At 38.2% G+C, this 142,317-nt stretch overlaps 2 protein-coding genes across 4 annotated transcripts in view; both read right to left on the bottom strand.

Annotated features, from left to right (window-relative positions):
* Positions 1 to 38,453: 38,453 nt before the first annotated feature.
* TMEM245 (transmembrane protein 245) lies at positions 38,454 to 123,659 on the bottom strand. Of its 3 annotated transcripts, XM_027680261.1 has the most exons (19): positions 122,523 to 123,659; positions 111,943 to 112,060; positions 110,588 to 110,689; positions 109,613 to 109,720; positions 106,164 to 106,250; positions 104,622 to 104,834; positions 100,695 to 100,864; positions 95,738 to 95,761; positions 89,678 to 89,782; positions 88,292 to 88,374; positions 86,067 to 86,157; positions 85,159 to 85,257; positions 80,912 to 81,043; positions 73,178 to 73,300; positions 69,079 to 69,224; positions 50,954 to 51,054; positions 49,477 to 49,651; positions 46,508 to 46,702; positions 38,454 to 45,463 (listed from the first exon to the last, which is right to left on the bottom strand). In XM_027680261.1, the coding sequence occupies exons 1-19, from the start codon at positions 123,591 to 123,593 to the stop codon at positions 45,418 to 45,420; spliced, it is 3,189 nt and encodes a 1,062-aa protein (XP_027536062.1). In that variant the 5' UTR covers positions 123,594 to 123,659; the 3' UTR covers positions 38,454 to 45,417. The 3 variants fall into 3 exon arrangements, with proteins under 3 accessions (XP_027536062.1, XP_027536045.1, XP_027536054.1); XM_027680244.1 differs by lacking the exon at positions 106,164 to 106,250 and having other exon boundaries at positions 122,523 to 123,648; XM_027680253.1 differs by lacking the exons at positions 95,738 to 95,761; positions 106,164 to 106,250.
* A 6,620-nt stretch (positions 123,660 to 130,279) lies between these two features.
* FRRS1L (ferric chelate reductase 1 like) overlaps positions 130,280 to 142,317 on the bottom strand; it is a 12,758-nt gene continuing 720 nt past the window's right edge. The window contains exons 2-5 of the mRNA XM_027680222.1: positions 140,562 to 140,646; positions 139,944 to 140,082; positions 136,482 to 136,728; positions 130,280 to 136,005 (exon numbers count right to left, since the gene is read on the bottom strand). Of these exons, the coding sequence (XP_027536023.1) occupies positions 135,833 to 136,005; positions 136,482 to 136,728; positions 139,944 to 140,082; positions 140,562 to 140,646 (644 nt within the window). The 3' untranslated portion in view covers positions 130,280 to 135,832. The remainder of the gene's footprint in view (positions 136,006 to 136,481; positions 136,729 to 139,943; positions 140,083 to 140,561; positions 140,647 to 142,317) is intronic.

Here is a 142,317-nt window from a genome sequence, read left to right as displayed (position 1 = left end):
ACTTTCTGAACCTTTATCAGAGTCAGGGGATGTTAATGCTAACAGCCAGCTTGGGAAGAGCAAAGTTCAAAAACAACACTAGATCTGTGAAACTGCCCCATCGATGGGGAGCAACCTGTAGGGAAAGACATTTAAACTCTTAGCTCTGATGGGCTGTACTTCTGAATAGGAATTGACCCTTATGATCTGTGCTTCTCCAGCACTGAACTGGATGATCCTGTTCAGTTTTCAAGCTGTAAAAATACAGCTTCCCCTCCTTGACTGGTTTATCAACCAACTTACTTGCATTTTTATCCAAGCATAGGGATTTTTTATCAGTTTTCTTTTCTGTTATGTCCTAACCTTTCTTCTAGGAAATTTGACTTCCAAAGTTCTCTAAAAAATGCATAGTTTTCATTTTGAAATTAAATTACACCATGAGAACATTCATGAGAAGCAGTATGCACATCTGCATGCAAAAAAATCCCAGGGTTAAAGGAACATCACTTTTATGCAAAGAGCAAAGAACAAGAATTTGGAGTGTCCAAATAATGAACCAGATACTTCAGTGGCAGGCCTGGCCCTAGCCTTTCTCTCAACATCTTCAAGTTGCTGCTAAGCCCAGCATTAGCAGTTCATTAAAAGATTCCTCTCCTAATTACATCCCATTGACCAGCATTGAAAAAGTCAGATTACAGTCAGGCCTGTCTTTTGACACCAAAGAAGCCCAAACTTAAGTATTCTACTACATATCCCAGCAGAAGCAATCACAGCTCTGACTCTGAGCAAGAAGATCCTTGTCTGCAGGATGTTCTTAATGATGCAGCAGGCTCAAGGTCTTCACAGTAACACGAGTCTCCTCATGCCACCCTCCACTTCAATCAAAATCCTTTCACTTCAGCTTATCAACCACAAAAACATCTTTTTTTTCAGAGACTCAGGCTTTTAGGCATGTAGAATTGCCAGGGACTTTTAAATGATTGTCCCAAAATTGTGGAAGAGGTGTATTCCTTTGGTATTATCAGCAGGTTTTGCCTTCCACTGCTGCCTTTTCTGCCCATATCCACACAGCACATCAGGATGACAACCAGGAAGTGCATCCCTCCCTCCCACTCCCTGGTATCCCTTGGGGGAACTCAGTGCAATAAGCAAAGAATGTGCCACACGTACTGCAAGGTCTCTCCCTTGATCCCACACAGGATGTTTGGGGATCTGTGTTCAACCATACTTGTACATCAGAACACAGTCCAGGACAGGACATCTAACATGCCTACTGACTTCCAAAGCAACTTCATCCCACCACTTCAGTCTGTGGCAGAATGGAGAGGTCTCCACTTAGGTTAGTAAGAAAATCCCAGGTTTCTACCAACTTCACCTTCTAAATCAAATAAAGTTTTAACAAAAGTTTCCCAAATATTTAGATCTACCAGAATCCTGAAGGGCACCTGGCACTCTTCCACTGCTCCACAAGCTGCTCCTTCGCCTATGTTCATCTGGAAATCCCACTTCTTCCTGTCCGTACTCACCATCAAATCTCAATGCTGAGTCCCCCATGTTTTTCCACCTATATTTTGAAGGAAAGTCACAGCCAAGTCAAAATTTGCTGAGACTGTTTTCTATGTATTTGCCATTCACTTGTAATGGCTGTTGTTTTTTGCATAAGAATTTAGTTCAAACTACCCAGAAGGTTCACATGTGTCCATGGTCTGGGAAACTAAAGCCAAGTTGCTTGACTAATTAATGATGAGAACTGGGATGAATGATGATGTTTCTAGTTTTGCCTCACTTCAGTTCAGGCTATATTTGTTTTGTCTCACTTTAGTTCAGGTTATCTCTTCCTGCAATTGCAGTCAACGAAACATCCATTCAGAAAGTAATGTATGAATATCAAAGACAGCAAAAATGCCTGGAGAACGTGGGTACTGTGAAACACCAAGAGAAACAGGGCATGAGCACCACAGTGGCTGTACACAAAGCCAGCTCAGGTTCATCACTTTGCCAGTCTGAGCTGGGCACTGATCCTCTTAGACCTGGACTATCTCCACAAGCCTCAGTGTTGTCTCTGGCCCAGGCTACTTAGCTTCTCTACATTCTTGCAAGGCCCATCAGACTATGCATGGCACTGGATGAGGCCCTTAGCTAACTGGCAAAAAAGACAGTCCAGCATGAAGAAGGGAGAACTCTCTTTTATGCTACTAGGCAAGTAATTATGGTAACTAAACAGTTAATCTGGACAGGAGCTCACTGAAATTTTGGGTGGCTTCTGACGGCTAAAGAGAAATATCTTGGCTTTTTGGTTTTTTTTCCCTGAGTTTCCTCTTTTTAATAAATAATTCACTTCTTGGACAATGTTCAGCAGAAATTAATCTTTAATGAGAATTTAACAAAATACATTCCTTATGCTGGCTGGCTGGACTTCCCTCAACAGTCTCATTATTCTTCCTTGATGGAGTAAACAGCACAGCTACAATTTTCAGGAGCAATTTAATATTTTTGCTTTTACTGCTTAAGACACTTTCATATTCATTTCCTTGCTTGGAATCAATGCCTGCACCATGTAGACAATGCAACTTTCCTGTAATAAGGTTAGTTGCGCCTGTGATGAATTACTTTTGGGTGTTAATGATCCTCAGCATGGTGTTTCTTTTCCTCTTGCTTCACTGCTTGGAATATTTGAGTTATTTTTTTTCTCTTTCAACTGATGTCAAATATCACTGGTTTGGATCTTAATTAAAGCACTTTAATTGTTAAGTTGATTTTGTTTCTTGCTAAGGTGGGACAAGACACTGTTAGCCTATATTATTTCTCTCTTTCTTTTTTTTTTTTCTATCTTATGCCTTTTAAGAAAGAACTTTCTCATTGCATTCATTTAATTAGGATTTTTTCCTACTGGGAGTGGGTTTCTTTTTTTTGTCACATGCTCTTTTCAGTCATTCCAAATATAATGTCTCTAATCTACTATCTAGCATGTCTCAGTCCTCTGTTCAAATTACTTCAAAAAGGATTCCAAGCAGAATATTCAATCAGAATGACATGACTGAAAAATAAAAATGAAAGTTTAATGATCTAGTTATAGCCCATAGCTACCTCAGCTAGGTTATCTTCAGTTCTGCTTTCATGAGTCCAACTGCATTCAGTCATTTGGGCCACAAGCTGTTCTTGCTGTCATATCTTCATCAGTAAAAAAAACCCCAAAACAAAACCCAAATCAAAACAAACAAACAAACAAAAAGAAATAGGAGGAGAGAAAATCAAAAGCAGGATGTCTGATCATTCATTTAGAAGAATCTGTCCTATAGAAGCAACACATCCAGACATGAGAAATGACAGTGACATGGGGAAGGGGACTTCACATTGATTAGTGTTTATGAGATGATTAAGGGTTAATTCCTCACTTTTCACCCTACTGGCTCTTTTAAATCAGCACAAATGAATAGCTCAATAGTCCCTGTCCTAGCACATGAGCCACTGCATGGATTCTAGCTGTGCTTAAGAATACAGGGGACTGAAACACAGATCACCAAAATTAAAACGGATGGACCACATCTCACAAATTATTTTTATTTTGTAACCAGGAGCCTCAGAAGACATAATACAAAGACACCCTTATCATACGTATGGCTTATCATACAGACTTTCATTTTGCAAGGTGGTTATGATTATCTACCAGGCTATACCCTGGCAAGTAATTGGAATGTAGAGCTGTACATCCACAGGACTTCTGGCAACAGTTTGCAATGGGATCCCTAGGGAGAATAAAAGAACACAGAACTGAAAAAAGAATTTTCTCCCATAACTAACTACACGTCTTACAAATATTCAGCTATCAGTAGTAGCTATAAATATGACTACTCAAAAAAAAAAAGGCCAAAAAGTTCAAGGAAAACAAGAAAAAAATTTGTTCAATGTGTTGGTAATTAGAAGACAGACCAAATCTCAAAAATTAAATATGGGGGTAAGGGAAAATTCATTAAATGTCTGAGACAGGCAAGTCATCAAGTCTGTGCTATGCTTCTGAGGTTTCACGAACAAGGCAGAAAAAAATCTTAGCTAAAATGAAGTACCACTGGAGCCTTCTGCCAAATACAACAAACAGTGAAGGCAACAGTGGGAAAATCACTCTTCAACAACAGGATACAGGTAAAATGTCCAGGGCATGATACCAAAAAAATCTGTATGCAATCAGGAAAACCACAGGAAGTAAAACAATCTACCTTGCTAGAAGATGTTAAAATATCAGCTTTGACAGAAACTGAAGGAGAACAATTATCATTAAGGACACAAGAAACTGCCTAACGCTAGCTTTCCCAGAGTACAAGGAAATTACCTAGCTTACCTTGCTTCTGCATTTTAATCACACTGGTTATTAAAATGCTATTTAATGCATTGCAAGGATAAAGGTTAAAGGATACAACATGGGTACATAGGACAAGTCCAAAAAAGCCAATGTGTTGTCAGAAGGACTATGGAACCACAGTTGGGAGAACTGAAGGTATAGTAAGTAGTGAGAAAGTACAAGGGTATGTCATAGGCATTGACAGTTCTCAGTACATCTGCATTATGTAAGCTCACTTGAGCTCCCAAAGAGTTTACATCAAGGGGATGACACCCAGCACTGAAGGAGGAATTAGACAATGAGGCTACAGTAAGCAAGGACTTCCTGGAAATCTTTGATTTTAGCACTACAGTGGCAGAATATATTGTATGTGCTATGGCCAAAGCCGTTCATAAGCTTAGGAACCTGATGGAATGAAAGCAAGAAGTACCTGCAACAAAAAGAACTTCAAAACATTGTTTTGCTGAGGTGATAGTGGTGTGATGGACTTCATTAGGAAAAAACTAACAAAAAGCCCAAAAACCCAACCAACCAAAACCAGACAACACCCCCCCAGACAAACACAAACAAACAACAACAACAAAACCAAAACAAAACAATTTATTTAAATGCTGTGTGATTTCTCTAGAGGTTTGTTACATGGACATAAGACAGCTACATCACTAAATTGTGAGAGAGAAAATATGAAAGAATTTGAAGGCCTCTGGCACTCATGAAAGAAGTCATTTGGGATCATATATGTTTCTACCAGAATACTACCCATGTTGCAGACAATACAGTAATTTCTACCATCAGGCTCAACAACCAACACTGACTGGGACAATTTACCAGCAGCTTCGGACTGCAGCATGCAACAGTGTTTTGTATGCATTTGTCATCTTTTGCTATGTAAATTTTGTCCATTTGGCTTTTTTAACCCAAAAGGTACTATTTAGAAGAGGGCAAAAATAGTTTTAAAGAGTTCCTGCTGAATATGAGATCTAGTTTTCGCCAGGAGAGGGGAAGAAATACTGTCTGAGCTAAGTTTCCATAGTGAAACCAGAGCACAGACAAAAACTTGTTCAGAATGGTTCTAGGTAGGTTTACCTGCCAGCAAGGTTTTGTGCTTTCCATGTTAGTGACACTCTGAATTCAGTTATGCCTTCAGAAAATAGCCTTTATCATGGTAAGATCTAGGCTACTTCTATTTCAACTAAAATGCGTAATTTTAAATATACATTTGACTTTTCTTGTTGTGAATTCTGTTCTTGGCATCTTTTTCCATTTTGCTGCAGACCAAGGAAGGTTCTCAGACAGTCTGAGTGGCAAAATACTTCTGATTTCTCTACTCCTTGTATTCAGAGGGGAGAGGTCACACTGTAATGATAAAAATGTGCTGACACGTACGAAGCCAGCTATCCTAGAATTAGATTAGAATTCACGCTCATTCTCTCTGGAACAACCTGATGGCTTCTTTCCTCCTTCATTAGCAGAAAGAGGCTGAGAAGGGAATGTACATATGCAATCGTATAATTTAAACAGCAAATTTGAAGGGAAAGGAATGCGATAACCACAGGTAACCATTACAAAAGGTGACTATACGGAAAATGCCAGCATACAGAAATTTTACTTTCATACATTTCCCTTAAGGAAAATAATATAAAAATTAGATGTTCAAAGAACTTGCAGTTACAGAAAACAAAATGCCTCTTAGAGTAATCACTGAACAAGAACCATGCAACAGCAAAAGTAATCTCACATCAACTTTCAACTTTTACTCTCTCTGCACCTAAGGAAAACCTAGAAAAATAACAGAGACTTCTTCCTGTCTAAATCACGTACTTAAGAAATCAAGACATACGGCAGGGAGTGTCTAGGGAACATAACCACACATCTATTTAATGAGAGCTTATCCATGAGGAAAAGGGCACATTTCTAGATTATATTTTACTGTGAATTTTGGGCATCTCTTATCCATTTCAGTGTATGACAAGTTGTTTTTTGTGAATACAGAAGATTGTTTTCAAATGGAGAAAAATTAATTTGCACACAGATCTGAACACAAAATGGTAAAGCCCAACAAAGAACATATCCTGAAGAAATTCTTGAGAGTCTATTAAACAGTCAACTCTCTTAGCCTCTTTAGAACCTTCACCTTGTTCTCCATAGGGAACTCAGATGTCTGCTGGCATATACTGTTGAAGGCTGAGTCTCACAGTTGGAAGCTGTGGGCTTCCTACAGATCCATTGGAATTTGACCCCAAGCTTGATAAGTGCTGCACAAAAGGCCATCAGCTCTCTGCCCAGCACATAGGTCACAGGGACTTCTCATTTTGGGAGGAGAATAAAATTAAATTTTAAAATGGGATCTGCCACAAGGTTTTTGAGGAAACAGTTTCTCTGATGTGAAAATCAGAACTAAAAGGACAGCTCTTGTTTCTCCTTCTCCTGTTCTATTTGAGAGGGCAGATCTGTACCTTGTGAAAGGAATAGGAAAAGTTTTGTAAAATATTGTCAGTATATTCCCATCTGTCATTAGTTTTCAACACCAGTGATCTAAGGCCAACCAAAGGGATGAGCTACTTCATAAGGGATAGTTACATACACTTTTCAGGTATGAGTATAAAACATTTCCCACTGGAAGGATGGCTACTTCCTTCGGAAATGTAATGGATGCAGTGAATTGAAACCTGTATTGTAAAAGGTGAATAGCTCTGTTGCACTCTCTCTCCTTCTCCACACTTACATATATATATATGTATGCATGTGCCACATATGTTTTTATGTCATATACCTATCTATGTTGCTTTGTTGTTGAATAGCTATGGTTGCTTTAGCCTCACAGTATTTCTTGGACAACAGACGGGATCATTCTGTATTTTACAGGCAAGCTAAGCATCTGCCCAAGGTCATGCATAATCCGTGGCAGGGCTGAGAACTGAACTCCGTGCATAAAAGTAGCTTTTTCCTGTTGAGTCCAAACCCAGAACATTCATTTTTCCAGCTCTTAGTGAAGAATAAATGTTTCATTGTAGTTTTGATAGACCAATCTATAACATGAATCACAAGATTCAGATCCAGGCCAGGACAGATCATGTCCTCTCTACAGTTGTCAGGGTAACAGCAGCCTTAGGCGTTGTAGCAGCAGAAGACCTTTAGTAGCTTCAAACTCTTCCCTTCAGGAAGTACTTCTTGGCTGGCCTGTGGTCACACTGTGATATACCCACTAATCCTGCTCTGAACATGCTAAGCATGTTCAATTTGCCAAATAATGGAAGCACTGTCAGAAAACAATTCACAGACCCTACTGTATAACTCAAATATCCTACAAATATATTGTCTGAAGCTGAGAGTTACGTGTATATTTGGGCAGAAACACGAGCGAGTTCACTTCTTGCTAGAAAAAGCCTCTAGTCCTTTTCTATGTATGAAGTGCCAGGGAAGGATAACAAAGCTGACAGAAATGTTACAAGCCTAGCACCCTGTCATAGTTTAAGACTGGCCCCCCCTGAGAGTCGGGGGCTCAGAGGTGATTGGGTGCCAGGGGAGCGTTTTCTGGAGGGCCAATCACCGTCCATGTTGTTCGCTTCTCCTGAAAAATCGTATATCAACAACCAGACCGGAAAAGAAGGTTGTGGTTAGTTGTAGTTGTTGTTGGAGGAGAAGTGGCCATGTTGTAAAGCCACGAGGAGAAGGGGTAGAAGCCCCGTTGGGGCTAGCCCCCCCACCAACCCCCGGCTGGGGGTTAGAGGGACTTGGAACAGTGTTAGACTGGGCTAAGTATCTATAGCTGAGAAGCTAGGAGTTTTTTTTGTCCTCCACCGTGAGCAGCAGCAGGAGCAGCAGCGGCAGAGCAGCACTGACCAGAGAACAGTGGCAAAGAGCCAGAAGAAGATAAGAACTGAAGGAGCAGCAAAACAAACATGCAGCCGAGCAGGAAGACACAGAGATCTCTGTGGAGAGAAAGAGAGCAGAACTAAGCCCTACAGAGACAGAGTTTGGAGTAAGAACTGAAAAACAAAACGCCCAAACTCCTTTTGGGATCCCTCCTAAGTGGAGGAGATGGACTCCTACTGGATGGAAGTCCTAAAATGCAGCATGCACTGCAGAGAGAGAGAGCTGAGAAGCTCAGGCATCCCAGAGCTGGACGGTGACGCAGAATGGAATGCGGAGGAGAGCTTCACCCCCCCACTGTTGCTGCTAAGTTGGCAATTTTGAGACAGAGCACAGGAGCTCTCTAAGGGAGATTAAATCCCCTAATGATAGGGACTGTCGCGAAGACTCCTGCACTTCATGATATGACATGGTGAAGTGACCTTTGTCCCGGTGAACACAACCCACGGAAGAGAAGGACCCTCACTTGGAGTCGAAGGGCCGAGAGGGGCTTGGAGACACCCCCTCATGTGTACTGGCAGAGATTCAGCTACAGCTGCTGCATGGAAGGAGAGAGACTGCTGCCCTAGAGAGACTGCTGCTCTGAGAGTGGAGAGGATCTCTTCCTTCTTCCCTCCTGGACTTCTATTTGGAGGGAAAAGAGATTTGATCCATTGTAAATATTGCTTTATCATAGAAAATATAGTTAAGATTATGTGTGTAATGTATTATAATATTTATTTGTACAGTGCATTGTAATATAATCCCTTCCCCCCATTTTGAGTCTTGTGTGTTGTCTGGAAAACCCATCTCACACTGGGGTGAGATGTGGGAGGGGGGGCTTGAATTTGAGAATTGGATTTTGGGGGTCTCAAATCCTTACACACCCTCTGCAATGAAAGGAGAGAGACAGCTTTCTTCAGAGTGTCAGTTGGAGGTGAAGGCAGACACTGATGAAATAGAAAAACGAAAAAAAGGGTAGCAGTACCAGGACACCATGAGTAGCCATCCCTCACAGTATCAGTATAGATCTAGTACCATTACCAAATCTCTCAGCTCTTTGAAACAGAAAATTACAGCCATGGTGTCTTTCAAAGCTTTATTCACCTAAAAGAGATGGGACAATTTGCTGGGGGAAGAAACCTTCAGGTAAATGTGAGGACGCAAGATGGTAGAAGGGACACATTACTACGCAGTGAATAAGGGGCATTCTGTATCCTCAAAGGATCTCCTTGACCCTGGATTTTGAGTGGAGAAACCTAGTCCTCAAGCTGCCCTGTGGTCGATTACTCATCCTATGACCAGGCAAAGCTGTTCAGCAGAACACAGATCTAACAGCAACTAGCACAGAGCTGATCTACAGCACTGCTATTGACCTTGCATCAGGATAAAACCAGACCAGTGCTAACTGTGGGATGATGATGCTTGTGCACAACGTCTGGCTCATCCAAACCAGATAGAATATGGGAGAAGTCTACACCACTGATAGGACAGCTTATAGGAAACAGATTTTTATTCATAAGCTGCCGTATTCAACATTCTCTGATACCTATACAGTAAGGCAGGACTGTGAAACTACTGCAGAGTAGCAGGGGTGTTCAAGGCCTGTTACTCACCAAAAGGAAATATTTCCCCATTTTTTTTTCTTTTCAAACTAACTGCATTTCTTTCAGCACAGATAGAAAATTCATTTCACTTCTGTTTGACACTTACTGTCAACAAAGAGTCAGTCCTTTGTGCTTTGGATTTTCACACAGTTCAGAGAAATGCCTGCATTTGTTTATTTTAGAAAGAGAAGATTTTTTTCCCCCTATCAGGCATAGTATTTTTTACAGCTTATTTATACAAGATGTTAACGATGGGTGAGATTTAAGCTGACAATGTCTCCTTAAGTTAAGGCTAGTTAATTCTACAGTCTAATAAATCTCAGCGTTCCTATAAATATATGAACTTCTCCTTCATGCCAGACCTAGCTTGACTTTGGCAGTCTTTGAGAGAAGGTCATCAGATCCCTTTGCAAAGCTGATACAGGAATGTGGAACCATCCAAAAGCTGGACCATGGTTTGAAGTGTATCTCACTAATATGATGGAAAGGAGCTTCTTTCCAGCTAGCATCAGTATGAATGTCCCCTTCTTTCTTGCCAGTAAAATGGCTAGTAAAATATCATTCTTTAAATGGAGATAGTTAAGCAGGTCAACGGGGAAACAATGCTAAAAAAGGGGGAAAAAAGTGGCTTAAGAGCAAGTGCGAATGACCGATTAGGCAGACCAAGTTACTAAGATACAGCTAATGTTTAAATGTGGCTGGAGAACAGGGAGTACTTTTTTGCTGCTTTAATGTTAACAGACTCTCTTAGTTGTTTACTGCCATCATCACTAGCAATGGCACTATTGCATTCCTCCTTCATCCATGGATCTTTGATAGAGAAAGAAACTGAGACACATAGGTCATGCAAGGCCAGCATCAGCAATGTAAACAACCCAATCACCTTTTCTCCCCACTCTGTTCTCCATTTGCCTGGTACACTTCGTGCCTCAGGTAAGGGCAAAGAGGGGTCTGAATTGGTTACAGAGCAGTTTGCCTTTCTTTGCATCCAGTCACACAGAGTAAAAAGACTACCACTGCCTGTTACTTCTTGGCATGTAGGTATTGAGATGCTATCCTTGGTTAATTGGGCGTAAACTGTGCAGGTGACAGTGCCCTTTGGCTGAGTCTTCATGTTTTTGCATTCAAATCTGTCATTCCATTCTAAATCTTACATGCAGCTGCCTACATCATAATGAATGAATTATTTTAACTTTCCAAAAATAAGTATTCACATCCTTTAAAAACATCTAAGCTATTTGCACTGCCAAGGTCTTTCCCTATCTCCTTGACATCTCTTCCTGCATTGGGATGCAAAATGGAATTTTCTACTCCTTGGAAAGAACTGGAAAGAGCTAAAATGCAAAGAGAGGAAGGAGAATTGCTTCTTGCTGCTTTAAAGGAGTGCTCCCCAAGTGTCCGTAATTTGTCCTTGTGTTTGTCCTTGCTTTTTGCTTCCAGTCCCCTCTGGCTTTAGCCAAGCTCTGCTGGAGAGCTTCCAGTCATTTACAGGAATGAAAAGTTTAAAAATAAAATAGAAGCTTTGATCAAGAAAGCAGTTCAGCTAGGAAGGCAAAAGGGAAATACAAGTACTGACAACTCAGGCGGAAAGCAAGGCAAAAGCAGGTTCATTATGAGCTGACAGACATTTCTATGTCTGCTTGCAAAGCCAAAACCTTCCCTGCTGCTCATTCTTCTTCAAAATGCTCTGAATTAACAATGAAAAATATGTTTTGTTTTCACCTCTGGCTTTCCTCCATGTGCCAGCATTCTTTGTTTTTTCAATTGCAAAAAAGTGATTTTGCAGGAGCCATCAACTGTAGTGACCTCTGTGCTTGTGCATCCACATGTACGTGTATACACGCATGCACCTACGATCATTAGTTCTTTCATTTTTATTTATTCACAGCCAATTCTTCATCCCTTTTCTCCATATACTTATGTCTTAGTTTGCAATGGCCCTTTCAGCTGCTGTTAACAGAGAGATCTCTTCACTATTTTTCTATTATAAAGAAAGCAACAAAATGAACACGGAAAGTACCAGGCTCCTCCCAAACTTTTCATCATCATGCACACAACCTAGCCCATTTTGGATTACATTGAAAAATATAATTCTAAAATATATTCTAAATATATTCTAAAATATTTCAAAATATAATTCCCCCAAATTCTAAACATCCAAAGCAAACTCCACACTAACACCTCGTTTGCGTTTGTGAAAAAGACTGAGAAAGCCTGCTGGATACCTGCAGTCTGCATCATTCAAGACCTCCAAAAACATCAGTGCTCAGGCTATACTCTAAAATGCAGACAGGATGAAGAACAGAGCAGTTCTAGAGAGTGCATTTCCAGTAGTTACACTGTGTTCACAACACTGGTGGGTTAAGAGGCCGTTGCTGGGAAGATGGTGAAATGTCTGCAGAACAGGTCTGATGGAGAAACCTTCAGGCAACCAGTAAAAGCACTCCTATCAGTTTATATTATTAACAACAAAAGTAGAACCAAGGTTGTTGCAGTTTTAATATTTGCAGTTTCTTAGCTTAAACCAAAAATCTGCAAATGAACTCTGGGTGCCCCTTCTTGAGCCCATACATTTTTTTAAAAAACAGCACAATAAAGTCACTGACACATTATTAAAAGCACAAGTGAATCAGAGGAAGATTATTCTCAAAGTCATAAAACTACAGGGCTCATGTGACTAATTCTTTTGTTTATTACACTCTCAGATCATGTTTTGATATTGAAAGAAAGTACCCATAATCTAAAATGAATACACTGTTTGCCCTTCAGAGTCTCAGTCTTGAGGCACTAAAAGGATGCCCTTTCTTCAAATTCAAATCCATGTTTTGACTTGTGATTATTTTTTGCTTGGTTTTGTTTATCATGAGAAATCTAATTTGAAAAAATTACAGCAAAAACATCAATGAAAGCAACTATAGATGCTGGAAACCCAGGTATTTCTGAGTAATATCACATTTAGATTTTGACAACTACCTTTATACCCAAAAGTAAATTGTTTTTACTATATAAGTAAATTAAATCAATAAAAAATGCATGTCTGCTCTGTACCGTGTATTTGGAAAAAATGTTAAATATTGTAGAAGTATAATCCACTCACATAGCTCAGTATTTACTATTTTAAAATAACTGCATGTATACATATGGATGAAGGGACCAGTTATGTGCACAGAACTCTGTGTTCTAAAATCAGAAATGACTACTAGACCATTTACTTCAGTCTGCTATACAATAAAAGCCTGTCAATCCTGCTTCAATGTGACAATTTATATTTTGCTACAGTACATCTTGCAACAAGGCATCACATTCTTTTTTGAAAACTTCAAGAGTTTGTCGGTTTATCCCAGCAGTTAACCACTGCCCCTGTTAAAAACAAATGCATTGTTCCCCAAAATCACCTGTTTCTCTTTTAAGCAGAGTTTGTCTGGCTTTAACTTCCAGCCCTTGCTTCTTGTTATGTTTCTCTCTGGAAGATAAAAGGTCTTTTTAAGAACTCAGCATTTTCTTATAAAAGTACTTGTGAAATTCACTCATCTAGTCACCTGTCTGTGCAATAAAGCTAAAGTCTGTAAGTCCTTCACTGGAAGATGTATCTTACTAGTTTTCCAGTCATGCTTTACAACCCTATCTCCACTTTTTCAATGTCATTCTGGGAGTGTACGCAGGAAAGCCAGCATGCTGTAACAATTATCTGAGTGTGAAGCCCTTATAATCCTCAATATGTCAATAAACTCTGACCTATTTTAAAATTCCAAAACTGAGGCGGTGAAAAGGATTGGTTCGACTCTTCGAGAGCAAGTATTAGAAACAGGATAGAAGTACAAGAATAATCTGCTCACAGACCTAATTTTCATGCCTTATAGATGCCTTTACTGCAGAAGTTCCTGGGTAACCTGGTACAGTTTTTCTTTCCCATATGAAGTTTAGCAAGGGTAAGAGCTGGATTCTGCACATGGGATGGAGGGAACCTCATTGTGTGTATGGACTGGGGAGCAGGAGGCTGGAGAGCAGTGCTGCACAAAGGGATCTGGGGGTCCTGGTCAACGGCAAGTTGAATATGAGTCAGCAGTGCCCTGGCAGCCAGGAGGGTCAGCCATGTCCTGGGGGGCATCAAACAAAGCATCACCAGCCAGTCAAGGGAGGGGATTGTCTCCCTCTGCTCTGCACTGAGATGACCTCACCTTGAATATTGTGTGCAGTTTTGGGCACCATAGTATGAAAAAGGTAATAAACTATTAGAGGGCATCCAAAGGAGGGCCATGAGGATGGTGAAGGTTTTGGAGGGGAAACCATTTGAGGAGTGGCTGAAGTCACATGCTTTGTTCAGCCTGAAGAAGAGGAGACTGAGGGGAGACTTAGTTGTGATCTGCAACTTCCTCGTGAGGGGGAACAGAGGGGCAAGTACCAATCTCTTCACTCTCATGACCAGTGACAGGACTCGAGGAAATAGTATGAAGCTGAGTCAGGGGAAGTTTAGGTTGGATTTTCACTCAGAAGGTGGTTGGGTGCTGGAACAGGCTCCCCAGGGAAGTGGTCACAGCACCAAGCCTGACAGAGTTCAAGAAGCGTTTGGACAATGCTCTCAGACACACAGTGTGACTCTTGGGGATGTCCTATACAGGGCCAGGAGTTGGACTTGATGATCCTGATGGGTCCTTTCCATCTCAGGACATTATATGACTTGATGAGCTATATTATAGACAATGGTAGAACTATATTACAGAATTAGAGTGAAGGACTTTCCCTCCTCCTCGCTACGCTGCCCAAAAAGTGGGAGCAGTAGGTACATTGGGCTAGAGTCTAGGAGCAGTTAAGACAGGTGGTTGATAATAGCAGCCCATTCCAGACTCCAGCAGGTGCCAGCTCCCAGCCTTCTTCCTCTTGTGCACTTCTGAGGAGATACTAGCACCTTCACCTTCATGCATCACAAAGCAGCACGAGACACACCAACCTGCCTCATTTACCTTCATGCCTAGACCCCATCAAATTCAGTTATCTGTATCTAATCAAGTTGCAACCTCAAAATGCAAGGAGAACAGGACACTTTTGAGGAGTTTTAAATGGCAGTCATTCAAATTTCAGTCTTGTCTAGATTTACACACAGTACAGAGGAAGTTTTCCTAATTTAAAAAAAATATATATCTGAACTCCTTAAAATTCAAATATGAGAAAAATACCAAGTAGAAGGATGAAATTGTGAATGGGAAAACTCCAGCCTAACTAATTATCCATTACAGATAAAAGTGAAGTAGTCATAAAGCACCTCACAGACTGGCATTAGACTCATATTGGTTGTGTCTAATTAAGGTTAAGGTTACAAGGAAACTTGTTTCATGTAACCCTGTTTACTGCCTGGGCGTGACCGTCCAAGGCCTTGTCACATGCACATTCTGTTTGCATTCAGATCAGATGGTTTCTACAGGAGACTGAAGAGCTGGTAGAAGAAGTTTTCACAGCCGAGGGACAGCACCTGCACGGAGTTATAGAGGGTCACAAGTGCAGCACTTCAGATTCCTAGGGCAGTCACTTTGGATTTTTCATGTCTTTCCTTCAGCATAAAGTGGTATTGCCAGGTAACAGTGCCCTGGTGAAGGAATAGCCAGTACATCCACACACAGCACTGTTGCTCTCCAGAAATGCTCACATTAACTAACAAAAATTAGTTGACAGCCAAGTATATGCATGCCAGTTATAGTCTAATTCCTCAAGATGAACAGTCCTAATACTGGGGGTGTGTCTGATTTATTTTTAAAAAAAAACAACACTTGGCAAAGTTTTCATTCCATAACCAACAGAATAAGAATGTACATAATATTCTCACTACCTTTTTGCTACAGACATTCACAGCCTGCATAGTTGTGGTTGTAGTCCAGAAATTGCTCTTTCAGTTTAACAACCATCCAGATCCATGGAAAACTGATACTCAATTTTCTTTTAGTCCATCCTGTTTGATTATTTACTCATAGCTAGGGTAATTGCTGTTCAAAATCTAGAACTAATCTTGTCTTCCCTAGTTGTCTACCCTTTTCTCCCCAATCCATCACATCCCTCTAGCACACAGAGAACATGGTTGAACTCTGCAATTCAGAAAAGTTTATTAAATGGGCTGTAGGGTTTGTTTTGTGGAAGTGGATCTAAGGGGTGGAGAAAAAGACATTTAGAAAATCACTAGATTCTTCTTCCTTTTAGAAATCATGGGGTCATAACACAGAATCTTGAAAGCTTACTACTTACAACCCAGTGATGGGACTGTGCCCCAGGACGATGACACACATCTTTGTAAGGCAGGGTAAGCCCTTCGTAAGGTGGGATGAGCCACAGAAAATCAACCTTCTGCCAAAGGATATGTGAGAAATATATTTTTACAGGTTTTCAGGGAAGAAAATAAAGCATAAAGAAGAATGTGTCAAAGCAACATGCTGTTCAGCCTCTGGGAAGCAAAAGATGATCAGTTTGAAAGAGTCCTTACAATAACAACCTGCTGAAGTTCTCCACTTTTAGTTGAAAGATACCTATTTAAGAGCTCACCGTGGATGTTCTGCCCTCACTGGTATTTGTTTACAGGGTTCAATAATCATAATACTTACTGGAAGAAAACAACATTTTTCAGAAATATTTGAAATTATTTCCTAAAATAACTGCCTCCAGCCTGGGGAGGAAGCCAAGTATTGTTGCCCAGTGTACACTACAGACCTGTATAAAGACATCTGCACAGCTCATGCACCTACACAAATGAGGGCTTTTATCTCCCTCTGCAGTGGCGTCTCACTGATTTTCCTGCTCAGATAAGTGACGTTGTCCAAAGGCACTCCCAAGCGTACTGGAGACTGAAATGAGACTACAGTCTAATTACTTTTGCCATATTACTTTCAGAACAGACCAAGCCTACAGACCTGCATATGCTGCAGGTCCCTGTCTAAGCACTGCTCCAGCCACTATGCTACACTTTGCCAGAAAATGAAACTACTGTTTATGAAATAGTGTTGAAAAATACGCTGGCTACCAGAACCCCTGACCTCAGAGCTAAAGTTTAGCAATGCATCCTCTACAGGCACCCCATAACGGGAGAGAGAAACCCTGATTTGTTACCATAGTTCTGTTAGTTCATGTGATAAAAGCCTAGCACAGATAGACTGTGGAAAACATGGTATGTTCTCCTAAAACTAAAAGCTGTGACTATGCAAGTTGATCCATGTTTGTAAAAGGACTACACAAGTAACCTTTTCTCTTGCATTCCGTGTTCAACTCTATAATTTCAGCTTTCTTTGAAAAGTTACTGGCATTGTCCCAAGTGCACAGCTAATCACCTCTAAGCCAACTGTGTGCGCTTTGCCTGCTGGTCAGGATTAAATGCTATTTCCATTTAGGCCAGTTAGTGGCATATGGATACAATATATTTTCTCTGTCTCAAAACTAGCTCACCTTTGCACTTCGCAGTAATTAGCAGACTGAGCAGAAGGGACCAGATCTACATGGACCATGGAGATTAAACTAATTACTGTTCCTAAGAAAATTCCATCAACTTCCCCCTCCCAAAATTTATGTACGACAGTCACCTTTTCTAGTTAATCTTCTTCCACAGTGCTATCAAGAGAGCATCTCTTAGCACCACTACATCCACACTGTTAAATAAAAAGGGACAAGGAGTGCGTGAAAGAATTATCATTAGTTCAAGAAGGGTATAATCTTCTGATTTTTATACTGTTTCACACACAGAGCTGCACATTAGCTGGCAGCCAAATTACTCCAGAAGTATTATTTTGGGGCTTGCAGTTAAATAAAGAGGTTCCCAAGAGTTCTAGAGGTCTCCCCAAGTAGTTTTGGAGAAGTTTTGATAAGATCTGATCAGCCAGAACCAAAAAAGAGAGGCCATAAGAGGATACAACAATCAGAAAATACATCACCTAGTAAAGATACATGCTGGTGCTGCAGGTTCACCTTACCTATAAAATTACTGGTTTTTTAAAAAAAAAGAAACAACAACAAAAAAAACCCCAAAAACCAGAAAACCGTCTCACCCACATCAAGTCCTGTTTCTTCCGTAAGATCAACATAAGACAGGTCACAGCATTGCAAATATATTCATCTTTCTTTCCAGAAAGTTAGATGTAATGCAAAAAAACCCCCAGAAACAAAAAAAAAACCAAACCAAAAACCCAAACAAAAACAAACCATGAAAACCTGTAGATTGTAAAGAAAATTTCTAAGAACTGCCACATTTTAACCTCATTTATTTTTATCAACCCTAACCATAAATTAGACTATTGGCCATCCCATCAGTGATGTTTATTCAGCCTCAAATACTCCAAAACCTCCAGAAACACATGGTGGTCCTTTTGTATTTAGTTTTTAATCTATCATTTAAGCTGCAAGGTGGCTGTGAAAACAGAGGTTACATTTTGACTTACAGGTAAAAAATTGCTTAAATATGTCACAACACTTACGGTACATTCGTAACTGCTCTCAGGTAGATGTCATTTACAGTTGCAGTTCGTTCTCTCATTTCCCTTCAACCAAAAGTAAGTATGTGGGAAAAATTGATGTCTCTCAATGGATGATTGGTGAGTGGGTCACTAAGGATTGTTGTAGTTGAATTGCAAAAGCTTAGACTTAAATTTACACATGATAATTGAGAAAGTAAACAATATTGATTTTAGCTTAAGTATCTTCTTTCCATCAAAGGCCAGAGAGAAGCAAGACTTGAAATGTTCTGACCAAATCAATGTAATGCAATTACCCTTGAAACACGACTTCGCCATCGTGATTGTGTCATGATAGTGGGAAAATAAGACTGTCAACCCAAGGCATATTATAGAAGAAGTTTATCATGCAATACAGATCATCATCAAAACTAGTTACAACACTTATGCATGCACTTTTTAACAACCACAGTTATCTCATCAACCCCTCAATCCTCCCCAGAAGGATGTCACAAATAACTTTAAAAATAGTAAAAGCTGATCTACAGAGAGCATTTCTGAAAGTTGGTGGCTCACCTGTCAAATTTGCCAACCCTCAGAAACAGATACTTTTTAACACCTCTTTAGATATGTATAATAAGACAATAATTTGTGTCCATCATTCTGATCTTGGGAGGAAGCCAATAGTGTCACAGAGCATTATTTTCGTGGCAATTAAGCCTTACGTAAAGGTAAGTACAAGCAACTTTCTTGTGAAGCAAGTTTCTTCTTTTTCTTTTATATTTTAAAGGAAGGAAACCAGAGCATTTAAGCCAAACTTGTCAGAGAAAGCCAAAACAAAATCCTCCCTGATCATGCCAAAATTTTGTCTAAATAAAATACTACCCAAATCTAAACCAAGTGTGAGGAAATGAATAACCATCTTCTGAGTTATCCATCTTGTAACAAAATATACAAGAGTGATGTTTCTGAAGGTAACTTTAAGACAAATTTTTCTGGAATTTCCAAAAACTTTTGACAATGATCCTCACAGAAGCTTTACTTGGAAAAGTCAGCCAGTCAAACCTCTTGTCATTAGCTCACAGTATGGGGAAAAAGGCAGGAGACTAACAGAAACCAAACAATCAAAACTGAACCTGAGCAAAGTCATAGCAAGGCACATCAGGATGGTTGCCAAGACAAGAGGTAGTTCATATGGTGACTCACAAAGAACACCAAAATAAATTTTTGGATGACATCAATGTTTTCTAGTTGTTAAACAGAAGTTTTGGAAAAAAATCCACATTATATTAAAGTGAGCAGCAAAAGGGCAGAAAAATTGCTTTTTTATATATTTATAGTAAATAGAGTTCTAACAAAAAATAGGCATTCTTCTCACACATGTTGACATGCTTGGAATCCTCTGACAATCTTCAAGACATGGCTGCGAGCAGTGGTAGGTCAAGAAGAACATTTCAGTGATAACCATGGACAGCTTTGCAGCAGCAGATGAACACAACTTTAGCCTGAAAGCAACTGGGATCTTTAGGCTGGAAAAGTGTACAATCAACGCAGAACTAGAAACAGTGACCAGAGCAATGAAAGAGCTGTCACAAAACGTGTTTCAGAGGGTTTGTCACAGTGAGCTAACCCTCACTAGAAGAGTGAGATAAAACGTGAATAAATTGCAAAGGTGAACAAGTACTGTTTCAACATTTATAGACTTACTGAATTAGAACAGGTTCATACCTACATGGTACACATAGTGGAGGGGCAAAGAATAGTTGGAGGAAGTCTGTCAGGAGAAAATAAAGCCTCTGAGCACCATAATTTCTGAACAGTAAGAATGATGCTTGCATTGGGAGCTGCTGGCATTTTGTTCACCAGGAAATAAGAATGTACTGTGAGAAATACATTAGGGTACTATAAGCATTCAAGACAAAATAAACAAGCAAGAGAAAAGCAAGTCACTATAATCTGGAGTCCCAAGAGCTGCCACCAAGCCAGATAAGCAATACTGTGCATAACTTGCAGAGAAAAAAGCAGTTATTAAAAAAAAAAAAAAAGTCAGTCAACTAGAGCACTCTGTGAGGTTATCATCAAAAAGGGCATGTCTGGAGAATCAGGTGACAACCCAAGAAGAAAACTAGACTCTAAAAAGTCTCAAACAAGCAATGGCCTGATCTTGTGAGCTTGTAATCAAAGAGAAGCAAGGAAAGCCCAACTGATCCATGGAAAAGCACGAGTCGTGTACAGACTGCAATATGATGATTAATTTGAGGACTGCTCAATAAAATACCTGATTTTATTAATTTCAATGTTGTTTGTGAATTCTTATTATTATAATTTTCAAACATACTTTCAAAACTTTTTGTTTGTTTCTTTTCAGATGATGTTAGAAAACAAACACTGTGACATAGCAATCACAATAACAGGTAATGATGCCAGCCTTAGGAATGGAAGAAGTGCAACTGCTTGGTTTGCGTCTTTCTTTATTGACTTTTTTTTAACCTCCTATCTGTTACATTCTACTTCCATGACTATCTTTATTTCTGTCAACTTTCTATTACAAGTTCTATTACAGAGCTTTGGTACATACTAGATTTTTTTTATTATAAGATCAGAGAATCAATCTGCTTGTGTGACATCAAAGAACAGTGTCACAAACGCTCACAGGTCTCACCAAACTAGTGCTGCCACCTTTGAAAAGGTGTATAAAATGTCATCTCACAGCATTCCTCAAGGCATCCAAGTCCTGTCCAAAAATGGAAGACTGAGGCACTGATCACTCTCTATTGCAAATAGAATCCTGCAGGCAAGGACTAACCCAAACTCATACCATCTCTCTTTCTCCCTCTCCCATCAGCATCTTTTGTATATTCCAAGTTGGATAGAGTAGTTGCTAATGGATCTACAATATCTTCTCTCTCTTTTTTTCCCCAGCAGCGACATAGCTGCACCCAGTCCTCTCTGCTTACTGAAATGCACTCAAATATTGGATTTGGTACTATAAGAGGAAAAGGTACCACAATTGATGAGAAGTTTTGCCATATAAAACAGAGAATTGCAAAAGGCAGGTTCTTCTTAGCAAGATGCTTTCTGCTAATGGTCAAGTTATGCTGTTGACAAAGATATGAGGCAGCTGCTTCCCTAATAAGATTGACATATACATCTACCCTAGATGCAGCCTGTAAACTATTCATGCTTAACTCCTATTTGAAGGTTGACATTTCTTCTTTCTTTCCCTCTTTAAAACACATCAAGGTGAAGTGATTTGAAACGTGGTCAGTCTTCTGCTTTTCTCCACAGTCTTCCTAAAAAATTCAGGAACCTGGAAGCTGAGACATTCACCATATATATATCTTAAAAAAATGAAATATTCTATACCAAAGGATATAAAATATCCCACAAACTTTGCCTCTGTTCTTCAATTCTAAGGGTAACTCAGAAATGGTCTGGAATGACAAAATCCACCCATTTTCCATTTTTCCACTCCTAAATTCTGTATTTGTCTCTCGCTCTGTATCTGTTTCCCGTTTTTCAGTCTCCACACCTGTTCCATTTCTCTGTCATCTGGCTGACATGCTGAAAATAATCACACATTGTCCCCTGCCATTGCTGCCACATCACTTTGTCCCTTAACTTCATTATCAAAGTACTTTTACAATATGCCAGGCCTTAACTACTCATTCAAGGCTCTCCGGTTACACCAGTAATATACCAAAACTCATCTTTCAGAATTTTTCTTACACTCCACTGCATTCCCATTTGACTTACCCCTTTCAGTCACAATTCCATGGGGTTTTCCCAACTGGGCCCTTGGGCAGTGCTCCCACCAAGCTCCAGTTTCCTCACATCCTACATACTCAGACTCTTTCAAGTCACCTTGATCTGAATAGAGGCCCTCACAGCACCTGGCCCATCAATAGGTTTGGAATGCAAAGCAAAAGGGAGGAGTGTGGAATTAAATAAAAGAGCCCATGTTCAGGTGACTGAGTAATAGCAAATGAGTACTGAAAGAAGGTGAATTAAAGGAATGCTTCCACCCGAGTTTGGCTCTATCTCTGCCTTCAATGACACCGTCCTTACCCTCCTTGGATACATCATCTCCTTGTTCCAGCTGCACGAAGCTGACTGCAGAGGCCTCAGGGGTAGTGATCATCTTGCATCTGAAAAATGCCAAGCAGATCTGGACTGCAATAAAATGTGAGAGGAGACAGAAAAAAACATGTTCTTTTATTTAGCTCTAAGTCAAGTATCTTAAGACCAAACTAGCACAGAAGTCCAAATAAACATGCATGACAACCTGAGAAGTCACTCTTCTTCATAAGAAAGTCTGTCACTGATCACCTGTCTTCCCTTTCACTTGCTAATACCTCTCCTCAGCACACATATAAAACATGCTTGTTATCCCAGCATACAAGCATAAATGCAGCATGCAAAGAACCTGATCCTGATGATTGATGTGGCAGAAGCTGGGCTGCTGAACAAGGTAACCTAAGCTTGAGACAAGCTCTGTCCATAAAGATTCCTAATTTTTACCACACATCTTCAGAGCAGTGGCAGGCTGGACCTTCAGACTTGAAGGTCTGGGGGTGCTATAAGAACCTGACACAGAGTTCCTGCCATTGGCCATGTTACTCTCTTGAAGAGCTGTTCTCTGACTCCATGCCCTCACAGCCCTCATGCACAGAGGCAGAACTCTTCTGAAGAACAGCCATTAGAGCCCTGAGTTTATACACAGACTAACAGCTCTTCTTGCTCTCCCAGATGAGCTCGTGAAGCTGAATTTGCACTCACACGTGAACAGCAGCAGCCTTTCTCCTGACAAGGGCAGAATCACCCCGAGAGCAGCAGTGCTTGCAGACTCCAGGGGAGGAAATCAAACACTTCAGATGCTGCAGCACGAAATATTAGAAACACAACTGAGAACAGAGATTGTTGTTTGGTTAAATATTCTCTTTCTCCTCATTCACTGCAGTGCAAAATCACTTCCCCTTGCCTTAAGCTCTTTTATCAAGTGTTTCCCTAAGGAAATATTTCTTATTATCCAAATCAATATCCACTGAAGTGGATTTAAGAACTTTAAAGGCCTTGATGCTTGCTATTAACATCAACTTGGATAGCTACTCTGTTAAACATATGCTTTCAGTGGTGATTCATTTGCAAGAGTCGGTGTGCTATGGGAAGTGAATTTATTTTTTGTCAGAATATTCTGTACCAGCTTCTAGAAGGCATCACTGGATTGTCACTGCTTCTGGCAGAGATTGTCTTGTTAGAAACTAAAGTATTTGCCTGAAAACATTAGGCTTCTTCCATCTATCCTATACCATCATCTTGAGACTCCTACCTAATTTGAGATGTTGCCAAGAGCAAATCTTTTGCAGTGCTTATTGGATCATCATGAAGCATTCAGAATAGCAAAGAAAGTCACAAATGCTTTACATAAGGTAAATATCACATTTCTTCACATTTCAAATGAAGAAATACTTCATAGTTTCATGAAAATGTACAGTTGTTTTCTTTGTAAGCTTTTGTTCACCCAGCAAACTGGATTTGTGCCTGCATTTTCTCAAAGATTAAACAAAGTTTCATATGAAGTTATAGTGCCTCAGCTCCTGCAATTAGAATGTCTGTTAACTATGCACACTTATGTTAGTAATGCCCAATATGACACATACCTTAACTCTTAAATAGCTTTGCATTGTATGCATACTGTTTCGTCCCATTCATGCATCTTTCTTCATCGGTGAGAAGATGCAGCCACAGAGGGCTTGACCTCCTGAAAGGAGGAAGACACTCCTGGCTGCTATGGATTGCTCAGAGCTGCAGGTGCTCAACATTTCCCAAAACTGACATCCTAAATCTAACAGCCTGGATTAATTCCAAGGAAAATATTATTAAAATCGAATCTTATTTCCACCCTCATATATACCTCCTCCTTCAGAATGTATAGGAAATAAAGGCAGTAAGACAGTATAAATGCAATTAACCTCACTTCACCTATTTATTCTGGGAAACTGAAGTGGTCTGTTGAGCTGAACATACTTAAATTGGTGGACTCCTCTCTGGGTTTAATCTTTTAAAATTTGCTAAGTTGTTCCTAAATGGTAGATGAATCATTTACTTCGATCTTTATAAAAATTCCTGTCGGACAAGCAGATGTTTAGAAGAAATTGAAGTTTTAAAGTTAAGGAATCTGATAATACATCTCATATGAAACATTCCAGTTGCAGAATGTGTTCACCATGTATCATACATGCGGCCACAACAGAGTGTCTAACTTGCTTAAAATTTGTAGAATTTCACATCCTTATGTTTTATGGTGGGGGTTTTGGTAGCTTTTTGTTTGTTTGGGGGCTTTACATTTTTTTTCATTATTACTTACATTACTTGAATCTTGCAAACTCTTATTGAATGTTTCCTTATTTAAATTTTACTGAACATTTTAAAATCAAATATGAAATAGTAATCACATTGTATCTAATTAGGGAAAATGCACCAAATTCTTTTACACTAAGAGAAAAAATGTCTTTAAATAAAAAAATCTAATGTATTTACTTAGCCTTAACTATACTTCACACTTGTATAAAAAACAATTTCTAAAGGAAATTTAACTTTTCATGACAGACATATTGAACAGTAATTTGGTTTTCTTCCACACAACCTTGTAGAAAATCTATTCAATCTGTTCACAGAAGTGTGGCACAAAATGTTTTGGGATACTTTTTTTTCTTTGTTTGCTTGGTTTGGTTTTGGTTTTTGTACTGGAGTACTGCTTTTGCACGGTTTTTCAGCCTGAAGTACCTTCTAGTTGACATTTCATCCCTTCTAGTTGACATTTCATCAGGCAGTATGTGACTCAATATTAGTTCCACAATAGCAAACGGCATGCCTATGCTCTAAAAATCTCAGCTCTTCATGACACTGACTCAGAGGGATGATTATGAATAACCAGTGGGAGGCACTAGCTGCATTCAACCAAAATGGAAAAATTTGCAGAGGTTTGATAAACACACAGATGTAATTTTCACTTCAGATTTTTCGGTTAAAGCTGAATAAATTCTTTACTCTTTCTGCAACGCAGGCACAAATACAGCTATGATATTCCTTGGACACTGCTCTCCAGCTGCTTGCATATCCAATATAGAAAATTGCTTTAACTATTATTTTGGATAAACATATGTAATATTTATAAAATATTTTCATATTTATGTCACTGCTAAGAATGCAAAAAACCCCCATCTCATCACTGTTGTCCTTAGATCTCTTGCAGTAGGAGAGGCAAGGGGAAACCAAGACAAATTAACATGTAATTCAGTTGGGTTCCTCTTTCTTCTGGACTTCAGAACATCCCTTTGCTGAAGTACAGGCTGCATTTCATCTTTTCTGAAAACATTACTGAGACCTCAAGACTATCATAGACAAAGGAGATATGTTAGCAGCTCCAAGTCAGCTCTCACAGGGCATATCGTACAGTTTCGAAATAACAGCATTTAGCCTTCATGGGGTACATTGCAAACAGTATTTAGACAAGTCAGACATTTGAAACTTCTACACTTTTAAAATCTAACTATTACAAAGTAAATCCAGTCATTTCTTAACTTTTCGCCATTATTCCTGTTAAAATAGAAATTAGAATGTCAAGTTTTAGCATAATACATTTATATTTCTGTGCTTTCCTACATATGCAAGATTTATTTTTTACCCTATCTTTTCCAGAGGTGACACTTGAACATGCAACCAAGTTACCATGGGTCCTATAAGCACTAAAAATAGCTGATGGGCATGTTCTCATATCAGGGGAAAGGCAAGGTAAGGCAACTCTGCTGAGACACACTTTATTAAATCAACTTCCCTTGCATTTGCCCTGGGCTAAGAGCACACACGGAACTGTTAGAACAGGTAGAACTGTTGTATCTCAGTCCCAAGCCTGAATGCTTGGCCTTGACAATGTGACTATCAGACATCTCCATGTTAACTGGAGTGAGAGACCGAGGAAAAAGGCAAATATCTCTGTCCCTGCACCCTCCATTTGAAACTCTGCCATTAAACAGGCTGGGGCCTCTGCAGCTACAGCATTTCTCTGCAGCCTAAATTGTTAGGGACAAAAGCAGAAACCTGTAGCCTGTAACTAAAGCAAAGAGCTGCACTACCCACCTGCACAAGAACTTCTCCCCTACTGATAGGCTCAAGCATAGGCCAGAGCTCTGCTCAGGGTTAGGAAATGCAGTGGTTGAAGACCACTGTTGTCTCAAGTGGTTCGTTCTTCAAGGATACAAATAAACATACAGTCAATGTTGTCTTTGTATTTTCATTTTATAGATCCAACTAATCACATTTGGACACGTACAATCACGCTCTGACTCACCTGTAGCCTACGGATTCCTCACTTGTCTTCCTCAGGATGTAGCTAAGCTCTCTAAAGGTAACCAGGTAGTACACTACTCAAAATGAAACTTTCCTATACCATTTCAAAAACACCTACCAAGCAGTTTGAGTGCCTGCTCTCCTTTGTAGTTCTTCCTTTCCTTTGGCCAAAGACAAGAGAGATGATATAAAACAGAGCAGCAAAATGTTCCAGCAACACCTGAAAATCCAATGGAAACTTCAACATCTAAGTACCCTTTCTTTGGTAGACTTCAGTATGAGACTGGCAGCAGTGTCATATTTTCTATGAAAAAATGTACACTTGAGGTAGAAATGTTCAGCTGTCAAGGGAATATTTATGAAAAGTTGTATAAGAATAGACTGAAGAGCCACCAGCTACATTATGTACTTGAAAGCCATGGTTTAGATTTTAAAATTATTTTTATTAAGAAAAGAAATAAAAAATTATTCAAATGCATGCCAGCATTATCTGTTTAATGCTAAAGCTTTTAAATTACTTTTGCTTTCAGATGTTAATTATGCATCAGACAACACAGACTTCCAAGCTCCTGCTAAGAGAAGGCCAATCAATAGATACTTTCCCCAAGAAATAACAGCCTTACTTTACAACAGTGTTAGTCTGTTGACAGCACTGCATGCTAAATTCTGAAATAATCCACTGGAAGTAGCAGTTTCTCCAGTACTGTTGGCTTAAGTGTTAGCCAATATTGCACCTGATACTAAGCTGTTCCCAGGATGAAACTATCTGCTGATTCTGAAGATCATGAGACTGTTATTATTTGTCAAGTGTCAATGAGATAAAACTGTAATATATGCAAATACAACACATCTTTCCCAAGGTACTTACAGTACACATTAGAAAGATAATACAATTTATCACACCACAGCGGGTAATTAGATAAACGCACTGCAAATCAGGATCTTTTCCCTGGGAGTCACTGTTTGTTTTAACAATGCAAATAGACCAGTTTTGCAAACCACACTTCTCTTGAACCAAAGGAACTACTTTTATTTTCTAAGGTCACTACTGAGATCCTGTTTTACAAAAGCTTTTGGATTAAAGAAGTATATCAAATATATAGTAGACTTGGAAAATCCTAACTTGGTAAACTACTACAACAAACAATACATTCTAATTCTGTTTGGTTTTTTTTTTAAATTATCTATTTCTAAGTTAAGGATAGGATCAGTAACAGTGTCTTTATGCAAAAACGCTTCCATTTGCAAAGTTCAAAGCCTATTTGTTGCTTTACTGATCCAGTATGTTTTCCCTTACAAGATGATGTTGTTCTCCCCAGAAGCATTGTTCTTTTAAGAAGAAAAATATACCACAACTGCAAACTAATTTGCTTAACATTATCAGAAAGTGACAATATTCACTGGCAGTAAGGACTGTGCATGTTAAACACAAGCCTTAAGAGAATTCTTACGATATCAGTTGTACCTGTTTTTATTTATTGAAGTCTGTGCCTGTTTCCCAAATACACATTTCTATAATCAATCATATTACACTCTTTCATATCAACCATGGCACTCATCATGTGCTGTGTCTACAATTTTGCTTACAAGTAACTTCATGTAACACACATAACTATTCATATTTAATTTCTAATTTTTTTTTTAGCAGTTAACCAAGAAACAGGCAGCCAGGAGGCAGCCACATGCCCTCACCCCACATGCAGCCTCACCCCTCCAGTATTTCCCTTCCCGTGGATCCCACCTGAGGCATGGCTTCATCCAGTTATACCTATAGGGCTCCTTCCCCCATGTAAAACATCTACCCACATCACTCAGCTTCATCTTTACATAAACCCAGGTTGTCTGCTGGGGAGGTAACATCCCAAAGTCTGTTTCAGATAAAGTGGCTTTGGTGGTGGCAGGTATGCATAGATGTAGCAGACGCATGATGTATTCTGTGTACAGGTAGAGCACACAGGAATACAAAATCCCTGATCCCTTCTACTGCTGCGCCACTGGCTTCTCCATCTTCAAAGTAAACTATGCAGAGTGGGATTTTTCAAAATCACTTAGTACATGGGTTTGACTCTGATGCCTCTGAAGTATCTGATTAATCTACCACTGTTTGTAATGAAAGCTGTTACGTCAAAGCTCTTTATCCCACCAAGAATTTCCCACTTCCTCATTTTATCTGTGACTAATAAACACTTAACCACAGTCTCCTGCTTCTCAGTAGGCTGAGATCTGCTATTGACAAGATACCCAAGTATGATACTCTGGAAAGAAACAAAAGAAAAAGAACTGGCATTACTCCATCTTTTTCTACAAAGGACTCCATGCATCAGCAAAAATATTCCACTAGCTTTTTGTTTTGTTTTGGTTTGTTTTGATTTGGTTTGGGGTTTTTTTGGATTATGAGGGGGAAAATGGTTTTAAAGATAAAAATTAGTAATGAGAAAACAGTACATGAAATGGTCTGTCTCTTTATAAAAATAGCACCAATGCCTCAGTATCATTTAACTGTGATAAAGAGGCTGCAGCCAGCAACAGTTTACTCAGTTCATCTTCTGAACTGGATTTCAGAGGGATTAAAAAACAAAGCCAGCAAAAAAAAAAAAATCAGTGCCAGTGCGACTTTTCTATACTTTTACCAACTCAGTAAAGCTACAAGGTCATTCCTTGTGTACCCTAAACCACTATGAATTAGATTGCTCCTTCACTAAAGGGCAGTTAATACTTGGAGGATAGATAGTAACTACGTGCCATTCGAGAAAAGGTACTGACTCTGGAAGAAAATGGAGCAGCACCTAAGAAAACCAGAAAACTTGACAGCATTTTCAAGCACCTCAAGCAGCAAATGTTGCTGTTATGAGAGATCAAGGCAAGGCCTCGTTTTTTTGAAAACAAGAAAAAAATCCCCAGAATGTTTTTTCATTCAACATCACAGGTATTTATTTGGAAAACATAAAAGTCAACAAGCTAACATCAAAGTAAAACCATGCAGAGCTGAAAAATTTATCTGGCTTCAGCATGACTCATGAACCCATTTCCATTCCTAAATCCCCAGTAAAAATGCCCTTGTGCAGCCACCATTTTTGCGTTATAATAAAAAGATACATTAAAGGACAGAGATCAGTAGCATGTAACAAATTATCGTGAAATTTCAGATGCTGATCTCGCAGCTGGCAAGACAGCAGTACTTGCTTATCTTTTCAGACAACTAGGGCTGCTTTAAATACAAAAGGGAGCTTAGCTGAATGAAACATTCCTTATTCTAAGGGTTCAGAGAATTTTGTGATAAAATTATTCTTCCAGGCCTTATTTTCCAACCTTCAAAACAGAGGCCATAGGATTTCTTTCATTCAGAATCTCATTTGTCCTATATTGTGTAACAAGTGATTTTAAATCCTCAATGATGATTAATACCTTCATCAGTTAGATTTTTCCCATTGATTAATTAGTGTTAAAAGACATGCTTTAATTCTGGTCCAAATTTGCTTGGAATAAATTTCCAGCCATCTGATATTGACAATTTTTCCTACTTGAAAGAAGGTCCATTTGATTTTTCAATTTGCTTTTCCTTAGAGTTTGATCAATCCAATGTCAATAACCTCTTTCTTGGCTAAACTCCAAGGATGAAGTTTCTTTAATCTCACATTAGAAGGAAAAATTGCCAGGACTGAATTACTCTTTTCTCATGTCAGAACTTTTTTTTATTACCCAACATCCTTTTCAATGCAAGAGCCTCAGGACTAGCCCGATTATTTTCTCAGTTCTATTATTGACATAGACATACCTGGTGCTATCTTTTTTACAGATCCAAATCATAGAATCACAGACTCAATTACATTGGAAAAGACCTCTGAGATCATTGAGTCCAACCTATGACCCAACACCACCATGTCAACCAGACCATGGCACCAAGTGCCACATAAAGTCATTTCTTAAACACCTCCAGGGATGGTGAATCCACCGCCTCCCTGGGCAGCCCACTCCAATATCTACTCAATTTTTTGCAAAAAAATTCTTTCTAATGTTCAACCTAAACCTCCTCTGGTGCTGCTTAAGACTCTCTCCTCTTGTCCTGTCACTGGTTGCCCTGGAGAAGAGGCCAACCCCCACCTTGATAAAACCTCTTTTCAGGTAGTTGTAGAGTGTGATAAGGTTACCCCTGAGCCTCCTCTTCTCCAGGATAAACACACCCAGCTCCCTCAGCCACTCTTCAGAGGAAGTGCTCTCCAGACCCTTCACCAGCTTCATTGACCTTCTCTGGAGCTGCTCCAGCACCTCAATATCCTTCCTGAACTGAGGGGCCCAGAGCTGGACACAGTACTCCAGGTGTGGCCTCACCAGTGCCGAGCACAGGGGAAGAATCACTTCCCTGATCCTGCTGGCCACACTATTCCTGATATAGGCCAGGTGCCATTGGTCTTCTTGGCCACCTGGGCACACTGCTGGCTCATGCTCAGCCTGCTGTCAATCAGTACCCCACATCACTTTCTGCCTGGCTGCTCTCCAGCCACTCTGTCTCCAGCCTGTAGCGCTGCATGGGGTTGTTGTGGCCAAAGTGTAGGACCCGGCACCTGGTCCTGTTGAACCTCACACCTTTGGTCTCAGCCTATCAATCCAGCCTGTCCAGGTCCCACTGCAGAGCATTCCTACCCTCCAGCAGATCGACATCTCAACCCAACTTGGTGTCATCCGTGAATTTGCTAATGGTGGACTCAATCCCCTCATCCAGATCATCAGTAAAGATATTAAACACGACTGGGCCCAGCACTGATCCCTGGGGGACACCACTAGTGACCGGCTGCCAACTGGATGCAGCACCATTCACTACTACCCTCTAGGCCTGGCCCTCCAGCCAGTTCCTAACCCAGCTCAGAGTGCCCCTGTCCAAGCTGTGGGCTGCCAGCTTTTTCAGGAGAATGCTGTGGGAGATGGTGTCAAAGGCTTTGCTGAAGTCCAGATAGACCACAGGCACAGCCTTCCCCTCGTCCACTAAGCAGGTCCTCTGGTTATAAAAGACCAGGTTGGTCAGGCAAGACCTGCCTTTTCTAAGGCTGGGTCTGATCCCTTGGTTGTTCTGTAGGTGCTGTGTGATTGTACTCAAGATGATCTACTCCATAACCTTGCTGGGCACCTAGATCAGGCTGCAAGCCTGTAGTTTCCTGGATCTTCCTTCCAGCCCTTCTAGTACCCCTCAGTACCCTTGGATGAATCCCATTTGGTCCCATAGACTTGTGAGCATCTAAGTGGTTCAGTATCTCACTCATTGCTTCCTCCTGGATTATAGGGGGTCCAATCTGCTCCCCCTCTCTCTCTACCAGCTCAGGAGGTCAGTTGTCCTGAGGATAACAAGTGTTACTGTTGAAGAATGAGGCAAAGAAGGTGTTAAATACCTCAGCCTTTTCGTCATCTTGGGTGACTATATTCCCCCCCATGTCCAATAAAAAATAGAAGTTTTCCTTGGCCCTCCTTTTGCTATTAATGTATTTACAAAAACACCTTTTATTACCCTTTACAGAGGTGACCGGGTTAAGTTCTAACTGAGCTTTTGCCTCCCTAATTTTCTTTCTGCATGACCTAATGACACCCTTAAACACTTCCTGAGTTGCCAGCCTCTTTTCCTAAGGTGATTCACCCTCTTTTTTAGCATGAGCTCCTGCAAAAGCTCCCTGCTCAGTAAGACCAGTCTTCTTCACTGCCAGCTTATCTTTAGGCACATAGGGACAGCCTGCTCCTGCACCTTCAAGATTTCTTTCTTAAAGTATGTCCAGCCTTCCTGGGCCCCTTTGTTTTTAAGGGCTGCTTCCCAAGGAACTTTCTGAATCAGTGTCCTGAAAAAAACAAAGTCCGCCTTCTGGAAGTCCGGGGTAGAGGTTTTTTTGATGCCCCTCCTTTCCTTCACTGAGTATTGAAAACTCTCATTTCATGGTCACTGTACCCCAGACAGCCTCCAACCACCACATCTCCCACCAGCCCTTCTCTGTTTGTAAACTGCAGGTCTAGCAGGGCCTCACCCCTGGTAAGCTCATTTACCAGCTGTGTCAGGAAGTTATCTTACACACACTCCAGGAACCTCCTGAACTGCTTCCTCTCTGCTGTGTTCCCAGCAGACATCCGGCAGGTTAAGGTGTCCGGCAAGAACAAGGGCTGGTGATTCTGAATCATCAGCCAGCCACTCATGGAATTATTTGTTTTAAAATAGGATGACTTTTTAAAAATCTTCATCCAACACCACTAGTTTTCATCCTTTTAGATGTCTAAACTGAACACTAAATAGGCACCCAAAATATAATCCTCGTAATTCTGAATGGATCACCTTGCATCTGGCTCTATTAATATATACATTGTTAGAGTGAGACCAGTTTGATAAGTAACCAAGATTTCTCAGAAATTGCAAATGCTGACAATTATTACATTTAACCTTCAAATAGTTACAATGTTTCTTCCTATCTTGAAATACATCAACAATATTGTGATAGACCAAGAACAGTTTTTCACAGGAACCTAGTACAAAGCTTTCTAGAACAACTATTCTCATTTATTATTTCTACAGTCACTTGACTGTTTTATAATCCATTTAGTTGCATGTATGTTACCAATTTTTAAATCTTGATGTTATTTTGACATGGTGTTTGTCCGGGCTTACAGGAGCCTACTAGGTCAACATAATTCTTCACAGTCAGTCAAAATGAAAGTATTTCCTTAGGCAAGACTTGTCATGTGAATGACTGCCCAGAAGACAGGAATCCCCTTTATCATTAAAGTTTAGTCATAGTTTTTTGTATTTTAATTGAATTTTATTTTATTATATTTAATACAGAGTCCTTCTACTTTGAAAGATAGGACACGGAAAACAAGCGGCAGTATCTAGGAAGAAGCAGCTGTCTTTGGTCTATGGCCATGGTGAATTTCTTCCAGCTGGGAGAACTTAAACTCAGAATAATTTTCTTTAAGTATTTATTCCTAAGAGAGAAAGAGAATAGTGATATTTGAAAATGCACAGACACATCTGATGTTTTTGTACAGACACTGAGAAATTTCTGTTTCACTACTTACTAACTACTAGGGCAAGGTAGTTCATTCTGACTAGAAAATTAAATATATCGGAAGCTTTTGTCACCACAGGACATTCATTTGTTCTCATAAGAAAGCAGAAGTGCTTTGAAGGCAAGGTTTTTAATGCTTGTAAACCAGTGGTGGTGGTAAGCAGAGAGTTCAAATTAGCTGACACTTTCCCAGGTAAATATGGCTAGGAAAACATATAGGACTCATTGGCAATACTCCAAAGAGAAAATCAAATTTATTTCATCTTTGAGGCAAAAAAAGTCTGCAGCTTAAACCTCCACGAAGAAATAGGCTTTATAATGTACAGGCTTTATAATGTATGGTTTGTTAGGATGTATTGAAAAATTGGAGTAGAATAACCACCATTGCAATAGTACAGCAATGATAGTCTAACTACACTTACCTACTAACGGTATTTCATAAAGCAAAGAAATAACTTATTACATGTCAGTTACAAAACACTGAGAAGCACAAGAAAATGCTTGACATTCCCAGTGTGTAAGCTGCTGAATTCCCCTGTCACTGACTCAGTTCTTGAGTGTCTTCAGCAAAAACAGCATTTGACAAAAGCCAGTAGCCTTTGCTCTTCACAGAAGAGGATTTGTTTGAAAAAGTCTGTAGATTACTAACTTTAAAAAATATCTAAAGAAAACCTGACATGAAGAGAATAAATACTGGTTTTAGGCTTTCCATCAGACATCTGAAGAGGAAGCTGTGACTTTAGCCTGGTTGAATTGAGTAGAACTGAACTGTCTTGACCAAGAAAAAGTTCCAGAACGTCTCAGGGGAAGATGATTTTTTATGACCTTTCTTTGACATAGATTTAAGCAACTATTTGCTTTGATAAAAATCAGAACTAGATTCCCTTTCTGAATTGCGCGGACTGGTTTTGGGGTTTTCTTGAAATACATCACATTTAAGCAAAATCTTATAACAGAAGTCCACATCACATAGTCCTCTTGTAGTTTCATATTATTCCCACTGCAAGACTGATATCCTTATTGTCACAAAAAACCCCTGCAGCTGACTTCCAACCAGCAAACATAAAATAATCAAGTTATCCTTTAACTGTCAATCAATATTATTCAATGGTTTTGTTCTATTTTTGGACATCCACAGGCTTGTAACCTGTATGTGCACAGTGTTTGGTAACAGCTTGACATGTGTCATCTCAAGATCTAGTATAAAAGCCTTCAAATCACCAATGCCAAAATCCCTGGGATGGTTCTGGCTGGTGGGACTGCCATTTTCTAAGTTTGCCACCATTAATTTGAGTTCTAAAGCTACTGAGGGTAGGTCTTTTTTTAAAAAATTCCTCTAGCTTGATAAACATACCTGGACAGACTCCCTTAAATAGTAATTTTATATATATTAATCATTACAACTCATTGACAGCAGCATCTTAGAAAAGATCAATTATTTAAACTGCGACAGAGCAGTTACCTCTGTTGGTAAAACAGATGTAGAAGAGAATTATGTGGAACTGCTTCTTTGCCACACTGCTTCTTGTTAATCTGGTGATCATTTAGCTGTTTATACCATTAGTTATTGATTAATGTCTAAATCTCCATATCAAATGCTCTCAGCCTTTCGATCTGTAATCCCAGACTGGGGGCAGTACATTTAACTCACCAACACAAGGGTGAATGCCCCAAGAAACTGCTGAACTGGTGAAGGGTCTGGAGTGTTTGCTCACCCTGGAGGAGACTGAGGGGACACCTCATTGCAGTATTCCACATCTTCACGAGGCAAAGTAGGGGGCAGACACTGATCACTTTCATGACCAGTGACAGGACTCGAAGAAATGGAATGAAGCTGAGTCAGGGGAGGTTTAGGCTGGATATCAGAAAAGGTTTTTTACACAGAGGATTGTTGGGCACTGGAACAGGCTCCCCAGGGCAGTGGTCACAGCACCAAGTCTGACAGAATTCAAAAAGCATTTGGATGGTACTCTCAGGCACACAGTGTGATTCTTGGGGATGGTCCTGAGCAGGGTCAGGAGTTGGACTTTGATGATTCTTGTGGGTCCCTTCTAATTTAGGATATGATTCTATGATAAGTTCGAACAAGCCAAAATTACCAAAGTATACCTTTCCTAAACAAGCCCAATTACATTCATGGCCCTGAGAATGAAGAGAAATTTTTTTCTTGGGAAAACTGAGAAACATGAGGTGCAAAGCCAGCAACCTGACTCCTCTCCAGTTCTCTGAGCAATCAAAGTGTGTAGTCAGCAACAGCAGTGCTTTAAAAAGGATGTGCTGAGTAAAGTAATGCAAAACTCTTAAACTTTTTCTCTTCCATTAAAAAAAAGAAGGGCTTAAGTCAGGCTAAGCAAGATAATGTATGATTTTCTGTAAAACCTGTCAGACAATTTCAGCTGAAAGATACTCATCAACAAATTATGAAAACACAAAGGTTCTCAAAGTTTTATCACAATGGTCTTCTCTCTGCTGTTTGTTTTCTAAAGTAAACAAAAGCAGGTGTTTGCCCAAGATAATCTTGATTTTATTTTTTATTTATAAAAAAGATTAGGTTCTGGTAAGAAAGGTAAAATCAAAGCAAAGAGCCTGTTTTAGTTATGTAAGGCACAAGGATTTGATTCCACCTGTGAATTGAGCATGCAAGTGTGTGAATGGCTATAGGTCTGCAAAGAAGAAAACCAAACAAAACCCACGAATACCACCCCATGCAGCTCTTGGTACATACTTGGACTGAAGCTTTCACCTGCATGCATTGCAAGTATCTTCAGTGTTTAAAACCACGTTACACTGAAAGCAGGAGGAATTAGTTGAGGGAATGGATGGAGATTTTTTACAGCTATTACTACAACACAAAGAATGGTGTAGAAACAGCGGAAAAGTGTGGTGTGCTTAATTTTAGTTGGGCATTGCACAGGGGACTGACACAGTATTCCTGCCAAGCAGACCATCAGCTCTGTGGCATATGGCCACAAACAGTTTCAGATGGGGTGACAATGAGGACAATATCTACATGAGCAGCTTTCAGTAACTCCTGCTGCTTCCATGCATAGCTCCCATCCATCTTCTCTGCTCCAGGACAGCAGATACCCATGTAATGTATTACAGGAGAGTGCTCTGGAGGATCTAGAACAGTTAAGTCTTTATTTGCTTCAGGCAGACAGTTTCACCATTACACAATTACACAGGTTGTAATTTCCAGGAACACTCCCATCTTTAGTTGAGTGGAGCCATGAATTAGCTGTTTCCTACCATTGCATACTTGCTAAATGCTTCTTACCTCTTCCTTAAACCATCATGCACCTACCAAATTGATCAAAACACTTGCAAGAGTGCATGCTCAGAAATTCAGGGAACTGGATCCTCAAAGAAGTTGTCAGGGCACAGATAACTGCAGCATTAATACTATAATATCAAGGATTACCTCATATAAAGAATTAAAAAAAGGAACTACTTGTAATGATATGAAATATGAACTCCCTTGTGAAAAGTAGCTAGCACAGAGTAACTTCTGATTTGGGACAGTAGAAGAAAACTGTTAATTGTTTGATACACAGCTACGTCAGCTGGTATAAACATCCTTCAGTCAAAGGTATAGAAGCTGAATTCTTTTTACATTTGATATGATTACATATTACAATTCAGTTGCAGCATGAAATTTTAGACACACCATGAGATAGATACCATCTCAGTGCTTTTCTGAATGGCTTTCAACTTTGTTATTATTCACTGTGTGTTTGGACTTATGTCAACCAGATGTACTTGAATGTCTAGGGTTTATTTTTTCTCAAAATGCCGATTGTTATTTTATAAATGGTAAAGCCAAAAGACTGAAATCTTTTAAATTGTATCTCCAGTCAAGCTCAAAAATACGTTGGTAATCAGCACATTTTTTGCATATGTATCTGCATGATAACTCTTCCATTTTCTTTACTCTCCCACCCAGAAAATATTAACTATATTGGACATATACCTTCTGGACTATTTTGAAGAAATAGTTGACTCTGAGCAAAGAGGTTGTGCTACATCATTATAAAACTTTATCTGCAGTGGGTGTTGAACAGAACTTCTTATTTTCTCTTTATAAAAGCACTATTATCTGCACATTAAAATCACTAAAGCAATATAAGAGCTAAGGAGTTCTCACAGAAGGGCATGTGCTTTGGACTGCCTGATTGCAGATGCATTTGTCTTGGTTCCAACTTAAAAGGAATTCTGAGCATCTGGAAAACTCACCCCAATTTAAAAAAAAAAGTCATAATTATGTTACTAATATCAACTGCTAAAAAACCCCCACCTTGTATGCACTAAACTAAACAAGGTTTGATCCCTTCAGAAAACTAAAGAAATACTAGCTAAAACTGACTTTCCTATATGAATTACTTGAAGGGAATGAATCTGGTCACAGAACACTGAGAGGGATGAAAACTGGAACATCAGCCATATCTCGTTTTAAAAGGTGTGAGCAGTCACGCAAGGAGAATTTGACCACTTTTGTTTTATAGTCAATAGAAAAATCTAAAATTCTGCTTAGACACTAAACAACCATTTCCAGTTTAGAGAGTAAGCCATAATGGAAGTAACTTGAATTACCTACAGCTGCTGAATGTAAGCTTTTGTAGGGTCTGGACATGTGGTTGTGTTACTTCAGGCAGTGCAGCAAATTACCAGGTGCCAGCTAACCCGTAGTTACTCTTGAGGCACATGTCCTTCCTTATCCCACAGAAAATGTAAAAAAAACCCCCAGAAGTACAGTTTCTCTCAGTGAGATAAGTTATAAACAAGGACTGCAGATCCAGCTCCAGCAAACCTGTTATTTCACCAGATTAACTGTGGCCTTTGTGGCTGATTCCAAAGAGCCCATCATTCAAATCAAACTCAGTTTTCTTTACATTAACGGCATTTTATTTCAAAATATATTAACCATTCTGTGCTTACAAAGGACTGTGGTGTGAATACAGTATTAAGTTAAAAGCATCTTAAACCTGCTACAAAAACCATTTTTATTAGGGTGAGCACTGGTGCATACAATCAAAATTATTTAGTTTAAATACCTCTGCAGTTCTACTCAAGTACTACTCAATTTTAACTTACACATTTTATTCTGCCACAGGTGGACACAGGGGTTATATTTTCAATATTATACATGCAAAACCAGGTACTGTACCAAACCCAATTTTGATAACATTAGTTCCATTCTGAAGATGAATCACATGTACATTTACAGACAAAATTTGTGTCAACAGACAATAGAAGTTATTGCTCCAAATCCCCACAGGGCCTGGGTAGGAATGCATGTCTTAGAACAACCCGTGCTCTGTAATGCAAAAGATCTGCTGTTGGGTTTGAGTAGGGTGTAGCCAGTCTTAGGATTCGATGTCAAAAGTTTCTTTGGATTTGTTTTGGTGAAATTTCCCAAAGGAGGAAAATTCCCCAGCCTTCCAAACCAACCTTCCCTAGTGTTCTGACCAAAACATCAAACACTAGCTAGCATATATATGTATAAGTAAGCACCTAACTATTGGCATAAAAAGTTGGTTTCCAACCATCACTGAAGCACAGAAAATCTGTTTTTAAAGGCAACAATCTGAACAAATTGTATGCTTGCAGAATAAACCAGTCATGACAGAAGACAGAAACTAAAAACATTGATCTACAGAGCCAGTAAGTTATGTACAACACAAAAACAGTTATTATTGACACTTTTTGAAAAAGCTCCTGTTTTAGGTTGAGACTGGCAGAACGTGAGTGAAATATTTGGGATTTGTTTTTCCAGCCTGGATGTCAGTTCTTAAGCCTAATGAACTTTTGTTCTGTGGCTCCTTTTTAGCTTTGTGGTACCTCTTACATTTAATCTATACCAATACCATGAAAAGTTTCTTTGATTTTAGGTCCTCTTGAATCACTGTATATGACAGCCTGGTGGTAAAAAGTGAGGCCAGGAGAAGAAATCAACTTTTTGCTTTAAAACCATCATGAAAATTCTTCACATTTATATATAGACAGATAGATAGATATGGATGCTAGAGCGCTCACTCTGCTTTATCAGCTTGCAGATGCATCCTGCTGCAAGCAAATACGCCCTGCTTCTCACTCAAACATGGCTTTGGTGTCACCACATAGTACTTATAGTCAAAAAATAATCTCGAATTCAATGCAACACGAATTATATTTTTCCAAGTCCATTCATATGCAGAGCAGATCAAGGATGCAATTACTTCCAATTAGCAATTCCTTCCTGAGTGGGACATATTATTTCAGTATGGACATTCAAAGCATGCCCTTCAGGCCCTGGAATTGATTCCCAAAAGGGGATGAAGCAATACTCTCGTGTACTAAACCATATTCAAAATAAGATACCAGATGAGGTGTGGAAGAGATTAAGAGTCTGGGGAACTGAAGACATATCTCATGACCTATTAATTTTGGCAGCTCTTTAGAGGATGTGTGCAAATACTTCCAGAAGCAGTAATCTCTCAGCAGTGCATTCCTAGCAGCTTTTCCCTACTTTATATGAACTAACAACAAAACAGTTGTAGTCACCCTACCAGTAATTGCTTGGCTCTTCCTCAACCTGTAACAAGTAAACATAAATTCTAGAAAATGTTGCTTGTTTTCACTATCTACAGGCACAAGTTTGTTCTCAGATATCATTAAAAAAAAAAAAGATAGCAAAAAATTTCAATTGAAGTCTGAATAAGACAGAGACTGCTCATATTTATATAATGCTGCATACCAATATATACATTTAAAAACCCAGACTAGAATCCCTGAATATGCTCATCACTTCTGGCATTGTTTCGGGTTTCAAAACATCAAATTAAGTTTCCACATTGCTGCTTTTTTAACTTAATTTTTTTTATCTCCAATCACTTACAAGCAATTTTTGAAAATTTTACCACAAAGCACTAAGGTACTTTAGTAAAAGTGACAGATAAACGGTACCAGGTTAAAGATCAAGCCTCCTTAACATTTGTAAGAGTTTTAGGCAACCCTAGTTTTGTAGAAATAGAAATAAGGGAATTGCCAAAGTTTGCTTCAACAAAAAATGTAAGAAATAATAGTAAGAAGAAACCCTTTGAAAAACAAGTTAATATATTGAGTTTAAAAAGTTGATGTATACATGGATTTAAGAGATGCCAGTTGTCACTCAAGAAAGATTATTTGGGAAATCAATTTTCTCTTGTAAAATTGCAAACTTCAAGGCAAACAACAGCATCTCTAGAAGAATGCTACCTCTGTTTTTAAACTTAATGAACACTAACTCCAATCCAAACACCTTTCAGCACCTTTTGAAGGAAACTGTAGCCATTTCCAGAGGTAGTATCCAATAGAGGTGGTACTATCTGCAGTGACAAATTCAAGTCAATATAATATAAACACAATGTTTGAACAAAGGCAGTTGTGGAAGCATCTTCTGCCAGAGAGGCAAAGCTATGGAGTCTCAGTAGAATAATGGTATTTTCCCATCCTTAGTTTATCAGGTCCATAGGAAGGGCTGCACCATTTGCAGTACTCTGTTGCCAGTACTAGGGATCAGCAGCACAGCAATTCAGCTCCTGCTTTTACTGAGTAGCAATTTCGTTCAGTTTCATATTTTCAGGTTTTCTGAGAAACGATGTTTAACATTGCAGCCATAGATCTATTTCAAAAGTTACGCTGATACCCCCAAAGTATAACAGTGGAAAGAGAATCCAATTTTCCCTGAACAAAGCTTTTTTCTTATTGTGTTTAATTAAACATATTATGGATTTCCCATTGCAATAATCACTGACAAAATACACATCTCCAGTGTATCCTCCCCCCCAAAGTCCTTAAGAGAAGCCACATAGTCCTTGAAATCAGACAAGCCTAAGTGTACCCTAGATAAGCTGCACATACACACCATTGTGCAGTTATCTGACTGCTGGCTTCATTATTAGTTAGATATATGCTTAGCAAATTAATTTCTGAAAAACGTGCACTATATGTATTACTCTGATGTTAATTTTTTTTTTTAAGCAGTGTTTCAAAATAAGTCATTCCTGCTCCCAACTGGTCACAGTACATCCATGCTGAAAGCCACTGTACTGTAGTAAGGCTGGCAAAATGAATGTGTGCCAGATCTTTGTACATTGCAGTTTGTTGCTCTGTGCATCCAATTAAGCCAGTATTTACAGTGACTTGAAGTTAACGTGCTGGGCTATAAACTGGCACACAGTCACTTCTGCTAACTCTGCCACAGCACAATAACGTTCAGCTAAGGTATGGCAAGGGGTGGAAGGGCTAACTCAGACTCAAGTGCCAGAAACAGTCAGCACCAGCCTTTTTACACTACACTTAATTGCAACAAGTCTGATTTGCTAAAAGAGACTGATAAAAATCCACCACAGTTGAATTTCACAATAGCATGAGACCACATTGCCTTGGATTACTACGAGCATTCCCTTCAAAACTCTAAATTTTTTGTTCAAATTTAACACTACATGTACTAAATACATTTAGTAAATACCTACTTCTGTAATGAGTGTTTACAGTAAAGCTAAACACCATCAACTTCTTCCCGATAAGCATTATGGAGAAGATAGTTTCTCCTAAGAAAATTGTAGAAAACTGCAGAAAAGTAAGACTTTGGTTTGATTTGCTGCCATTTGGTTATTTTTTTTTTTTTACAAACCCCACAAGCCATCTACTAAAAGCTTATCCCATTGAGCTGCAGGTTGTTTTTGCAGATGAGGAAATATAACCATGAACAGACTCTTTACAGTGACCAGAAGTCAAAATGACCAGTGTGATTATTTTCACATTCGTGTGAGACTGATCTAAACTAAACCACTCTTAAAGAGGCTGAGTCCTCTCAGAAAACAATATAGATTGCTAAATATGCAAGGACTAGGTCTTCCATTTCTACTGGTAATTAGCCACTTACTAAACACAAAACCCAAATAATCAAAGTACGCTCTTTCATAATGTGGTGTTTTGTGGTTTTTTTTTCTAAACATGGTAACAATCAGTGAATATTTCCTATTCTAAGAAGGTAGAGGTTTTGTCTCTTATTTTGTGGTGGTTTTTTTTTGGCAATATACTGTCACTGCACCACTACTGAACCATATAATTGGTTCCTCAATCAGGCACAGCCCACAGTATCAGCTCCTAAAGCTACACTTACTAAGACAGTACTATGGATGCTTCTTCATGGCGAGTCTTAGCTGACTTTGAAACAGGAAGCGTCAATACGAAGCCTCATTTTAAAAGAGGGCAAACTAACAAGACTATAGCAGATATGAATTCTCTATACAAAATGATTTCTTTCACGTTGGGAAAGGAATATTGCAAAATAGCAATGTCTTGTCTCAGATGATTTTACTCATTTGCCATTATGGAAGACAACTGTGTCTGAAACATGATTTTAATCTTCTTAAGAGACTCCTCTTGGATCTAAGGTGGTCAGGCAAAGGGGGAGAAGGAAGAAAACTTAAAAGCAAACAATATGACTCTTTAAAATGACTATATTGAGTACCATAGGAATATGAAAGATTGTCTCAGAAAATGGAATAGCAAATGTGGACAATAAAATATCTTGACCAGTGAGCACAGAGGTGCAATGGAAAACTGGAAATACATCAAAGATGCATTCTTTTTTTGCTACTAATCTTCTTTAAATGCTGTCTACAAAAAGCTACAACAAGAACACAACAATTCAGTGCAAAACTGTGAACTAAACAAAAAGGGATATAATAAGGAAGTTTCCTAACTATAATGGTGGTTAGAATATTGCAGGAATACTTAGTGACACCTTTACGCTTTTTATCATCCTCCACCCTAGCAGTAAAAATTATAAAAATATGTTTTGTTAAAGATTTTTCATGAGCCAAAAAGCCAAGGAAATAAAACCACAGGACATATACTTGATTCAAGCAATACATTCTTCTTATTCAGTTAGTTGGAACTAATGTGTAGATCTTTCAGAATTTAAAATATTAAATGGGATGTTTCCATATTTCAATGAACTTGAGTCAACCTACTAAATTAAGCCCAAGTCTGTCCTTCAAACACATACCTGCAAGTGTGCAAACAGTACACTCAACCACCCTACTTAAATACAAAATTTCATCAGTAAAATTGCAGCAGTAAATTTTGAGAATCTGAGGAGCAAGGCTATTCGTGTCTTAATAGGCAGCCTGTTTATTTCAAACCTATAGCAGGACTTTCTTGTTTACTAAGTATCAGAGTACTTTCCAATCACTTTCCATGGAAATGTATTTTTAGAAACAATTTAAAATACATACAATCATGAAAGTAAGAACCTTCCATATCTATCAGTACTCCTGCAACTCAAGTAAAACAAACATCTTATTACTGACAGCTATTTGTACACACATCTCAGATATCCTTATCCCTGGATAAGAATGGATTTTTGTTTCATCCATCACATTACTGTCAATAAATGCACGGCATGCCTGTATTTTTTACGACTCATTATCAATCAAACTGAAATAAATTCAAGAGAAGTTACTAGAAACTGAAAGGTGGTTCTTTGGTTAAGCAAGTGCATCTGCTACCTAGTACCCAGGGCCTCCTTGTATTTGTGGAAAAGCTGTGCAACTATGAAAAATATCTACCAAAAAGCCCACTTCCCTTTTACAAAAAGGATCCATTTATAAAGATCCATTGTGTCAAAATATTTCAACAATCAATACAAAAGGCCTTAAATGTCACCAAAACTGCAATTTAAGCAAAATTATGTACGGATGAAAAACACTAGAAGATTTCATGCTGTGACTTAGGCAACACTTCATTTCAGAAATTTAAGAACTTTGTTTATTAATAAGATATACCTTAAGATATATCTTATATCTTAGAAAGACAGTTAGCCAGAGGCTTAAAGGCCTAAAAACCCCCAAACTAAACTAAAACAGAATCTATGCTATCTCCCCTTTCTCTCTGGAAATAAAATTTGTTTGAAAAGTTAACTGAACTTAGCCACAGCATTTGAAAACCAACAATCCCCATTCAACTTCTTCCTATTACTGGAAGTAGACATGACTAACGCACATTACTACTGCCTAAAAACACTTAAGGCCTTGGATTAAATGTAGTTGACAAGATGACTCCACTGGGAGGGTGGGTAAGCAGTAAAATCTTATCAGATTTCACTGCAAATGAGGGCAAGATTTAAACTATTTAAACAAGTCCTCCTATTTCAGTAAGAGGAAAACCCACATTTAACAGTTTGCATTTCTACTCATTTCAGGATGATATTAGAAAGACTAGTCTCCAAAACCACTAAATTTCGGTGCATATAAGAGGATAACATTTAAGTGTTATTATGAGTTACATATGATGGTTGAAACCTATAAAGAAATACTTTGAGGAGCAGCAAATACTTTCATTTCACAATGAGTGGTTTACACTTCTTTCACCACCAGATTAACTAAAAATAAATATTTTGGAATTACAGCTTTCTTTAAAGCTACTACAATTTAATAAGACAAATAACCCAATAAATAAAAGCTAAGTTAGTAACTTCAGCAGATAACATAATGACTCCAGTGGATGTACCTGTCCCTCTTAACCATTCCTTTTATGAAGACAGAGGGTCTTCAAAGTCTTCAACAAGAAAGTTGAACTGTGTGTTGGTATGCAAAGTCTTGAGAAGTAGACATTCTCTCTTGAAGAGGCAAAGTGCACAATAATGTAAGGCCAGCAGATGTTTGAGAAATACTTTCTCCTAAAACCCAAGCTATGCTTCCCTGTGAGCTGCCCCCAGGCACAGGTGGGAAGGGACAGAAGGCCATGGCTGTTGTGAACTCAAGATAGAAGACAGGGATTCCCTCATGTTGTATAAGTGCAGGACAGCACCTTCATCACTCTGAAGACGTTTTCATCTCCTCAGGACTCTCTCGAGATGAGCTGGGGGCAGGGGAGGGAGTGGGAAAGAAAAGTGAAAAGTAAGACTCAAATCTGCCCAGTGATTACAAATAACTAGTTTCCTACAAATTAAACAGGAAAAAAACACACATACAAATTTTTGTGCATGTAGTGGGAAGGGAAGCTCTGCCTATGTCATATATGGTAAGTCTTGGAATGTAACTTCTACAAGTCAGAGAGTACAGACAGGTCCAATTAGTGTTTTTTCTCCTAAGCTGCCCAGATGAAAGATGACAACATTATTCATGTGAATAAGGCAAAGGATTATTTCTCACAAGCAGAGAATCCCCTTTAAGATATATGTATAATGAGCTAAACCTGTATAGTTTAATAAGACAGTAGAGACATTTAAATGGCTACTGTCATTAACACCATCACAATGTGATTTCCAACTGTAATTAGTTATTCAATTAGGAGTTTATTCATCCCATTCCTTAACGGTACAGTTTAAAGATGCATTTCTACATTCCACATTCAGTAACTTCAGTGATGACATTTACAGGATCATACTTTTAACGGCATAATGGCACAGAATATTATCACGTTTTTTAAAATCTAGGTATGTTTATTTATATTTTGCAGTATTGTAAATTAACACATAAAAATACAGTATTTTCTGGCAGGCCCTTTATTAAGGACAATGAACTCTATTAGATATCCATAAAAATAGTTTTACATGAAAAAAAAGGATGTTCAATCATCTCCTAGCACACGAGCAACATATAAATTATAGGACACAAAAGTACTATCAGTGAATTTTCTAAAAGAGCCTTCTCTAAGAGGCTGAGAGCCATTAAACAAACACTTCAAGTATACAAGCTCCAGCGAGTGTTTTACTTTACCATAATTTTCATTTCTAGAATATAGGATAGCTGAACTATCCTAATACTCCAAATACTCCAGTACTCGTGCAGATGTGAATGCATGCTCTTATATAAAACTCATGCATTCATTTTCTATACCTATGCAGACATAACTGAATTGTGTAAAAACATAATGCATACAAGTAAGACATTTACAGCTCACCGGTAAATCTGTAATGGCCACGTTGCTTGTGAGGGAGTGGGCACTGAATTTGTTGGACTCACCAACATGGCACTATATATGTTGGAAGCTACCACAAGTATACAAAGTAGAATTGGTCCTATGATGGCTCCTTCCAGCCCCAGGTAGTATGCTCCACCAGCTACCGCAAGACCTGTCAGGTAAGGATGACCACCTCTGGTACAAGAAGAATAAAATTAAATTAAGAACAACACAGTATTATCAATTATGAAATGTTAATTAATAATAAAGTTTTATTAAGCTCAGAAAATGACACAGCTAGCTATAGATACCCATATTTACACTCTAAACTGCTGTTTGAATAACTGCACAAATGTTCCAATCTGTATTCTGTGCTTTATTTGCACAACAGATCAAATGCTACTGTAGCATGTAATGCTGGAAATACCCAAAACGGAGTAGTTACTTTATAGACATATACTGAAGAACGTCTGAAGGAGTTAATGGCAAAAACATTTCCATTTTGGGAATGGAAAGATGCTTGCTTACAAAGACTGTTGATGCTTTATGGTCAAGAACTGCTAAATGTCAACACAATTAGCAACAAGTACTACGAGCACCCCTGAGCAAAGACATTAATTTACACAATGATGGCAACTTGGATTATGTCTTTCAAAGAACCGTTAGCATACAGCCTTTAAATAAACAGCCACGTCCTCTCATTTTGTTATTAAGAAACCTTTCAGATTGAGTGCTTGTTATCATTAGCTTCTAATGTTTTCAGATGAAAAACAAAACCAGATTTGAATGAACATATCAATATTTACTGGAAAGTTGGGTCTTTTGATAAGCTTTTGATAAGAGCTATTGATAAGCTTTTGATAAAGCTTTTTGATAAGCTTTTGATAAGCTTTTGGTAAGAGTTACGGCAGCAACTAAACCAGGCCATTTTTATTTTCCATGTCTCAATTCAGGTGCAAAATGTGAATCCTACCACTAGCATTTACACAAAACCTGTTCACCATCCTTCATTCTTTATAGCTAAAATAATGCTGGTAGTATGGAATTGTATAAGAAAAACTACAGTTGACACTTAGCAAGTAATTTTCAGGAAATTCCTCTAAATTTTGAGTATAATGCATTGCAAATACCAGCTAGTCAGTTCAGAGCCCCAACAGTTTCTGAGGTTTCTATTGTGGAGCTGACTTCTACTCAACTCCCACATTTTAAGTCTTTGCCTTCATCACAACTGTGTGCAAAATGAGACCATGCAAAATGAGACCATGAAACATGACCTATTAAATCATACACACCTCAATCATGTCTCACCTAGATCAAACTTAACCTACTAGCAGGGCCAGATTGTTTTTCTGGGGAGACAAACTTGACCTTAAAGTTTTATGTTTCTCCAACATGATTCATTTCTAAATCTTTAAAATTTCAAATATTTTTCCCCATAGCATTTGCAACAGTTTAAACATTCTTCTGGCGAGTTTGCTAAATTAAACAACAGATCACCTGATGAAATATGAAGTTAATCCATTTAGAAATCCCTGTATAACCTAATTATAGCTATTTTAAATAGGTTTAATTTAATCTGCAAGGCAGCATGATGCTAACTGTTCTATTTAATGGGAAGAATACAATTTTGCTCCACTGTCAGAAAATCTATTCCTCCCCCATGTATTTTCTGGACAGTAAACAGACTCTGCATCCCCTACAGTCAAAAAAACGTATTCTAATAAGTAGAAGAATTATTGGCTGTTTAAATAGCTACTAGCATTAAATTTATCCAGGATTTATTGTTGGAAAAAAATGTAATTTGATTATACCTCACTTGTTAACTTAAATTAATGCAAAATAATTATAGCAATGATCTTTGAAAATTAGTATTAATATTGGGCATATTATCATTAGGTACTCTGTTCAGTGTAACTATATTTGGTGAACAAAAATATTAATTTCTAACAACACAGAACTTAAACATCTTATGTCCTTATTCTACATTAATTCTCCTGTAATAAAGATCAACACAAACGAGGGACTAGCACCAGCACATAACTAAGTCTGGACCATGAAGTCCTGGATTCAGACAGTAACTAGAGAAGTACACCTTTATAACTATATTGTACATGTTTGTGAACATGTCCTGTATGTGGAAAACTTGATAGTTCATATCTTTGCCAGCTCTGTTTAACTGTGTTGCTTTATCTTCTAGTCTGAGTTGAATAAAGGGATTCACAGATAATTCAGCTGCAGAAAATGTCAGTGAACATTTCTGTTGCACTCCGCACACACAACTGCAAATGTTGACTTTGTCTTCATCATCTGGAGTTTGTTCCTCTGTGTACAAACTCAACCCCAAAACCAGGTGACATTTCAAGTCAAAAGAGGCAGCCAAATATCTACCAAGTTTTTTCAAGAAATCTGTGCCTACCCCCTACAACAGGAAAACAGCACTGGCTACTGTCTCAGGAGAAGCCTATCTCCAGTTTTGCAGTTTCAATAGACTTTTGCACTGGACTATGGTAACACAACACAAAGGCTGTCTTCAAAAAAATCCTCAAAATTCTCACAATTCATTCAGAAAAATTAAAGTGTTTTTTTCAGGTCCCTAACTAGCTCATGGTTTTGTTTGTTCAGCATCATCTGGCATTAGGGGATGTAAAGTAAAATGCTACACACACCTTTAGTCAATGATTAGATAAACAGAAAAGGTAAACTAATTCTAAGAATCCCAACTGAAACAGTTAATTTTGCTGATGCTGAGTTCAATACCTCTGAAGTGTCAAAGTTCACAGAAAAGAGGCCTGGAAAATAAAAGCACTTAGGCCAGTAAGACTTCTTACTATGAGGTGATATCACTACACTTATTCTTATGTTTGAAGATACTGTTTTGCATGCTTCAGAAAAATCAGTTTAATTAAATGCATCAGTGATTGTCAATAATTTTTACAATGCTAACTTTAAGAAGTCTTTAATGTACTTACCCTGATATGTCTGAATAAATTGCCGTATCTACAAAGTAAGTTGGCAAGAGGTGAAAAACCAAGAGTAAAATGGCTTTGCATCCCTGTCCTTGCACAAGCCACAAATCTAGGACTGCAGGGACCGCTGCCCAGTATGTCCCCAGAAATGGCACTGCTCCAAGGATTGCTGCTAATGCTAGAGCACACAGAAGCAGAAGTGAGAAAAAGACCAGAGAAACATATTTCAAAAATATATTTACAGTTAATTTCTGACACTTTTGCCACACAAGTAAGTCCCACTTCTATCAACTGCTCTAAATAAGACATTGAAAAACTACCACATGAGGCTCTTGGTGTTTTGTAGCTGTGGTTTAGGAAAAAAGAAAATTACACTATTTCCCAGACATAAGAGCTTCATCAACAGACAGTCACAAGGAGTTACTTCCAAAAGAGGCACCAACTCAGACAAATTTGACATTATACCCATTATGCACACTTCAAACTGTTACAAAACTTCAAAGAAGTGTTTAAGAACGTATATGAGCCCAAGTCTCACTCTAACCTAATCTCCTGCAGTCAACCACAATAACCAGGCAAACACAAAATTTATTACTTACATATTTCTGTATGCAAACGTACACACAGGCATACACCCATCTGAAATACCTGTTGTAATCTAAAGCGATATAGTACTGCTGTCGTTCTAATTTAACATATTACAAAACACAATTAAGTGCATTTTTTCCCTCTTATTTTTTGTTTCATTAACCAGAAAGCAAAAATTTTTAAGATTTTGCATGCAGTTGAAAGAAAAAGACTGATTACCCTCTAAGTATGTCTAATGACAACCAAAGCCTTTAAGGCAGTTGCACTTTATAATACAGCCATTTCCTGTTATATTGGGGTTTCTTGCTTTATGCTCCCCTTATGTTTCCTTGTAGACCAACATTTTAAAATTACTATTATTTTTAGAGGAAGGCAGTCAAAAGAGGAAAAGGGAAGAATGTTTTTCATTGGCCATTTCCAAAGCAAAGATTAAAGAATAAAAGAAAACCAGAAGCTGGTAATACAGTCAGGCAACAGCACTGAGAATAAGGAGCATGCCTCTATCACGCATTTTCACGATACCACATCTTCCTGCATTTAGGCATCTTGAAAAATCAGCACCTGTCAACTACAAAAGAAACAGAAGCCAAGACAGGCAGAATGAAGCTAAAACCTGAAAAGACTTGGATTGAATACAAGGGAGAAAGAATTACATCCAGGAAAAGAAACAGACAGAAGCAGTAAAATAGCTGGCAGGGAGTGTGTTGTGAAAACAGGAAAAGGCAAGGCTCAGAGATAAGATAGCAATCATGGCATTCTCTCCATCCTACCCATGGCCACATTCTCTAAGACTAGACTAAGCTTGTCAGCAACATTTAATCCTTCTGATTTTGTAAAATAAATAATTATATAATATTATTTATAAATAGGTTGTAATTGTCCAAATTCTTACCAGATGGTATGAAGACTATGTTAATACCAAATATAGTATGAGTCAGCCAAGTGTAGAGTCCATAGAACCCAGCCATTTTGAGGGAAGCATCAAATACACCTCTAAAACAACCAAAGAAACTCCGTTAATTTTTATTGGCAATAGGATTTCGGGAACTATGAAGATATATACACAAGCTGCTTTGAAAAACTGAAAAGCCATTAGTGCCACAAATAACACAACTAAAAACGTAACATTGAACCCTTTATGCATTTGTTTCCTCTGAGAAGAATAAACATCCTTCACATCTGTCATTCAAGACATTTAGACACAAAAAACCCTCATAAGACTGTTCTTTACTGTACAATAGGTTCCAGGGATAAATTCCTTAAAAGAAACTGCTCAAGCATCAGACCACATCCTCTATCAAAAAATAACCTTTTATCTATGAGAAGCAGTACATAAAAACTACTTACCACTTTTTCTTTGCCTTTTTCCACTTCTACAGCTTCATCAATTTTCTTTATCTGCTTACATTTCTATATCTGCTCATTCTCATCAGATTAAAACCACTGATATGTGAAGTGAAATAGGCTATTTAAACTCTTACTACTCTCCTAAATACTTACATGTCCTTCTGGATGAAAATAATTGAGCATCTCGTATTCATTACTAGATTTTAGCCTCAGTATCTTGAAATTCCTAGCTTTTAGGCTGCTTACTAGGTTACATTGAGACCCCTGGTGGCCTAGTGGTTAGCGTGCAGGACTTTCACTGCTGCGACCACGGGTTCAAATCCCGGTCTCCTGGCCTGATGGAGGTCGTTAGCCCTGTGTGGCCATCCATCTATGAGAAGGACACTCTAAACAAACCTACGTCCTGAGGACCTCACTGCCATTGTCCAAGCTTGCTTGGCCCCGGCAGATGAACCTTAGGATTAAAGGGTGGGCTCAGTTCAGCGCAGGCTGTGTCTCACCTAAAAAATCCATTGCGCAGGCTGGAAAGGTAAAAGACCTTTCCCCAAATCTTCGTTCGCGAAGATGGGCCATTATTATTATTATTAGGTTACATTACTGAAAACCAAATAGCAAGTCTGGTAATCTAATTCAGTCCTGCTGAATCTACATCCAACATGCTGGACACAAAGCAAAGTTCCCCTCTCTTAAGTGTGACCACAGCTTTATGAGACAGCAAAGTGCTGTAAAATTTTGCAGCACTAGGGCATGTACACATGTATCCCATGTGAACTGAAAACCCATGCCTTAGGTCTACAGTCACAAAAATCATAATTTCAAACTGCCATATCTCACCATTGTATTATGTTGGTTTTCCACCCGTATTTGAGAAAGGCATGAAGTTTCCCAAGATTACTATTTTAGCTTTAGTAATTGAACTACCCCTGAGTTCCTCATTTCAAAACAATCCTAAGAGTTACATCATTGCAGAAGTGGTAGCACATGCACCCTGTGAAGTTTGCTGATGTTAAGTTACCAATTTATAATTCATGCTTTTCATTACATTGATTGTATCTTTGCAGTTAGGGAACTCTCGCAGGAGGACAAAGAGGACAGGATAACATACAGGATATCATCATAGAGCCAGATGATAGAGGAAGATTACCATTGTGCTTTGAAGGGCAACACAGTCTGCACAGAAAAACAGCTCTTTCTGGATCTAAAGTCTTTGAGACCACAGTTTCTTTCCTCTGTTGAGTCCATAAAGCCTTCTAGGAAAGAAACCTTCTCTGATATTAAACTACTATAGGTAGTATAAATATATAAGTATATAAGTATATAAATATAATAGAATCTCTTCTGAACTACCATCAAGAATTCCAAGACTCCCAATTTTTGCTTCTTTGGCTACTATCCTCATTATTTCTGTGGGCAGCGTGCATATTTTTGCCCTTCTTTCCTATCTAAAGGCTCACATAGATTTCCAAATGACTTCTGAATCAAAATTATCTTATTTAAAATTCACTCATTGGAAGTTATGAGTGCATGATAAACCTCAGACATCAACACTCCTGTGAGATTCTCCTAACAGATTAACTAGGAACAACTGTTGTCAGCCGTTTTTTTCCCCCAAAAGAGGGAAAGGGAAAAATATGGAAAATTGTATCCAAAACTGCCATTTTAATTTACACAGTTTTCACATTTTGGTTCAGACAAGCACATTTTTTATCCTCACATTAATTTAATTCAAATTTAAATTCAAGTTCTGTCATGTCTTTTGCATATGTAGTTATGCTTTAAGATAATTTTGCCCTGTCAAATCCAGTATTCATTCCAGATGCACTATCAGAATAACAGAAAAGTTAGTCATGGACTAACAGGTATGTCTTGGTCTGATGTCATTCTGCAAGTTGACATGTAATATATTTCAATGGCAAAATAGCACATCCCTCTAAAATTAGACTGCAGAACAGTACAGCATCTCTCTAGCTCCTTGGATCTGGCACTAATAAGCTGAAAGGAGAAGGCATCAGACAGTGCCAAGAAGTTGTGAAACACCAGTGGTCAAGCAGGAAGCAAGAGCAAGCTACACCTAGTTTCATTATCCTCCTCTCCTTCACCTTGGTTTCTGTCTGCATAAACTAGTTATAAAAAAAAGCACAGGGGATCCTACTCTGTGGCAAGTGTGGCCCAGAACTTTAAAGTCTCTGAAAACTCATGTTTGTTACTTCTGTCACAAAAACTAAAAATCATACCTTAAGGTCTCTAGAAATTCATATCTATTTGGCTTCATAGTTAAGGCAGTAAAAAAATAATTCTGAAAACACTAACCAGAATCTTCATCAGCAGTTTGCTTCAGCTACTCTGCATCTGGGATATCAGATCTTAAATGATGTGGTATGCTAGAACAAAAGCTGAATGAATTAATAACCATCTGTAAAAGGCAGACCTTCCTGGTATAATGATGACAGTAAATAAATTTCATCTCTTAATATGTTATTGGCACACATACAGCTTCCTTTTATATACAGGAGTAATTGCATGCTTCAGAAATCAGAAAATCCAATTGCTGCTCATGTCTCACTTTGGCACTGTAGCTGGATGAACCACTCTACTTGCAAGAGTTGCCATCTGCAAGTGTGTAATTTATGAGCACTTCACGGTAATTTGGTGTAAGGCATACTTAGACATACATATTCCACTTTACTGAGCTTGGAAAAGCATGTAAAAAAAAATCAGAGGATATGGGTCATGCTTCACATTATTCAGATTAAAGATGAAGAAATTTCTGTCAAATGTTTCTGCATAGCTGGCCTAATTTTTTTTGTTGTTATCAAAGTCCTTTTTACTTCACTGAAAAAAAACCTAAGGAATTTGCTTGTAGATTCCATAAGGGAAAGTGTCACCTTTTCATTTTATGGGTTTTGTCAGGGTTAGTGGATAGGTTTTTTTTTGTTTCTCTTTTACTGACTGTCCATAAAAAGTCCAGAGCTTCCCCTTGGTTTCTGCTGTAGTTTACATTAAATGTATGTCCATTGAACTCAGGTTCACTTTGCAGAGCCTGCAGGTAAGGTCTCTTCATTATTAGCAACACAGTGAAACTTCAAAAATCTCAATCTAATGCTGCAACAATCCCAGCTGAAAGAAGCTCTTCAGCTCTGAGCATTCATTTTTTGACCTTAGAGTTAATTTGATTTTCTAGATCTATCTGTTCCCACAGCACTGGAGAAAAGAAGAGCATATGGACTGAAATAATGAGAATTGTAGTTACCAGAAGTATTAGAGTAAGCATATTGTAAATTCAGAAGAGAAATTTACTGGTTGTTATACTAAATTTATAATGAAGGCATATTAACCTTGGCTTATGAATGGGCATAAGAGTAAAAACTAGACAAAAGTGGTATTTGTCTCTGAAAAAGTTTGCAAGTCTTAGCATTTCCCTAAATTCCCTACAAAACACTTTACAAGCCATACAGCAGTTTACAATTCAATTAAAATGCAAGTTTGTTAACAGGAACACCCTTGAACAAAAATATTGCTAGAAAAAGAAATTTCACTGTTTTGTCATCTTCTTTACACCATTGTTTGATATTTTCCCATATTCCTTAAGTAGACATTAAAAGGATTGTACCGTATCTTTGTTGCAAAATCCTTCTGTATGAACAGCTGACTAATTCAAAATGATGCTTTGAGAAACTTCAGCTCTTCAGTTTCTTTACAGAATACAACCTTTACATCTTAGAAGTCGAGAGTTCAAGGTATAAATGGAATGCATTCCAAACTTCACAGCACAGTTTCACAATTTATTTCAGATCATGCTATCTCAGAACTGCCCCAAGAAAAGAGACCTCCCATTCCCATGTTCTCAAGCATTCACTTCTGCCCCAGATGACCATTCCTCTGCCTACCTGCCAGCACAGTCTCCATTATGCACCATGACAGTTTTTACAATGAAATCAGACAATAATAATTTTTTTGTCTGGGTTAATTTTAACTAACTAGCTCAGGTCTCATCTCTACTCCCCATCCAAGTAATAAGTAGTGGCATAAATAGCTGCATTCCCACCAGGAAAGAAGCTGGCACACTCATGGCTGGAGAGCAAGAACTCTTCTTTGCAGAACAGTGCTGTCTTATCCCAGCTGAAACTAACAGTCACTGTCTCACTATAACTTCAAAACCAAATAACTAAATTTCTTTCTTCAGACACCACCAGGATCTGTTGCAAAAGACAAGATGCTGGTGACTACCAAAGGACAGCTAAAAAACGAGAGTTAAAAAGGACTGAGGTATTATTCTTCTACAGCGATTCCCCAGATTGTGAGTAATCGTCATGAGAACACTGAAGAACGAAATGACTCAAAGAAGTCGTTTTGCAAAAAAATTTACACTGTTCTTTGACTCTCTTTAAGAGTTCTGTTCTTTTAGGAATACAAAAAGATTCTCATAATTTTTCAGTTTCATATTACCCATGAAAGCAAGCAAAGTGCACTAAGATATATTCCAGCTATGAATAAAGTAGAAGTGGCAGTAAGAGAGTCTTGATAGAGTAAGATCATGTTATGAGCAATATAAATATGCAAGTGATTGTCAGAGATGACTCCATGACAAGATTTCATCCTTTTTCTTTCCAACGATACGATTGAACAAAGAGAGGCAACAGCTCCAGAATATGCAGGCTAATAATGACACAAATCAGATAAAGTGATACAGTCTTGAACAAAGCATAGGTCCTTGAGATGGTGTAACATGCAAACACTACATACGTCCTTCAAGGCAGAACAGGGCTCCAGTGGCTGTATCAAAACTTCATTAAAGAATGGCAACTAGTCTGGGATACAGTAGCACACAGATTTTCTTCTCTAACAGAGAAATGTCTACATTCCATGAAAAACAACAATTAACATGTAGTGCAAATTCTGTAAGAAATTCTACATCTGATTATTTTTTTGAAATACTTTTGCATTTGTAATAACTTTTTAATTACTATTTTGGCCTGTTTTAGTCACATGTACCATGTAAACTTAGAATTATTCTTCTGAGAACCACATTTGGAAGGACTAGTTATTTCTAAATCAACTATTTCTAACATTTCCAGGTTTTTATCAGAAGTAGACCATGATGCTTAATAAATGCAACACCTAACTATTCTTAAAATGGATTTTCGAACACAACTTATAAAAAGCCAAACTTGTTCAGACCAAAGGTCTGTCTAGTCAGCATCCTATCTCCAGTGGAGTCCAGAAGCAGATATCAAGGGAAAAAAGAAATAGGAAAAAACAATTTAAATCCCCCCTGAACACTCTTCCAGCCTCTATTTCCACTTCAGGGTGAAACCTGATGCAGGCTGTCCATTTAGTAATCTTCACTTAATATCTCTTCTTAGTCCTCGTGTTCATCCTGCAAGTTTCTGCAACTCTGACATTCTTTGGCAAGACCTTCCCCATGCCTACTGCCTGCTGCATGAACCAACCCTTTCTTTGAAATTTATTTTTTAAAACTCTTCAATGACCCCAAGATTTTAGATTGAAGGAGACCATAAGCAGTCCAATCCAGTCATCCTTTTCCCACTGGTTCTGATTTTGCAAACCTCAATTTGCGCAACATCCTTTTTTCCAGGCTGAAGAGTCCTAACCAGCTCGTTCCTCATACAGAAACTGATGCGCGCCTTCATTCCTCTAATTCATCTTGTTCCCCTCCTAGCTTTTTGAGATGCAGGAACCAGAACAGCATACAGTAATTCAGGGTATAGGTAAACCATAGATTCATACAATGGGAGTAATATTCTGTGTTTCTGTTGTCTAGGTCTGTTGTAACAAATCTTCACATTTAATATGCCTGTCAGATGTTTTTAAGTATTACCAAGCACTGAGCTAGCCACTCTATCAGAAAATATAGCTCCCAAATGGCAACAGTCAGCACAGCGGTAATCAGTTTATGTGTGAAGTTAGGACTGGTTTTCACCCCCATGCATCACTTTCATCTCTACACTACATTTCATCAGCCACTTTATTCCCCAGACACTGCCGTCTTCTAACTGAATTTGTCTACAATCCTGCCGCATCCACAACTTCTCTGGGCAACCTGTTTCAGTTTCTCATCACTCTCAGAGTAAAGAATTCTTTTCTAATATCCAATCCAATCCAATTTTCTGTTTAAAGCCAATACCCCTTGTCCTTGAAAGTCTCTGGAAAGAGATGCTGTAAAAAGCCTTTATGAAATTTCAGTAGAACATAGCAGACAGATCAACTTATTAATGGTCTTGCTTGCCCACACTTCAAAAAACATGAACAGTAAGGTAGGACTTCTCTCTGTGAAAATTTCACTGATTCTTTCCAACTAAACCACATCCCACCGGGTGCTAGTATGTCCTTAACTTTAGTTCCTACTGAGTTGCACAGTACCAATACCACCTTACACGCCTGTACTTCCTCGGTTCCCTCTCTGAAACTTTTTTTTTTAATTTTGCCCTTGAGTTTTCTTTAGTGAGTTTGCATCATCCACTCTCAGCAATTTGCGATTGTTCATTTGACCTGGTTTTTCTACAAGGTCTTCTGAAGTCACTGTAACTTCTGAGAGATTTTTCTGTAGCTCGCCAATAAGAAGAGTTTTACAATGTGACTACCTTCACTTACTTTCACAGCAACGAACAAAACATCATCAATTTACCTCCCCTCTGCAACAGCCTGCAGCTGCCTTGTTGCTGAGTACTCCTTGTCATCCCTCAACCCCCTGACCGCTTGTTGCTCCTACTGCATACAAAAAATTATATTCTGGTTTAATAGCATTTTGTGGAGCTCTGAGGTCACTCAACTCAAACTTTGAGCTGAATCAAACTCAGCACCACTACCACCTTCACACTTTAAGCCTGTTTCTATCTGTTTAAGTTTATGATACTTTTGTTTATTTAGTGAAAACTTCAGCTTTTTAAAGGATAGCTTCTCGTTTCCATGGCCTTTGTTATTTTGCTGTTCAGCTAAGCAGTCTATCTTCCCTTTAGCCTTACTCAAGCCTTTCCTAGCTGTTAGCATGCACTGGTACTGTATGTTGAATATTTATTATTTTCCACTTGTAAGGATGTAATTCTTTTAGATCCCATTTTAACTTGAAAAGTCCATAAATGAGAGCAACAGCCAGCTGGAGTCAATACAGCTTGAGATCCATTGTAGTCTTATATTAAGAAACTCCCAGACTGTTCAGCTTATTACTATTATAAAATTGTGAATCACAAGCATAAAGAAGGGTGTGCTTTCATTGCTTATGTTGTGGAGAGAATAAATAATGGATTGACCTTATAACTCAACAAAAAAGCAAAAAGCTAAAGCTGTGATGTTAAATCTTTGAAGTGTCAGGAAATCTTGAAGTTCTACATCAGACTTCATGCTGTCTTCTTACATTCCAATAAATTTGAATTTTAAATAGCAGAAATCTAACTAAGGTTATAATAATATATACTGCAATCTTAAATACACACACAGAGAATTATTAGACATGGAAGTATAGAATCCTGCAACATGTTATACTAAAAATAATCCTCATAGTATACTTCAATTCTTAGAAATGCCTTTCAGCAATGTTTGTCTTTCTATCCCTTCCAGTTAGCTACTAGGTCTGCTTTAGAAGCAAAGAGAAAAACTAAGTGGCTGAGCTGAATTCCAGATGCAAGTTAAGCGTCACTCTTTTTACTGATACAGTCTATGTCACACACCAACTAAATTTTCATTCAATTAAAGACTGTAGGTTCTGACATAGAAGTAGCTTTCAAAAAACTGGTGCTGTAGAAAAAGCAGTGTATATATATATATATATATATATAAGCCTAAGTGCAATACATGATTAAAGAACTAGTATCTAAGATGCAACGTAGTTACATTATTTTTAAAGATTGCACAGAAATCTGCTTATGCTTTTAAATGTGTGTGCGCGTGCACACACACACACACACAAACTAACTCATCCCCTCTACATGCTTACAGACAACTTCAATCTTAAAAAAAAACTGGACAGCCATAGAATTACAAACAACAAACATGCACTAAGAGAAACCGCTGTTAGAACATACAAAATGCACCATCTGGAACATGAAATATGCAAATGGCAGAATATTGGCTCTGCCTCATATGAAGCAACGAGTCTTCAGTAACCCCTTAATGTGTTTGAAAAGACACAGTACCAGACTACATGGCAGAGAGAACAGAACTGTCTGTTTCAGCATCAGATTATGCACTTAGATAATCTCATGAATTATGTGCAGTAAGCTATAAAATTCAGATTAAATTTACAGACTTTGTGACATGCTTCACCCAAATTATGTGTGTATAATAATGAACATTTTTTCATAGTTTCAGGTAAATTTTGGAGTAAAGATTAAGCATGAGCAAATAAATTATTTTCTGAAATTTTCTCTGAAGATCTGTTTTTCTTTGAATTGTTCTTTGAATAACTGTTTAAAATCATGTGTACATAAAGTAATATGCAGACAGCTGTGTTTAATAAGAAGGAGCATCTTCAATATAAAAGAAAAAGGAAATACAAGTAAAGACAAATTCTGGGGGTTTTTTTGCATATAAGAGAATATTAAAGACTAAAAAAGTAGTATGAACAAGTCATGTGTTCATTGCTACTACAACGATCATCTTAAAAATACTACTATCTATCCCACTAGGAAAATCATGCTACGGTTACTGTCAGTTTGGTTCTGCAAATGTACTGAAACAAGGTGGCATCTCTTCGAGATTTATAGACCACCTTTTTTTGTAGACCACCTTTTTTTCAATAACTCAATTGAAACTTTCCTTTCTTCCATGTAATTTAAAACAAAATGTAAGTAACTGTTATTCCCAGCTTTAGACTAGGCAATTATTTAATTACAGAATCACAGAATCATACAGGCTGGAAAAGACTTCCACGATCAAGTCCAACCTTTGACCAATCACCACCATGTCAGACAGACCATGGAACTCAGTGCCATGTCCAGTCATTTCTTGAACACCTCCAGGGATGATGACTCCACTACCTCCCTGAGCAGCCCATTCCCATGTTTTACAACCCTCTCCATGAAGAAATTCTTTTTGATGTCCAACGTGAACCTCCTCTGGTGCAGCTTGAGGCCATTTCCTCTTGTCCTGTCGCTAGCTGCCTGGGAGAAGAGGCCAATCACCACTTTGCTACAATGTCCTTTCAGGTAGTTGTAGAGAGCGATAAGGTCATCTGAGTTTCGTTTTCTCCAGGCTAAACAGCTCCAGCTCCCTCAGCCTCTCCTCATGTAACTTACACCCTAGACCCTTCACCAGCTCCACTGCTGTGATGGTTTCAGCCTAGGCCTTCCTGGAGACCAGCTTGTAACCAGGAAGGAACTAGGAAAGTGACAAAGGAAGTATTCCACGCTATTCCTTTACATAACCTGGGGTATAAATAAGGCATAGATAAGAGAGCTCGCTCTCTTCTCTTCCGGCAAGGTTCGAGAACGGTGGGTCCCTGTCTTGGTCTGGCTTATCTGGAGCTGAGGCCTACAGTGACTGCTGTTATCTGCCACGTGTGAGGGGAGAGTGCTGGGCCGTGTCCAGCTTCTCTCAAGGGAAGTGTTGAGATTTTGCCAATTTTTTAGTTTGCTGGTTACTGGGTTTTTAGATCGTGTAGACCTGTTTTGTTTTTGTCCCTTTTTGTCCTATTTTGTCCTCTTTCCCTTCTCTCTTCCCCTCTTCCCTTTGGGAAGCTATTTGGGGTTTCTGGGGTTATATATATATATATATGTATATAATATTCTCACTGTATATATCTGTTTTATATGTAAAATATATATTTTTGCTATAGCTTTGGCTGCTTGGTTTTTTTTCTTCCCTCTCTGGGAAGCAGACCCTGTTGTCAAGTTTCGGAGACTTGGCGGGAAGCCAGCTCGAAATTTGCACAACATTTTTGGTGGCAGCGGTGGGATACGAACCCACGCCATCGAAATGACTGGAACTGCCCTTCTCTGGACCTCAGTGCCTTTCCTGAATTGAGGGCCCCAGAACTGGACACAGTACTCAAGGTGCAGCCTCACCAGTGCAGAGTACAGAGGGGTAATCACTGCCCTGGTCCTGCTGGCCACACTGTTTTTGATACAGGCAAGGATGCCATTGGCTTGATGATTAAGACAGAATAATTTTCAATTCCCATCTCGTAACATAAGTAAAGCTTGAAAAATTTCAGTTATGCTGTTAAATGCATTCCTGTGACAAAAGAGATTTCCACTAGAGATACTCCTGCTACTAAAGAACATACACTGCATGCAAAAATTCAGTCAAAACTGAATCAGTTAACAGTTGTCTTTGAAAATTAATCTGAAAGATATTATTAATGTTGCAGTAAAATAAACAAGATCACACATTTTGCTTTTTCTGAGCATTAGCTCAACATGCTGGAAGATTATTGTTTTCTGTGGGAATTGTATCACTGTCTCATTTTCTCCATCATTACTGCCAGGATGCCACAGCAAACCAATTAGGTGTTTAGGGAGTGAGATATTTTTGTTGTTAATTTGTTTGCATGCTAGCTCATTTCAGAACTCTTTAGATGTTAATAAATAAAAGTTGAAAATTCATCAAGAAGCTCTTTCAGCCATCAAGGCACTATAGGTCTTTTTCATATTAAATCTTTCTTTTGACTTTCCGGCCAACTTCAGCTAAGGATAACTATTTCCTCTTTAAAAACACATAATATTTTGAGTAATTTTTCTATAACCAATGAAAAATCTGATCAAATTTGAGGTGTACGTGGCAAATGAAGAAAATGAAGCAAATAATGATAACCCTTCTCAAATTGAAAACAAACAGTACTCATCTTCCCGGCATTACAAAACAAACTTCCACTAACACACGTTTCAAGGCATCACTCAAAATACTGATCTGGGTTTAAGACCATTTCACAATTTAATTAGGCCCCACCAAAACTGAAAGCTGCAGTAACTTTAAGCCACAGCCATACCCGTGTGCATGCACTCATGTGAAAGTATCGCACACACTAAATTGCACTGAGGCCGTGAGAACATGCAACTTAGTAATGTGCAATATCTCCACCAGAGCAAGCAGAATGGGAGCTTCAGGGAAGAAGGGTATGGTGCATTCAGGAAGAGAACGACATGCTGCTCAGGGAAAGGAAAATGGTTCAGGCAAAGGTGTGCATGCTACTACTTCGGAAACCTGTGAATTGGAGAATTATTGCTTCTTCCATTCAGGACCAAAAAAAAAAAAAAAAAAAAAAAAAAAAAAAAAAATATCCAGACAGGAGCACCACCTCCCTATTTCAGGGGAAAAGGACATAATTTTTCTACTTATGTAGTGAGGTAGGTGACTCATGAATCAACCTGATTTTACAGAACCTTTCTGAACAAAGCAAATCTCACACTGTTATGGGCAGATAATGATTTCTCTCAACCTTCAAAATACTACATTATTAATTATAATTACAATGAAAAATTTCACTAACTACTATTGAGAACTAGAATTATTTAAATACAATAAACTAGTCCAAGTGGTTCTCACATTTCTAAAGCAAGTGATCTACCTAAACTGACAGAGTGCTGCCAGAGGAATTCCTGCAGCTCAACCTACACTGGCATAACCCTTCTGCCACAGTCACCAGCCCCTGCCCTGTTCCTCTTTCTCCACTGGTTCTTATGGTTATCTTTTAGTAGTTTCAGTGAAAGTAAATTGCATTTACTATATTCACTGGCAACTAACCACCACTGTCAGTCAATGGAGACTCTTGCACATGATGAAGATGCAATATTACCTTTGTAATTCATCACATTTTTGTGCTGATACCCACTCATGTAATATGGAAAACAGGAAGAAAATAAAAATAAATAAATAAAACCCCCAAATCACAAACAAACAAAAAAGACAGAACTGAGGGGGGAGAAATGAAAGGCAAAGGGTAAATGAAGAATTAACCAAGAAGAAGAAAGAATAATGAAGTGTGGTCATGCCAAAAAACGTTAAAATCAAAGTGAGAAAGACCCAAGATTGCACACCAAAGAAAAAGAGAAGCAGATAAACCAACTGGGCACCAAAGACCAAAACTCTTAGAGAACAGAAGCTCTTTTGCTACTAATGCATTAGCAGTATTCAGGATTATTATAATGTTCCTAAATTTTTATTTCCCATCTCATTTTACAGGCAATGGCACATGGAATTCCAGCATGGAATTTTGAATTAGTTGGTTGATTTGAAATAGAACCAGTACTTCATACATCAGTCAGAAATCCCTGCGGTCACATACACTATTGGTAGTGATCTTCCTCCCAGGTTTTTCACTGTGCTTCAGGGAATCATCACACAACTACTGACCTTTCCTCACCCCTGTAGATTAAATGCTGTCTTCCATAAGAAGCAACCAATGAGGAGGAGCAAAGGCAGTATATGACAACAAGCACACACAAGTGTTTACTCTAAAATGATAGCAGCAGTTTCATGATGAAAGTTACTCAAAATTGGGAAAACTGACTCATGACCAGTTTGCAAAACTGCATTCCTTCAATAGTCCAAACACTGTCAATTCCTTTCTAGAGGACTGCTTGGAGGCAGGCAGGACTTACCTGTGAGAACTGGGAAAACTCAAAGGCAGGTATCTGGGGCAGAGACAAATACCCAGCTTACAAACAATCACATTCACAACACGTGAAACATCCCTTGGGTTGTGAAACATCCCTTTGCCTCTTTGTCCCAAGAGAGGCCTAGAAAACAGTTCTTTTGCTGACTGTAAGGAGTTGCATAGGTCCTTCTTTCTCTCCTCCCCACCATCCCCTGTGAAGAGGTGCCATCTCTTCAGTACTCAGGCCTGAGGGATTGGGGAGGAGAGGGCCTGCTTTCTATCAAGCTTTTTCCTTCCCCAAGTGGAAGAGGACAAGGCCACCAGCTTTATCGATGATTTAGATGAGGGGATTGAGTCCATCATCAGCAAATTTGCAGATGACACCAAGTTGGGAGGGACTGTCGACCTGCCGGAAGGCAGGAGGGCTCTGCAGAGGGATCTGGATAGACTGGAGAGATGGGCTAACTCCAATGAAATGAAGTTCAACAAGGCCAAGTGCCGGGTCCTGCACTTTGGCCACAACAACCCCCTGCAGCGCTACAGGCTGGGGACAGAGTGGCTGGAGAGCAGCCAGGCAGAAAGGGACTTGGGGGTGCTGATCGACAGGAGGCTGAACATGAGCCAGCAGTGTGCTCAGGTAGCCAAGAAGGCCAATGGCATCCTGGCCTGCATCAGGAACAGTGTGGCCAGCAGGAGCAGGGAAGTGATCCTTCCCCTGTACTCTGCATTGGTGAGGCCACACCTTGAGTATTGTGTTCAGCTCTGGGCCCCTCAGTTCAGGAAGGACATTGAGGTGCTGGAGCGGGTCCAGAAAAGAGCAACGAGGCTGGTGAAGGGACTTGAGCACAAGTCCTGTGAGGAGAGGCTGAGGGAGCTGGGGTTGTTTAGTCTGGAGAAGAGAAGGCTTAGAGCCGACCTCATCACTCTCTTCAACTACCTGAAGGGAGGTTATAGCCAGGCGGGGGTTGGTCTCTTCTCCCGGGCAACCAACAATAGGACAAGGGGACATGGGCTCAAGCTCTGCCAGGGGAGGTTTAGGTTAGATGTTAGGAAAAAATTCTTTACAGAGAGGGTTATCAGGCATTGGAACGGCCTACCCAGAGAGGTGGTGGATTCACCATCCCTGGAGGTTTTTAAAAAGAGATTGGACGTGGCCCTTAGTGCCATGATATAGTAATTGGAGTTGGATCAGGGTTGGACTTGATGATCTTGGAGGTCTCTTCCAACCCTACCTATTCTATGATTCTATGATTCTATGATTCCTGCCTTCCCCAGATGGGAAGGGACACCCACAATCTTGAGGAAGGTGACCTGTCCCACCACCACCCAAGCCCTTACTCCTGACTATCATCAGCATCAGCCTCACTACTGTCCTGAGCCACACCACTGCTAGCAGCACCCCCATAGCTGGAATTTGTCCTGCTGAGCACACAGAAGAGCTCCTCCCCTCATACAGCAATCCCCTTCTCCTGCCCATGCTCAACCACGCTCTGGTTACTGCGGGAAGCTGTCAGGGCCTTGCTGAAGTCAGAGTAAATGGCAGTCACTGCTCTCCCCTTGTCCCACTAGGACAGTCACCTCCTCAAAGCAAGGCTCACATTGTTCCCAGCACAACTAGTCCTTGGTGAAGCTGTGCTGGCTGGTGCCTCCGAGCCATCTTTCGCCGCTCTGCCCTTGTACCACTAGGCCTTCCAAATAAGCTCTTGGCTCAGGCCTGGTGTGATGCTCTTGTCAAATCTCTGCTCAATCCTGCCACTTGATGTAGCAGTAAACCTGCATTATATGGGAAAACTGTGGTTTAAGCATGTTTTAAAATGGCTTTTTTGTGGTCTCTGCTAACTCATGTTTCTTCTTCCCAAAATCCCCCACGGCCAGTTCTTATCTCTGTCTCAGGAATGTCCTGAGAAGATATCAAGAAGTCTTCTCATTGGTCTCTTGTTAACCCCTTCCTTATTTGGCTGTTCCCTGCCTGATTGGTGTTTTGTAAGACCCCTTACCTTACATGGTCCCCTTTGACCCTCCCAAGAGCTTTATAAACCCCTACCTACAATAAACTCCTCTCCTCCTCTCCACGAGCTGTGTGCTGTCTCTCCGGGAGCCATGGGACCTCGTGGGTGGGGGGAGGGGTGAGCACCTAACCCCTCCATGCGTCCAGGACCCTGAAGAAACCCCTGGAGCTGGAGTAACCCCTTCCCCATCCACCTCAAGCCTTCGGAAATGGAACCCCACAATGGGAGGAATGCACCCAGAACTTGATACATTTTGCCTCCTTGCTGTCCTGGAAGAATGAGTTTCCCACCAAAGGCCAGGAGGACATTTTATCCCATGGTTTGCAGCAGGTAACTCTTGGATTACATTCTGCTTCGTAAAAACTCCTGTAGTGTCACAACAGCTGCATCTATTTTCTCCCACTACTCAAGTGCAAATTTATAATTGAGCTATTGTGACAGAAACAGATTCAACACTTGGCTCAAAGTAGGCCGAAAAGCTGCTCTTGCCCCCATACAGCAAATAAATCTATTTGTGTTAACAGAGAACTGATGCTGTCTTTGCAAACTCATCATCAAGGGAGTTAGAAAAATATTTATAAAATTTATAGCTACTTATAGTCCATAAAATAAAAAACACGACACAGCTCTGATGAGAGAAACTGCAATGAGAAAAGGTCTTGGTTTGATAAAGTGCTTGCTAGGTAACATCTTCAAGTTATGGGATTTTTTGAGCTACAGAAACCGCTTGCTGATTGCCCTCCTCTTCTTTACTCCCTGCTCTTTTCCTCTGAAATAAACAGCAAGGGACACAAAGGAACAGACTTCCTTGATTATATTCAAGTTCCCTAGTGCTTTGCACAAACACATTTTAAGTAAAAGTGCAACAGAAGTGACTGACAACATGGAAGGTGACTATTTTTATGTCATTCGGTCTATGAGCAACAGAAAGACTAACTGCATCTCTTGCTAGGAGGATCCGTTCACTCCAGACAAGGACTAGTTAGATGCAGTCTTAACTTTGTACACGTGCTATGTCCTGCTGAAAAGTGGTGGAAGCTGGAATATAGCTGGTGACTTTTAAGATTTATTAACTTAATCTTTCTCTGCTTTTGGTCAACTTGAAAGCATAAGTATTTTGAGGGTGAATTCATGTTGTAAGTTTCATTATTTGATAAGTCATAACACAAATAGAGCATCTTCTTCCCATCCTACCACCAAGTATTAATATCCATTTTGTACGCCTCTTATAGACAAGGTGAACAAGCCATTTTAAGTTCCCACCCCTGTAGCAATAACTCATGTTTAAAAGAAAGGATAGCTGCTACTTTGTGACAGAAGAAATGGCAGTGGCAATTATTTTTCAAGTGGGAAATTGGGCAAGGATAAACTCATGCAAAATTGTTAGCACACTCTCCTTATTTCCATGCCGAAAATCACGATATGGTTTGAGTGGAATGCAAGTTAACCTAGAAGCATTGTGATAAATCCTTAGGTACAACTGAGCAAGAGAGATGAATTTCTGAAAACCTCAGAAGTATCATTCCAAAGAATTCAAATAAGGCACCAAGTATAGGCTTCTTCAAACAAATACGAATGACTGATACAGACTACCTTAGTGAACACACAGACTGAATTCCCTTGCATATGACAAGCAGCTTCACATTCCACATTCTCCAGACACTGGCTTTTTCTCATCATATTTGCAGTTACCAATGCATGCTGGCTCTTTTCTACTCATTTTCCTGTAGCTTCTCTAATATTATTTTCTTTCTTTCCTCCATTCTAAACTCAGAAATATCTTGGGTGACCTGTGTCACATACTTAAAACTTGCAATTGCATTTAATACAATCCTCCTTGCAGAGTACTCATTCCCAGATAAACCATATCCTATTTTTTGACACTCTTCCCCTCTACCACGGGCTAAAGAGAACAATTTGCGAGACAAATTTTAGTTTCTAAATCTGCTCACATTCTTCAGTAAAGATAGAACTGAGATACTAACCATGTGATCAATGAAAACTCAATAGCAGTCATGCAACAGAAGGGCTATTAACTTTTTGGCAGAATTCCAAATTTGTTGCTTTCTACCTGAATTGCCCCTTCATTTTAAAGACTACAGCAGTTAGCACTGTTGTTCAAGATTTACACAGCATAATATAACCTTCCCATTGTTAAAACAGCAAACATTTGGCAAAGAGTTTGGGAAATAGCTTTAATACATTGACCGTTTAAAGTCTATTCATGTTTTGTAGGTATGCACAAGATGACACAAAGCAGTGGTATAAGAGGCAATGGCTGTACAAAGTTTAGCAGGGAGTCTGCTCATTTTGCCCAAACCATGTTAGTGTTCCAAGCTGCTAACAGCTTCATTCATCTGTGATGAATGAACATTACTGTAGCACCCCAAAAATTGCTTTATCATGAAATCTCAGTGAAGCATATTTAAAAACACAAAAAATTCTCCTCCAATTACTGTAGTAGTTTAGAAGTGAAACCTAAGAATGGTAACTAAGCATGAAACACTGTGCATGTACTCTGGAGGTGCAGTACAGTAGTGTTTTAAGTGCGATAAGGAGAGCACTCCACTGTTGTTCTTTTTGATGTAATTTGATTTATGGAGATCATGAACTAGATTTTTTCAGATGAAACTGATCTGGAAAATACATTCCAGGAGCATACCTAGTACATTCCAGGTGCAAATGGGCACTTATTCTCCAAGATTGGACTAAAAATAGTCCAAACTAATTAATTCTGAAATGTGCACACCACAGATGTCAGGTCCTCCATTTCAACTGTTTTGCTGCATGAATCTGCTCCTACTGAGCTGCACTAGCTGTAACTGCAAATACACTGCTTCCTGATTAGTTAGGGATGTCATGGATGTATCAGTTTTATAAAACACTAGTATTCATGACAGCACAGACCTCTGAAAAATTTTTAAGGCAAGTCCAATCAAATTGCTCTATTAACAATCATGGTGGGAAAATCATTAATGCTGGGTTCTTGAAAATCTTTGAGATTTGCAACTCATCTCTGAAACATAAGCTATTTTAATTGTTAATTGTTTGCAGTTGAATGTCAATTTTAAAATAGAATTTTCAAGAAAGTGCAAGAAATCAGCAATATACCTTATTGCTTCCTCCACGGATTGGCCAACTATATTTGAGGAGGGACCTGGCTGAGATAAAGGTGTCAGGCTTATCACCCATTTTACTGGTTTGTAGTACTCATCACTGGAGCTCAGTAAGTAGAACAGTGTGGTCAGAAAAATCACCTGGAAAACAAATTGGAGTTTTAATTTAAAAGTCAATAAATACTTTCAAGAATTACAATGTGCAACTATGTTTCAGATATTGAAATCTACTGGAAAGGCACAAGATACTCTTCTACAAGTCTGGATTTACAGAAACACACAGAGTTAAAAGAATAATTTTCTCCCCTGCTCCACAAAGGACTTAACACGTATAGGTAACATTATAAAACTTCTGTCCCTATTTAGCCTCTTCCCAAAGTCACATTGAGATCAAACAACTAGAATGTTGATCTAGATCTGGAATGTTGTTCAACGTTCTAGTTGAGGGTTTTTTTGGTTCTTTTTCAGCATGTTTAACAGATAAAAAAATTGCTGAATAGTAACATCTATTATCAAAACAAACAAACAAAACTGCCAAATAAATTTGAGCTGTCTCAAGAGTCATTATGCAGCTGGGTATCAGACATAAATTACACAAAAACTCACAAACATAAATTTTATGTTAAGCTGGCAATCCTAAATGAATACTCCTTCTGTGAGTTTGATGATGGGTCTCAGCAGAATTGATGGCAGTTCCATTGTTTCAGTTTAAAGACATAAAAATTACAATCAGATGGGATTAGCTTTCTGCATGTTGCAGTCGACTGTGTTTCTTTTATTTTTATGTTAGTGGGTTTAGTAACTTTTTGGGATAAGCACAAATCACAGAACTGTGTCAGTCTTGAAACAGAATACCTCAAACAAGAAAAATCCATTCTGTGTGCTCCAAATGTAAACTATGACTTATATTTGCTTTATCAACAAGACTCAGATATTTTTTCTTTCTTCCCAAGATTAGAAAAGATTCTTTCACTTTCCTTATTTCCAACCTACTAGTATGCTAGAATAAGCCACATCTTTATCTTTTCATGAACCAAACAGCTCGGTCTCCTTAATACTTTCAAGTATTTTATCCAGTCTGCAGATACCTCGTGTCCTTTTCCTTCATTATTGCTGAAGATGCTCAGAAAACAAAATGCAGACAGCACAACATGCAGTATTTCATTACCAATCTCAAGAATGCCATCCATCTGCCTCTGTTCCTAACTCCTTTATACTCAGTGAAATGTTACTACTGTTTCCCCCTACCCTACACTTCCAGCCTTTAACTTGAAAGTCACATTTAACTGTTCATCTACCATGACCCCTTTACAAAATGTCATATATTGGTTTAGGCTGTATTCCATCTTCCCAGGTGTGTAACTCCTGACTTGGGTGATAAACTAATCAATCTAGTAAAACAATTACATTAGCACATTTCAACAGCATGCTGTTAACACTCATTTTGAGATTAAAAAATAAATAAATTAGGCCTTGTTTTAATGAGAAATAGTCTAGTGCCAGTAGCAGTATCAGCTATTTTTTTTACAGTTTCAAATAAGTAAAACTTAAAACTTGCCTTAGGTTTTACCATCCTCTGCAAAGCTGTGATTACGGTTATCTTCTCCCTTGACGGGCTCTGCCATTTCTCCTAAGCTACTGTAATATTTCCTGATTTCACTAGAAAACTCTACACTAAAGCAGGCACCCAGATGGTGTTGTGTCTTCCTTCCACTGAGCTCTGCCTACAGATCCTTCTTGTAAGTGCAGTTTTCAACACAGCAGCATACTGCTCTAAGTACAATATCAGCTCATCCTGACTGTTCTTCCTCAGTGTTTACACAAGAAACTTGCTTTCTTAAGTAGTAACGACACAGCACACACCTGAACTGTAAAAGCCAAAGTGATGGCTGGGAATGAACAGGAATGGAATAAAATGATGTTGAACTGAACTCATCATGGCTAGGCTTCGCGAACGAAGATTTGGGGGAACTGAACTACAAGCTAGGAAAAAAATACAAACCTAATTTCTGCTAAGAGAAGATGGATGTAACCACAGCACCATACAAAATTAACTGAATTTTAGAATATCTGCATTTTGAGAAATTTGCACATTTCCTTTAGCACAATAGCTACAGAAATGAAAAAAAAAAAATCTGTCGCTGATTCTTCAAACAAGTAGAATATCCTCAGCAAATTCAGCAGCAAAATGATATGCACTATCTTGTATCAACTAGAGCATGAAAGTTTTCAGACCTCTTTTACGGGATATCTGAGATCTAAATGGTTTCCTAAGCAACAATTCAAGATCCTGCTGATGACTATGAGGAGGAATTTACCAAAGATAAGCAGCAGGAACTTTCCATAGTTAAGCAATTGGTGGATTACGCTATCTTGCTGTAGAATTTGTACTGTAGCCAAAAGCATTAAACACTCTAATTTGAGCAGGGACAGATTGAATTCAAGGAGAAAGCTGTGGGTAAACACTCTATACCAAAATGATAATTCAGCATTTCCACAGATATCAAGAAACATATGACCTAATTGCTTGCTCATCAGGTCCACTGACTCACTAAATATTATCCTATCTGCCTTTCACACTCAATTTTCTGCTGAAAAGCTTTTGGGTTTTGTTTGTTGGAGTTTTTTTGCTTGTTTTGTGTTTGGTTTTTTTTTATTATTATTTTTTTGTTTTGTTGTGTGTTTTACAGCATCAAAAATCTGCATATTCCCTTCAGGACTTAGATGCCCATCAACTAAATTTCTCTTCCTATCTTTGTAACAGAGCATGAGTAGAATGCGTGTGTGTGTGTACATGTGCATGTGTGAATATACATGTCTGCATATATATATATATATATATATATATATATATATATATAAACACCCACACAAAGCCATTTACATACATCCATGTGCATGTGTGTGCAGATTGGAATTTGTATTCAGAAGTGAAAAAGAAGCGGCACTTCTGTAACTAATGATGAGTTTTCAAATGTCTGTTGAGGATCTGACTACAGCCTTACTGGATCACGGATGGATACACTACATAGACTGACATTCCTAATGTCCATTTTGATGGAAGATATATTTTTCAAAATGGAGGTTCTGAACAAAGTGTCTATTACTTCTGTGTTTTAAAGAATAATTTTTTGAACCATTTATCAAAATAAAATTCACTATTTTTATTTTTATTCAAGATGACTAAAACTGGACTGAAATACAATCAGTTGAAAAGCTAACCACTTTGAGCATAATCTTGATGGAAAATTTAAGTTAGTTTGTGCCACTTCAAAATAGTAAAATTTTTTCTCTAGCAACTAAGAATCCTGCAAAATGAAAAAATAAGAGTACAGTTGAAGCATCTAATTTTTAAAAGAATTCCAAGACAGCAAGACCCCAACTAGCTCTGCTAAACCAGCTGACTACAGTGACCCGCACGAGGCAGGACCTTGCTGGCAGACAAAAAAGTCAGGATCATGCATCACAACAGCAGCATGCAATGAACTTATACTAAGTCATTAGGCATCTAAAGCTAAATTTTGTGTCTGAGCACGAGTGCCTGGAAATCATCTGCAATTAGCATCCAAACTTGTAATTTTTAAGTATGCTAACATGTCAGACACTGTTTTCAATGCGTCATCACAGGTGAAGTTATGGACTAAGGAAGAAATTAAATGTTCTCATGTAATCTTTACTTAACCGAATGACAAATAGAGAACAATTTGCTGATTTCCCTGTAACGATTTTTTCTACCTTCTGAAAGCAATGGCCTATATAGGGATACGCTTATGAGGACAAGTCATAAGATTTCCCTAGTTGTATAGGTTATCACAAGTTATAGCTTAGTATCTTCAAGGCCTGAAACAAGAGTTCTCCATTAAAAGAATGATTGGAAGACTACCAGCTCCCTAATGTAGGAATTACACAAATCTTGCCCTCTTGTCTAGAATGCCCCCAAACAGATACAGAATTTGCAAAATCTTAAAGAATTTTGGTATTAGATAAATGTAGATGTTTTCAATACTTTAGGTTTGATTTTTCACTGTTACAACATGTACAGTTAGATTCCTTCAGTAAAGCAGATCATGTAAACCCAATGACATACTACTTACCACAGAAAGCACAAAATTGAGCAGAGCTGTCCCACTGTGGAAGAGGATTGTCACTAATGTTGTAACTGTAGTAAACAAGAGGCTCACATTGCGACTCATCACTATCCACAGAGACTCCAGAATCTGGAAAAGGAGGAAGAAGTGAAGACCAAGTCAGGCATTGGATGGTATTAGCAAGGACAGCGAATTGCTTACAGAGTGATTCAGATCCATCAAGTCATAAAAAGATGAAAATTTTAAAAAATCATCTTCCCTCACTCCTACATTAGAGCAGGTAGTATCAAGTGAAAATGTCTACTTTACCAAAGACAAGTTTCTGTGTAGCTGGTTGCAAGGTTTTAGAATTTTTCTCCCAATATTCAAAACTATTTCATTATGCAAAATTGCAAAAAATCTAGACGTAGTGACACCTGCTTATGGTCATTAACATTGCTGTCAAGCAGATCTTGTGTTGTGAGAAAAAATTCATCTTTTCAAAAGTGGAAACACTAAAACATAAAGAACAAGGAGTAACATCACAAGGTAGAAATAAATCTGAAGCTTCAAATCAAATAATAAAATTACTACTTCAATAAATTTGTTTTTAAAAAGTTTCATGGCAATGAAATGCATTATTTTTATAATAACTGCAGCCGAATGCACAAGTTGTGATTTTGAGTAGGGATGCAACAGTTAGTCAAGTAATTATGGAAAAAAAATCAAACACTATTAGACAATCTACTAAATTTTGTACTGGTTTGGGGAACTGATTGCTTATTTATAACAGATAGCAAAGACCAGTTTTGAGACAAAAAAGGAGGCACATGGAGGCATCCTAAATGCAATGCAGAGTAGTTTCATAACAAGTATTTAATCCAGAAGTAAGAATGCATTAACCAAAGTGACTCAAGCATATAAAAGAAGCAAGGTCACAAACAAAAAGCCATAGCTTCTTTCAGACTAACTAATATAACTGGAAAAACTGTAAAAGCTCTGATACAAAAGCCCTTCTCCAGGTTCAAAGCTGTAAGTGAACACTTCAAAACTAGCAACAGTTATTCCTGGTTTAAGGAATAGCAATTAGAACTGAATTAAAATCAAAAAACCCAAACCAAATAAACCTAAAACCAAATTAAAAAACCTAAGTAGCTAGCATTTGTAGAGCAGCCAAAGGAGTGTGAGGCACGTGATCGCCTCTCCTTTAGAACTGAGTGAAACATATCAAAAATAATTTATTAAGCATGAGCTTGACAGGGAGTAAGTGCTGGGGGAAATGACAGGGAATTACAACACAGAAAAATCTACTTAGTTCATGCTTATTACTATTTAATGGGAATTACGAATGTTAAAACGCATCATTTGTGAAGATTTTATTACTCTCTCTTGAGAATTCAAGTGAGGTTAGAAGTGAAGAAGATGCTCTGCTGAAAATTGTTCTTCCACTGGTACCTGTCCCTTTCCTTCTTCTATGGTTTAAGAATTCATTCTGGGGGTGCAGCAGTGGTATAAGTTCATGCAGCCTCCAGGTAATGTTACTAAACGTACATTATACTATGAGGACTGTAAACAACAGAGGACAAGGGTTTTTGAGGGAATGGTTTGTAGCTAAAGCAGTTGGTATTCAGTATTCAGTAAAAATAGTACTGTTATTGCTAACAGCAGGCCTTGAGTTGTATGTTAACCGCACAAGGCTCCAGTCCGAGATGTTTAAGTCTGTTACTAGAAGTTGGTGTATGAACAGGAGCTTGGTGCCATAGGTCTTCTGTTATGATGTGGAGTTTAATGACAGAACAGCAGCAAAGGCCTTGAAAATACAGACACGGGTTGAAAGCAAAGGCCCCTGAAACACACAGTTGAGGAAGAAGGCATTGAAGATGCACAACCTTAAGAGCTAGGAAGACTACTTTTGCTTTAAGAAAATGAGATAGCAACTAAGAAAGAGGAAAAAAACCAAATAGGCAAGCAACAGGACACGGCACTTGCTATGACCGGGAAGAGTAATGCTTCTCTCAAGTATTACAGTATATAGTCTAGGGCAGAGGTCAAGGGCTGGGAGTTGTCCAGAACAAAAATACCTTATGAAAGGACAAGTTCCTTAATTTGAGGGAAGATTATGTCCACTACAGTTCCAGCTTTCCGTATACAAGAGGTCTTTGAGTCAGCTCATTTTGACTTCTGTGACTCAGACCATTAAGGACAGTGGCTATTGGTGTCAACTACACAGCATCTTCATGATGGTATTCTATACCCACAGCTCATATAGGGCATGACCATTAAGGACTGACCACTTTGAATACATAACAATAACACTTAGGAGACTGTAAAACAAACCATTAGCGTGAAGTGTGTTGTTAATGAAAATTGATCTAGTGAAGTTTTGTTTTAAAGAGTAAAACTAGACTGATTTAACAGTCTTCCTAATACTAATCACAGCAATTGTTAATACTTGCAAGACATAAGTCAAGCTGATACTGGTGAGGGTTCACAAGGAGAGGGGCTTGTTCCATCTGCTAGAAGAGAGCACATACTTGGTGGGCACTGGGAATGTTTCCTTCAAAATAGGATGTCCCTCCAGTGTAGGTTGCATTTGTTTAACATTTTACAAGCTTTAGCATGAGGACCTGATAACTAAGAGTACACAACAGCAGGTAGTTTGAATGCACTTATCAGATGGTTCAATCACCATGGGGAATTGTACTCCTAAGATGAACATCCTTGTTTGGTGGAGTCATTGATAAGAACTGTTGAACTAGTTATCACCAGCACGTGCTTTAGAGTAAGTGCAGATAGTGCCTTTCATACAGCTTTGGTATGTCTTATGAAAGCAAGTGCATCTTTTAGGATGTGTCTCCAACTACAGAGTAATTCCTCTTTAAGCATATGTATCATTAAAATTTCAAGATACATGCTTCTCATAGCTAGGATGAGAAGACAGACATAGCAGACAATCGTTACTGAATACAGTATCAGAACATGCTCAAATACTTCAATAACACTCACAAAATCAAAATACATGTACCTGCACCTAGGAGTTTATTACGCTGTTTGATTCCCAGAGCATACTGCAGCTGAGTTGATGAGATCACTTACTATGCATAAACAATTTTTAACACTTTGTCAGCTGAGACAAGTTCTCGAAAACACAACTAAATGTGAATATTTATGCAACAATGACACTTTAATATTGCCATTACTAAATAACTCAAAACCACACCTCTTTCCTCAATTTTTCCCTGAAAACACTGCTTTGTAAGTAGCTTTAAGGGGTCAGCGTTTAAAGAGCTACGAAAGTGGACAGAATTCAGGACTCCCTTATTCATTACACCATGCTGTGTCACCATCAGTATCAGTTACCGTGCCTTTTCAATCTGTAACAGGCAAGAAACCAAAATTGCACCCAGTGTTCTAAGGCATCTAAGGTGTCCTAGTGGCCACTTTTAAAGTGGTCTACACCTTAAAGTGAAGTTTAAAAGACACTTGACCAAAAAAGTAATTTGCTGAGAACTTCAACTGAACAAGCTTCTAGAAGCCAGATAAAACTATGTACCTAACTTGATTATAAAGATCATTTTAACAGATGTATAAAGGGAATAAAATGGGACATGAAGAGATATTAGGAAAAAACTTGTCCTTCTGCATATTGTTAATTATTTTTCTGTTCAGAAAGATGTATTACCCTGACAACTCAAAAATGATAGCAAAAGAAAAAGTCAATAAACCTTTAAGGTAAAAGATAAGCAATGGACATTGTGAAGAAAAATACAGTATGCACAAGACTAAAAGCTTCCTGCTCCAATTAAAAGCTGATTTCTAAATAAATGTTTACCCATAAAGTTCTGGGTTAACGCTTCAGGGCTCAACAGTTGATTTTTGAAAAAAACATCTGTGCTTGACCTTTATGTCAAACACACAAAACAGCAACAGAAAAAAGACTGTCCTTCAGCATAATTTCTTTGACTATCCGATGGTAAAGAAATTAACTCCTTCTCTAAAAACAGACACTAGGCTGAATTTTACCTACCCTGAAAAAAAACACTCATTATGAGGAAGAAAGACTAAATCTCTAAACACTTACCTTACTAGAAAAAAAACCCCAAGCAACAAACATGCTATTTGATATATTATTGAAAAATGGACTCAATTAGCTATAAACTTAGGACAATATTGAAGAAACTATCGGGGCCAGAGAAAATACTAGGATATGTAGTAACTCAGTGAAATATTTGAGAAACTGACTTGACTTAGAACACACAGATCAGTCATGCTAAAGGCACAGAAAGAGAAACCTAACTAAGCTGAAGCCCGCTGAGTACATCGTAATGGAAGGTCTTCTATCTTCCTGTCTCGGAAATCTCTGAGTGAGATACCACCTAGTGGAATGATGAATATTCTTGTGCAAGAAGCCAAAGGATCAATTTAAGGAGACATTAGCAATGTCTCATATACCATCAAGGGAGCTCTGAGTCATCATTCACAGATTTAGCCAGCAGTGATTTACTTTTTCAATGCTACAAGCATTCAAGAAATGGAGGAAAAGAGTATGAGTGGAAAAGCAGGTGAGTGGGGAAAGAATGATGCTTTTTTATTTTTCAGAAATTAAATCTTAATAGTCCAGCTATATACTGTATATTTCATTCATGTGATAAACTACCTCAGAGTAGAGCATGGAGTGCAAAATACAAGGCATAAGTGAGGATTCACTCTTGCCCTCTCCCCAAAGAATAAGATGAAATAAACCCCACAACAGTAATACATCACTGAATATACTGTTTTTTAACACTATTGCTTATAATACTGGAAAAAGGCAGCAGTGCTGCTAACACCAAAGCTTTTAGGGAAAAAAGCAAACTGACAACTTGGAAAAGCTTATCTTCAGATTAAATGAAGAATTCAGGCAATTTATATAGTAAATTATTTTAAAATAATTAAGGTCTGTCTACATCCAACTAGCATTAAGCATAACTGCTATAATGAACAGCACATTTTAAGGGGGGGGTACATAAGTCTTTCAAGCTTTACCTGATACTCATAGTTTAAATTCTGAAATGATGCATGTTATTACAAATTAAATGAATACGAGTAATTCCCCAGCACAGCTACATCAGTTTAATTACATGCTTTTAACTCTAAAATGAAAGTTTCTGCCACAGGAAAAGCCTGAAGTGAAACACTTGCATCTGTCTTCCTTTAACATTTTTCTTACAGCAAATGCTCCTTCTCTTATTAAAGAGAAAGGACACTTCCGTGATTTCTACCAATGGAAAAGAGCTTATTTGCTTGTGGTAGTAACATGACACTGTGAAATAGCTATATTTTCAGAGAATGCTGTCATCTGTACTATTCTGAAATATTTCAGTAAGCCAAGGAGCTAGCAAGACAGTTACTTTTTGGTAAGTTCAATCTATGTATAAGTTTTTGTTACATGGAAGAAGTGTAATCATACTCATTTATTCTTTTCCAAAGATGGAGAAAATCTCACCACAGCTGCATATCCACTTCTTTACAGTTATCTCATTGTCTTTAAATTATCTGTATGTTAAAAAATTGTCAAAGCAATTTTGGGACTGTACTGTGTCTTTCTATATTTTTAAGAATGCAGGTTAGCATTGATTTGAAGTGTCCAAATGCAGAAACATCCTACAGTTTGAATTAAAGCTAACCTATTTAAACACTACCCTTAACCACACTTCACTCCCCTCATAAACAACACACTCAAGGAAAAAAAAAAAAGATAGAACAGTTTGAGTTGGAAGGGACCTTAAAGATCATCTAGTTCCAGTCTCCCTGCCATGGGCAGGGACACCTTCTATTAGACTAGGCTGCTCAAAGCGCCATCCAACGCGGTCTAAATCCCACCCAAAGTCCCACAAAACATGAAAAACAGCAAGCAAACGAACAAAAACCACAATCCAAACATAAAAAATCTACCCTCAAGAGAAAACAAATCCCTCAAAACAACCCCCCTCAAAAGCACTCACATAATTTAAAGTATTGGCCCTTCCTAATTCAGTATGTCATTCTAATAACCCATCGTTCCTCTTCAAAATACCAAGAGAAAGATTTTCATGCTCCAATAGAAAACATAAATCCTGAATGCAGTAAAGTTCCATTGTATCCTAGGGTAGGTAAGAAACTTGTTTAGAAACACTTGACTTAAATCAAAACTATTCTTATTTTCATCTTCTCCAAGTTTTAAAGACCTGAACAATCACAGAAATCAGATTTTCATTAATTTTAACTTGAAATATTTATGCAATGCACTGTAGATGAGCAAGCCAGCAAAGAAAATGCTGCCCAGTAAGGATGTGAAATCAGGATTTAGAGCTATATACTGCGCTGACTTGTTTACAGTCTGTCCTTAAGGACAGGAGCATATGGAGAAAAAAGACAGGTGTTTCCCCACAGCTGATGAGTAATGAGTTCATGGAAATAAACAGGAAAGCAAGTCAATTGCTGACACTTTTTTTTGGTGAACTTTGAAACCATATTTTAGAAGTAAAACAAGTATGTTAGCTAGATGAATATTTTAATAATAATGTGTTTCATTCTTAAATATTTATTCTCTTTACTCTTTTTCACACATTTCTTTAGCCCATTTAGGTTACCAAAGCACACTTTTCACAATGGATTTTGGGCACTGCACAGCAATCCTGCAAATGACACAGCTAGCACTTATGTAGTTTCTCCTGTCTCTCTTGCTGGCTTGCCTAGAAGGAAACTCCATATTGATTTTAAATCATGATGTGCTGTGCATTTCCATAACTCTGCCTCAAGCATGCATGGCCAACTTTGAAAAAGTATTAAGCAAATTTCACTACTAACTGAAAAAAGGTTTACTGCAATAAAAAATTCCTCTCCATTTTTTCTTGTCTCACAGCTTCTTCTATGATAGAAACTGTAGCAAAGTAGGCAGCAGTTGAGGGAGGACAGAGAAAGCACACATGCCCACCAGTCTAAACCAACAACTGTCTCAAGGCAAATACTCACTTTAATTGTATCCACAGAACTGTTGTGTTGCCACTTAGGTATAAATAATAGTCCTCCAAAATTAAAGATATTTCTAGTTTATGGTAACAGCTCAAGTCAAAGAGATTAGGGATTGACTGTATATTAAACATTTTGGACTCAACATAATTTTTTAGTGAAACACTTCAGTTTGGATTGCTTTCAATATTTTTTCTTTTTCTCCTTATAAAGTGAAAGGGCCAGTGCACTAATTTAGGAATTCACACTGTGTAAAATATTAATTTCATTCTCTACAGAACTTTCATAAAAGAAGAGAGAAATAAGATGCTTTCAATCCCATGAATAATTTGAGGCAAAAAAAGTAAGACCAAAAATAATATACTTCCTTTGCTTTGTTTTGTTTTCACAAGCTCTTAGTTGATAGTTTCTTCAATTATAACCTAGACCACTTGGTTTCTTTTTCAAAAAGACTATATAATATAAAGCATTGAAAACTAGCTTGGAGGTTACACAGGTAATGCTACAGTAACAATCTGTCTCTGGAAGATGTCTGGGAAGCTGGTATCAATGAAGATGCTGAAATCATGAGAGTTTCTTCATCATAAACAGTTCTGTTTATTTTATGGTTATATCTAAAACAGACTTACAATAATTTCTTAGGTTATTGTAAGTAACACTGTTTCCCTAATTTTCCATGTTCTTGAATCCATAACATTAGCGGTACTCCAAAGAGAAACTGCCATCAGCTGAAGTTAGACCAATTTCGTAATTAGTGCAAAGAATACATACTGAGAGAAATGTTTCAATGTTATCATGAACAAATGATGCAACATCTTGCCAGTCCAGAATATCTCCAAGCCAGCTGTTTTGACGGTTTATGTGCCACTTCTGTCCTTTGTGTCTTCCAGAATGCGTCACATTCTGAAAAAGAGAGACAAAGATGTGATGACAACAGACATTCAAATAACTTGCAGATATGATAAAGCCAAAGGGCAATGTTTTAGACTAATGCTTTCTTAATGAGGAACAGCTCCAACATGCATGTAAATACTTAGTGCTGCTTTAACTGTCATCCCCAAAAATGCCTGGAAGTATTCTGTACACTGGAAAAACTAATATCTGTCAGAAAAGTGTAGTTAATTATGCCATATAATTACATTTCTTTATATTGTACTCATTCACCTCTGTTACAAATTAACTTTACTGCAAGATAGACACAATGGTATCTATCTTGCTCTTAATGAAAGCACATAAGAAAGTGGTATTGATTTCAGGTACTGCCTACATAATTTACTGTTTGCAACATACAAGTTTTCCCAGTACAACCCATAAAGGAAAATGCAAGCAGAAGCCAAAACAAGTAGTTTTTCTCCCTGTTAGTGTCTACTTCTCCACAGGCAATGTTGAGTTACACAAAACGTAAAAACTAAACTGGATGCATGAAGGATTTCTTGTGACTACACACCTTTGTAACTGCAACACAACAAGATAATAGGACATGGCCATAACCACAACAGCTAATTCCTTAAATGGCTCCACCCTAATCATAAAGTTGCCTATTGTCCAATGAATCACACCTGATTACTATCTAGAATAAGACTATTTGTCTCAGTCTGGGACTGTAATAAGTGTTTCAGAGAAAGATGTCAAAATTCTATGTAAGCAAGTTTAAGCAAACCCACTGACACCAAGAGATCCAAGATCCTAATCTTTAATAGCAAGAGACTTCTCAAGTTCTTAACCCTGATTTTTATAATAAGCATCCCACTACTTCTGTTAAAATTTTCCAAACCTTTAGTCTTACCAGTCTGCATTCAAAATGACAGTACCTTTTTTGCCATACATAGCAAAGTAACATTCCAAGCGAGGTTCCTGCACTGATTTATCTAAGAGCATTACATTTTCCGCTTATTACCAATTCTTTCTAGATGCCCAGTTACACTTTGTGATGCACAATTAGCAATGTTCTTTAACAATCCACAGCAACACAGAGATCTTTCTTCTGAGCTGGCAATTTATTGAGTAGTCAACATATGAGTAGTCAAAAATCTCTCTCCAGTAGGGCTTTTGTATCTGGAAAGTGTATGAAGACCTATTATCTGTTCAACTAGTTCTACTTTTAAAGACAGGTCTTTCCATTAACTAGCAAATTTAGATACCATTTTCAAATTTTGTAACATTATTATTCATATGTATTTCAAATACAATGTTATTCAGCACCTAAGGCCTTGTGTGTTGATAAGTAAGGTATTTGGAAGACATTCCTCCTCAACAAATGCACTAGATCTCAAGAATAAAACAAAACTCCACACCTGAATGGACTAGGAAGAGGAGATGCTTGTCCTTGATTGCAGAGTTATGCCATAATTGTCCAAATGGTTTATTATTCTGTTACTCCTTTACTTCATTGGGTACAGAGATGTCACAGTTACTGATCCTATCACAACATCACTAGAACCTTTTAAAATACACACCATTTGCTGCCTACCGATCTTACGAATCATAGAATCAAACGGGTTGGAAAAGACCTCTGAGATCATCAAGTCCAACCCTTGATCCAACACCACTGTGGTTACTAGACCACTAAGTGCCACATCCAGTCTCATCTTAAAAACCTCCAGGGACAGTGAATCCACCACCTCCCTGGGCAGCCCATTCTGATGTCTAACTACTCTCTCTGTAAAAAAATTCTTCTTAATATTCAACTTAAACCTCCCCTGGTGCAGTTTAAGACTATGCCCTCTTGTCCTACTGCTGGTTGCCTGGGAGAAGAGACCACCCCACCTGGCTACAACCTCCTTTCAGGGAGTTGTAGAGAGTGATGAGGTCTCCCCTGAGCCTCCTCTTCTCCAGGCTGAACAACCCCCGCTTCCTCAGCCTCTCCTCATAGGACTTGTGCTCAAGTCCCTTCACCAGCCTTGTTGCTCTTCTCTGGACTTGCTCTAGCACCTCAATGTACTTCCTGAACTGAGGGGCCCAGAACTGGACACAGTACTCGAGGTGTGGCCTCACCAGCGCTGAGTACAGGGGAAGAATCACTTCCCTGGTCCTGCTGGCCACACTGCTCCTGATACAGGCCAGGATGCCATTGGCCTTCTTGGTCACCTGGGCACACTGCTGGCTCATGTTCAGCTTCCTGTCAATCCAAACTCCCAGGTCCCTTTCTGCCTGGTTGCTCTACAGCCACTCTGTCTCCAGCCTGTAGCGCTGCATGGGGTTGTTGTTGCCAAAGTGCAGGACCTGGCACTTGGCCTTGTTGAACCTCATCCTGTTGAAATCAGACCATCTCTCCAGCTTGTCCAGGTCCCTCTGAAGAGCGCTCCTGCCTTCCAGCAGATCAACACTCCCCCCCAGTTAATGGTTGAATCCACATTTCATCGGCATTTCTTCCTCAGTCCTACAGTTTTCATGGAATAGTATCACTTGAGTCTTTCTTCAGTCACCTACAGACTAGAGCAATGCTATGCACACCTCAAAATGAAGTCTAATTATTATGCTCCCACAACTGAAACAGTGGGGAGCTTGAAAGCTGTACTGAGGTACAGATGTCCTACACACTGCACTGTCACTTAGTTTACCAGTTTTCAGATACATCTAAAGACCATGCAAAAGTACTACAATATTACAGAAGGAAATAGCCAGGTGGAAAGCACTCGTGTGAGATGTTCTACATGGATCTGGGCTATGACAGAAGGAGCAAGATTTAGGAGCAGACTCTGGAGCAGTTACCTGTGGCCCGCAGATAATCAGTTGCCTCCCAGTATGTCAATGGTAACATAGGGCGTCTAGTTTGTAAATGGTGGCCAGAGGAGGAATAGATTTCAAGATCGTAGGCAGTGAGCATCAGTGCATTCCTGAAGCTCTTTCTACCATTTTAATTGGTAGGAAAGCTGTTTCTTACCCTACCAGAAGAGACTCTGTAAGACAGAAGCCTCACAGTATTCCCTCAAGTAACAGGTGCAGGATAGAAATCTCACCACACAACAAACACAGGCACACCCTGTGCTGTACTGCAGCAACAGAAGCACTCCTACAGCACAGGTAGTGACACAGAACCCTACTGAACGATGCAATGCTACAGATCATCTGACATACAGGTTGTATTAGTAAAAGCAACAGGTTGATCAGTATAACTGATAGTTGCATCCAAAGTAGGTGCTTTTCTTGGTCAATCATTTAACACTGAATACTCTCAAGTGCTTAAGGCCAGAAAAATCTACTGCAGATACAGTTTTACTTTTTCCTTGGTGGTCCCATACTCCTCAACAGCGTTGTGTTATCTCTCAACAGGTCCTTCTTGTCAGAAACTGATGCTTTCCACTTTGACTACTATACCGAAACTGTTACTTCTTTTAATACAGAAATCTTCTTGGAACTTTAGAGGTACTTAAAAAATGACTGCATAAAGTGTTAATATATTATAATTGCAATTATTTAAATATACAGAAGTATTTCAGTGGTATAACTTTTGGATTTTAATATTTCCATTGCATCATGGCTAATGAATTGCTTTTTCCTTTAAAAGGCAAACAGCATTGCCAGAATAAAAATAATTTAACTCTTATGAACTTTTCAAGATCCAGTGTACAGAATCCACAAAAAGATGGCTACAAAAATGCATTGTAAGAAAACTTAATGAAGGGTCAATTTCTTTCTCCCAATTTCAAATTAATGAAAGTTAAACAAATCACGCAGAATACCAGTTTTCTTTTCCTAACACCTCAACAACACAAAAATTCAACAGAAACCTCTAAACTATTAAATACCAAACACATTAAGTGAGAAAAGCCTAAATTAAATGGCATACATAAAAACACACTTTACTACTTAAGTGAACGACATAGCTGTGGCTGTACTTAAACTGTGACTGCAGAATGATCTTAATGCACTCGAAACTTTTTCCCAGCTTTTTATTATGACCTTTACTCAGCATCCAACTTTCTACTAATCTCTTTCTCAGAAATGCATACTTAGCATAATTATCTCAGAGTACTAAGTGATAGTTTTTATGAATACCATTTAAATAAGTTACCCACCTTCACAAACCAAGAGTGATAAAGCCTGTCCCAGAGCTCTAGCACTTGTTTTTCAATCACAGCGGTGTTATTCACTTTTTCTCCCAAAATCTTATGGAGCTAAAACATACAAAAACCTTTTATTATACAGGACAGAATAAAGCAGGCATTTACCGATGAACTCCAAGCTCTATGAATCACATAAGAGTGTTGGTAAAGGCATGGATCAAACCCAAATTATTAGAAAATATGAGTATCATTATGAAATACTTCCGACAACATGGTTCACAATATGAAGACTTTGTCTGTTAAAAAACATTCTGCTATATCAAGCTGAGGACTTCTTTCTGCACTGAAAAACCAATGCTGTCTCTAAAATGCTTAATGCAAAATTCTTGTTCATATCTTTGGGGTAAACATTTCAAACAATTTGAGATGTGTGCTCGATATCAAAACACACATACAATCTTGACAAATTCTCCTGAAGAAAGTTAGCTTAACTAAGTAAATTATGATTGAAACAAAAACATCCAATCCACCACACCCAGTCCACACAGAAATTAGAACACTGGGGGAGAGGGAAGAGTGATGGTGGCAATAACAAAAGCCTACATTGTCTATAATAGGACAGGCTAAAGCCAAGTAAAAAAATATTACTCAGTTTTATTTGATGAATTTTCACTAGAAATCATTAAAGTGATGACAGATTCTTCAGCTTTTAAAAAAAAATAATCCTCTGAGCAGAAAAGACTACTGAAGTCACTCCCACTCTTCCTTCAAGACAAAAACCAGACAGTAGAAAGATCTGTCAACCAGATGGTTAACCACAGAAAAGAACTACTGACAAATACATTTTTATTTCTTTCCACTTTTATGAAATACAAGAAATAAAAAAAAAATTAAAAGGTGTTTTAAGAGCTCACTCTTACCTTATGTGTAATCCATTCTCGGCCATATTGGTACACATTATTCGCTGCGGAATTGAGGGCCTTTTGAATTACCTGGGCTTCTGGGAGCCAGCTGGGGTTTTTTAAAGAAGAAAAACCAAGTTAACTGCTATGTATTTTACCAATTTCATTACATCCAAAACACATTGCAAAACAATATTTTGAAACAACAACATATCATGGTTAAATACATATAAACTTATTGCAACTAGAATATTTCCTTCTACATACCAAGACACAGATTTTTCTCACAAGCAAAGTACAACTAAATCTAGGGCAAGTCCTTGCATTTGAAATTCTCCAAGGTTCCTGAAACCTTAATTAAATTGGTATCTCAACTTTTTCAAGAGATCTGCTCTTCAATCTGTATGTGTGCTATTCACATTACATTCTTAGCAATTTTCCTGGTGTTCTGGTTGTCTGAAAATACTATATGAAGCAGTCTCATCTAGCTGTAAAGACTACCTTCTGAATTACAAGTTGAACATAAATTGTTAATATAGTTTCCCTGAAAAAGCAACCAGTTGAAAACAGGTTTGGCACCAGTTATTCCTGAGTCCTCACCAAACTACCCACTTGTGAATTTCTTCAGGGATTCACATCACTTTGAATGACCAAGCAATGGACCCTACTGAGTTGCCAGAATTCCAACACTTGTGAATACAGGGCACAATAATATCTGCTTTGACTTTCCTTTTATATCTTGATTCAATGACACTTTTTGGAGCCCTTCCAAAACAAAAAAACCCCACTGTTCAGGACATTTGTTCACCTGACTGAAGATCAACATGGAAGTTCTTCTGTCTGTATAATCCTTTGGAAATGTTCTGCATTGGAATTCCAAGACATTTCAGTCACTCAGCTCTAAATGTAATGTGAGCATCAAGCTCTGAAAGCTGATGAAGCTTGATGGATTTGGCAAGAGGTATAGTTACTCTTAATGAATTAAAATACAGTGGTTTGGATGCTTCAAATTTGGATGCAAATACCAGAAGTAAAAATTTAAGCTAAAATTCTTCTAATTACTCAATTAATACTCCAGTATTTTCTTTATGTGAATAAGCTTTTGACAGTTAAATTTCCATTTTCATTAGTCCCACTTACTTTCATCTTATGGCAAAACAGAAAGGCCAAACAAAGAAATGTCAGGAAGGAATAAAACACATTTTAAGTGCTTTTCATTCTCTTGATTGTGATTACTTAAGTAGTGCTAAAACACATATTACTACAGTGGTTATTAACTATATCCTTTTAGGTTTGTTTTTGAAAAATCATTTTGCTCTTATAATACAGCATGTACTTTCTTTACATACTGTTAAACCACCACCATTTTTGTTTAAAATGTGCCCTTGAAAAAAGTCAACCATTCTTGTTTGGGAGACAATTTTTTCTCCTGGTACCTAACCTTTACCCAATGTCTGTTTAGCTGCAGCAGAATGAAAGCCATCTGGAACATGCCCCCCCTTAAAATTCCGTCCTTCAATCTCACCTATTCCCCCTCTGCTGTTCATGTAATCACTTCTCTGCTCACCAGTGTGCTCTTGTTTTTCTCTAGATGCATTTCTCTCAAAATCTTCTCCCTCCCTTAGTATTTCCCTTGGCGTTTACTGTAATCATTACATACACTAAACCTTACTGCATACTTCCCATTGCGTACACTATACACATCTACTCTTAATAGGAACAGCCCTTCCCAACTGATTCATACCAAACTCTCCCCATCCACCGTTCTTTCCACCATTGAACTCTTCTTCAATTCACTCCAAAAACATTGTCTTCCACTCCTATTCCCCCAAAGGCATTCTCCAGCAAGCTCTCCACATTGAAAAAATAATTCAGCTCTCATCTTGCAACCTTCCAGAGAGAGCATTCTTTGCCAGTACTTTTCTTCCACAGGCAAAAGGGAAAAAATATTGACCTCTTTAGTCTCTGCACCACAAAAGTTTCCTCTCCACAACTGTAGTTAGAGAAGTTCATATAGCTGTCCTTCTCCACGGAAATCCTCAAATGAGATACCACACTGACAGTCCTCCAGAGTAATGCATAAACATTCCTGCTGCCTAGGAGTTCAGCTTTTACATCTGCCTGCAAGAGTAACCCCCATTTCTGTTCCCCTAGGGAATTTTTTAAATTAAAAACTATGCATAAGAGCACCTGGAAGTTTGTTCATCCACCCTATACTATTCGCTTAACTTCAGCATTCTTACTTTGCCCATTCTGGGTGACTGGCTACTGTCTCATTGATCAAGCTGCTTGTGACTTGAATCATGTGAACACTCTCTTGATGTACCTAAATTAAATATAGAGAGGAGAAATGTTACGTAATGCAAACTAGAACTCTTCCTACATTCAGAAAGACTTCGTTTTTTTCCCTTTTTTTGAGGGGGTGGGGAAGAGGATGGCAGGTGAGGGGGCAGTGACCAGTTGGTACATTTAAAGAATAATTCTTCCAATGCAAACAACCCACTAAGGAGAATGACGTGCCATTAACCCAAAAAAACTCAGACAATACAATAATCATTATGTTCTGACAATTTTTATCACTAGTAATAGCAAATGGAAATTTAAACCTTATCACACCATTGGAAAAAAAATTTAACAATACAGCAGTGCTGTCAAGGGAAGTACTAAAATACAAAGCACAGTTTTAGATAAGCCTTTTTAAGTCATGGATCAAAGAAGTGTAAAAATTAATGAATGCTTAGCTCTAACATAACCAGCCATGCTATGAAGTGCCTCACCAAATTAATTCCTCAATAAGAATGATAAAAGACACCTTTTATAAATATCTTAATGGTCCTTTTATGAATATAAGGAAGCTTTAGGCAGGAATGTCTGCACAACTTTTAAAGCTTTCCATTTTAAGAACTCAACATTATATAAGTCTACATTTTGGAAAAAGGATATTGACATCAGAACCCATTGATTTTTGTTCCGTAACTGTATTCTAGTCAAACATTCAACCTCCATTGACTGTTTCAAGTATAAACACAGCTCCATTAAGGAAAAATAAAGGAAAAAAAAGTACATGAGTGACCTCTTCTGGTAAGCAAAAAAAAAACCAGCCACAAACAAAAAATCAGTCTCAAAGAACATCTGATCATGAATCTCAGCACATTTAAGTCAAAACAGGATACCATGAGGTTATTACAGGCAATCACATAAAAAGATTGACAAATACACCTTAAGGATTTTGCAAATATGTTTCTGATGCAAGGTAATTAAAAAGAAAAAATTCTAAGTGGCTGTGCTGTTGACAAGGAGAGTGTAACAGGATGCAAAACAAATCTGTTTCTGTAATATATAAGCTAGTAATTCTTTTACCAAAATAAATTTTGTATTTCCGAATGGCTATATATTAGGCTTGACATATAGGTAAATAGACACAGAAATCTAAAGAAATATAAATACTGAGATTTTGCTATATTTTTGTATGTTTTATAGTCTTGGAATGGTGACAAGTTCAACTTCAGAGCAATTAGTTACTAAATATTTAGATAAATTCTTTAAACTATACAATTTAGTATAAATATCAGCAATCTCCATTAGCATTGAAAATAAGTTCTGTGATTACATTTCTTAGCACACTGTACCTTTGCAGTGAGGAGCAGGGCTAGCAGGAGGGTTCCTATGACTAGCAAAAATATTATAAAAATGCTGATTATTTTATCTAGCATTTTCTCCAACCACACGATCATCTGTGCAGAAAAAAAATAAACAAATTATGGCATATAAATTAATACTTAATGAAAGCAATGCTATATGACTATACAACAGTATTGTTATTTTTATTTACAATCACAGTAAAAAATCAGGCTCTAATCAAACAGCATTTATGCCCAAGCTTGGAGATGAACAATTAACAAGCGATGTTAGCATGATTAAGGTCATGGTATGGCATGTGATTTTGCAAAAAACATTTACACGTTACCACATGACACGGCAAGCTCTCTGCAAAGCAAGCAATAATTCAACAGTTACTTACTAGAACTAAGGAAGCTAGCATTCATGTCAGTTAAAACCCAGAAATTTATCTTTGTTTCATGTTCTTCAGCAACTTGGAAACTTACAGATACTGTCTGCACAGGACTTCAAAGTTATCAAGGCATACTGTAAAGTACAATCATAACTTCCAGATTTGGATAGCTAAGAGCCATTTAAATGACAAATGAGGTATTTTTGCAAGTAATAAAATTTTTGGAGCTGCTCATCACCTTGTGAACTGAAATGGGACAGTGAGGTTTCTACATTATTGAATATCAGGCCAGTTATTCAGCACTCACTATTTCTATCCACTTCCAATATCAAAAGGATGCTCAGCATTAAGCATGCATTAGCTAAACCTACTGATATAGGAAACAGGTGTGTATCTTGTTCTGAAAAGGCCCATTCTATACATGCCCACAAACAAATAGCGATACCACTTAAGATCAGAGACATTCTGACTATGTTATTCAAAACAATAAAACTGCTCAGTCACACAACTTTGCAGCGTGCTCTACAATAGTGGAAGCTGAGCTTCATCTCATACACAAACTGACTGTTGACTTAAAAGGTGTGAAAGCCCATGCAAGTCTGATCAGATACATTTTTCTAGCTTCTATTGTTCACATACCAATGCTAATCCATCTGGCATTATTACAGGAAAAAGCAGCAGCAGCACAACTGTAAAATTTGTGCTTTAAGAACACTGAGGTCAAAGTTAACATGTAGTAGGTGAAAGTACTTTTGAGTACAAGTTAATCAACAATTAAGTTGGTAACTTTTTAGTTAGAGATCTTAAAAAACTACTAATATGCATGCTGATGGTTTACATTAATTCTTTCTTCATTGTTTACCCTATCCCTATATGTGAAATTGGCCTTGGAACAACTAACTTCTACAGACTGCTGTGTGATGATTGAATTGGTTAATACTGAAGTTAGATCTACTATTTGAAAAAAGTAAAAATTTTTATTTTTTTGTGTTCATCCTGTAGTAGCTGAGCAGTTAATGTACATCAAGCAATTATTTTTAAACTTCAAGTTTTTACAACCAGCTCCTTGTTTGACCTAAATTAACACAAGGATTATATTCAGCATTTTAGAACCGTTATTCAAAATGATGACAAAAACTAAAAGAATGTAAAATCATTTTAAAAGTAACAAGGTGTTGAGCCAGCAAGTTTTTGTAACAAAATCTGCACTACATTAAGAAAGGATCAGCGAACATGAAGGAATGTGCAAGATCTTTTGTCTTGGATATTTTTAACACCCTTCAGCATTGCTGAAATATTTCAGCCATCAGAAATGTCTTGCCAGTGCTACCACAGCTCTCTGAAAAACTTTGACTAACCTCTATATGGGGCTGTTACCTCCTTGGAAACAAGACTGAAACAGGATTTGCTGTGCCCTTCCAAGCCTCACACACATCTATGATTGTGCAAGATTATACAAGGGAAGCAAGAAATAAAAGTCCCTGCTTTAAAGGACAGAAATCAAAAATATCACTGAAAAAAATATTAGATGGTCAGGGGATGGAAATTTTATAACATGGGCTTCAAAAGGAAGCTGTTAAAAATTGAAGCTGTTAAAAATTAAAGCTGCCCTTGTTACTTTAGACAAAGTTCAAAATAACTTCTATTTACTTTCTAAGTTAGGGATAAAAGAAATCCAGCAGTCTTACATATAGCAGCTTAATCAGATTCACTGAATCCATGAAATCGGAAGTATTTCCAAAGAGCCTTCAAAAAATGCTAGCCTCGATGATTGTGAGGGGTAATCTCAACAGGCCTGAGATCAGGATGAGGACTCTCTCTGAAACAGCACATGATGAACAAGATATCTTTTCTTGACACTCTGTATTGTGGGTTTAAATATGCCTAGACTTCCATTAAGCAGCCACAGCACATGTAAAGCCTGAATTACCTTTAAATTAGTTAGTAAAACTATGGCAGCACTGATGATGTACTATGACAGGTAGCAGCCTCAGTCATGCAAGCCCACCTTGTCTTTATTCACTTGGACAGATAGCCCAAGCAAGACAAATGAAAACCAGCTTTGTTAAGGTACTGCAGTAACATCTCTCAACACAGTCTTAAGGAGATCCAAGTTGTATAACTGGTACTGATGTATCAGTGGAGAGGACTGAATTGGACTGAGTATTGCAGAACTAAAAGCAGATGCACTACTTTTATTCAGTCAGGGCTGTATTTACTCCTCTCTTTTTTTTGTTGTTTGTTTGGTTTGGTTTTTTGTTTTATTGGCTATTGAAACTCCCTTCCTTCCTCTACATTAACCCACAATGCTTCCTTAGTAAGCACTCACTTTTGCACACTCATGCTAAATAATGCATAGGTGCTATGTAACCGCAAGTAGGCTGCTGTTAAATCCCTTCATGCTTGTACTTACCCAGAATCAGGTCTAGACTTCACTCTCACCCAAACCCTGCCAGACCTCCCTTTACATCCTTCCTGTAAACCATCGGCATGCACACAAAGACAAACATGTACTGACTAAACACTAGTCATTAGCCAGAGATTGTGAAGTTTTTTATTCAGTTTCAAGCTTCTAATCTAAAGGTTAGTCAACAGCAGAAAGCTGATGCTGCCACAACATCCAAAATTATGCAAAGGTAAAGGAAAGCCAGGTTGCTAAGCTACAGAAGGTCACACTTGTAAAACCAAACTGAAGTGTTACTGATTTGTGACAGACTGTCCACAAAAAACTATCCTAAAACCATTGTCACAGTTTTGAAGGGAAAGGTTATCAACTTTTTTTTTTTTTTAAATTTAGCTCACTGTAAAAAAGTTTAAGATGAGTTGCATTCTATTAGAAAGCTTCTCAATAATTTGCAAGTTCTCCCTCTTTCAACTTTTGGGTGATGATACAAACTATATTACACTAAGCTGTAACAGAACTACAGTCCATGCTTATCAGAAATCCTACTATCTAGACTGGTTCTCCGTGTTATGTAGTATGATACATCATTTATGAATTAACATTTTCATGTTTCACACGGCATAGCCATCAGAGCAACAGTTTTTCTAGTATGTTTGATTTACTGCATTACTCACACAGTGAAGAAGACCTGGGCATATACTTAATTTTCAATTAAATCTACATAAAATTACCAACAAGGACTTTTATTTTTTGTCTGTAAACGGCTCCACTATTTATGTGGATTGTTTTTACAAGGCATTTCTTAGATTTGTTATTTCTCTTTTGTTCAGTTCATATTTGAGGATATCATCTCATTAATATCATCTGATGAGAACGAAGGGAAGCCTGTAACCAGAACACATTCAAGGGTTATGCTGAAATGAGTGTGTTGAGTAGTTAACCCAGAAAAGGTAGGGAACAGTTTACATGGGGTCTCAAGTCTATTTACACCAGTGTCCCTCCAACAACAATGGCAGAATTTAGCAATTCCTTCTAAAGAGTCCTGACATAGAAAATGTTATAAAGAAAAAATCATGCTAGCCCAACTGAACCTATTCTATATTTTGGGCTACATAGACCATGAACAGGAATTAACGAGTTTTGTCACCAGGAGTCACAATGAACCATCATTTCAAACTCTACCATAACCAGGTGATGTATCTGTAATTTCCTGCTGGATTATCAGAAATCTACCTAGGTGTTCTCTGAAGCACTTCCCTTCAAAGACAGGTAAAAAGGAGAAAGGCACAAAAGAAATCAACCTTGTAACCGCATCCAGTGTTCTTATTACAAATCCCCTCTTTTCTTTGCCTCTGGTAGTATACGACTTTTTTTTTAAATTATTTAAAACCAAACAAACAAAACACCAAAACCCACCCACAACAAAATGAACCCACAAGATCCTGACACTGTTTGCACATTTTTTCATCTTGATCATAATATTATTACTATATGTTCATGCACAAGAGTCAACGCTGCATGTAACACTATAGGACTTTCAGGATTTCTACCTATGAAACTTTAAAGCAAACCAATAGTTTTCAAAAATAACTCCTAGGAACTAACAAATCCCAATCTGTTAAGAAACTATATCCACAGGGTTTTGCCAAATAATTCAAATCTTTAAAATTAAAATCCAGACATTTTACAGTTTAAAGCAATTACACTGCAACCTATCAATATTTTCAAACAAGTAAGTGACAAATTCAGAGCCAGAAAAGAAGTAGTTGAGACTAAACTTTCATCTGTGGCTCCCTGAACTCAGCCTTTCACCTGAATCGTGCTAACAAACCAATACATAACAAAAAAAAAAATATGAAAGGTTATGGTTGCACATACTTACTAACCACAGGGCACTAACATAAGACAAACATTTCAAAGTTGGGAAATAAAAATGTAATTTTAAACCAGGAAAACTATAGTCAAGGACAAAAGAACATTCAAAAATTCTCCTCTTAGTGGACAATTATAACTAAATCATGAAGCAAGCAACTGTACCCTCTTGTTCAGAAACACAGAAAGCCCCCCAACATACAACCCTGGGTTCACTCATTAAATACCAAAGATCAAATTTCCTAAAATCATTATAGTTGCACAGCCTACACACTAAATGCAGCATTATTCCTCATCTGCCACCCACTGCAGATACCAGCTGTGCAGTCCCATTTCATTGTTTACAAAGACCTTTTATGGGTATTTTATCACACACTAGATTTTGACCTATAAAACTCTGAGGTCCTTCAGCCATGCACACGCTATAGGCATCTCTTCCCAGATCTATGCTTGTCTGAAGCAATGCCACTGCCCAAGTCCCAGAGAGATATTACTGCATTGAGTACCTGTCTAGATTTCAGTCACACATTGCACCAAATCAGTTTTAACTTCTCTTGGAATGACAGTTCCCCAAAGAACAATAGTTAAACCTAGCTGGCTAAGATGAACCATGGGAACTGGGAATGACAATTCTTATAAAACATGTCACACATATTTGAAAGTCACGCAAAAGGAAAAAAGTATTTTAACTATATCAACTACTTTAATTTTTTTTATCATTTATTTTTTATTTTATTTTTACTAGCCCTCACTTCCCTTCAGACTGTTGTTAGATTCAGCAGTTCTAAGGCCACGCAAAGTCTCATTTCACTCCCAGTACACTCCATATCAGTATGTATGTATTTATTCCCGGTACACTATGTACTATGCCTGTGTACACAGGCAAGTTTGACACTTCAAAAGTGAAAGATTTACAGAACTGATTGAAACCAGTCAATGCACTATTTGCAAGAGCTTACACTCAGCTTTACAACTGTGCTTCACACCCTCGCCACTCCCATGTTAGTTCACTGATGCTTTTTCTGAGCAAGAACAGCTCTACAGAGCAGGAGAGAACTGGTTTCATGATGTGTACAAGTGGGGACTAGGTGGAGATCAACTGTTCTTAAATAAAAGTGCCACTAAATCAAACTGCTACTTGAAACACTAATGCAATATTCTGTTGTACAAAACATTTAACTATGTGCATTCAGTGGAGTAGAAGACAAGAGATCAGGTAGATTTATATGACCTTCAGTAGCTTATATCAAGAGCTGGAAAAGAGGCATTTGAGAGAGAAATCTACAAGCAAGGCATGTTAAGGAGTGTTCATGCTGCAAAATAAAAATAATAAAAAAAAAATCAAACTCCCCAAAACCACAGAATCCATTAGTTGGAATCACAATTTTTCTCTTTATTTACCTTCTTATTAAGCCAGTGCCACAGCTTGTCAGTGGCAGGGGGAGATGGAAGAAAAGGGAAAAAAAGACAACACAGTGGAAAATTACTGAAAAATGCAGTAATAGGGAAAAAAAGCAATGACAGGCAGGCAAAGTCATCCACAGAATGAAAATGAAATTGTTTTAGACACAAAGGTAAACTGTAATAGGAAGAAAAGATCGTAACTTCTAATGCAAGAATCTAGGTATTACTATTAACATGCACTTTTGAAACAAGTAGGGATATAACAAATAGGAACAACTTTAATAATTTTAACAGAGCTATCAGAATAACCTGGGCAATTCCAGTTCAATTATACTGAGAGCTACCATTTCAGATTTCAGAGCAGGACTTGTAAAAGTACTTTGAGAAGGGTACTTTTAACAAAACACCAAAACTTAATATGAGATACTTGTTTATGGCATTAATACTCCCAATTCAGGCAGTTTCCTATATATTTCAAAACACTCCCATTACATCAATTACTGTTAAACAAATTTTATACTTTTTTTGGTACTACATTTATATTAAAACATTCACATTCAATGGCACAATATCAAATACATAATTAATTCTGATATACATACAACAGCAAACTGTAGATGAAATAAATGTATGGATTTCATATAATTCTCCTTGCACTTCTCAATAGTCAACAGTTAATTTCTCCTTTTGCACTACCATTATTTTTCCTTACTGATACTCATCCATATGCTCAAGTACACTCATTTTAGGACCTAGTTTATGTAGCACTATACTCTTAATTCTAATCATTAGTAATCAATTAGCAGTATAATCACAACAGTGAAAAGCTTTAACGTTGTTATTCATCTGTGCTAGAGGTTAAGATCAAGTATGCGAAGTTTGTTTCTTCCTGAAAACAAGACTGTTGAATGCTAGCGTGTTCACCAGTTGACACTAATTATATTAGCTCCCAATGAAAACAAAAGGTAAAAATATTTCGAATTTTAAAAAATCTCATGTTAATTTAGTCAGAACAGAAGCAAGAAAAAGATTTACAAAAAAAACATGAACATCAGGAAACATGAAAACAAAATATGCCATAAAGTATCCATTTTTGCTAGCTTTTACTATTCATGGAAAGAATCACAGTGATAGAAAGCAATGACAAAGCTTCAAAAACCTCAAATTGACATTGTTGAATTTGTTTCTATTTTACTTCTTCACCTGTGGAATAATTTTTCAGTGAAAACAGGTAAAGCTCTTTACTGATTCAACAACATACTTTTACCTTTAACTTTACTTCTACATATTAAATACTATCTATACATCTATACCCCTATTATATATGGGGTTTATTTTGGAAAAAACATAGGTCTCATGGTACTTCTCCACTGTGCAACTCCCTACAAATACAACAAAAGCTAAGAGCTCTATCATCAGCTTAAGATTTTAGCAGAATGTGAAAGTCTTTGGTATTTTTCTATGACTTCAGCCTCCTGGAATTGGATGATATATACAATAACTAGGAAATAATACTATATGTTATGGTCAAATAACTAGGAAATAACACTATATGATATAGTAAAAAATAACTATATTCTTATTAATATTTAAGACAATACCTGAGAGGCCCTACCTGCCCACTAGCTTACCAATACTGATGTGTAAGTAGTTCTACAGATGTAATCAATCTACATTTGAAAATAGGCTACACCTTAATTCTAATCTTGAAGTCATCCAAAAGTATTAAGACCATAGCCACTCTTCCAGTATTTTATTGGAAAACTATTTATCTACAATCTCATATGCCTATGAAAGTATTTCCTATAATAATACATGCACTGATAAAGATTCTGCTCATTTTCTGTGGTTGGCTTTACCTACATAGTAAACTTTGTACCAGAAGAAATAAACATTGACTTTACCCAAAGTCCAAACATCCTGAACAATCCATATATAAAATTCTAGCGAGCTACACCTAGAAAAAGCATATAACAACTACATGATTCACTCAGGTCCACCAGAAAGCCCATTCCAACTAGTAAAAGTGTAGTGCATGCAGCTGAGCTACTGCCTATGCTGCTGAACTCCCTCACAAACTCTATAATCAAACTACAGTCACCATATTGAAAGACAACAGTCTTCTTTAAAATAAAAAATTATCAGTAAACTAAATTATTAATTCTCAATTGTTGAGAACAATATGCATGATCCCATATCTATTAAATTTTAAGATGACTCAGTGGATGACAACAGAAAACCCCCTACTCTTTCCTCCAGGAAGTCTCTCACAGCTGAACTGCTGCATTTGTTGACTTCATGGGGTGAATGCACAACCAGGGACTAAAGAATACAGTAAGGACATCCTATTTTCATAGTCCACATTTAAAGGAGGTGTGCACATACAGGCACAGACTGACCTGCCGTTTATAAGGAAAATGAAAAGCAATGCCCTACTTCCTTTTCTCTTGATCAAAATTTCTCTTCATTTCAAATTTGTCTGCATTTCCAAGACAACCAGGGGTGGATGAGCAGTTGGAAAGAAGAGAAGCAGTTCTTTTCCTGCTGCTTTTATTTAAAAAACAGACATAATTAGTAAATCTCAGATTTGTATGCATGCACAGTACTCTCCCATTATTCACAATGGGTTATTTTCCAGACTATCTACACTAGCCTCCTAAACTTTGTTTGGGAGAAAAAGACATGCCACTCTGTCTTCTTCATCCTCACTACATTTTATTCAAATCTGGAACTATTTCCTAATTGGGCATACTATGTTTGCCAGACCAGGTAGTACCACTAAATATTTGCGTGAAACAAACCTTGTCAATGGCTTGTACTTTGGTAAGGGCCTTAATATGTTCTGATGCTGAGATTCAGTTTCCAATTAAATAGTATACAAATAAAAAACCAAATAAACCAAACAAAAACCCTAAGCAGCTTCACCTCCCATGAAAACAAAGTACAAATAAAATATTAAAAAGTTAAATATCTAATTGCAAAGGAAACGATCCAACAGTCTTGGTTTCTCACACAGATGCAGAAAAGGTAAGCTGTGACAATTTACTCCACAAATTTCTATTTTGTTTGCATATTTTTTATTTCCTCTTCAACAGCCCCTATTGAAGCCAAAACATTTGATAATCCAAATTAAATACAGTTCATCCATCCTTTCAAAAAAATCTTGCAAGGATGTCACTTTCATTCCTTTTCTTTCCCTGTCCCCACAGAAAAGACAACTGCCAATATTCTGTGGCATTGCTTCCCAAATTCTCAAGAGATATGATGCATCCATGATCCTACAATACACAGAATAAGCATAGCCAGTAGAACTTAAAAGATATAGAAGCATTAGTGTGATAAGCATTGGAAGAACACATAATTCCAGCCACCCATAATAAAAGCCAGCTGAAACAGAGTTAGAATAGGCACAAATGATGACAACAGAATCATGCAGAGTAACAAGTGTGTTTCTTCTAACAGCTAGGAGAGCTTAAATTGCTTTAATACATATAGCAAAGACTCAGAAGGAATAAATATGACTATAATTTAAAAAATGGGGGCGAGAAGGGAGATGGAGAAATGAGTTGTGCCAACACTGTTCTTTTGCTTAGACAAGAACGACATGAATATAAAACTGACCTTAAATAAATTTAAGCTGAAGAGCGGGGAGTTCTGCTGCACATTAAAGCCCTACCTTCTTTAAGGAGAAAAGACTTAGTGGAATTAGGAAGGATACTATATCATACAGTTATGCAATACAAGGACACTAAACTTGACAACTCATGAAATACAATACATTCAATATTGTGTCTACAGAGTCTTCTTACTTACAAAACAAAACCTTTTAATGAAAAGCTTTGTATAATGTAAGCTTTTATCCCAACATGTTAATACTTTTCACTACCTTTGGAAAACTGCTTTATTGTGTTCATAGCTGCATTTTGAATGGCTTTTCCTTTTTCAAACTCTTCCTTAATGAACCCCGTGAAATTGTTACTTTTTTTCCTAGAGCCCTTTTAATGCTTTTTTTGACCTCTTGACATCCATTTACCCTTTTAGATCCAGGCTTAAGCTCTTCCCTCTGCTGTAGGAATTCAGAGCTATAAACTGCAGACCGATCTGCCAAGGTATAGATGCTCTGACAAATGTACTTACAGAGTTCAGCTCTTCAGTTATAGGAACTGTGAGATAATGGCTTTTTCTAAAGCAGAGAACATTTCAACAACAGTTACAGAAAGCACATTCTTACACACCAGCAGAGCTATTACAAATAAAATAATCTATCGGTTTATGTGAAAACCTAAATTCTGAATGAATGACACTTCATAAATTTTACAGAGTTTTCCAGCTCTGCAATTTGCTATGCAAATGTGAGAATGTTTTGAGTGGGGGAGAATGGAGGGTAACACAGATGACTTATTCTACGGTACTTCCCAAATACTTTACCCCACATACTTCTTTTCTTATAGAGGGAAGACTCGCTTCTGTGTGACCATATTACTTTGTTCAACAATTATACTTCCACACAGTATAAACTAATGTGTCCAAACTATCTCCGTCCCTACTTACAGAACACAATGGTTCGCTTTTTAAATTAAGTTTTCACAACAGAAGTAGGAACATCTTATCCTTCACACTAAAGCTCATTAAGTTTAACTTCAAAATCTTTGTGACTAAACTATGAGAAATCTGCCTTACTCAGACAAGGAAGCTTATAAAGCTAACTCAACATTTGAGAAGTGACTTCTGTCAAGCTTTGCACGTAATCATTTAACAAATTTAAATGTATACTTAAGTGTATGAATAGTGACAGAAGAGACATAGTTTAAAATACACCATAAAACAGATAGTTTCACATGAAAGACATATCCATTAGTGACAGACATTTATTTTAAAATCAAAGCATCTCAGCATATGGTGAACAGAGAATAAAACAAACTTTCAAGTTGCTTAAGGAAGTAAGTAGAAATACCTTACTGTCAAGCTTTAGCATGACACTTCCAAGTCCTCTGATGGGCCGTGGAGCAAGAGCTTCCCGACGTTCCTTCACAAAATTCTCAACAAATTGCCACCAACTTTTGCAATGGTTTGCCAAGAAGTTCAAAACTCCAAAATGAACCACAAGTTTTTTAAGTGCCCAAACTGTAACCACAAGAAGGAAATTAAGTATCAGAGATTTCAGACGAGCACTACAAGACTACATATCTATTCCATTCTGAAAGACCTATGAAAAAGAAAGGAAAAGACTTTTGAGTTTTATTTCCCATTAGAAACCACTCTCGGAATTTTCAAGTGGTTTCAGTAGTAATCTCCTCACTCGCTTCACAGCTATGCTTATCCACATGGAATTTAGATGACAGCAGAAGAAAGGTGCCTGCACGGTATTCAATAATGCAGCTAACAGAGTTGAACAAGATCTGGGACAAGAAGGTGTCATTCCATGATTCCAGTACAGTGGATTTCTCACATGTTCATACATATACCATGCCAGGTGACTCCATGTAAAATACCACATTCAGAACATTAACATCAGAACATTAACAGCATAACATAACTTCTATGTTACACATAAAAGAAAATTTTCAGTCTAAATTCTTAAGTTTTAGGCCTTTACACTGTTAAACTATACCTTTCCTTTAGGAACTGACAGCAGATTTATTTCACAGTAAAGCATCCATTTTAATCTTCTGCAGAAGTACTACTGAGAGATTTTGCTTTTAAATATCAAAAAGCCAATTTTGAGATCAGTCTTTTGTCTTGGTTACATTTGACACTGAACTCCCTCTCATTACATTAAAATGTATTTTTAATAACACTTTTCTTTCACTATGAAAGACTATTCTCCAAACTAAATTCATTACTTACTGCCATATGTTAACTCCACAGTAGTCAGCAGTACACTACCTCATCCTGAAAAATTCACACTGTGCTTCTACCTGGAGATGCATAAAATAACATACATAGCCTAAAAGGTTAACTTTCACTATCCACAGGGCATTTATCAAAGTTTCACAATAGCCTATTTTCTCAAGCCACACCTGTGATAGTTTATGTTCTTGTTCCGGGAGTGCCAGTGCATCAATTTGCTGACATTTGGTTCACTTACCCTCTGGCACCACCATGTGGCAAATATGGGATTTATTCTCTTAAAGAAAGAATAACCCAAAAATTTTTCCACTAAAATCATGTGTCAAACATACAAAAAAGGAGAAAATACAGTGCGAGTGCCATCACCAAACTTACAGGCTGAAGTTTTGTATGATGAAATACAACCCATGGTCAATACACAAACTGCTGCTTAGCAAAACTGGTCAAGCTCGCACTTTACAAGGTGAACAACACACCTGAAATGGCATTCTAACTTTCCACTAGTATTTGAACAATATCATCTAAAATAACTGAATGTACATTCATTGCAAAGGTGATGTCAGGAGGTGCTACAGTCAAGCAAATGTCTGTCATTATATTAGGTTAAAAAGAGATAAAAGAGAAAAAGCTAAAGAAAGACTGCTATTAGAATGTCGTGAGCAAAAATTAAAAAAGACTGCTTAATAAGAAATTCCAAACATCCCAGGAAGCAGAAAATTACCTGAAGACAAAAGAAAAAAAGGATACAACAGAACAAGCAAGGAAGCAAATGAAAGATCTTAAAAAAAGGCAATACCAGGATTCCCAGGGTCATATCACTGAACGAAATGCTACAAGTGTTCTACAACCTGGTTTACTGCTTAGCTTTTAAATCCATAGCAGTCTTTTCAATTTTTAATTTTACAGTTTAATTACAGTATAATTTTTCCACCCTCTTCACTAAGCAATTTTAAAAGATTACCTCATTCCATTGAAGTACAAATGCATTCAAGGAAAAATGTCAATGGTACCAAGATGTTTCTAATAATCTAAATGCTGATTCATGTGAGTCCTCTCCACCAATATAAGGAACTCTGGTGAAATTAACACCTTTCTATTTAAGGTTTTGGGGAGGGGTTTTTTGGTGTTTTTGGTTTTTTTGTTGTTTTTTTTTTTTTTTACATACTAGAAGCATTCTTCTTAAGGTCTCAGAAGTGCCTAAAGTTATTAGCCTCATTAAACTTGAACAGTTGCAAGGGAGCTTGCTTCATAAGCCTTCCTATTTTCCAAATATTTTTACTATTAACTCTCTTATGATGATCCCAGATTATCATAATTCACCTTCTGACATTTAATATAATCCACTGTTCTAAATTTGGCTTTGTGCATCATTATACTGCTTATCTGTAATATTTTTGTGATGATCCAGTTATATTCAGCTATATGCCAAGAAAAAGCATTTAATGGTCTAGTGTCACTGCTAAGGCAATAAGTCACAAATATTCCCAAAAGTAATTTCTCTTTTGGCATAAGTTTATTGGTTGGGTGGTTACTTTAGACCTAATGACTGGCAGCAGCAGTATTCATTTGTTTCATTTATAGATATGCACTTTAATCTAGATTTGTTTGGCTCAAGCTTAAAACCATCCATTGCCATCTGTCTAATTGCAGAACTGTTCCATCCATTTTTCCACCCACCCAAGTAGGCATTTCTGAACAGTGGTTAAGTTATTTCTCGACTTTTCAATAAACTAAGCCACATAAGCTCTTCTTCTAATAAGTCTAAAATTCATTTTCTAATCTCTTTATCACTTCTGATAGCCGTTTCTCGCGATACCTAGACACCAAAACTGGGAAGTTTCTTCTGTAGTAACTACACCGAAATGAAACAAAGGTCAAACTCCTCTCTCCTCTTACCCGACACTCAGCTATTTATATGCCTAGCCATCACATCACCCTTGAGCTGCTGCTACAGTGCCACAGCCAAAGGTGCAGCTGTTCTTTTTACTGTGCCTCCAGGAGTTCACAGCCCTCGGAGCCCATAGGGCCCCACGGCCACCACTTCCAGATGCACAGCTAGATGGTTTACACTAGCCTTGTGTATTGCGTGCAAATCTCAAGGTTTTAGAAGCAGAGTGGCCTCTGGGGTGGCCTTCACAAGGAGAGACCAAGTTGTGCGAGACGCAGTTCCAGGTGGCTCCAGAACAGATCCATCACAGGCCAAAGCTGAGCCCTGCAGGCACAGGTGTGTGGTGCTTTGGTGAAAAAGTATTTATGAAAGGGCACAAACCACCAGACAAGGAGAAGAGGAAGGAACATAGAAAGAACAAGTGACTAGAGAGGAAGAAGGAACAGAGGGATGAACAGAGGCAATAAAAAGGCCAGGGAAGCAGACATGCTCCACAGTGAAATGCACATCGCTCAGAGGGACCAGAGCTGTGGAGGACCCATGCTGGAGTAGGTACACCTCTTGAAGGGACTGTGGTCTAGGGATAGGAGGCCTGAGCTGGTACCTTCATAAAAAAGGGACTGCAGCTCATGGATAAGCCCACATTAAAAGACAGGAAGAGTGACTGGTTTTGTGAGTACTTGGCCACTTGGCTTGGCCAACCTAACTTGCCCACAGAGCCCAGTAACCTATTTTTGATACAAATTACAAGTTAACATGAGCAAAACTTCATTATTGAATAATAGCTGGAGTATTCTTTATGTATAGGTGCAAAAATATGAAAGGGAAGACAACAAGAGGAAGAAAAACTAACTTCTCTAAACTAGAAGTATTTTTACTACATAAGGTATGGCACTCCATTATTTCAAGTGACTACAACAGTCAACAGACGAAGCAATTTTACAGAGTTGTCCACTACATTGCAACAGACAGTGCACATCAATCTTCCTATCTGAAGCTAAAATTCATCTTAACAAGTCTCGAAAAAGTTTTAAATTAAAACTCATACAAGCCTACAAGCGTTTCCTTCTATTTTATTTAACACAGAGCCTAAGGTTACTAAAGTCATCATTTAACAAATATTTCTAATAATTGGATTATTACCTGCAAAAGGCACTGGCAATAGCTGCACAATCCAAAAATTTAGCCAGATCTGAACAATGACGATGGCCCACACAAGTGTAACAAAGTAAATATCACTCGTTTTCTTTTTTCTAAGAAAAGATCCAATCTCAGGTCTTTGTCTGTTCCCAGAAGAAGATGAAGAGGAGGAGATAGATGGTGCGGCACGTGGAGGCTGATCACCTTCTGTTGCTCCTAAAACAAACACATGCAAACAAAGAAATGGAAATTATCACATTAATATTCACCACAAAATAGAATATGCTCCCTATTCCTAAATTAACTTTTTTTTTCTGGGGCAGAGGAGGAGGGCAGAGAGCTGTGTTTTGCTGTTTGTTTTGGGGTTGGGTGTTTTTGGTAATTTCTGTCAAAGACAGCCTTGGCACTGATCTGCATTTTGAAAAGTCAGAGTAGGGCTGTGTAAGCTCTCCCACATCCTGTAACACCATGCCAAGTAGTGCTGGGAGGAGGAAAGAAATAAAGTTTCTACAGCTTCTAAGAGGCCTCCTGTCACTACAGACAAATTACAAGCCAAATATATTTTATCAAAGAACCATAAAACTATGAAAAACACGAAGTATAATTCACTTCTAAAAGAAATCTGAAGTCTTAAAATTAATCTTCGATTTCCCTTTACTTCAAGTACTCAAAAAGGAATCTTAGATTCGCTCGAAGCTCATTTAAACAAAATAAAAATTATAGAGCATACACTGAAGAGAAAGCTTGTACCTTACCAATTTCTTACTATACTACTACTCCTCCTGAACACTTACAACACAAACATAGCACTCACGCTGTTATCATAAATTCCTTGCTTGTGTAACACACATTAGTAACACCAAGCATAAATTAGTGGGTAACAAATGTTGTCATGCTCTCACTCCAAAGTTAGCCCACATGAAATTCAATTAAAAAATGTGAACCAATGTGGAAAAGACCCTAATACATGAACAGTAAATAGTAATTTCATGCCAAAAAAATTTTGTTCAAATTAAAATTCTTGTATACAGAACATGGCAATTTATTATTTACTTAACTTTCTTGTTGGCAAGTCTGCCTAGTATGAGTGACACCAAATCCATCTTCAGCCACTCTACATAGAATCTCTCCCTGAGAACACCAGTATTAACTTTTGCTGAGTCTCTGTTCTGGTGTCAAAACGCACACATTTCCAACACACCACTACTTGAGAAAAATTTGCAGCCATAGTGGAGGAACACACACAGAGGAAAACCTGAAAAGTTACTCTACGCTGAAGAATAAAAGGCAATTTATTATGCTGATACATACCACAGTTGATAAACAACGAACATAACTCTTTCACTGGACTTGTGTCACATCGACATATCTTCTCCCATGAAGAAAAACTGCTGTAAAAACTGTACTACAACACACTGCATGCACATCAGTCAAACAACTCGTGTTCCACACACGCGTTTTTAGCTGCAATGTGTCACTAAGGCCACTTCTAGCCTAAAGCATGACAGCTTGAATATGCAAAAAGACAAGACTGATTTGTCATACGTGTACAGTAGTGGTAAGTGACAAACTCCACATCCTCACACACTGGATGAACGCTCTTCTTTTGCTGCAGAAGTCTGCACTGGTGTTCTACAAGTAAGTGGAACTATTTTTAGAGCTTATAAACACATTCCCCACCACACTAATACAATAATGCAGATCTATTGATTCACCCAACTGATGGACACTGGGATGATGACAAACATCAGCTAGTTGCTGTTTATGTATTTGGTGGAACTTCAGAATGCTGGAATTACAGCATGCAATGTGAAAGAAGGAACTCTGCAAGCAGTTGAACAGAGCAGAAGCTTCAGGTAGGGTGGTTCTTGGCAAATTAGGACGTGCCTCAAAGGGATGATGCCCAGCCCCACCACACAAACTATACTTTTGAGAAAAAGACACATGTTAATTTTTCATAAGAGGAGAGAAAAAGTTAGCTGCAAACAGAAATTTTCCTAAAAAGACAAACTGCTTTTGTCATATGGAAGAGGGTCTATGATTCCCCTGTACTTCTCAGCCTGTTTTTAATGAAGCAGAAGAGTACTAACAGAAACAAACGGATGCATTAAAGGAACACAAATTTGGAAGCAGTATATCCATAACTATATCTCCTCTATCAATTCAAATTATTGAACACTTCTTACTTTTTTTATCCAAAATTAATATAGTCAACATAAAAAGTAACATTCCAACAAGCAGAAGCTCGAATATTTATCAAAGAAAAGGAAGCGCTAAAAGCTAAAACAGAACAATAAGCTGAAGTCTATGCCTAAGATTAAAGTTATTCAACTTTTTTTGCCCAAAAAAGTCCTTAGTAGAGTCATCTTCATGAAATAAAAAAAAAATTCCTTCTTTTGGTAATGAAAAATTTGATAGACCTTTTCTTGCAATGAAGAAAACCTTAACTAAATAACAACAACAGTAATGTTAAGAGCAATACCAATCAAACAGCCTTATTCTCTTACAGTTTCTCTATTAAGCAAACTGTACACAGAATGCAAAACAAATGGGTAAGAGCTTGGAGCAGGGGGGGAAGGACTAAAAAAATCTTAGGGGACCCGAAGACATGAACACTTCTTCAGAATGCAGTTCCACAGCACTTTAAGCAGAACTAAACTGGCACTGCCAATGACCCAGTATTCTCCCCATGACAAACATGCCTGCATCAGAACTGCCATTCAGATGACTATATCGTAAGTCAGTTCACAAAGGTGATCCGCCCAGAAAGCCACCAAACTTTGCAAATTAAAAAAGTCACATTCTGTGGGCAAGATACAAACCAAGGCATGAGCGTTTCGTCAACACAAATGGGGAAAAAAGACCTATCAGTATAGTGATTCAGAGTAACTTCGGATTCCGTAAAATCTCATTTAGTGTGCTTCATAATATTTTGAGATGAAACCTGAAAAACACCTTTCTATATTCCAACCAATGAAAGTATGACAGTCTAAACAGTTAACACATACTCAGTAAAGAATTATAGCAAAATCTGAATGCATGATAGTTCTTTGAATATAACAATAACAAAAAAAGCACATTTTCAGGCTGTTCTATTAAGACACGTTCTTTTAATTTAATTTAATTAAGACACGTTCTTTGTCACGTCAACTTCTTGCTGTCATAGAATTTTGAATTATTCTCATCCCCAAGAAGAAAAAAAAACAGCAGCATTAACAGAGAGTTGTCCATGTCTTTCCACAATTTCAAGAGAAAAATATTTTTATGCGGGTTTTTTTTAAGAAATCAAAGAAGCAGAGGGCGAAAAGGAGAGCCAAAGCCAACAAGACAATAGAATCTTTCCTCAAAAGTACTGCAGTGGTATCTGCTTCGTAAGCTGCAGACTCCTCCTTTGTTGTATATTCTGGAAACTCCTGGAATACCAGGAAGGACCACTTAGACCACCTGCACTGGTATCATTAAACTCCTTGCCCCCAGTACTACATATCAGTATTCAACAACAAAATATGGAAAAATATGGGTGTTCAGAAAAACTATAAAATCAACACAGCTTATTTCCCCTCACAGTCTTTCAATGAACAAATTTAAGCCACATGGAGAACAGTAAAAACAAGAAGCATTGATTGTTCTACAATTGATTTAGTATAGTATAAGGAAAACCAAAAAAGTTGTAGGTTCTTAAGCCTGTAGGTAAAACCTTTTGCTGTACAAGAATAATGTTTCATCACCATTCACAAAAGATCCAAACCAAAGATGGCCAAACTTATGCTTAACATATCACAGAATAGAATGCTAATTTCCAACAGACTGTTGCAAAAGTATTTCAACTATTGTTAGGAGTTAACAGGAAACTCCATATTTGTTCTTTTCCTGCTGGGCAGGAAAACAATAACAGAATCTGCAAGACAAAAAGACCCATCTGGTTAACTGTTTCAAGAAGATAAGTCAAAAAAACATTCACTATAAAAGACACCTTTTTAAAACTGCTGTAGTTTTCTTAAAAACAGAATGAAAACTGTCTTAAAGAAGTGAAAAAAATTAAAACTGATAAGTTAAAAAAAAAGGCAAAAAGAACACAACCACTTACATAGCATATTTGTGTGAGCCTGTTTTTTTTTTTGTTGCCTGTTGCTTGACCAGATTTGAAAATTCAGCTCAAAAAAAAAAATCTCATTTCCAAAATTAAAGATGATATTTTGATTATAGTCATGTAAAATGTAGAAACAAAGGTAAGAAAAGAGTAAGTTGTCTAAAGCTGCCCTTCTCACATTTGAAAAATAAGTTTTGGAATTTCACTTTCTCTCAAGTTGAATGATCTGTTTGGTCTACTTGCAGGAAATGGACGAAACTTTTTCCAGAGATCTCAATAATAGCTTAATTTTCTAGTATAGCATTCCATCAAAGACAAACCCAAAAATGATGGTAAGGTTCAAAAGCAGTGGTGGACACCTAAACACCTTCTTTGCAACTCTTTCAAGGCAGTTGTGTTATTGCAAGTGAAAGTATCATGTGACTCAAGCTACAATGTCAAGTAAACTCCCTGTAGGAGGGACTTAGACCACGCCACGGTTAAAGTGGGGTTTTTTCTCACTATGATGTATACAAAAATTATTCCAGTCTGTCTGTACCTGGTGGAAAAACCCAGTCATATCATGTAACTGCCAACAAATCAAAAGGCTAGGAAAACAAAAAAATAATAACAAAGAACAAGAAAAAAAATCACTGTAAAAAAAACCAAAACCATAGTAAATCCTTCTAGTCAGGCCTTCAAAACATACAGACAGCCACACAAACTATCCTTTGCAAGACAGCTTTTATTTTAGCATCTTCTTAACATTTTTAAAAACAGATAAACCTGATTCATAAGGGCAGTTTAAATGTACTATTTTGGACAGAATTAAGAGATAGGGAATATTTTGAAATTTGTTCTTAATTCTCTCCAATTTCAAGTCTTTAGAGCAAATTCAAATGTTTCTTACAGAGTATTCAGTCACCTGAGGGTTGGGAGGAATGTTCATTATTAGACTCATCTTCTGTCATTGAAATTGCCATGGCAATTGTTGAAGCAGCAATGGAAATCATCTGACCAGGAAGCTCTGCCCCTGTAAAATATAAACATGTATGTAAATAAAGAAAAGCTTAAGTCTTAAAATGTTTTATTTTCTGTTTGATACCCACTGAAGCTGTCAGGCAACAGAAATTATATGGATAGACACTGTTATTTTTTGTATGCGTTATATGTACTCAGTATGACCAAACAGGAATGAGTGCTATTAATTTTAGTATTAAACACAATTTTTGGAGCCAAAACTCAAAAACAGTTATTTGCTTAGTGCTTTTCTTGCTAATGAACTGCTACCAACCAAATAATTTGTTGCTGGCAGTCTGATCATTCAAAAACTTTTTATCCCAGTTAATCAATTTTACTAACCAACTAAAACAGCAAGACAGGAAAAAAAGTTTTCTTCACCAGGAACAACTGATGTTTATTTTTTGCAAAACTGACTCACAATAGGCAAAACCTATTCTTCTCAAAGTCTTAACACAAACCATTACTTTAAGAAACTGGTATTTTAAAAATTAATGACTGGATATAAGAAACTTCCTGAATGGAGTTGTCTCAATTTCTCTCATACTCAGTATTATAGGAGCTACTAAACCCATATTGCTCATTTCTTTCAAAATTATCCTCTGATTTCAAAAATCATGGTCTATGATTATGCTTGAAACTCGGGCTTAATAATGAGTCACTACTTTACCATAGCAAAGAAATATCAGTCCATTGTAAACATTTTCCGTAAAGAATCAAAGATTCACTTCATCTCTAGAAAACCACTTTGAAACAAACACACTAAAAATTCTTGAAATCCATGTGCTATTGAATTTACAGGGATACGGTCCAGATTCTTTCACATGACTGTACAGAACTTTTGCCTCCAACAATAAAAGAAACAGTGACTTGTCCTTACCAGAAGACTCTTTTCCATTCTGCTGTTCATGCAACATGCCTACAGTCATCAGAACAACTATAACCAGAAATACAGGAATCCTCCAGGAACCTGCCACAGAAGCTGAAAGATACAGTGTTGGGATTTTTTTTTTAACAAGAAAAATGACACCATTAATAAACTTTACATTCAGCAAAACCTGAAAAGGCACCACATTAACCAAGAACAGCCTAGGCAAAGACTAAGAAGTGTCTTAAAACAAACAAGTTTTCCATATGCAAGAAAAGGAAGAATAGAAAAGACAGGTGAACAAGTTTCTCAATGAATAAATCAAGTTGTTACTGTTCCTAATTTAAGTGAATTTAAACTATGCTGATACAGAAAACAATTTTAAAAACAATTTGCAAAATCACACGAACATACACACAAAATGAGAATATTTTAGATATGAGGCAGATCAAGTTCCCCCTAAAAATGTGTATTCATGTTAGATCTCCACAGAGTGGGGTAGAGCAGGGCCTTCTTAGGCTTTGGCTATTCAGCCCGTACTTCCAACAAACAGAAGACTGTCAAAATTTAAGCAAATGCAAAGCTACTATGTGTAGCTTAAAACCTCAGGAAAGCATCCCCACATGGTCAGAACAACCTGTGAAACCTGCTGCTAAACCAAAGCAAATCACAGTACACTGTGAAACCTTCTATCATGATAGTCTTCTATTATTTGCATGATACTTCCACCATAAACTCTGTGATGAGACTATAAGCTGATAATCTCTTATATTTAATGTGCAATGTAAATCTAAAATATTACTATAACCTTATATTTGCATTAACACATTATATAGATTACTGGCAAATGTATTTTATATTGCTGATATCATCTTGACAAGCTTGTTGACTACTGATAGAATTATTTTTTTTTGCTTCTATTACTACTATTAAATGCATTTTACAGGTTCAGCCTTGGTTAACAGCAGGCTGTCAACACAATAATAATAATACCATCACAAGTGAAAGTCTAAAGCCACCCACACGTGACCCTAGCCTTTCCTCAAGGTGAAGGAGTAAGTATCTGGTCCGTGGACCAAATAAGGGAAAACCGTGAGAAGTACAAAAAGTTTTTCTCATGGAAAACTATGAGAAGTACAAAGTAGGTAGGAGGAGCGGAAGACACATGTTGCTCAGCATCTTGATACCTTCCCATTCCCTACTCTAATGCTCCCTTCTGGACACATGTAGCCAGAATTACTGAGCAGAGAAAACAGTGTGCACTTCAGCCAGGACTCCATTATACAGATTTACCAGGAAAGCAGAAGAGGAGCTTTGTTGACAGAACCCCCATGAACGCATCAAAATAATAACTTCTAGTTACTCACCTAAGTGAAAGAGCAGCATAATCCAAACAGGAACAGAGACTGCTTTTAAGTAACGTTCAGTGCTTATATTCCACTTGAATGAAACCATCAGAAGGTAACCAACTACCAATGTCCATATCTGTAAGAAAAAGATACACATAAGTATGTATACACAGATGAAAATGGAGCTCTATTGTACTCACGTATGTGTGTACACATATGCACGCCCCCATAACTGCCATACAGAGAGAACTGAACTCAGCTTCTCAGTCTTTAAGAAGCCCACATTTCAATTAATTACAGAAGATTTTTCTCCATGCAGGAGAAATATTAACTCAGTGTGAAGCGTAAGGGCAGGCTAGTACGGTTCTAATGTGTTGGGTATACATGCTTTGCTGGGCACAAACCCCAAAGGAAGGTGATCAAGCAACTACTCTGGAACTATTACCAAAAGGTGAGAATCTAAATGAAACAGCGTCATCGGTGGCACCCATAGGGCCACAAGAAGATGGAGCACAGCACCACTCGTTTCAGCACAGAGCAGTTTGCCAGTTCCCATGTTTCCATCCAAAGAGACAAAAGGGGCTTTAAGCCAAAGAAGCCATTAGGAAGCCCAAGAAAAACTGCTGGTCCTCAGCTGTGCTGGTCCACAAAACAGAGACGCCTTTAAATGACTTATGACATGTAAATTTATCATTTATTTAACTAAAAAAACCAAGGAGACAAAAAGGCATCAGTGGCAACATATCAAGAAACAGAAGCGGTCATTTTGGGTTTGCCGCTTCTAACTGCCTTCTACAACTTTGCTTATCAGAAAAATCACAATACAGAATTCTAATTATGAATCCTGAGATTAAGAATTTGAGCTTGAAAATGCTGAAAAGAAGGAAGCAGTGGCAACAGGAAGTGAAAAGCTGCTACTCGGGAAAAGGTATGAAATAAAAGAAGTACAAAAACCTGCAAAAATAAAGTTGCATTCTTAAAATTAATAAAGACGTTTCTGGCTCAAATTCAACAAACATTCCCTATCCATAACCAGTTAAGTCCACCTTCAAATTTACACTTATAAGTCCATAAATCCCAATGCATTTTTAAGAGAATTTCTATTAACAGCATTCGCTGAATCAGACATTACTGTAAGAAGTAAGAATGCACAGGCAGAGATACAGAACAAGTAATTAGGCAGAACACACCAAAAGAGTTTTCACCTCTTTACCCTGCACTATCTGCCTCATGCTGAAGATGCAAGAGTCCCTGTGAAAAGCAGGTTTGTACAACTACTCCCATTTATTTAATTGGTGTAGAGGAAATCTTAATTGTACCGAATCAAACAGACAAACAGTCATGGTCTCTGGTAACTTCAGAGGGAATGATCACACATGTAAGGTAATTTAAAATCGCTTAAGATATGTGAACAAAGGTATACCCTTTCCATATTAATCTTTCTAATCAAAGCAGATCTCTAACTTTTTTTCACTGCTATCCAGCTCTAGCTTTTCATCAACACAGCTCCAAATTGCTTATGGCCAAGTGTGGACTCAAGACAAATGTCTAAAACTAACATAACCCATGGACATTAAGACTAAAGTCATAAACAAACAAAAATTTTTATTGGAAATGCAAAGAAGCACTCCTTTAACAGCATAGGTTTGTAACAAATTCACTTACAAGGCACTTTGCAGCACAACTGTAATTGCAAGAGATAACTCATCACGAAGATGCTATCCTACTTGCTAACATCAGCTACATAGCACCTTTGTATGATAAATCTTCCAGCATCAAGCAGATTTTCCTCTTTAGTTTTAAATTTAATGATAAATTACAAATGGGAGACTCAGTATGTTCAGTAATTTAAACTGTCTGAATAAAACCAAGCCAAAAGTAGGAGGCTAAGAGGGAGTAAGACTGTTTAACAGCCAACAAAGCCAAACACATTGCACTTTTAGCCATGCATGTAGTTGAACATTACAGGGTTTAGGTATTCAATTCAAGACAGAAGTTCTCCATCAACCTGTACGTCAGGAAGTTTTCCATCATCCCCATATCACCATTGGCGAATCAGTGCTCAAATCAGTCCAGCAGTTTAATTACCTAGGCAGCCTCATCTCCTCAGATGGTAAGATTGACGGAGAGATAGACAACAGGTTAGCAAAGGCATATAGTGTCTTCGGAAAGCTTCATAAAAGAGTTTGGCGAAATAAACACTTGAATAAAAGTACCAAGATCAGTGTTTACAGAGCCATAGTGCTGTCTACTCTCTTATATGGATCCGAATCATGGGTCATCTACCGCCACCACCTGCAACTCCTAGAACGCTTCCATCAACGCTGCCTCCGTACAATCCTAAACATCCACTGGTCAGATTATGTGACCAATACATCTGTTCTAGAACAAGCAGCAGTCACAAGTATTGAGGCCATGTTGCTGAGAACACAGATGCGTTGGGCAGGACATGTCTCAAGGATGAAGGACCACTGCCTCCCTAAGATCCTGCTTTATGGTGAACTTGCCACCGGCTGCCGCATGAGAGGAGCCCCAAAGAGCAGATACAAGGACTCCCTGAAACAACATCTCAGCCTTGGCCATATTGATCAACATAACTGGTCTACTCTGGCCTCAAATCGGGAGGTCTGGAGACAGACCATCTATAACGCTGCTGATGCTTTTGAGAAAGCATGCAGGATCACTCTCGAGGAGAAAAGGCAACGCAGAAAGAATCATGCCCTGCAGAATATACCATCTAAGGAGTCTTTCTGCTGTGCCTTTTGCAACCTGACGTGCCTATCTCATATTGGCCTTTTTAGCCACCAGCGTGCTTGTAACAAACATGGGTAGAGCCCTTCCCAAATCTTCGTTTGCAAAGCCTAGCCATGATGATGATGAATTTTTTGTGTTGTATGTTAAAATAATTGATCAGTTCTCATTTCTAAAAGCTTAGTAAATGACCCAAGTAAAAGTATTTATTTCTACTGAATAGAGAATAATAGCTTACTTTAAAATAAACAAGTTGCCTTCTTCCAGAGATCAAACTAACAATCCTGAAGCAGTGTAAAAAAGCCTATGTAGTCAACCGACTGGTGGAAGAAGTTTAATTTCAGTGACACTCTTTATTGGTTGATGTGATGGCCAAGCACTTTCCTACACTGCAAGAACCACTGCGCAGGAACTAGAGTAGCCTACTTCCAACAATTCATACTTGAAAGCAACTGACAAAGCAAATTAACCTAAATTGACATGGACTAGGATTTCATCCCATACTAACTTGGCAACAGCATACTTTTTTTTTCTTAACTCTTTAAAGGTATATTATATAACCTTTCCCCCTTTTTCAGGATGGTCTCCAAAGGTTTTGGCTTCAAGAGCATAAGGATATAAATAGCCTCTTTACTATTATATGTCCTTCTCAAGAACTGACATAATTGAAAAAAAAAATAAAAGATATTGCCTACTTTCTTTAAAATTAAGCTACTGCAATTATTGTAATGAAACTGGAATTGATAAAATTCTATGCTGGACCAAAATGCCTATGAATTTGATTTAAAAGAATATAGAGCTAACCAGGTAACTAATTCATACATTTCAGACTTCACAGAATGCATTAGCTACCATAAACTATTGATTTATCAAGCTGTAGTCAGTTTGCAGATGCCTTTTTCACCATGTACTCTGAGATTTTAAATCACTACTCAATCACAATTGTTATTTATAAATGTTATCTTAATTGCGTTAACAGACAGTAAAGACCTCATTTTTCACATCTCCTTTGTATTTTGTAGCATCCCTCACAAATTGAACAAAATGTTGTTTTGCCTTTGAAGTAAAACCACCTGCTTCCCTGAACAAATAGATGTAAGACTGCAGTTCTTGGATTTTGGCATCTATTTCTGTGTTAAAGTGATAAATTTAAGAGGTCAGATTTAAAGATGCCTTAGACAAGTCTGAAGGGCTTCAGTTCTCTTTAAATTGCCAACTGGAGGCAAAATTACACCACAGAAAGATTTAGCTTTTATGTTAAACACAATCATCTGCTTCAGTGATTTTTCTTTTGAATTTTAGTGTTGGAAAGTCTAGCATTCATCAGAATGACCATATCACCAATGTTACTGAAAGTTTGTTTCCCGTTATTGCTCAAGTTGGAAGATTTGAAAATCTGAGCCACTTGTTTGGCCTCGGCATCAGTTTTCAAGAACAAACTCAAATTTGACTTTTGACAACATTTAGATCGATTTATATTGGAGAGTAAAATCCTTTATTTACACGGTTCCCTCCCTTTCTTTCCTATCAACAAGTTAATCTCAAAGAGGGAGGTTTTACAGATGAGCTCATTTAATAGTTCACTGCTACTGAAAGCAGCAGTTCATTCTCTCTTACTGCCAGCTGGGCAATCCCACCTCTTCTGCACAACAGGTTTAACATTCATCCAGCCAGCTCAAGCTCCCTAAGCTCATGAAAAAAACTATCTGTAATTCAGTTATAGCAAAACAGGCTCACAGAAATATGACAGGCACCAACAACAGGGCAACTGAAGCATATGTCAGAAGTGACATAAGCAAGAACAGCTCTTCACTGGTAGCAAAGCTGTTGGAATGATTTAGTCTTTCTTGGAATGTTGCCCCAACAACATAACATATGGCAGCAAACACATTTCCTACCTGCTTCATGTGCCTTCTCAGGCAAATGGTGTGATTCTTGGGGTGGTCCTATGCAGGGCCTGGAGTTGTACTTCAATGATCCTTGTGGGCCCCCTCCAACTCAGGATATTCTACGATTCTATGAACCACCCCACAGTAAACACAACAGTGAGGACTGAGAAGATTAACCAACAGCTACTTCTTTTGATACATGCCCTGCCAACTTTCCAAAATTTTTCAGTTTTTAACAAGTCAGGACCTACTAAATGAGGCATTTCAACTCTCGTTTTCTAGTTGTCTACAGTCTCCCTTGGCCATTTTGAAGTGGTATTTTTTTCCAGGCTGCTCTTTGCAACTTGAAAATCATACAGCAAGGTTTTTAGAGTTTGGTTTATGTTTTGGTTTGTTGTTTGTTTTTTTAATTGAGATTTAAATTTAAAACTGTTTGATGAAACTACAGATCTAATTAAATTGCTTTCTTTTTTCCAGTTTGATTCAGCATTTTGAACCAAGAAAAGGGCCCTAACTACCTCATCACTTCCCTTCAGCATTTTAAAATAAAATTTTCATTTGAAAATAGAGATTTTCATTGGTTTTTCTTAAAATAGAAAATCCTTATAAACACATTGACTACATATTAACACAGCACTTTCTCAAACTTTTAGAACTGTGCTGTAGCGCAAAGCTGGTTGAAAGAAGTAATTTTATGATAGGAGTTCATAATTTCTATATCTTCCTCCTCAGCAGTGATGAAGGCTGGCAAAGGAAAACAAACCTACCACAGAAGTTGAGCAGAATACTGTTGGACTTGAAAAATGCAGCAACACACAGCATTAAACCAAACTGTGCTTGCCTTCAGCTTTCTGTTCATTTGAAAATGGTTTTATAAACAAAATAAAAGATAAGGAGGCGGGTGATGAATTATGAAAATGTCACTTTGACTCCAATTTTCAGAACCAAAACTAATTTTAGGTGGCTATACTGCATATTCCTTAGTACACAAGAGGAAATATCCCACAGTGTGTAGAGTCTGGCAGAGTAAGAATGTGTAACTGTCCTTCATTTAGCATGGAGAAAGCCTTTGTCAAACAGATCAAACATGAGAGACTTTTGTTCAGCTCAGAGCAAAGTCAACCACCTCTTCCCTTCACTAAGGAAGCCATCATTTACCTAAAGCAGGTTCTAAGTGAACACAAGTAAGTTATTCCTTGCCCCAGGTCCAAAGGACTAGAACAGTGTACCCATTGTTTGTTCCAGAACCCCCAACTTTGACATATACCCATGTCAATATGTTTGGCATTAAAACACACAGACTACTAAACCACATGAAACATGGTGTTGACTGAGATCACCCTTTTTTGAAGGGACAAAAGTATGAACCTATAACTGAAACCCTGGGGGGGGGGGGCAAACTGACCATCAAAATCTACACTGGCACACATGGGTTAAAAATATTTTCAATGTGTCCTGCAACGTTTCCTACACTGTGAGTTTAAGAAAGAAAATATTAAATATAAGATATCCAGAAGATTGCAGCTATGGATGTTGAAAATATTTCTCCCTTAGTTCACTTCTCCTCTCTTAATATAAAAGTTACTTATGAGAAACTCACAATAAAAACACTATTTAGAAATTCAAGCTTACCAAGATTTACTTGCAAAAAGAGGTTTTACAAAGTACATCAAATTCTTTCCCTGCAGACAGAGCACCACTCTCTGACAACCTTTATGGTGACACTTTTGCAAGAGATGGTTCCTCAACATACACAACTTCTTCACTTTCTTATTTTATTATATAGAGTACAGTTAAAATTTTGCTGGACAGTTCCAAAACGATCATTTCTTTCAGAGGTGGTAGAAAAAGAAACATCATTGTGTTCAAATACATATAAATACCAATAAATATTATGTAGCATATATAATTAGGCTTTAGGTTAGTGTCAGCTTAGAGTCTGGGGCTACAGTTCATGCATATAAATCAAAACAAGCTTCTAAGCCTCTTCAAGAAAAGTACTTCACCGCATGATCTTCCACAACTGAGGGTGGGTGTGGAAGGGAAAAACAAAAGTAGAAAATAAAACATTATCAATATCTCAGACTTTCCCTGCCCCTCCTCCTCATGTTTTTAAATAGGCCACATGTGGTCTCTACACAGTTTATCTCTACCAGGTTGTGAAAATGAGCCAAAACCTGTGGTTTTGGTAAGATGTGTTTACAGTCAGTACCTGTCTGTATGATTTATAAGCCAAGATACCATAATAATAATAAAGGATTATAAACAGTGGAAAGAATAATTAAGAACTTTTTCAGGTGTTGTTTGGGGGTTTTTTATGCTGGGCAAGTTTTAGCAACCTGCAAGCCTGCTCTAAGAAGAAAGAGAAGGAAAAAAAAAGCTACCCAAACCACTCAAAAAATACAAATTTTATGCACATCAAAAATCAGAACTGTGTTTTTCCCATTTGTAGCTATTCCCACATTATGGTCAAACTATGGTCAAACCCTTTCTTTTGCTAGAAGAAAAACTGCCCCATCGGGTGAACTTGACAAAACATAGATGCTTTTCTGCCTCCACAGTAAAACTGTGGAAACCAAACAACTCAGAGCATGTGACTCAAAGCATTTGCCAGGACGTACGCTTGCAAATTTCAGTGTGGAAGGGCTACTTAGGGACTGCTGACATCTAGTGCCAACACAAATGGAGGTTTCCCCGGTAGATGTCTTTGATAGATTCCTTCATGAGGAACAGACAGTCCATCGGCCAAAACAGACAACACATACTTTGACAATATTCCAGTGCGGAAATACCATGGAAAATGGTGTTACCAGATTTGCCCAGCACTGTAGTAAGGATTAGATTAAGTCCTCTAACTGCATGCAAACCCTAGAACAATACGAGCTGTAGCTAGTACAGTCACAGATATAAAAATACACTGACACACACATATGAGTACACAGTTCTGACTCCAACCAATAACTTGTGACAAACCAAGGAAGAAAGGCTGGCCAGCAGAAAAAGATTTTGACAGCCCTGTAATCAAGTTCACTACAGAGAATTCTGCCCATTATGATTATATAACATTTAATTTACTAAGATGAACTTCAGAGGCAAGACAGAGCAGCTGTATGATTCTTTACATCTGCTTGGATCTACTAACTATCCATTTTCCAAACAAATATGAGCATGTGAGCTCTTCTAAAAACAAAACAAAAAATACAACTAATAGCTGGCATTTTCTAAGTGTAAAATGTAAGCCTAAAGGAGTTTAAACTCTTGCCACAAAGCAGAAGAATCTCCCATACCTTAGATACAGTGCTGGACACAGGTATACTTCCTACAAAACAAGGGCAACAAGGCCATCCCAGGTTAGTCTTCAGAAGGTATGCTACCTGTAAGGGTAACCACACTGAAACTGCTGCGGCATAAAAGCATGCAGGGGTATATTCAGTCCACTATAGGACAAACTCCTCTCCTTTCTGAGAAAGAAAAGAAAGGGTAAAACATTCCCATTTCCTGTTATATGTAACTGAAGTTCTTGTAGAGCCCTCTACATAAGGCTCCTGCAAACAACCCATAGAGAAGGCTAGAGTCAGAGCAAGGAAATCATCTGGAATTTTTAACCAGCCTCTAGATTTAAGACCCAGCAGATTACTACATTTCTTGAGCAAGCTTCTTCAAAGATGATGGAAGAACTGTAAAGCACGAAGGGAAAGAAAAGGAGACCACGAGAGTGAGATGCTTGTAAACTAGCTTAAGATCTTGTTCTTCAAATGCAGTGTTTTGCAATCACCTATCAAACAATCTAATCGTGGAGGTACCTAAGCTTGCAAATTCCTAAACTGCAGGTGAGACTTAAGAACCACAGATAGGAAAGTAACCAATTCCAAATCTTTCACTCATCAACACCATGAATGGCTTTTCCAGATTTGAGGACAACAGGACAAGAAAGCTCTTTAACATACTGGTGCCAAGATACAGTTTATCATGTCATTATCACATGCAATTGCTGCATTTGAAGAACAGGGGTTTTTTTCCTGGAACTTCAGAGGAAAATTTCTGTCTCTGTATCATGGCCTAGTAGATAACATAAAAATACCTTTCATTAGAGAACACCAGAGTAGTATTCCAAAAACGCATAATTCTCATGATAGGCATCCACTCACTTCTCTAGTACAACAGAGGGAACCAGAAAGGAACAAGACAATCACGCACACAGAAGGAAGGATTCAGATCCCAGAGAACAGTATAATGGAGCAACCAACTCGTAATATTCCAAATTCCTATGCAGCTAACAAGCAGAATACACGCATGTAAATAGTGTCCTGCAATATAACATGGCAATTAAATGGCTTTAAAATGCTTAACTGAAGTTAAAGCTGATAGTATTAACTGATCCAGCTCAGGGCTCCTCAGCAGAATGGATAAAATTAAGTTATCCTGCTGCAGCTCCGAGATAATGCAAATCAAGTAACCACTAAATTAAAAAAACTGGAATAGGAATACCCTGTAAAGTGTATAGATGATGCCAGGCTGAGTTGAGGTTATTGACAAAGAAAAGCCCACAGTTTCTTTCTCATAAAGAGAAGAAACATAGGCAGCTTCCTTAGAAAGCTACTGCAACTGGTTTGCTTAGGGAAGTCTATGGCCAGTTACCTGGACACAAACACAAAATTTTCCAAAGGAACTCAAGCCTGAAGAGTTCTGGGAGCTCACTATCTTTGACCCAGTTAAAATCTTACAGCAGTTCAATGAACACAAGCATTAAATCAGAAACACCAGCGCAAAACCAAAGCATCAGAGACTGCGAAACAAAGTTGCACTGAGCACGCTGAGTGCATTACAATCATAGTTATGAGGTTAAATCAGTGCAGCTTCCTTTAGTGTCCTGATATTTACTCAGTGTAAGTATGGCTTAATTAACAAAGTTTTAATAAAAGCCTGGACTTAGCCAGGTCAGTTAGTGTAGCAATATCACCGATTTGTTAAAAATAAAGCGGGTGGGTTAATGCAAAGAAAAATTTTAAACTTATCAAATAAATTGTGTGGCAACAAATCAAAGCTTCCCATCAGTACTAAGCCACGCTTAGATTCTGCCACTATTCAACTGAAGATAAACACGGTTGTATCTTGCCTCTTTATAAAGAGAAAATGTGTCTCTACCTACTCAGTCTCAATTATACTTCTGAGGACAAAACAGACCATAAACACACATCCCCTGACATCTTCCAGCATATGACAACACTTCAAAACAGAAAGCCAAGAAGATCTCTTCCTCCAGTGTCTACCTTCAAGAGACAAAGCACGTTCTTCAGCCTATTCTATTCACACTAGAAATAGCTCAAAATATCCTCTGTCAGTACATTCAGAAAAACTATTACCCAAGAGGGTGGGGGTGGTATTTTGTTGCTTTAAAAAACAGAGCAGCTTTTAAAGTCTTTGATACCAACCAATCTGAACATGCAATTGGACATCAGTATTTAACAAGAGTTCAACTTACTGATCTTCAATGCTTTCACATATCCATTTGCTTCTGATACGTAGTATTTTTTGCATTTTCAATTATAACTGGCAAAGTGTAAATGAGTTCTGCCAGAAGTTTTAACTAGTCTACTTACTGAACAGAACAGGGAAAAGAAGTCTCCCAGACTTTGTTACCGTAAGTAACATTTGACAGTTAAACAGCTTTACTTTTTAACGTTCAAATTGAGCTTGCACCGTTTGGTATTTTAAGAACGAAAAAAAACCCCAAACAACCCAGTACACTGAGAGACAAGCCTTAAGGTGCCTTCCCCCCCGCCAAGTCACTTGTGGAGCTGAGCTGAGCTGCCATTTCACAAAACTTTAATAAACACCTTAGAGCTCAACAAGCCTCGATGTTTACCCAAGAACTGGGCTGAGTCACTTTTGACTTAACAGCATCTCCAAACTGGGGCACGACTAAACCACGGGTGCGGAACGCCGACACTCACTCACCCACTGGCTGCTGAAGTAGTCGAGCCCCTGGCAGATGAGGTGGGCGGCCTGTGCCAGCAGCAGCTGCACACCCAGGGAGCTGCCCAGGCAGTACAGCCCGTAGAGCAGCGGCCCGCCGGCGCCCAGGAGCAGCAGGAGCCGCCGCCGCCGCAGCACCTGCTCGCCCAGCGCCTCAACGCCGTAGTTGGCGAAGCAGATGGGCAGGAGGAGGGCGGCCAGCAGCACGGGGGTGCGGGAGCGGTGCAGGCGGCCGAGCCAGCGCCGCCCCAGCGCGGTCAGCGAGGTCTTGAAGGGGTGCAGGAAGGTGCCGCAGAGCACGGCCCAGAGCAGCGGCCGCAGAAACGCCTCCAGGATGAAGTACACCAGGACGGCGGCGCCGCAGCACAGCCCCGCGAACAGCAGCGCCCCGGTGTTGTAGAAGGCCTGTTTGATCGGCTTCTCCAGCCGCGGCAGCGACATCCCCGTCGCCCCGCCCGGGCCGCCCAGCGACAGCCGCGGCATGGCCGCACCCGCGCCCTCCGTGCCGGGGGACTCGTCCGACCGCCGCTCCTGCATCGGCGAGGCCGGAGGGGCCGCGCCGGGACCCGCGTCGGGACTCGCGTCCGGAGCCGCGGTGGGAGCCGGCGGGGGCTGTGCTGTGTTGTCAGCCATGGCACAGCGCGGGCACGGGCACCGCCGCCGCTCCGGCCCCGCTGCCGGCGGCGACGCGCAGCTGCCGCGGCGGCGGGCGAGGGCTTGGAGCGGGGCCGGAGCTGAGGCGGCGGAGAGACGGCCGCGGCTGAGGTGCCACCGCCGAGCGGCTCCGGGCACGGCGCGGGCGTGCGCCCAGCCCGGCGGGAAAGGGGCGGTGCCGGCCGGGAAGGGTGCTGGGAAACGTAGTTCCGCTGCGGGAGAGGCGGGGGCCGCGCTCCATTCCCCCGGCGGCAGGACATGAGGGGCTGTCCCGGGGGCCCTTATCCCGCCGAGCGCGGGCCGGGGCTTCCCAGCGCCTTCCTGACGTTTGCTGAAGAAGGCGGCCAAGGGTGAGAGCGTGGAATTGCCCAGCAGCTTGCTGCATATCCTCATCTGCATCCCAGAAGTGCAGCCCTGCCGCTGCTGCTTCTTTAAACGCTTTCCTATCCCTACTGCTGCTCTAGTCTCAGGAAGCAGAAAATTCGGAGCCTTGGAGTGTCATTCAGAGATTTGGAGTGTCAGTTGGAGAGCAAGACCGGTTAGACTATCTGGAGAATTTTGTCTTGTCTGAACATGTTCTGGCACCAAATCATTTAACAAGGAAGCATCTGTGCTTTCACTGGGAATCAGGCCCACTGAAAAGGTAGTTGTTCTGTCTGGTTTTTTAGATCTGACATTTGTGATATTTGGCTGCATCAAGCGCTATTTGCAAATAGTCTAGTGAGGAACTAATTTCCTGCAGCTGGCATACACCAGATCTCTGAGTCCAGGCATAATGGCGACAGCTAACATTTTACAGGTGGTCTAAATGCCTCTCTAATAAATACACTTGGTCTGAGCAACTTTTGCAAGGTTTGAAATCCATGATATTTGAACTAGCTCAGTGCTGGCACTGTGCTACTCAAGCAGTTTTCCCTTCACAGCTTAACACAACCCTTCAGCAGTTACTAAAGCTATTGTTAATGCTGCCATAAAACCCTCAGAGGGATCTTCCTCTTTCTTTTAAATGAGAGGCAGTGTATCCTCTACAACATAATACTGAAGTCATATACTTCTGAACATGTAAAAAGTCCACACAGGAATTTGATTTTTTTTTCATTTTTATACTTTTGGGGATTTACATGTATGTTTAACCTTATGTAATTTAATGTTAGATCAGAGTTCGCCAGGACTTTGATGAAGCATTTCTTGCATAATGGATATGTTCAAAAGCTAACATTACCCTGAACACAACTGTCTTTAACTTATAAAGTGGGAATACATCTACTCATAGCCAAGCTTTTTAATGCAGAGCAATAAAAAGACAACAGGAAAGGTAGAGGTTTTTCCACACGCTTCTTGTAACTCTGTTGCATCCAGAAGCCCTAGGTGGAACTGGGTCCAGATGGTTTTCTAGAGCTTTTGCACTGCAGTCCTGGCTTGTCCGTGCTGCAAATCCTTTCCTGCCAGTTACACAGAAGTTCATGCTTGTAAAGGTTCCTCTTAGCTCCTGCAGCTACTTGTTTTCCTTTGCTGAACAGATCACAAGTAGATTCAACAAAGTGCTTTAATTTTATGTATTTATAAACATACAGGCGCTTCGTTTGATCCTGATGGTGATGAGGCAATACAAGCAGTTGTCCGTATGAGAAGCTTTTATTGAACCTTAAACTGATATCGTCACTCACTGCTCTTTGATCAGATAGATCTGCCTCCTGGCAGGGTGCTGAAATAGATATCAAGCATGCATCACTACCTGAACATTTTCTCTTTAGTTCAGAAGCATGCCAAATTCTAATGGCTCATTACAATACATTTTATTGCATTAAAGTTTAATTAGCAAGTGTCAATTAAGATTTACACGGGGAGAGCAGAGAGTTGAAATCCTTCTGTTAGCTAAACAGAGATGCCATCAAACCAAATCTTCATAGGCACATCCTTATTCCTTTGATGTTTCTTAACAGACTTGGGTAGCCACGTTCTTCAGGAAGAAAAATTAATGTCACCTCTTTGGCTTGAGTGAAAGTATAAATATTGATTTACATAAGCTGTGCATTTGGTCCCTACTGCATAAAACCTTTCTCTTCCAATTGTAATGTTTCAGTATCCTTTATAAACAACTAAACCTATCAGAAAGGAAAACCAAAACAAAACAAAAACAAACAACAAAACCCCAAACAACAATGCAATAAAATAAGGATTTCTAACTCATGTATTACCACCACATGAATACTTAAGAACAGGGACATGACCATAAACATCAGAAAAAAATCTCTGAAGTGACAGCTGAGGGAGGATGCATGATCTTCAATCTTCACAAGACACACCCCAGCCTCTAAAACTTAATTTCACAACAGATTTCAAAAAGCAACTGCAGCCTTAACAGCTGGGTTTTGTCTAAGATTTGAAACAGTAAGAGATTTTAGATTAGATGCCCATTTAGGTATAAATTGGCATTGTGATACATTGTGGTTTAGGCATTTTTATGGTCATAGATAAATAGCACACCTCAGGCTCCTATACTACCAGAAATTCTCCAACAGTCTTTTTGGTTGTATTTTTGCTACTAGCGATTCCTCAGAGGTGAAGAGGGCAGCAAAGGAATGCTTTTGCACCAGTGCAGAAAAGATGTATGCATCTTAAAGTACACATGCGGTAAGTATTAACAGTCTTTGGCACTCTCCTATGTAGAGGGAAGTATAAAATGAGGTATTAGTAAGAGATAAACTCATAACTTCTGTCTGCTTCTGCACTAGCACCCATGATTTTGTGCAGTGAAGCCTTTTGAGTTCCCTTCAAGAGACTACAGACACCCCTAGCTCTTTATTCACTTGATGTTCAGTCAACAGAGACCACAAGCTGTCTTACACACGATACCAAAATACTGGGTGCTGAGGTGGCCACGAAGCAGAGGAGATAGACAATGGTGCCAACAGCAAGTTAATCATTATTTATATCCAAAATGATCACATGAAGCTATGAAATAACTCAAAAATGAAGCCACAAGGTGTCAGCACTGGCCTGCGTGTTTAGAAAACAACTTTATCTTGCTTGAGAGATTTTGTTTTAACCTGTGTTACTTAACATCTGTGAAATGTTAACCTCAGTTGAGGTTAATCTCACTTCATTAATTCACCTCAGTTTAATGACAAAGTGATACCATCTTCAGATCAATGAAAAATACTCAGTATAAACTACTACAGTTTCGATAGTAGCAGAACAAAAGGAAAAAAAATCTTAATGTTAAAGTTAATGATTAAGATAACTTTGTATCTTTATGTCTGTGAATCTTGGTCAGTATCAGAGGGGAATGAAATGCATGGTTGTAAGGCAGAGCAGTCAACCGCACATACACAAAAATGTTCAGTCGGTGCAAAAAGCATGCAAATAGCATGAGTAAGACCTGTGGACCCAGAGCACTATCTTTCAGGTTAGCCCATGTGGTAGCTGTGTGCAGGGAACAAGAGCTGGATATACAGAGATCTGAATAACAGAAGAATGTTTTGGATTCATCGGGTTTGTGACAAAATGCCTTACTGATCCATCAATGGTTACATGCCACATGATAAACAGAACATAATTTAAGACCCTCTACTGGGTATATTTAAGGCCTCTATTGATCACGATTGCTTGGACAGTGCACAAGTAGGTGACACTCACGAGATCCATCCTTTCTTGCACCCTGCAACTACGGGGTAGCAATACTACAGACACAACAAACAGACCACACAGTGTAAAAGCCAATGTGTCTTTGTTGCCCTGAGCCAATGTGTCTTCTCAGCTCATCAGAAAGGAGCTAAAATACCTGTTCAAACCTGAGAGATCTCCTTAAATCGAAGCATCCCTGTTTGAGAGACTTCTACAGCTGCTTTTGCTTGCTGAGTATGATGGGACTTCCTCCTCTCTGTTGCCAATCTCGAATATAATTTAATTTTCTTCTTGTCTGCAAAAGCCTGTTCTGACTGCTTCAGGACCTGCTCTGTCTGCCCAAGGAATAGGATAGTGATGACAGCAGATAAAGAACACCCAAATTTGTAATATTGCAACTTGATCATATTTGTATCAAAAAGGTTACAAAAACACACCAAAGAGGTCACCACAGGAAACTCTACATTCTATATAGTTATAGTAAGTTAATACTTTGTTAAAGTAGAGATGATTACATTTATTTACAGCTTCACTGTGATTCTCTTGGGAAAAAAAGTAGTCTTCTCACATCTGTTATTTGCTACTGTGACAAGCGTCACTGACTTAAATGGAATTACTCGGGCTAATAAATTCAAGCCCATGGCACAGGAAGGAATTGTTAACACAGGGCAGCAGCAGAGACTTCTTTAACCTCAGAGACTTCTCCCCCCTCCTTTTATAAATGCCATACCACACATTTTCTTAGACTAAAAAGGCATTTATTATAACAGTTTTATAAATATTGTTGTCTGTCACTGTCAAACAGCTAACAAGGCTCACTTGAACACCAACATTTAGTATAAAACAGATGTTACAAACAATACTTTAGGGCATGCACTGATTGTAAAGTAGTCCTGTAGATCACAGTAATTTCATTACGTATTCATCCAGTGTTATTTTTTCTGAAAAGACTAGAGCATAAATACAAAGAAGTTTGGCAATTTCTTCTGGACTGCAAAACCTCCATTCTGCGCTCCTACCCAACCAAATGCTCACTGACTTCACACAGATGGCGGTTATTGGCATACAGAATGGTGCCTAGCATAGAGTGCAGAACACCACTTAAGACTATAACTACAAGTTGCTTATTTGTACGTTTTATCTGTATACTGGTCTTGAGAACACTGAACAAAGTTAAAAGGTAGAAACAGCATTTCAGGTTCAATCATTACACTTCATGTAATACAAAACAAGTGGCAAGAGTTCACACAGTTACGACAGCCTGCTTAGTTGCAGAGAGGTTAAAGCAAATCAGACCTCAGGATATATAAATAAGAAATACCAAGCCATACCAGGCATCTGTTTTAACCTAAACAGAACTCATGATACTTCAAATACGCTAACAAAATATCTCTGCCTAAATAAAGGCTGGGAACATCACAGACAAATGTCAGGGTCCCACCATTTCATTTTTCTAATGAGTTAATAGTTTTGGAATTTCATCTTTCTCTCTCTGTGTCAAGACCTGAATGATACTTCCAGCTTTAAAAAAAAAATCTATTGTGGTAGTTTTTTCTATTTCAGTGTTTATCCCTTGTTTCATGTCACCAAATGTGAAAAATTGAAAAAGAAATCATTGCTTTATATGTAAGCAGTCAAGTATTTCAGAAGCAGATATCATATTCTGTAGTTAAATAACAAGAATTTTTCCTCTCGGGTTTAACTATGACATATGTACTTCCTTTCCCATTATACTAATATTCCATATGACCATATTCTCATGACTTACTGAACTTATCCTTGTTTCATCTTGTCTGGAAAAAAAAAGTGAAAATAATACTGTAATAAGACTAATGTAAGGCTAATTTTTGTACTGAAGAAAGTGAAGGAAGGTTAGTATATAAGAACTGCAAACATAATACCCGCACAAGTAACATATCAGGTTTATAAATATTTTTCTGGATCATTCTGCCTCCCCAAAATCAACTAGGAGCCAGGGAACATGTAGGATTCTGTGTTTTGTCTTGTCTCCAGAGCAGAATCTAGCCTTTTGTTTTTAGACTTTCTTGTATAATTTTCAGACTATACACACACACACACACAAACACCTTCAGCAAAATCACATTGCCTAAATATTAATTCTGTGAAAAATATTTTTCATTAATCTAAACCTTGTACATCACTGTTATGAAAAATCAGCAGGAATATTTTTATTCCTTGGCACACAACCTAAGTGAATTATTTAGTCTCCTACCAACACCATCTTATGAAATTGAACTGAATTATGTAAAAACTAAGAGAGCGATGCAAAACTAAGTCAGGCAACACATTGCAATCACTAGTTACCATAAAATGTTCACTGCCCTGAGTAAGCATTGGAGCCATAAAAGATTTGCAGCTGCTCAGCACTTTTGAAAAATCCAATTACCTCTTTAAAAATGTAAATATGAATTTGAGTAAGTATAATTTAGAAACAGCTCAGAAAAGTACTGGTAATTCTGTAATGCCCTAGTCTATAAAGAGCACAACACCTTTACAGAAAATTTCTTAAGAATGACACATAAAAGTTCACCTTGTAAGGACATTCCTAAATAGCCTCTAACTGCAGATCAGGATGAGCCTATATGGAGCAGATAGGGGCTGTGAAGTCCTGCACGTATTCCAAACTCACACTGGTTTGAAAGAACATTCCTACTGATAAGAATCACAGAAAGAGGGTGAAAGCAACAGTTGTGGATGCCTATTAAACTGTTGTCAGAGGAAGTTCAGATGGGACATTAGGAAAAACTTCTTTGAGAGGATGTCTGGTGACTGAATGGGCTCCACAGGGAAGCGATCAAGGCACCAAGCCTGTCAGAGTTCAAGGAGCATCTAGATGATGCTCTTAAACATATGATTTAGTTTTAGGCAGCCCTGTGAAGAGCAAGGAGTTGGACTCTAAGATCCTTATGGGTCCCTTCCAACTTGAGATATAGAATGAGTCTATGAGTGCAATTCAAATTACTTAGCCATCCAAGGAAAAAAATAAATCTGCCCCTTTTCTTACAGCAGATTCATTGCTATTGCTAAGTCATAACACAGATTTTCAAAGCAAGTCATATCTTTTAAGTCTGCATTTTCACACCTATCAACTCCGCAAGCTGTACACATCCTCCTCGACATTTCAAAATTACGCTGCTTTTGCCTCACTATCTGAGCCCAAATTAGACAAGTTAAATAACCAGGTTCAAGCATACATAATTTTACCAAACCCACTGTGAAAACAAAAAAAAAGGGAAGGTACCAAAGTGATTATTTCATACTAATAAGAGAGCTTTAGAAAAACAAGGCTTACCTATATCTTACTCTGTACCTTGACATAAAAATTGCACAGAAATAACTAGATATGAACAAAAATGTGAAAAGTTGACATATAGTAAAAAAAAAAATATTTCTTTTTTATTGATTTTTTGCACACAGGAAATTGAATTTTTTTTTTTAAACCTTCCAGTTAGATCCATATCTGTCCTGGGCAGGTTGATGAAGAGCTGTCCTAACACACTGCTACAGAAATACTAATAATGAAATTTTAATTAGAGGAACTAGATAATGTACAGGGAAAGCTGTTAAGAAAATATTTAGAGCCCCCATCTTTTGATATTTACACTGCGGCAAGCAGGGAGTACCTGTTCACTGGCCATTTTACAAACTGAGCAGGTACTCCCCACTGCGGCCGACTACTATGACTGCCTATGGGGTCTTGACAGGTTTTCACACCTCTGAAGGCAGAATCAAGCCTCTAGCTCTTACCTTGGAGGTTGGTGGGAGTAGACATCTTTTGATATAGTCTGACCTGGTGCCCACATCAGCCCTTACGCAGCTTGGACCCGCATAGAAGCTAAATACTCACTGAAGTCAGACTCTGTTCCTTCTCATCACATAAAGTAATATTTGCTTGTGATAAAGAGTTCCAGACAGACTCTGCCACATGTAAACTCGTACAAAAATAGAAAGTATGCCAAAACCATTAGCCCTTCCTTGTCATTCACCCTTGCTTCCAGTCTCTCCACTCTTCTGTTCCAAACTATTTGATGTCACCACTGCCTGTGTAGCATTCAAGCAAACTGCTATGGCAGTTTCATTACATGCTGTAGAGTCAGGGTTGAAACGGATCATGTCAATTCCTGTAAGTTATGCACATCCACAGCTCCATGAAGCACTGAAATACAGTAATATTAAAATGTGTTTCTGATTCTATCATAAATGTGCTTCTGATTCTATATAAATCTAAGGCTCAACACAAAGTCAGACTTTGTATAAAATACTAACACTCACAATAGTTACCTCCAAAAAAAAGTGATATTAGACCTTCTGTAATTCTCTGAAATATGCAATTCCTTCTTCTAAAGCTCTTACCAAATACTTTTCTTGGGGAAACTATTTGGAGTTGTTAAAAACAGTGTGGGGGGCAAGTACATCTGCTGCACAGCAGTGTTGCAAACCAGTGAAACCACAGAATCACAAAATGCAATTTAAATGCTAATAAAAGTTTTGCAATTTGTATATAAACTTGAATTTTGCCTCTAGATTATCACAGGGTGCAAACTTCCATTGGACCCAAAAAAGCCCTGAAAGAGCAGACAGAGGATCTGTTCCCTAAAACAAGAATTATTTTCTTCTTTGTAAATGTCTGATGCATTGGAGGCATGAGAAAGTAGGAGAAGACTGAATAAAACAGGGAGATCTGCATCTTCCTTTAAACTTATAGCAGTCATTTACTTACAAAATAACTGAGTATCATCAATGACACAGATGTCTAATTATGACCTGGAAAATCATGAAGACAGATGTGTGCCAGTCCTCCTTTATCTACTAACTCCTCTTTACAGCCTGGAAGGCTGCTCTAAGGTGTCCCCAGAGTCTTCTCATCTCCAGGCTGAACAACCCCAACTCTCTCAGCCCATCTTCATAGGAGAGGTGTTCCAGTCCTCTCATCACCTTAGTGGCCCTCCTCTAGACTCATTCCAACAGGTCCAACAGGGCCCTTCTTGTGTTGAGGGCCCCAGTGCTGCATGCAGTACTCCAGGTGGAGTATCATGAGAGCAGAGGGGCAAAATCATGTCCTTTGACCTGCTGCTCACATTTCTTATGATGCAGCCCAGGATACAGTTGGCTTTCTGGATTGCCAGATCATGTTGAGCTTCTTGTCAACAAGAAGATATACGTACTTAAGAGATTTGGTGCAGGATGGGTCATGCTGTTTGTTATTTTCATTTTGTAGTAGATATTTAGTATATGAAGGCTCTTCTTTTTGGTTCAGACCCAGGATATGGTGCCCTAAGCGAATTTCAATACTGCTGATGTATACCATGCTTTAATCCCTGTGCTGAAGACTGGGAAAGCCAATGCACAACACAGCTTTGAAAACATTTAACCCAATCTGGGCATTTCCTCAGGTTAGGGAGGCCACAGGTCTTTATTTTCCTGCTATCCAAGTATTGCAAAACCAATCAAGAAGGACAAGAATGCCGCAGAGGGATTTCAAACATTTGTCATCAATATGTTGTTATCTTTCAAAACCAGAGTATTTCCCTTAAATTAACAGAATTTTGAAGATAGCATCACCCTGTATCCAATAACATTATTGAATCAGGTAGGCTTTTTCTTTTTTTTGAGGGGGGAAAAATCAACTAGCAATTCACCTATGCTGAAAAATATACATACTTATTAAATTCCAGCAAAGAAAAAAATTACTTTCTGTCCATTCCACTCATTTTTCTCTCTTCTATCCTACTTATAACTAAAGTAATTTCAGGCCGAGCTTATAACAGGGGATCAGTCAGATACTACAGTCAAAAAACAAGGTCCTTTTTCAATAGGCACTGTCACTGATTTCTCTTCCAACTCATCTAGAAACTTTGAGTGTAAAACATTCTATATAAGATGGACAGAGAGAGAAGAGGGTGATAATATGGTTAACGTAACAAGCAATGGTCACAACTGAATTTTGTTCTGCATGGAAAGAACATATTCAAGGACATTAATGAATGCCATATGGTCTTTACCAGTCCTATCTTTCTAATTATTAATCACAGTTAAATTTCCAAAGGACACCATACTCTAAACATGCCATTTCTAAACTCTATGCCTCTGTATTAGGTCACTGTGCAAGTAATTCTCAAAGCACTTTAGAAATGTATTCTCTAACAGTTGTTTACTAGTAGTCACACTAAAGAAAGTAAAAATTATTTGGAGAAGGAAACGTCTGCCTCCTTTTCCAAAGCAGGCCTTTTCTTCCCATTTTGTGTTGGTACCCATTAATTAGAAAAAAAATTAAAAAAAACTATTTGAAATGCCATGATCACTTAAAAATTTCTTTGAAGACCATCACTTTGGTTAACAGGAATCAATCCTGCTTTTCAAAATTAAGAAGAAAAAAGACAAAGCAAAAAAATACAACCCCCCCCCCAAAAAACCCAAAATACCTTCCATGACGTGTTACTTTACTATGCCCACTCAAGTGTCACTGACGTAAAGACTTTTCATTTCTCTTATGCCCTTTTTCTTCTCAGATTTCATCCCAACTAGTAAGTTCTAAACACTCATGCCTTCTTTGTTTGTCAACCTGAATTTCATATTCCTGATTTTCCTGCTCTGAAGGGCAACTCTTGGACAAACTCAGGGCCAAACTGAACCATCAGCTGAAATGCCAAATAACAGATTGTTTTGCTGCTTGCTGTGGCCTTTTATTTCCTCCCTTTTGATTAGAAATACTTCATTAGGCTAACTAAGTACTTTTAAGCTTGGGTGAAAGTTTTTATAGAAGAGCACATTTCTGCTAATACTTCAAAAAGAGATAAATACAATGACAGAAAAGAGAAGCCAAAATAGGTTTCTATCCTACTTCAGTACCTTTAAATTAATAAATTAGCCCTTTAGTAGGTAATCAGGTAAATGGCTGAAACTAAAGTAGTAAATACAAGGCCATAGACTAAAGCAACCCTCAGGCTCTGAGAAAGAACTGCAGTATCTCAGCTGCCTACAAATCAGCACCATGGAGAAAGAACTTTCCCTAATGATTTCTTCCCTTCACCTGGTTGCTGAATGTAAAGGTCATTCTCCAGGCTTTGGCTTATCTGCTCCAACCAATCTTAAGGCTAAATTATACAACTGTTGTGGACCAAAGCAGTCCTTTCTCATAGGTGGTCTCCACTGTGTACTTCATCAGATGATGAGCAAGTTAACCAACTTGAGAGAAGTAATTTACACTAAAGTATATGCACTTATAAAGTTCACTCCATTCTGAATTTTTCTTCCCTCTCCTGAGATCTAGTCCAGTAATTTTAAGTGAACAAATCCTTAAGACATGAATGAAAATATAAAATACTAATTGATCTTTCTTTTGAAATAGGGATAAAGTGTTTGTTATGAAGATAAATTAATTTTCAATCTAATTCACATACCTTAAGCATAGGTTTGAAGAATTCTGAGCCTAAAAAATAAGTTTAAAAACATCAGCCTGTGAATAATACTGCAAACCCAGCAAAGCTAATTAATCATTTTATACTCAATGCAGTAATGAGAATAGAAAGGAGTTCCATCACATACTTTACCAGATGCTGTGTTACAGAGTCCTCAAGTGTACCCCATTAGATAAAACTTTGGCACTATTTAGATTTTTATTCTATTTAAATAGAATTTTAATGTGAGTTGGAAAGTGAATGCTTAACCTTTTCTAAGCACATTTGACTGCTGCATGTAGACGTGCCATACACCTCCTATTATGTGAAGAACAGAAATTCTCCACTCAAAGTTCTGAGGATTATAAATGCATTTTGACACTTTCCATTTGTGTAATATTTAACATTCATCTTGAAATATTTATTGGTGATAAAAAAATCTAATGTATTTTCTCTTTAGCTCATCTTTTTCCACTATATTTTAACTATATTCTAGCCATAGTTTGATGAACTAAAGATATTGCTCTTCTTATTAACCCCCGTCTTTCCTTAGAAATAATCTCCATTATATTTCTATTCCTTTGTAAGTTAACACCAGTTGACCACAGTCACCTTTAACATGAACAGGATATAGAGGCATACAACACAGAAAACCAGATTACTTCATAGTACTGCACAACTACTTAAAAATGTATTTACATGTCAGCAAAATTACTGTTTTTTCATAAAAAGAGAAAAATTGATCTAGTCTATTGGGAGGACAACCTATGGCTTGTTGGGAACTTCTATATTCTGCCTGTTTTACACCTGGTTTTCCTATGCATGGAGAATTTATATTGCTGTATTCTCCCTTCCCCTTGTTTAAATTACTTCTTATCTCACTCTTAAAAGAAGTAGCCATTTCTTTCAAAAAGGCTGTTGAAACACAATAAAGATGTTCATCACCCCTTTTTCATTGAAAAAAAATCATGCTAATGCTTGAACATTTAAGTTTACTTTTGGAAAGTACCACAGCAAGTGATCTTTGATAAATATAAAACCAAAAAAATAAATAAAAATCTGGGAGAACTGTCCACTACTGAGGGCAGATTTTATATTGCTGTGTTGCTATCCAGATTATAAAATCCAAAACTGCACTTGGAGTTGTGCTCTCTGCTCCAGAAGTACCAAACAGCATTACAATGTTTTCCTAAATTTGCTTTTTCAAAGCAATTTGAAAGGCAATTTTGTTATTTTATAAGATGTCCATCACTAAATTCACCTAAACACACATACAGGCAACCCCTCCCAAACACACACACACACACACACACACACATTGATTTTACAAAAGTGTCATTTTCTTCAAGCAAGTAATCACAACACTGAAAATATTCTCCTATGTGTTTGCTGATTATTCTTAAATGATTTGTCACCACTTTGCCACTCAAAAGAGATGGTTATTTCATTCTTCTGAGAAGCTAACTATGTTCAAAAGCAGCTAGATGAGGATGGTGGTGGGATATAAATTCCAACAGAAAAACGCATCATCCATCCATATAGCCGTCCATCCTGAGAAACTTCCACCAACAAATTCTTGCTATTTTCCGTTGGTCATGGGGTTCCCATCAATAAATAGAAGGTCAGTGCAACAATGAGGAGCAAGCAGAATGGAGAAGAGAAGGTCTGATAGGCAGCTGATGGCATGAAAATATCTTCATACTTGTAAATACTGACAACACGTTCTGATACGGGTGGTGAGTCTATATCATGACGAGTTATAGAACCTTTAAGAGGTAAGGGCAGAAAGAAATAATGTCAGATGCATTTTTTTCTATAACTCTACTAAAGATACAGGTAGACAGCCAGGTAATTTTCAAAACTACAGGAGCATGCAATATTACACTTCAGGGAGTAGTACCATTTCTGTGCTTTATGAAATTAAAATTCTGAATAAAACAAATGAAATGCAAGTAAACAACACACATCCTTCAAAGGAATTGAGAACTTCTAGTTATGAAGTTCTTTTATATTTAGCTTTGGGGAGGAAGGATAATAACTATATAGCCAAGAAAACACGACATGTGTTGGACTTTTGTCTTCCTTTTTATCTATTTTTAAGCTTTATGCTGCCAGAATTTTAGTTCATTTGAAAAAAAGAAAAAGAAAAAAGGGGGAGGGGGTCTAGTAAGAATAATGTAATTGAAAAACATTTATCAATTTTGGCACATCAGTTCTGTTTGTAACACAGAAATCAACTTACCTTGGATTGCTGGACCCCAAGCAAACAGATAGTACCAACTCAAGTGCAGATCTACGATGGTTTCCTCTCGGGGAACATATACAGGACGCTTGAATCGACATGTTACACGATTGTTTTCAAAAACCCCTTCCTCATCTCTAGCAGGATTTCTCTGGATTTCTTTAGCCCACTGACCAACATTATAGAAGTGCTGTATTCGGACTCTTCCATTATCATCATGAACACAAGCCATGACATCATCTCCTCCCTACAAGGTACAAACAAATGGGAAGATGGAAACCAGAAGTGTCATAAAGCATTTCCTCATTTATGTATATAATTTTAATTATTCAAAACTAATCAATACCTAGGACTCTCCTTTCTTCTTTCTAAATTATATATACACAAATATTTGTTTCCCTAACAAGGTGTCTTGAATCCAATTGAAAAGCATATAAATGGATAGTAATATTTACCTACCCTTACTCTCTCTTTCGGATCTTTCTAAGAGTTATTTTACCTTACATATTTAATGTATTTGTAAGACATGATATCACCCTGACATCACATAATTAATTGATCTGTGGAAGGCTGTTTTCTTTGGTTATTTGTGAAGTTCTGGGATTCTGCTTCATAAAAACTGGCAGTCTTGAATCCCTGCTGTGTACAAAATCCACTGCATCAAATCGTGGATAGGAAACCAATATGATTTAGTAGGATATAGGAGATGAATCTACTAATTATGGGAAAATAATAGCATAAATTACAGTAAGTCTTTTCTAATCTCTTCTCATGTTCACTTAAGGGAACATCACTTCTCGTATCTTTTTTATCTCTTAAAAGAAAATTAAAAACATTCAGCATGTAATAACAGAATACAGTATACCATAAGATACAAGAAAAAAAGTAATCAATATGTGCTTCTTCACTTAGCTTAAACAGCCACCAAAGTTGGTTCTTCTCAAGCAAAGAACCAACAGACAGAAGGAAGTGTGAGACAATTATTTGTAGAGGTTATTCACAAACATACTAAAGTAGTTGCCAGAACAGTTACTCAAGGTCACTGACAAAGTGGTAGAGCACCATATCACTCAGGGATGAGCATTAACTTCAGGAGTACTATCTCATAGAAGCCTCAGCATCAAGAACCATCAAAAACACTGTCCAAGCTGGATGAGTGGCATTTTACTGAACACCACTGTATAACCATCAATGCCATACTAAATATAAGCCCTACTCCTCCCATACTCATCTTTCTGATATGCCATACCGATGATAGATATGGTGCTTGCTACTGTGATCATTCCTCAGCTCTTTGTTATAGGGGAAGGAGAGAAAAAGAGTGCATTTCAGTGCTCTGGGAATATTGCTATGTTCATTGTAAAAGATGTGCCAAAATTGAAGGGAAAAAGGGGACAACTAGGTAAAACACACGCTTGAACATTTTCCGCACCTTGCTGCTCCTGCAGGCAACCTTTTCGGCCTCTGTTTTGAGACTATCATTGCTTTCCATAACTTACTTTCCAAGTTTAATTTCCATACATCTGAGCAAAAATTCTTCATTCTTAAGTACAAAGAAGAAAAATAAATCTGTTTTCACACAGAAGAAAAAAACTAAAAAGGAAAGAAAAAAGCACTCTGAATCTCAGTTAACACAATGACATTACAGAATCCTTCCAAGGCATAAAAGCCTGCAAGTCGAAAAGCATAACGTTATTTGAGACAAAGAAATAGATCGCAGGACTTTAAAAAAATCTATTGAGGACACAAAATAGGGTTTTTTTCCACTAAACTTCTGTAGCTATCCAGGCCACACCATTTTGATTAGGGCCTCCAAAGCACAGCTCATTTCTCACAGCAAAGCTGTTTTGACTCAGAGCCATTTTACCATCAAAGCCTGGGCATCCCAGGACACCAAAATACCCTGGAAGTTATGAAAAAGGATTAAGTCAGCAGGGGAACAAGAGAGAAAGAGAGATGCTAGCTGGTTTAGTCCAGCTGACTGATGGGCATTAGATGATTTGTACACAGCAAATTTGGAAGCAAAAATTTTTCTTTTATATATACTTAATTCTTCTTACCAGAAGCTGACTTAACATGCTGCTTGGTATGTCTGGGACAAAAGGTAACACATGTTTTCCAAGTGTCTGATGACATGAAGGCAGTGGGACCCTGGGATCTACTGCAGGTACATCAGAGTTACGAACTGGTAACACAATCTCTGATAGCTTGGGGACAAATACTTAAAGGTGCTGAGCTGTTTTGGAAACCCTGTTGAGAGCTTGCATTGCCATCCATCTAAACTCTTCCCAAAATTTGGCTGTAAAACTCTTCTTTACAACATCAAAACCACAAACTCTTTCTTGTGACGTGAACTGTTCCTTATGACATAAAAAACTTCTACATTGTGTTTATTTACAGCATCATATTAAAACACATATAGTAATGAGTGAAAAGCCCCTGCCCTCACATTTTCTTTGTATTTCTCATGTCAAGTCTGATAAAAAAATGCTGTTAAGTCAGTGCAAGTCTTCCCATTCACATTTGTGGGTCCTAGCCCAGGACATCTAAATCCTGTATTTTTTCAGACTACTATTTTCAACATTACAAGAAACAGTCCTTCCCTTTAAGTTGTGGTTTAGGACATGGGGTCAGTATTGTTCTATATACCCATAAATGTTTCTGTACATGAACACCTGCATTATGAACTGCATTTTAATCCTAAACATTTTACCAAGGATCACAGACAAAACATCTTTGCATAAGTTGCCCATTGCTCAGGTTTTTTAAAGTTCACACAGTACATTTTTCTATTTTGCTAATTGAAACTCAACAAAAAGTGAAGCTTTAGAATTAAAAAGTAAGTACAGAAATAATCATAAAATCAAACCTAATAAAATCCAGGAGAGAATAAATTCTAACAAGATTGTTTTCTAGAGTATATATGTTTAAATTAGCAGGAGTCATCTTGTCACACATTTGTAGCTTCCTTGAAACAACACATAGGAATGAAAGAAACAAAAAAATTTCCAAAGTTAAACAGTGAAAGATGTATTGACATTGCTCAAAGTCAGCTGATTTACAGAAGAATAAAATTATTTCCTGTTTAGTTTATGATGTGTCTTTTGTCCAAGTTACACTGACATAAAGCTCGGCAGGACATTTCCATTTGAATTGGCTTATCCCTGAAGGCTTTTCTAACAAAAAGACAAAAAGTTAATAACATGCAGCCATTCAGAGCTGAACTGAAATACTGTTGTAGTTCTCAGAAAAGAAGGGAAAGGAGATGTTAAGAAAGACGAAGCAGTTTTCTGTGAGGCAGTAGGCCTGGCTTCTGCTCCCGAGGGGCTGCTTGTTTTCAGCAAGTCAGTTTTTCCTTATATGCTCTGTTTCTGACCGACTAAACATATAAATACATATAAATACACTTCCAGCATGTAAAAGTGTGCACATTGTCAACATGAAGAACTGCACATGTCTTACCATTTTCTTGTCTGAGGAAAATCCCACTGCCACCCAGCCATCAGTATCGGCACTCAACTCAAATTCAACGTCAGCTCCTATTCTACGGTAACTTAGAAAGTAGTCACAAGTCTCCGCATTGCATCCAGGTTTACCATACCTAAATGCAAATGAAAATATACATAATTTTTCCTTGAAATTTGCTGCTATGGAACTTAATTATATTTCTGCAAGAAAAAAACAAAAGAATGCATTCTGGTATAATGGCGGTAAAACATGTTATATAATCTGCTATACATAGGGTACCATTAATTAAGAGTTTGCAATTATTGCTCTTTTAGTATAAGAATGTATAGTATTTAAACAGGATGGCAAACAGTTACACACAGTATTACTCTGTCGACCTTACTTACTCTGGTTTTGTAACTGCTTCATGAAAATATGAATTGTGAAAGAACTGTAGGTCCACAACCAAGACATATATCCTAGTGTCCTCAAACAATATAGTTCATACTACAAAGTATGTTCTTAAATAATAAACATTTATTAAAATGACTACGGAACATTAACCAAAGTCTTCAATATCATCAGTCAGCATTTTTAAACATAAAGTTATCTGCACTCTTATCTCAGACTGACCTGAAGCATCCCTTGGTTTTTCCACAGTCGTCCACTCTGATTTTTGCGAATGGATCCACGGGAGGAGCAGTAGGGAAAGGGTAACCTGTATAATCAGAATAAATCATTACTTAATAAAATACAAGGAATAAAAAGCAGTAATACTAAAGAGAAAGTGTTCCAATAGCATTTACTTTGCTGATAACTGTGCTGTTCAGATGAGGGACGACTTCGTCAGATACCCAATCCATTGCTCAGATGGTCCTGGATCCAGGTACCAAAGCAACACAAATAACTGAAAACAAAACTTTCCTACCTTCATCAAGGAGGGAGAAGAGTGCCAGAGGCTAAAAGTTAATGTAAGGCAGCAGGACCATGGACAAGTGCAATCAACTAACAATTCGGGATCTCCACTCAGCTATCTCTTTGTGCACTCTTTGTCCCCTCAGGAAATGCGTTAGGGAACTAAATGTGATTCCTTAGCCACAAATGACAGCATGAAGTACAAATGCAGGCAGGGCACCAGACGCAGTGCTGTAGGAGTGGATACCTTATAATAAGGAAAGGACCTTATAATACATCTTCCACTAAGTAAATAAAACACACACTGCAGTAAAAGGTAAGAGAGTATCAAGACAGGGAATCGCCTGCAGTTACGGCCTGCAATCACTTGTGAAGGCAGACCCAAAAGAGCTGGACAATGAGAGTTATGATTCCAAGCAATTCCCTTTCTGCTGCATAATAATATACCAAAGAGGAAGTGAGAACGTTTGTGAACAGACCTATTCTGTCTTTGCTTGTAGACGTTGGTGTCTATTGCATAAGCACAGATATTTTTAATAGGATGTTCTTTTACTTAGCCAGCTGAAAAATGAAGCGCTAACTGTGAAACTAGAAAGTCCTCTGAAAGTGCTTCACTGAATAGGAAAAGTGCTTCATTGAGTAGGGAATGAACACTGCAGTTAGTTAGAGCATCAGTACACAAACGTTTGACCTACACAACTTTGGGCACTTGGGAGCCCTGATTTGCTTCCCTATATTTCTGATAATGCCAATGGAGAGAGAAAGTGTGCTGCAAGCTGCAAATCACAGCTCCATTAACTTTATCAGGGGCCTGGGTAAATTACCCAGCATAAATGCATTAAGTTTGCAGAATTTCACAGCAGCCTGTAGCAGAGTATCACTGACACACAGGTCACAGGACATGCAATTTTCTCACTCCGTTATTTTCAAATCCATTGAACAAACGCGTTTCGATGCATCCTAGCCACAAAATTGGAGTTTTAACACTCCACCATTTGTAAATTCAAAAAGACATCCCGGAACCCACGACCACTCTGTTTCTTGACACTTTAGGGCATCGCACGTCCTTTCGAAGCCCACAGACCCCAGGATTCCTCTTCACGCTACCAGCCCGCAAAGCTTTGCACCAGGGGAAGGCGAGACACCGCCGGCCGGCCCCGCTCTGCGGGAAAGGGACGGACCCCGTCCCCGTCCCAGGGGGATGCCTGGGCCCGGGGGTGCCGCTGCGGGGAGCGAGGCGCCGGCCCTGCAGAGAGCGCGCCGTCCGGCGGGACACCCAGGGCTGCCCCCCGGCCCCGTCCGCGGGCTGCAGCCCTGGCTGGAGGCCGCCCGGGCGGCGAAAGATGGCGGCGGGCGCTGGCCTTCGTGCTGAACAACGCCGCCGCTGCCCGCCCGCCCGCCCGCCGCCACCGCCGCCCGGCCGGCGCGGTGCTCCCACCCTGCCCCGGCCGCGCTGCCCCCTTCGCCCGCCGCG

Source organism: Neopelma chrysocephalum, unplaced genomic scaffold (genome assembly GCF_003984885.1).
Source record: "Neopelma chrysocephalum unplaced genomic scaffold, ASM398488v2 Primary Assembly neopelma1_22b, whole genome shotgun sequence".
Taxonomy (NCBI): domain Eukaryota; kingdom Metazoa; phylum Chordata; class Aves; order Passeriformes; family Pipridae; genus Neopelma; species Neopelma chrysocephalum.
Note: the sequence above shows the minus strand (reverse complement) of the source record. Positions and strands in the feature narration are given on the sequence as shown.

Bases quoted from the DNA above. Each gene is read 5' to 3' on its own strand.
- TMEM245 (XM_027680261.1), bottom strand. From the start codon at position 123,593: ATGCAGATGAGGATATGCAGCAAGCTGCTGGGCAATTCCACGCTCTCA. The intron at 100,865-104,621 runs GTAATAATCCAA...TTGTGGTTACAG, and splicing joins ATTGCCAGTGCCTTTTGCAG to TTTGGGCACTTAAAAAACTT. The intron at 69,225-73,177 runs GTAAGTAGTATG...TTTGTTTTCCAG, and splicing joins TCAATTTTGTGCTTTCTGTG to GTGATTTTTCTGACCACACT.